At 43.6% G+C, this 144,179-nt stretch overlaps 2 protein-coding genes, 1 non-coding gene and 1 pseudogene across 8 annotated transcripts; 3 read left to right on the top strand and 1 right to left on the bottom strand.

Annotated features, from left to right (window-relative positions):
* Nucleotides 1-34,581: 34,581 nt before the first annotated feature.
* Nucleotides 34,582-42,173, top strand: ZBTB14 (zinc finger and BTB domain containing 14). 5 transcript variants are annotated; one of them, XM_061399872.1, is made up of 3 exons: nt 34,582-34,670; nt 37,217-37,300; nt 38,682-42,173. In XM_061399872.1, exons 2-3 carry the CDS (start codon nt 37,298-37,300, stop codon nt 40,026-40,028), a joined length of 1,350 nt encoding a protein of 449 aa, XP_061255856.1. In that variant the 5' UTR covers nt 34,582-34,670; nt 37,217-37,297; the 3' UTR covers nt 40,029-42,173. The 5 variants fall into 5 exon arrangements, with proteins under 5 accessions (XP_061255856.1, XP_061255855.1, XP_061255858.1 ...); XM_061399871.1 differs by having other exon boundaries at nt 34,589-34,670; nt 37,033-37,300; XM_061399874.1 differs by lacking the exon at nt 34,582-34,670 and adding an exon at nt 35,675-35,751 and having other exon boundaries at nt 37,033-37,300.
* Nucleotides 42,174-66,736: 24,563 nt separating this feature from the next.
* AKAIN1 (A-kinase anchor inhibitor 1) lies at nt 66,737-115,049 on the top strand. 2 transcript variants are annotated; one of them, XR_009733278.1, is made up of 3 exons: nt 66,737-66,840; nt 69,904-69,975; nt 113,004-113,093. XR_009733278.1 is itself a non-coding variant. In XM_061399870.1 (2 exons), the coding sequence occupies exons 1-2, from the start codon at nt 81,151-81,153 to the stop codon at nt 113,201-113,203; spliced, it is 216 nt and encodes a 71-aa protein (XP_061255854.1). In that variant the 5' UTR covers nt 80,975-81,150; the 3' UTR covers nt 113,204-115,049. The 2 variants fall into 2 exon arrangements, 1 of the variants encoding a protein (XP_061255854.1); XM_061399870.1 differs by lacking the exons at nt 66,737-66,840; nt 69,904-69,975 and adding an exon at nt 80,975-81,166 and having other exon boundaries at nt 113,004-115,049.
* A 10,068-nt stretch (nt 115,050-125,117) lies between these two features.
* TRNAC-GCA (transfer RNA cysteine (anticodon GCA)) lies at nt 125,118-125,189 on the top strand. Its single transcript has one exon. It is a non-coding gene; the product is annotated as a tRNA-Cys (tRNA).
* Nucleotides 125,190-141,378: 16,189 nt separating this feature from the next.
* On the bottom strand, nt 141,379-141,994 carry LOC133237389 (small ribosomal subunit protein eS7-like; annotated as a pseudogene).
* Nucleotides 141,995-144,179: the final 2,185 nt, after the last annotated feature.

Below are 144,179 nucleotides of genomic sequence, written 5' to 3'. Positions count from 1 at the left end.
CTTGTAGTGCGGGAGACCTGGGTTTGATCCCTGGGTCAGGAAGATTCCCTGGAGAAAGGAATGGCAACCCACTCCAGTATTCTTGCCTGAAAAATCCCAGAGACAGAGGAGCCTGGCAGGCTATATAGCCCATGAGGTCACAAAAAGTTGAACATGATTGAGTAATTAACACTGTGCTGTAGGACCAATTCTATGACCTGAAAGTCTTAAGCAGTGCTCGAGGAGAATCACGTGGACTCTCCAGTTTCTGATTTCCCTGAATGATTTACAGCTGTGGAAAAAATCTGACTCTCACTGCAGTGAAAGCCAAACCCCCAGCGCAGGTGTTCCTAGCTGCAGGAATCTTCTATGTTAATGTGGGTGTTTTCCATTGTATCCCTATAGAATATGATGGATGCCTCCGAATGTCTCTTAGACTAATCCCTTAACCCTCTGGCAAAGTTGTCATTTACCCTGGAAGGTATAGTCCTTTCCTGGATCAGGGCTGAGGTTCAGTGAAGAGGTTAATCTCCAGGAAATGAAATCCAGAAAGGGAGACTTCAAGTAGATCAGTAAAGGAACTTGTTTTCTTTTTTTGAGGTTTTCTTTGCTTGGCTGTTGTTCAGTTGCTTAGTCATGTCTGACTCTTTGCGACCCCATGGACTGCAGCACGCCAGGCTCCCCTGTCCTTCACCATCTCCTGGAGTTTGCTCAGATTCCCTTGGCTACAGATTCCAATAATGCAGATGTCTTTGAAGTGACCTATGTTTAGTAGATGCTCAGATGGCCTTGATTGATAGACCTTACAGGGTCTCAGTTGCTAAGCCACTCACTGAAGATGCATAAGGAAGATTTACTGAGAGTCACTGAGACAGATAACTAAGGGTCAGAAGTTCTCTGTAGCTCGTTCCCATGTATTTTCCCAAGCCTTTGATAGACATAGCAGCCCTCCCCCAGATCCCGTGGACTAGCACATGAATGGTCTCAGGACATGGTGCTGCTGCTGCTAAGTCGCTTCAGTCATGTCTGACTCTGTGCAACCCCATAGACGGCTCCTCCATCCCTGGGATTCTCCAGGCAAGAACACTGGAGTGGGTTGCCATTTTCTTCTCTAATGCAGGAAAATGAAAAGTGAAAGGAAGTCGCTCAGTCGTGTCTAACTCTTCGCAACCCCATGGACTGCAGCCTACCAGGCTCCTCCATCCATGGGATTTTCCAGGCAAGAGTACTGGAGTGGGGTGCCATTGCCTTCTCCCAGGACATGGTGACACCATTATAATTTCAGTTTCTTCTGTCTTTACCTCCAAGGACTACGCATCTGTAAATTTACTATTGCTCTGTATATCAGAATTACTTTTACTAGCCCTCAGTTTTCTTCTTCAGGTTTCAAGGGATACCCCTTACCCTGGTATAACAATATCTGTTGACTAATTCATGGGTTTCCCGAGTGGCTCGGGAAAGAATCTGCCTGCCAAGCAGGAGACATGAGTTTGGTCCCTGGGTCAGGAAGATCCCCTGGAGAAGGAAATGGCAACCCACTCAAGTATTCTTGCCTGGGAAATATCACGAACAGAGGATCCTGGCAGGCCACAGTCCATGGGGTCACAAAGAGTCAGATATGACTGAGCAACTAAACAACAACAATTCAAGGTTATTCTCTGTATAAGTTGCATATATACATGAGCTCTAAGACCATCAATATGCATTTTCAATGAATTTGGAAATATTCATGGGACTAAATCATCTTAGTATCACAACCCCTCTGGACATCAGTGTATAACAATCATTTTCATTAGATTTTTCTCCCTCTGATATTTGAAAGGGAGATAAATCTTATCCATTATCTGTGACGATTGCAATGACAATAGGAATGGTGATTTAATTTCAATATTTATATGAATACATGAATACGCTTGTATCATTCACAAGATTTATGAATAGTACATCCTGTTGAGGCTGAAAGAATGCGAGGCCTAAAGGCACAATTACGTGTTTAATTCTAATTTCTTTCTAGGAGTTTTAATTGACTTTACAAGGAAGTACCTGGTTTAAATGCAATCTTTTATAAATTGTTGTAAGGTAATGTAGGAGGATGGAAAGAAAACTAGCTCTGGGATTTCTAAAACCTGGGGAATAGTGCATAATGCAGGGCCTCAGGGCTTTGATGCGCTCTGCCATTTAATAGACAATTCAGTTTAGTTGGACAAATCATGTCACTTCTCTGGATCTTAAGATACCTTCTTTGGAAAGGAAGACTGAGCTGGGGGCTAAGGAAGATGCTGCAACTACAGCCCTCGCGATGTGGATAGTACGGGGCAGCTTTTCTTAGTTATTTCCATCTGGCTCCATCACTAACTGTGTGATACTGAGCTGGTCACAGCCTGCAAAGGCATCTTCTCTTTATTTAGTTAAAATAGTTGCAGCTAAAGAGTTAAACTCTAAATTCCCCTTCAACACTGCATCTTAAATTCTTATATCTGAAATGCAATTTTTTTTTAACACCACGTCCATCCTAAAGGCACTCTGTAAGATTCTTCTCTGTTAACTCTTCCATGAGCAACACTCATCCCTACCTTCCTCATCCACATGCCATGAAGAGTCAATCCCAACTCCTTGCACCCCAAAGTCTCTTGCCTCTTAAGGTTAAGAGATCTTAAGGCCAGAGGTGGTTTCTTTCTCCTCTTTGCCTCAGTTGGAAAAAACTCTTAACATGAAAATGTCTTCTAATGTAATCATGTCATATTTTATAGACTACATCCTTTTACCCACACCCTACTCATTTCATGTTTGACTTTTATGTTATTGAAAGAAATGAGGACAGAGGTATAAAAATGCACCTCTGGGTCTTTCTCACCTTATCCTTGAACAATGTACAAATGACTCTTTAACAGTATTTTTCATATAGGTTTGGGCTCTACTAAATTATTTTCACTCCCTGTGCCAGATTCTTTATCTATCAATAGAGTTCCTATTCCTTTGGTGGAGGGCAGTGGTCAGACTTTGAATGTAGCTTCCACTAAACATAACCTGACACTTGTCATTCACACCTGGCTTGGAAACTAAACTCTTCTCCAAACCCAAGACTAGGCAAGCCTTTGAATGGAGTGATTGTGGCATCACCTCTGGCATCAACATGGACATCAACCTAAAAGAAGTCACCTGGGAATGCTAATCTGAATATGAGAAGTGATTTGCATTCTCCAAGGGTCCAGAAAGACATTCAAAGACTTTTGGTTTTGCTTTAATACAATTTCCCTTTGAGCTTGACTTACGCACTACAGATAAAATCTCACATAATTTGATATTTTCCTTTGGGCTGTAACCTCTAGGTGACAGTCAATATTATTGAATAAACAATTCAACACTGGAATATTGCACAACAAGTCTTGTGACATTTTGACCATGGGTTGTCATTTTTCTGGGGCAATTTGTTATTGAACAAATTAGATTTCCCAAGAACATGGCCATTTATTCTTCTAAAGAGATAAGACACTTGCTGAACTCGTTTTACCTCTGCAAATCTCCATACATTATCTTTGTTGTACTCAAGTCTCACAAGTCATTAGGTCTGGGTTTGTCTGAATGAAGAGTTCTCTAAAGTAAACTTGAAAGCTCCGAGGCCCTGGAGCAATATTTCTCCATGAGACAGTCTGGCCACCTCTGCAGATGGTCAAGGCTTTTGCTGGGTGCAACAGTTTTGGGTCCTGAGGCTCAAGTGATGAAAGGGCTCTTAGAGGGGTCCTGAGTAGCACTGGCTTTAGGCAGTCACACCTTTTACATCAAGATTCTCATTGCTGTCACTCAGGAAGGACTTGTATTAATAAAAGTCACTGTGGGGCGGTGGGGGTGGGGGGGGGCGGGGGGGGGCCTACTGAGTAATTCAGTAAATGACACCTTTTACACTGAAGCATCGCTTTGCCAGAATCAGCCTGGGATCTAGGAAACAAGAGAAAAACATGGCAAACTTATAGACAGGTAAACAGCAACTCACCCTGAGCCTGTACCACATAGGAGTAAAATTGACCAAGTAAAGAATCAGATTGCCATCCTCTTTATATCATCAAAGTATGATCCTACCCTAGTCTATAATCACACACAGCGATAGGGAGAAGCCCACGTGCTAGACACAGTGGGGCAGTGAAGTGAACCCCATTTTGGCTATTAGGGGGGAAAGAGTCTGGCCTTAGAAGTTGGACCCTGGCCCTCACTGGTGGCTGCTTGTGGTTTTCCTACCATCTTTAGGGTCTCATCTGCCCAAGGAGGAAACACACAAAAATATGGTGTATGTGAGCCAAGTACATAAAGATGTTCCTTGTTCATTCAGATAGAGCAGTTCCAAAAAACCCATGTGGAGGTGATGATAACTTCAGTCATTTAATAAGGCAAGTTATTGTCTTTGAAATAACTGATCCATCAAAATGGTCAAATTAGACCCTGTCAGATTATTCCTTAGAACACATTTAAAAATGAAGTGTTATATAAATGAAGTGGAAATCACTTTATAGCAAGAACAATTAATACAAGCCGGCCTAATAAGAACCATCTTCCATGCCTCATGTTGGTATCAATTGAGTGGATGGGAATTCAGTTGTGCCTAACTGATCACAAGGAGATATTTGCATAGAGTCATTTTCTTTCTTTGCCATCAGAATTCAAGAGTTAAACTACAATAGTAAGCAAGGGCAGAGAAGGCAATGGCACCCCACTCTAGTATTCTTGCCTGGAAAATCCCATGGACGGAGGAGCCTGGTGGGCTGCAGTCCATGGGGTCGCTAAGAGTCAGACACGACTGAGCGACTTCACTTTCACTTTTCACTTTCATGCATTGGAGAAGGAAATGGCAAGACTATCGCATTCCAGGCTTCCTTGTCCTTCACTGTCTACTACAGTTTGCTCAGATTCATGTCCATTGAGTCGGTGATGCTATCTAACCATCGCATCCTCTGCCTCCCCTCCTTGTTTTGCCTCCAGCCCTTCCCAGCATCAGTCTTTTCCAGTAAGTTTGCTCTTTGCATCACGTGGCCAGAGTGCTAGAGCTTCAGCTTCAGCATCAGTCCTTCCAATGAATATTCAGGATTGATTTCCTTAAGAATTGACTGGTTTGATCTCCTTGCAGTCCAAAAGATAGGCTAATTTGGAATAATTCTAGCTGTTGAATTTTACCTAGACAGGCCTCATTGGTGCTAGAGCAGCTTTTGATATTTCCCCAAAACAAAAATCCCCTTTAGCCTTGAGTCCGCAGTCAGGAGACAAGCAGGCAATAGCCATCTGGCATTCCCTTTCACAGCCAGCTCGTGGGGCTCCCTCTGGTTTCTGGGACAGAATCCTTAGGAAGCCGATTGGATGGAAAAGCCAAGAAAAGAGCTCCAGAGCTCCCAGAGAGGAAAAAAGGCCTTTGATGTCCCAGGTGGACTTGAACAAAAGACCCAGGTGTGCTGAGGAGAGGATGCTTGCTCATTGGAGCCCAGGGACAACTGGGGACTTAGAGTGATGATGAGACATGCATCCTTCACCTGCTGCAGACATACCTTCGATACTGGTGAAGCAGGAACACTGATGCCAGAAATATCAGTACTGCTCCTCTAGCAGAATTTAATTTAAATTTAAAACAATTAAAAAAAAATTTTTGTTGGAGTATAATTGCTTTTCAATGTTGTGTTAGTTTCTGCTGTACAATGAAGTGAATCAGCTCTATAAATACATATATCTCCTCCTTCATGAGCCTCCCTCGCCCCTCCAATGATACAGAAATTTAAGATTCACTTGTCATGTCAGGCATTGTCATAAATCCTAGAAATATAAAGATGAAGACCATAGTTTTTGTGCTCCAAGAAGTCATCATCTACTGGGGAAGGTAAACATACAACACAACAAAGGATGGAGTGGATAAAGGATAGCGAACAGTAGCAGAAATAAGGAAGAATGAACGGCAGGAGTGGTCATGGGATAGACAGGGAGGGGATTACCATGGAAGAGGTGCTTAAAGCTGATCTTGAAAGATGAGTAGAAAGGCTTCCAAACACCTGGAAAAAAGGAAATACCCGAGACCTTGGCTTGCTTGAAAAAGTCTGCCGAGTCGAATGTTACCAGAGCATAGGTTTCATTGGGCTTCCCTGGTGGCTCAGCAATAAGGAATCTGCCTGCAATGCAGGAGATATGGGTTAGATTCCTGGGTCCGGAAGATCCCTCTAAGGTAATGGCAGCCCACTCCAGTATTGTTGCAGGAAATTCCATGGGCAGAGGAGTCTGGTGGGCCAAAGTCCATGGGGTCACAAAAGAGTAGGACATGACTTAGTGACTAAACAAACAACAAAGCTTCATTGGTCAAGAGGCGACAGAGAGATGGGACCCAGAACTTGGAAAACCTAGGAAGTTGTGCTGAATAATTTAGACTTCTCATGCAGCTCAGCCAGTAAAGAATCTGCCTGCAATGCAGGAGACCCCAGTTCAATTCCTCGGGTGGGAAAATCCCCTGGAGAAGGGGTAGGCTACCCACTCCAGTATTCTTGGGCTTCCCTGGTGGCTCATCAGTATAGAATCCACCTGCAGTGCTGGAGACCTGGGTTCGATCCCTGGGTTGGGAAGATCCCATAGAGAAGGGAACAGCTACCCACTCCAGTATTCTGGCCTGGAGAATTCCATGGACTTTTTTCACTACATGCTCTGGAGTGTCATTATTTTAAAAGTTGACTGCAGCGTGCTGTGTGACAGGCAAATTGGAAACAAACAAGTCAGCGGTAGAGAGGCCAGCTCGGAGGCTGTGGATAACAACCATTTGAGCCTGCAGTCGGGGGATGGGGGTGGGACTGAGGGATGAAGGAAGAAAGATGTCTAGGAATTCTATCACCGAATTTCAGGATGTACGGGGCTCCTGCCACCAGGGGTTCTTGTGGAGGAATGTACGAATGTGGGCGTGGGGGTGCTGGGAGCCAGTGGGCAGAGCAAGAACTACAAAGGCAACTCAGGAAGCTGACCTGGCTCTCACCCGCCCCACTCCGACCACAGCTGCTTTACACCCTCGCCTCCGCTCAGACTTCAGCCCACCCACCGCTTCCCTTTGGTCTCCACTCTGCTTCTGCCAAGGTCATCAAAGACCTCCCAGTCACTCATTCTCTGCACATTTGACCCCACTGCAATCTCCCTCCTTGAGATGTTTTGTTTCCTTAGCTACCACATCACTCACTTTTCTTGTTTCTCTCCTGTTTCCCTGGCTGCTTTTCTTACTTGTTTGTAAGCTTTCTTTTCTCTCCCTAGAGTTTATCCTCAGCCTCTTATTATTACTTTGGGCCACACCACGAGGCATGCAGGGTCCTAGTTCCCCAACCAGGGATCAAACCTGTGCCCACTGCAGTGGAAGCTCAGAGTCTTAACCACTGGACTGTTGGGGGCCAGAGTGAGGTACTCCGCCCATGGCAAAGGTCATGAGGAAGGAGGCTCGACATACGCAAAGGCGGGATCGAGCCTCAGGAGTCCCCCTGGAAATCCTTGAGCGTCTACCCCCATAACCAGAGCCTGCCTACTTTACTACTTTGTGCTCTTACCTACATCTCTGACTTTACGGGGGGCTGTCCCCCACCACCTCTTTCAGAGAAGGAGTTAATCTAGAGCTCCAGTTAATAATAATTCCTGGGCGTGATAAGAGTGTTTTAACCTACAAACTCCTCTGAAGGTTCTCTAGCCTGCCTGACAGGCTCGTCGGGCCACATGTGATTGCTCACAGCCTCCCAACCGTGAGAGGCACGAGATGCTTTAAACCCTCTAAAAACAGGTTCTTTAGAGAAGTTAGAAAACTATAAGTATAGTGGGCTAATTAGAAATTGTATTGGTGAAGGGTTTTTCATTTGTTGAGCCAATGTTTGTTGCTACGTCTCCACATCCCCTGCCCTTACACACATTAATGAATATATAGAAGAAATAAGTATTAACCTTTGATATTAATCACGTTAGACCTTAGGCTAAGTAAATTCTTTCCTTAACTAAAACCCACTACACCCTCACCCTGTAGGAATGTAACTTTATTTGGGTGGCGTCTGTTTTGAGAATAATCAGCCTGGAGAAATAAGTGTCCTGGTTGACTGACCGCTGTCACAAGGAGAGGGTCGTAAATTGTCAGCAGGCCCCCTGGCCAGAAGATGATGTAACACCCCTAAGACCTCTGTATACATTTGTATGAAGCACCTGACTTTGATAAAAGTCAGGACTGCTGACCCCGCGTGACTTTTGCATAACATCTCAGTGTGTAAAAGTAGACCATGGAAAATAAAGAATTGGGATCAGTTTCTCGAAATACTGGTCTCCCCATGTCGCTCTCTCTCTCACTCTGGTTGAGTCTCCATCTGGAGCGCGGAACCCACCATGCTTACTAATTATGCCTGGGCTTCTAAGATCCGACCGGGGAGGCCTCCGTGTCTCCTCTCCTTCGGGAGAATGGAAGGACTCCTGCGGCCTACGTAAGTGGTGCAAACTTCTTGTCTTGAAGTTTTATTGGTCTCCCGCGTAAACCAAGCTACTCAGCCTCTTTTCTCCACTGAATTTTTCTACTGAGCTATCCTCATCCTATTACTCTTTATATCTTTGATAAAATATTTAAATAAATAGGTCGCCGACGCCGTCCCCGCTTCGAATACCCTGGATCAGCCGGGGCAGGACCCCGGCACTGGACCACCAGGAAAGTCCTGCCTGTATTTTCTTTTCTTCTGCTTTATTTTTTCCAGCTTTATTGAGATGTAATTGACACACATGTATGTTTAAGGGTACGGTATGATACATGGGTGTACATACTGTGAAATTATGGCCACAACAAGGTAAGTTAATGCCTCCATCACCTCACACAAGTACCACTTCTGATGTGTAGGAGAACATTTAGAACATTTTAGATCTACTCTCTTGACAGCTTTCTAGTATATAATAGAGTATTGTTAGCTATACTCTCCATGCTTTGTATTACAACCCCAGAACTTACTCATCTTACAACTGGAAGTTCGTATACTTTGACCAACATCTCCCCATCTCCTCTGCCTCCAGCCCCTCATAACCACCACTCTACTCTGTTTCTGTGAGCTTGGCTCTTTTAGATTCCACATATACAGGAAATTGTGCACTGTTTGTCTTTCTCTGGCTTAATTGCACTTGGCGTAATGCCCTCAAGGTTCATCCATGTTGTCACGGATAACAGGATTTCCTTTTTTTTGGTCTGAATAGTATTCCATTGTATGCATGCAGGCCACATCTTCTTTATCCATCCATCTGTTGATGACATGTAGGTTGTCTCCTTGTCTTAGCTGTTGTGAACAGTGCTGCAGAGAACATGGGAGAGCAGTTATCTCTTTGACATCCTGCTTTTGTTTCCTTCAGGTGTATATCCAGAAGCAAGATTGCGGTATCTCATGATAGTTCTATTTTTTTATTTTTTTGAGAAAGCTTCATACTGTTTTCCATAGTGACTGCACCAATTTACATTCTCAGCAAGAGTGCACAAGGTCTCTCTTTTTCTCCACATCCTTACCATCCCTTGGTATGTCTTGTCTTCTTTGTAATATCCATGCTAATAGGCATCAGGTGCTATCTCACTGAGTTTTGATTTATGTTTCCCCAACAATTAGTAATGTTGAGCATCTTTTCATGTGCCTTCCGGCCATTTGGATATCTTCTTTGTAAAAATGTCTAGTCAGTTTCTGTACCCTTTTTTTTTCTTTTTATTTTTTTATTGAAGGATAATTGCTTTACAGAATTTTGTTGTTTTCTGTCAAACCTCAACATGAATCAGGTATATGTATACCTCTGCCCATTTTTAAATCAGATTGTTTGGGGTTTTGCTATTGAATTGTGTGAGTTCTTTATATATTTTGAATACTAACCCTGTAACAGTTTGCAAATATTTTCTCCATTCCATAGGTTGCCTTTTCATTTTCTTGATTGTTTCTCTTGCTGGGCAGAAACTTTTTAGTTGATGCAGTCCTCTTATTAATTATTGCTTTTGTCACTTCACTTTTGGTGTCATATCAAAAAATCATTGCCAAGATCCACGTCAAGGAGTTTTTTCCATATGTCTTCTTGCAGAAATTTTACAACTTCAGGTCTAATATTTAAGGCTTTTATCCATTTTAAGATAATTTACATGAGTGGTGTAAAACAGAGATCCCATTTCTTTTCTTTTTTTTCCCTGTGATTAATTCTCCCAGCAGAGCTTCCCAGGTGGCTCAGTGGTAAAGAACACACCTGCCAATACAGGAGATGCAAGAGACACAGGTTCCATCCCTGGGTCAGGAAGATCCCTTGGAGGAGGAAATGGCAACCTGCTCCAGTATTCTTGCCTGGGAAATCCCATGGACAGAGGAGCCTTGTGAGCTACAGTCCATGGAGTCTCAAAGAATCAGACATGCCTGAGCGCACACATATACAATTTTCCCAGTATACTATTTATTGAAGAGATTGTCCTTCCCCCATTGATTACCTTGGCTACCTTGTCAAATGTTAGTTGACCGTATATGCAAGAGTTTATTTCTGGGTTTTTAATTCTATCTTATTGGTCTATATGTCAGTTTAATGCTAATACCATACCTCACTGCCCCCAATGTTTATGCCCCAAATATTTCTGGTGGAAATAGGAAACATCTTACCTATCATCAAACTACTCCACAGAACATTGCTGTTCATCAGGAAAAGCAATTCATAATAAGAGAAGAAATGGAATTCATTGGTCTTTACACATTCTATTACTGAGAGGCATCTAGCCTGACAGAGCTAACAGACGGCCTCCTGAAGATTCAGCGTAGTGCAGTGAAGAGATGGCATTCTGTGTATGAGATGGGCATTGCCATACAGAATATGCTTTGAGACAGCACCCAGTCTGTGATGCCGTTTTTCCAACTGCCAGCATATATGGGTCTGGAAATGAAAAGGTGGGTCTGGGAGTGGCTCTTCTCACTATCAAATCTAATAAGCCACTCCTAGAATTTTTGCTTCTAATTCCTACACATTTGGCTTCTGCCGATTTCGTTCACGGTCTTACTTCCCAAGGGAGGAATGCTTCCACCAGGAGACACCATTGCAGGATGTGTTGGGTTAGAAGCACAGAGTGCCACCTGGCCGTCTCAGGTCTCTGTGTCCCTGGACTAGCAGAGACCAGTTGGGGAAATGGATTCTGATCATCAAGTCAGTGAAACTTTGATTTCTACTATGAAATGACATCAGTGAATAAAATCTGGACATGAGAAGACTTTCCTGTGGCACTTCTTACTACTTCCCTGTCCATTTGTACAAGTTAACATGGACTTCCCTTGTGGTCCAGTGGTTCAGACCCCGTGCTCCCAATGCAGGGGGCCCAGGTTTGATACCTGATCAGGGAACTAGATGCCACATACCACAACTAAGACTGAAAAGAAAAAAAGATCTTGCCTGCTGCAACCAAGACCCAGAGGGACCAAATACATAAATAAAATAAATATATTTTTTAAGTGAACAGAAAACGACTGCAGCCTAGCAAAGACAGAACTATTAAGAATTAGAACCCTTCAGAAATGAAACTTCAATTTACTTCACCAAGTCAAAATTCCCAAGTAGTTTAGGTGCTAGCCCTAAATGGCCCAGGAACCATGGAATTAGTGGAAAAAATGAAATTGTTAGTATCAACTATAACCTTGCCATCAGTAATAGAAACAATGATTGTAGCAGCTAGGCATATTTTTTTTTCTTGTTTTCATGAATTTGAATATTTTTGCCTTCATTCTCATTTTCTATATTACTTGGTACAAAGAAATTTCATGATTATTGCCTTTGCAGTTTAGTCTTTGTATCAGAGTACACTCATGTGGGGTTGTAATGAGCTAGACAAGCAATTAAAGACACCCAGAGGGCCTTCCCCGGTGGTCCTGTGGTTAAGACTCAGCACTTCTACTGCCGCAGTATAGCTTCAGTCCCCGGTTGGGGAACTGAAATCCCACATGTTGAGTGGCCAAAAAAAAAAAAAGCACACAACACCCCGAGATACATATGTAACTGGTGGGATTTTATACCTCTCTTCTTTGGCTATAGGTGATGTCTTACTTAGTCTTCTCAGGTTGCCATAACGGAATACCACAGCCTGGGGGGCTTAACCAAGAAATATTTACTTTCTCACAGCTTATAAAGGCTAGAAGTCCATTATGAAGGTGCCAGGAAATTTGGTTTCTGATGAGAGTGCTTCTCCTAGTTTGTAGTTGGCTGCCTTTCACTTTGTCCTTTCATGATCTTTCCCCAGCACATGCACCAGGGGATAGAGAGAGAGATCTTCCTCTTCTTATAAGGCCACCAATTCTATTGGATTAGGGCCTCACTCATGTGAGCTCAGTTCAGTTCATTTCAGTCACTCAGTCATGTCCAACTCTTTGTAACTCTGTGGACTGCAGTCATGTCCAACTCTTTATAACCCCATGGACTGCAGCACGCCAGGTTTCCTTGTCCATCACCAACCCCCAGAGCTTGTTCAGACTCATGTCCACTGAGTCAGTGATGCCATCCAACCATCTCATCCTGTCATCCCCTTCTCTTCCTGCCTTCAATCTTTCCCAGCATCAGAACACCCTATCTCTAAATACAGTCACATTGGGTATGAGTCTTATAACATGAGTTTCAAGGGGGACATGATTCAGTTCATAAGCAATGAGAACATTTTCATTTGTACAAGAACATCTTGTTGGGAAGAAGTCATTATTATTATGGGAAAGTTTACATAAAATCAAAGCATGCATACAGACAATACCACTAATAAACATAAATGTAAAATCCTAAACCAAAAAAAAAAAATAAATCAAGTCCAAGTTATATAAAAATAATTCATCACTAACAAGTTGGATTTATTTCAAGAACATAGATTGTTTTAACACTTGAGAAGTAATGAGTACAATTCATTTATCATAATAAAGAAAAGATCATATATGGTCATAAAAAAAGATAGAAGTGCATTTGATAAAACTCAACATGAAAGCTCAGTACTTTTTGTAAATTATTAATACACAATAGCTCCCTAATCTAATAAAGAGTACCAAATACCCTATAGTAAGCAATATACTTCATGGTAAAACAAAGCTTTTCCTCTGAGTTGGAAACAAGACAAGGTTCCCAATCTTACCACTTAACACTGTAATGTGTCCTAGCCACCACAGCGAGGCAATAAACAAGCAAACAAATAAGTGAAATAAACAAAGGGCATAATGATTGGAATAATAAAATAAATTTTCTTTGCAGATGACATAATTATGCAAGGCAAATACAAAATAAGACACAATTAGAATTTAGCAAAATCATCAAGTGCCCAAATGTATTTCTTCCTACCTGTAGTAAACAGTTTAAAAATATGATTTTAAATTATTTAATTCAAAATAGCATCAAATACGTGAAATTTTAAAAATAAGTCAAAATAAAAATGAGCAAAACAACCATACCAAAAACTAAAGAAAAATTACTGAGACCAAAATAAATGAAATGACATGTTAATGGATTAAAAATTTGGAAATATTGATATAAGACATGAAATTCATATAAATGGATTAAAGTTAAGGAAGTTAATTCTCCCTAAATAGATTTATGGATTTAATAAAATCTCATTGAAAAAGGCTAGCAGTTTCTTTTGTATAAAACTTACAAGATGGTTGTAAATTTCATTTGAAAATGCAAAGGGCCAAGAATACTGAAAAAAATATTGAAGGGAAAAAAAGGGGGCTTACTCTACTGAATAAGAAGATTTATTACAAAGCTATAGTAATTAAGGAAGTGTCGTTTTTCTGCAAAGATAGCCAAATACACCACATACAACAGAGGAATAGATCAGAGAATCTACAATCAGTGCTACACTTACATGGATGATTGATTTTTGAAAAAGGTCACACAGCTAAGCAAGGTGGGAAAAAAATGACCTGTTCAATAAAAGTTGTTGGGATGATTAGATATCCAAACATACAAAATGAATCTTGACCTCGACACCACACTACACATTAATCAATTTAGTTTAATTTTAGATATAAATGTGAAAGGAAAATATAATACAAATGTTTAGTATGACATAAGGAAAGGCTTCTTCAACAGGGGACCATAAAACTCATACAGGAAAAGTTCAGTTGTTCAGTCGTGTCCGACTCTTTGTGACCCCATGGACTGTAACCACAAGGTTCCTCTGTCCATGGGATTCTCCAGGCAAGAATACTGGAGTAGGCTGCCATGCCCGCCTCCAGGGGATCTTCCCAAAACAGGGATCAAACTTGGGTCTCTTGCATCTCTTCCATTGATAGGATGATTCTTTACCAACACCACCACTTGTAAACAGGAAAATGCAAATTAAAACAATACACTGTACATTACACACATATACCTCAGAAGGGCTAATTTTTCTTTTAATTGGAGAAAAGAAACAGGAGAAAAGGTGAGAATGTGGAGTAACTGGAACTCTTAACTACTATAAGTAGTGTAAAATGGTGGAACTTTGAAAATCTGTGTAGTAGTTTTTATTAAATTTGGAAATTCACATTCAGTATGTCACTAGTTTAAGCGACACTGTATTATTCTTTTGTGTCTTGATTCTGTTGTTCAACACTGAGTCTGTGAGATTCATTTATGCAATTACTGTGTACTGTTCATCATCATCTGTCTTGAGTTTCTGAGGTTGCTTTGGTCTCAGTTGACTACTGATTATCCACATCAATTCTCCAACATGTGGGGAGCAGAGTAATACCCACTCTTCCTCAGCTCCACCTACAGAAGCAGAAAACTGACTACCTTCACCCTCCTACCATCCTCTTTTGAGCATTATCTTAAGCATAAGGGGATCTTCCCCTTTGAAATTGGGATAAAGACTCAAAGAACAGAGAGTAAAGTACAAATAAAGTTCAGGTATTGGGTTGGCCAGAAAGTTTGTTTTCCCATACGATGTCACAGGAAAAACCCTAAAGGAACTTTTTGGCCAACCAGATACTTTAGAGGCCAGGCATATGAAATTAGGGTAAATTGAATTGTTTAAAAGAGAAAATCATGGAAGAAGATGATTGAACATCCAAAGTTTTGCTATATTCCAGGTACTGGGCTAGACCAACCTAGCCTGGGACACCAAGAAAGACTTTTGGTGGAGAACACACCAGAACAGAGTCTGAAGCCTGTGTAGATACGAGTCAGAGAAGCAGTGAGAGAGTTCAGCAGACGGAGAAGCATGTGCAGAGGCCCTGGGTGAGTACCAGCAGGAGACATTTTGAAGACCACAGGCACCCATTTGGACAAAAATAGAGAGCACAACAGCAGAGAGTGGCTGGGTCAGTGTGGTATGTAAGAGGTGGCTTTCAGAAGGCCTTGAGGACCACAGTGCAGAGCTGGGCTGTACCCTCTCGGTTCTCTGGAACCTCTAAAATTTTCAGTGTGATGTTATGGTTGGTGGTGATAACAAACTCAGATCTGCCTGATAATGAAGGTAACATTGCAGAGGCAGAACTGATATGATTCAGTGATCAATTGCAATGAAGGTGAGAGAAATGGTGAATTTAAGGATGGTGCTAAGGTTTCTGATGTTGGTGATCAAGCAACTGCTGCTCCCTCACATTGAGGAGAATGTAGAGGGTTTAAGAAGCTGGATGACTAGTTCAGTTTGGGAAAAATGAGAGCTAGAAAGTTGCACATTAATCCAACCAGGGAAGAAGAGCTTGAGACACTACGCGGGAGAGATTAACATTTAAGGGAAAGAGAGATCATAAAAGACAACAGAAAGGACATTTCAGTGTAAGCGCTATTTTAGGCCTGAGGGCTAAAATGTGTCCGCTGGCTTCAGCAATAAGGCAGTGATGATTTGGGGTGGCTGGGGCAGAAGCCAGGTACAAGTGAGTGAAACATATACGCTATCATGTGTAAAACAGATAGCCAGTGGGAATTTGCTGTATGGTTCACAGAACTCAAACCGGGGCTCCCTAACAACCTAGAGAGGTAGGATGGGGTGGGAGGGGGGAGGGAGGTTGAAGAGGGAGGGGACATATGTATACCTATGGCTGATTCATATTGATGTAGGGCAGAAAACAACACAGTATTGTAAAGCCATTCTTCTTCAATTAAAAATAGATAATTTTTTTTAAGTGATTGAAAGAAGGAATTGGAATAAGAAAGTGGACATGATGGTTACAGACCACCCTTTCAAAGAGATTAACTCAAGAAAGGAAACGGCCATCAGGACAGACAAGGGAGGTGTGTGTTTTTTTTTTTTTTAATATTAGATTATATAAACATTTTATGCTGAGGAAATCCTCAGTAAAATGGAAGAAAGTTACACACCCCGGAAATGGTAATCAGTGGAGCATCATCTAGGGAGAGACCCTTCTACTGCGACAGGAAGACGAGAGCCTTGCGGCAGCAGTGAGTCTGCAGAGCAGGGGCCCAGGGGTTCTCTAGTCGCCTGAAGCCAAGGGTCTCCTTTGCTGTGTGAGGCTGCAGGCTGTAGGTCTGGGGTGGCGCCGACCTTCTTAATAGAGACACTTTCTCCCATGCTTCTCAGCTGCCTGGGAGTGGTGATGCAAAGATTAGGAAGATTTGGGCTGATGGAAGATGAGGGCTTTGTCAGGTTTGTGGGGAGAGATGGACAAGGGAAGTGAAGGTTTGGAGTAAAGGTAATTATTATTGCTAAATTAAGGTTCTTTGGAGCTTCATAGGATAGGGTGCTTAGTCTTGTTCAGGTTCATCATTCTATAAAGGGGGTGGCTGAAGAACTTGTCTAGAATCAGAGCTCTTTGCTGGTAGAGTGATGTCCAAAATTTAGAACCTTTGAACCTGTGTCTTTTCTACTGTGCCCATTGAGGGGTTTTCTGTCCTGGCTCGTCTCTGCCCTGTGCACTTGCCCATGGGCACTAACTTGCAGGGTGGATTATTAGAACATGGTCATCAGGCATCTGGAGAAGGCAGGTTTGCTTCACCTCTGACATTGCTTTTGAGCATCGCTGAGTCACGGGTTCCTCCATGCAGACGCGGGCTGCTTGGGTTTACATGTTAACAGGTGGAAACCTTTTCTCTTACTGCTGGTTTCCAGCAGACACCCAGAAAGCACAGGGTTAGTACTATAGGGAAGGAAACTGGATAAGAGACAAAGCCATCCTGTATATCTGCATCTCTATTGCCACCCTGGAAATAGGTTCATCTGCACCATTTTCCTAGATTCCACATATATGCATTAATATACAATATTTGTTTTTCTGACTTTTTTCATTCTATGTGATGGACTCTAGGTCCATCCACATCTCTACAAATGACCCAGTTTCATTCCTTTGTATTGCCATCTATACACTATCAGGTGTAAAACAGACAGCTTGTGGGAACGTGCTATAAAGCACAGGAAGTTCAGCTCGGTACTCCGTGATGCCCTAGAGGGGTGAGGTGGGGGAAAGGTGGGAGGGAGGATCAAGAGGCGGGGATTTATGTATACATATGGCTGATTCACTTCACTGTGCAACAGAAACTAACACAGAATAAAAAAACAATATAATAAAATCTTGAGGAAAAAAGGAGACAAAGCCAGTAGTTGTAGAATGCCCCCACAGTGGAGAACTTCAAAAATCTTTTCCTACTTTCCTCCAGTCAACTCGTCGTCTTTTCTGATGCCAGTTCTTTTCGCTGTACTTTGAATATTTCCCCTTTGATTTTACTGTCTTTTTTGTTACAAGAAGAAACAGTCATTACTGGGATGTTGGCTTTTGTGAAACAGCAAGGGATGGGTTCCTTGCTGACACTGTCCCAGAGATTTCAATCACCAGCCTCTTGATCAGTGAGGCACTGAAAATGTATCATGGAACCTCTGATGCAGTCATTTTTGGAGTTGAATGTCATGTCAATCTCTTTCTCAATGGTTATCAGATTAATTCTGAAAAAGAACAGGGCCCACTACCAATTAGAATTATTCTTCAATAGGGCAGATATATATATATCAAATACTTAAGTTTAATTACAATTATATAAGTGATCTCAGATCATTATTAAAATTCATTTGCGTTGCAACAAAAGAAAGGTATCCTTGAAGTTGTTATTCACTCAGTCATTTCTGACTCTTTGCGACCCCATGAACTATACAGCCCACCAGCCTCCCCTGTCCATGGGATGATTTCCCAGGCAAGAATACTGGAGTGGGTTGCCATTCCCTTCTCCAGGGGATCTTCCCGATCCAGGAACTGAACTTGGGTCTCCTGTATCGCAGGCAGATTCTTTACCATCTGAGCCATCAGGGAAGCCCATCCTTGAAGTTACAGATCCCCAAATAATATGAGTTAAGAATACTACTCAGACCTTTAAAAATGACTGTAGGAACAGGGCTGAACACACTGTTTCAAAACTTACACTGGATTAACATTTTATTTTGTTGGACATGATGACTCAGGCTTAGAGTTACCACATTCAGCAAATAACAACACAGGGTGCTCAGTTAAATTTGAATTTCAGATAAGCAACAGATAATTCTTAGTATGAATATGATGCACACTTGCGTATGTGAGGCAAGTCTCTGCCTCTCTGAGCCTCAGTTTCCTTATCTGGAAAACAGAGGCAAGGGTAAGATAATCTAAGGCTTCCTTTACCTTTGACATTCATGATTAAAATTGGAAGGAACATTCTTATGTCATTTTCCCATTTACCCAGATGTGTCTAGATCTCTGGGGCCAGCTGCTTAGAAGGTCACAATAGGTAAGCCCAGAGTGAAAGTGTTAGTCGCTCAGTTGTTAGTCTGATTCTTTGTGACTCCATGGACTATAGCCGGCCAACTCATCTGTTAGTGGGATTCTCCAGGCAAGAATACTAGAGTGGGTAGCCATTCCCTTCTCCAGGGGATCTTCCCGACCCAGGGATCGAATCTGGGTCTCCTGCATTGCAGGTTGATTTTTTAACCGTCTGAGCCACCGGGGAAGCCCCAGCCCCTAAATCTGATTGAAATAGCACTGGTGACATGGACCGGAAGGGGCTAGCTCCCCCTTCTGGACACCTGCCATCATGAAACAGTTCCACAGTTCTAGGGACTCAGTCTCAGATCAATGTGAAATTACACGGATTCCAAGTTTACTTGAAGCCCATCTTTCCCCACCCACCAGAGACACATTAGAACTCAAGAATGCCCATCCTAACTCTTGGATGCTTCTTTACCTGGAAACACAGGCTCCAGGAAGCCAGGCACATAATAGGAACTCAGTAAATGTTTATTTAATAAACGAGGGAATGGTAGACTAACCAGGTACACTGAGGTTCACACAGCCTTTCATGTGTGTGTGTGGCTCTGGATTGAAAGTATCTCTGTATTGTTCACCATTTTCTAAATGTAAGTCTTAAATTTGCAGACCAGCTTCCCTGGTAGCTCAGTGGTAAAGAATCCACCTGCAGTGCAGGAGACACAGGTTGGATCAGGATGGTCAGCCCGAGAAGTAAAAGGCAACCCACTCCAGTATTCTTGCCTGGGAAATCCTATGGACAGAGGAGCCTGGTGGGCTACAAGTCTGTGGAGTCTCAAAAAAGTTGCACATGACTTAGTGACTAAATAACAATAACATAAATTACTAAGAGTTTTGCTCCAGTAGGAGGTTCTGGGTGCTTTAATAGATGCTTCATCATGTGGATACACATAAGTATTATACTTAGAGGATGTGTATTGAATTCATCTTAGCCCTGTTTTCCCCTTAGTCTCTTGGCCTTCACTGCAACGCACTGTAGCTAGGAAACAAGCACATAATCTAATGTACGCCAAAGGCAGAATGTGGTCATATCAAAGGAACGGCATTTACACATGTGGGTTACCTTCACTGGGGCAGGCACTGTGCGTACATGGAACTATCATTAAAAACATTCCAGCAGTTTGATGAGGTGAATTTTCATTCACCTACCCTCTTTTTAAGACTAATTTTATATTTATTTATGGCTGTGCTGGGTCTTCACTGCTGCTTGGGCTTTTCTCTAGTTGGGGCGAGTGGGAGCTGCTTCCTGGTTGCGGTGCACGGGCTTCTCATTGCTGTGGCTTCTCTTGTGGAGCACAGGCTCTAGGGTCCCTGGGCTTCAGCAGCTGCAGCTCCCAGGCGCTAGAGCACAGGCTCAGTAGTTGTGCACAGGTTTAGTTGTTCCATGGCATGTGGGATCCTCCCAGACCAGGGATCAAACCTGTGTCTACTGCGTCGGCAGGCGAACCACTGAGCCACCAGGGAAGCCCTCTCTTTTGCTTGGAAGAGATTTTTTTTTTTTCCATGCCCTTAGGTCATACAAATAGTAACAGAATTGAACTTCAAACCTAGGTTGATAAATTCTAAAGCCCATACTGTTTTCATTGTCTGAAAGAAAATGCAACATTCAGCCAAAGGGTCTGTTTGTCCAACGCAACTGGTGAAAGGAGTGGAAGAGACTACAGGAACTACAGACATCAAATGAAAATTAGAGGATTGTGGTATTTTAACAGAACTAAACTAAAGGTTACATTTGCTTGTCCATCCCAGCAACAAGGTCCTTTTGTCCATTGTCAGACACATCGCCTCTACTTCCTAATTTCATTTGTTTTATTTGGTTTGTTGAAGGGAGTACAGATAAGGGGGTGTGGTCAGGGAGTCAGAATTCTAGCATCCTCAGTGCTGCTTGGTACCTTTATCATCCTAGATGAGTCATTTAGCTTCCCAGCCTCAGTTATTCCATTTCTAAAATATCAGCTCTACCAACCCAATGCCCTCCCAATAGCATGCTGTACATACAGGGGACCCACGAGAAATATACATGTGAATGTTAATTTCATAGCACTGTACAGAAATCATAGTGACCACCTCAACTAAAGGCTATGGAGATGAATATTTGTTTTTCTAAGACCAGAAAGTGTGGCAGAAAAAAAAAAAAAAAAGACTTGAGATGCATGACAGATTTTAAAGATCATTTGGATTCCAGGTCTGTCTGGCTGCTGTGGTGACTATAATGATTCTGGGTATACTCGATTACTGTCCTTTGTACTCGGCAGGGGAATAAATCTTTTTATGATTCTCAATTGCATTTAACACCTTGACGATAAAAATGAGAAATTTTGCATGAAGCGTTGATTTACTCGTGATTAGAGCTATAGCAGTTCAGACCAAGTTACTGAATTTGACGGCTGAAGAAATATAAGCATCCAACAGTGGGTTGTTCCAAGAGAAAACCACTGTGCTGCTTTCAGAAACATTTGGCGAGAGATTTGTGTGGGGACGAAATAATAGCAAAGGCCAAAAATGAACAAATGACAAACTGGTTATCCATGGATGCCCTGTGGAGTCATAGAAGCTGAAAGAGAGATTTCTGGCTGTGATTTCAGGGTCATAATTCCTTCTTGGGACTGCATGCAAATTAAGGAAGAGTTGGCATGATGTGACCATATCAAGGAATTTATGAGTCAGCATAAATAAATAAAAATGCTGACTAGGAGACTAAGTAATTGCCTCTATTTCCTGTCTAACTGCCTATTCTTAAAGTTATATGAGAATCATAAATAATGAAATCTGAACAGTAGGAACGCATGCCCACGAGCTGGAAGTTCAAAATAAAGTCAGCCTTCTGCATGAAGATTTTTAAAGATAAGTTATCAGATATAACCCATTCCATGGACTTTTATCTATTAAAGAAGATATCATAAGCTCCCTCTTGTCAGCAGATAAAAATGAAAGAATTATTTTTAGCTTAAATCTCAGGCACTAAAATATTTTCAGCTTCCGGAGACCGGCAGGATGTTGTAAGGTACATTCGGAAATTTTTGTCTTTGGAGGATAGAGGATGATTTGGGACCAGAAAAGAATGTGTCCCCTCTTGAATTTCACACATTCTGCAACTTACTTCCCCTAAAATACAGATATGATAAGGGCCCCTCCCTTTGAAATTTGGGAAACAAACTTTGGCAAACAGATTTCTTTTAAGGGATATTAGAAATGAAGTGACACGTTGTCTATGCCACTATTACTGAACTTACTATGGTCATAGTCATGATGACTGTCTCTTCTAAAACATTACCAGGATCCTACCTAGCATTTAATCATGAACTTATTCATCTATTTGGGGTGACTATTTCTGTAGCTCCAATTTGTTACATCTTTTTTTTTTTCTTCAGCAGCTAATTCCTTTGTGCTGGTATGGTGAGAACATGTTCTCTCTACCATCTCAAATTTCCATCCCCACTTCCCTACCATGAACAAATGACAATCTCCCTGAGAGCAGGATTATGTCTATCTTGCTCATAGCTCTGTCCTCAACCCCTTATGTATAGCAGGTGCTCAATATGCGTTTCTGAAGAGAATGACTGAATCGAAACCTCTTTTCTTTTTTCTAATTGAAGTACAGTTGATTTACAATGTTGCATTAGTTTTTAGTGCACAATAAAGTAATTCATTTATATATATAATATATATTTTTTCACATTTTTACTATAACTTATTATAAGATATTGAATATAGGTCCCTGTGCTATACAGTAGGTCCTTGCTGTTTATATTTTACATATTGTAGTCTGTATCTGCTAATCCCAAATTCCCAATTTAACCTCTCCCATCCCCCAACCCCAATAGCTTTCCCCTTTGGAAAACATCAGTTCAGTTCAGTCTCTCAGTCGTGTCCAACTCTTTGCTACCCCATGGACTGCAGCATGCCAGGCTTCCCTGTCCATCACCAAGCTCCTCCTGGAGCTTGCTCAAATTCATGTCCATCAATTTGGTGATGCCATCCAACCATCCCATCCTCTGTCGCTCCCTTCTCCTCCTGCCTTCAATCTTTCCCAGCATCAGGGTCTTTTCCAATGAGTCAGCTCTTTGCATCAAGTGGCCAAAGTATTGGAGCTTCAGCTTCAGCATCGGTCCTTCCATGAATGAATATTCAGGACTGATTTCCTTTGGAAAACATAAGTTTGTTTTCTATGTCTGTGAGTCCAGTTTGGAAATAAGTTTATTTGTGTCATATTTTAGATTCCACATGAGTGATATCATACAATATTTGTCTTTCTCTGTCTGACTTCCTTCACTTAGTATGATCATCTCTAGGTCCATGCACGTTGCTGCAGATGGCATTATTTCATTCTTCGTATGGCTGAGTAATATTCCATTGTCTATATGTACCACACCTTTATACAATCCTCTGTTGTTGGACATTTAGGTTGTTTCCATATCTCGGCTATTGTAAACAGGGCTGCAATGAAGATTGGGTGTGTGTATCTTTTCAAATTAGAGTTTTCTCTAAATATATGCCCAGAAGTGGGACATTTCTAGAGTTAATGTATGATCCAGGAGCCTCTTTTCAATGCACTGTGAAGGCAAAGGTGGAGGGGACCAGTGTAAGGAGAAACTCAGCAACTGTCCCAGTGGGCTCAAGAGAGCAAAATTATTTCAGCTCAACTTGGGAGAATCTCTTCCATGTTGTCGACAGCCAGCAACCTGAGGCTCCTTTGAAAGCTTGAGACAATAACAACAGTTTAAGCTTTCTATTCATGAGAGTGAAAATGAAGCTAAGAGGCAAGAAAATCACCTTTTGAGTCAGGGCAGACTGGTATAGTGGTTAAGAGATCCTGGAGTGAGCTGATCTGGGTTCAGATCCTTGGCCGGCCATTTGCTGGGTGGATGATGTTTGACAAATTCTTTAATTTCGATGTGCTCCAATTTTATCACTTGTAAATGGGGATGCTTACCTCTTGGAGTGTTGTAAGGATACATGAATGAATACATGTGAAGTGTTTGGAAGACTTCCTGACTCATGATGACTACTGTACAGGCATTCACTGTTTACATTATTATTATTTACCCTCAAGAAGCCAGCAAGCAGGTCTGCAGGACCAGGTGACCAGAGATTGTTTCTAGGCTGTACCAGTAACTAGCCACAAGTGCTGGTACTAACATCTCTAGTTTTTTGTCTTTTCGTCTGTAAAATGAGGTAGTAGGCCATATGGAAGGACTTCTGGATTAAATCCTGTAACAGTCGCTTCCCTTCTAAAATGGAAACGCACAGGGGCCATAACAATGATCAGTGAGTGTGTAGGTATCACACACATGCAAAGGCAATGTATCAGTACAGGGTGTATTCAGTACTCTATTCATTATGAAAACATTTGAATATTAATTTCCAAGTCTGATAAGCCCCACTTGCTCCTCAGGTTTAAAATTGAGTGATCACAAAAGGAAATGGAGGATGAGATGGTTGGATGGCATCACTGACTCAATGGGCATGAGTTTGAGTAAACTCTAGGAGATAGTGGAGGACAGGGAAGGCTGGTATGCTGCAGTCCATGGGGTAGCAGAGTCGGACATGACTTAGTGAACAACAATAAAAAGAAATAAGGCAACTACAAAATCTTGTGGATGAAATGGATTGCCTGCTGCCCAGCAGTTCCTTCTTTCTCCTCCACTCTCTTTGTTCATTTCTTTCTTCTCTAACTTTTCCTCCTGTTCTCAGTCCAGTTTCATGGGTTCCTGGAAGCAGCTGTCTCATTCTTGATGGCCCCATAATTGAATACATTGCTGTTCTTTTTTTGGAAATTGGATTGTTCATGTATTTCTTTTTATTCTAAAGTAAAATATGATCTATTTGTCTTCAATGGATAACTGTAGCCGAGAATGGAGATATTTAGTAGACTGGTAAAATCTATCATAAATCTACAAATGCATGCAGAACACATGGCTTATGGGAAAAGCATAAAATTAATCTGCTGTGGTCCATGTATTATGTGGGCTTCCCTGCTCACTCATCACTTGAGTGAAATTAGAGGCCAAAGTTTAGAAAACTGGAATACATATGTATTTATTTCTTTAGAAAATCGAGTGTGTGTTCACTCAGTTGTGTCCAACTCTTTGCCACACCATGGACGATAGCCCACCAGGCTCTTTTGTCCATGGGATTTCCCAGGCAAGAATACTGGAGTGGGAAGTCATTCCCTTCTCCAGGGGCTCTTCCCGACCCAGGGATCAAACCTGGGTCTCCTACATTGCAGGCAGATTCTTCACCATCTGAGCCACAAGGGAAGCCCTTAAATATAGGGTAGATTTTTCCAAAAAGATCTATTTAGAAAGATAAACAGTTTCCCTCCAAAGCTGAGGACACAGTAGGAGAAGCCAATGACATAATCTGTCAGATTACTTCCTTTTCCTATTACAGAATTGGCTCAAATATTGACTCTGAAAAGATCTATGTGTCTTGATGAATTTCTTAGGACTCCTGTTGAATTGTTCCTCTTTTAACTGGCGATTGAGACTGTGACTTTTATTAATATCAGATAAGAGAAGCATGGGAAAATATATTAGCTTATTCCCTAAGCATAAAGATAGTCATGGAATATTTAGGGTCATCTGTTACATTTATTATTTTACAGTTTGAATATTGTAGCAGCTAATAGATTAACTGGCTGAAATTCATGCTCAACCTATTCATCCCAAAGGATGAATTCTTTGATTCACAGAATTTAGAATCAAAGTGGTATCTAGCTATGCAGACAAATCTGTGTGAGTCGTCAACTAGATTAAGAGGAGAAAATGAACTTCCTACTTATTCCACTTGACCTCATCTGCCGGCTCATTTGTAAGGCATGGAAGCTGAAGAATGGCTCATTTCTGGAAAGAACTATGAGCCAATCATGAAAGATGGATGAGGGCTGTAGAGATATTAACGTGATGGAGTGAAGAATTCCACTGTGATGTCCTTATCCATTTAGTGTCAACCCTGTCCTGCAGAGCAAATGTTCCCTTCTTAGTCATGCCAGAAGTTAAGCACTGGAGCCTGAAGAGAGAAGCCAACAGCAGACTCTGTTCCAGGAACTGTGTTAATATCTTAAAAGAATCATCTTATGTAAATCTCTTGACACTCTGAATGTCCTTGATTGGCCCCCTCCTCTTTGCTGATTTTTCATGGGTGGCTATACCTTCTGATCACCTGGAGAGCTGTTGTAACTCCAGATTACTCAGTCTACCCCCCAACACAATTAATTAGAAACTCTGAGGGTGAGACCACAGGGAAAGTATCTTTAAAACCCCCCAGATGATGCCTGTGAGTAGCCAAGACTGACAAGGACTGCTGTCAGGCATCTGCTGGACACTGGTCCTCACCAGAGGATGTGGTTCCCTGTACCCCTCTGGAGAGTGACTGTTTGTGCTCCTGCCTAGAGCTGAGAGGTGCCCACCTTCTCTTCCCAAACCTTTCCCCCTCTCTTCTCCATAAAAGCCCATAGCTGTGACCGTCTGATCATCGAACTATCCAACCTACTACCCCTCTTTGTTGCCATCATGATCCACCCACTACTGTCACTTCCCCTTAGAAGATTTTAATTCCAGGAGACTGAAGCCTTGCTAGAATCTGCCTGGAAAAATATGGTCATCGTTAAATTAGAGTGTTTTGCCATTTCCTCTTCAACAAACATTAAACAAACGGTGGCAAAATGTTAACAACTGGTAAATTTGCATGCTAAGTCACTTCAGTCGTGTCCGACTCTTTGCAAAACCATGGACTGTAGTCTTCCAGGCTCCTCTGTCCATAGGATTCTCCAGGCAAGAATACTGGAGTGAGTTGCCATATTCTCCTCCTGGGGATCTTCCGACACAGAAGTCAAACCCACATCTCTTGTGTCTCCTGCATTGCCAGGCAGGTTCTTTACCACTTGTGCTACCCGGGAAGCCCCTCTAAATCTGGATAAAGGTAAAATAAATATCCCTGTAGAGGGAAATGGCAACCCACTCCAATATTCTTGCCGGGATGATTCCATGGACAGAGGAGCCTGGCGGGCTACAGTCCATGAGGTCGCAAAGAGTTGGACGTGACTGAGCAACTAACACACACAAAATAAATATAAAAATTCTTCTTACTATATTCTTTCAATATAAGAAGCTACCCTAGAAAAGATAACTCAAACAATTTCCATATAATTAGAAACAAAATAACATTTATCACACTTGGATTACTAAATAACATGAGTTAAAAAGGAAGTCGTAAAGAAACTTAAGAAATACATAGAACTGAATGTAAATAAAACTACACAGAAAAATATGTTGGAAAGGGAAAAGCAGTCCTGAGGAGGAAATGTAGACATAGCTCTTTGAAATAAATGTATCAGAAAACAAGCAACCTTATCACCAAGCCAATTTTTTTTTCATTCTGATTCTTCTACTCCTTGGCTCTCGATGCAGGGGCAGCCACGCAGGTGCCCCCAATTCCTGGTTGAAGGATAGAGAAAGGAGCCCCAGCAAGGCAGAAGTTACCAGGCAGTCACAGAAAGAAAGAAATCCAGGAAAGCAATGCTATAAAGCTGTTTATAAATCCTAGGTTCACCTTCGAGTTGCATGTGGAAGGATCTGATCCTGAACTACTGATTGCCGCCCAGGTCCTATGCTGGCCAATGCATGAGAACACTTGTGACAGATCCAAATAGCATCCAAATATACCAAGCAAGGGGGCTTCCCTGGTGGCTCAGATGGTAAAGGATCTGCCTATAATGTGGGTTGACCTAGATTCTAGCCCTGGGTTGGGAAGATCCCTTGGAGTATGAAATGGCAACCCACTCCTATATTCTTCCCTAGAAAATTCCATGGACAGAGGAGTCTGGCAGGCCACAGTCCAAGGGGTCTCAGAGAGTCAGACACTGACTGAGGACACAGCACACAATACCAAGCAAGAGCCCTCTGAGCCTATGTTAAAGACTGACCAGAATGTAACCTAGCTGATTGTCTGCTAAAAGTTAAAGAAAAAGAAATCAACATTTTCCCATAGGATTTCACATGGCCCAGAGTCTTATAACATAGTATTTAAAATCAGTTCAAAATTACTCTGTATGAAAAGACCCAGGAAATCTCAATTCACTTCTAAAAAGACAGTCAACAGAAAGTAAAAGTGAGATGACAAAGATGTTGGAATTATGTAACAAAGACTTAGAAGCAGTTTTATTAAAATTCTCCAACAAACAATTAGGAACACTCTTAAATACAAAACTAGAAAGTCTCAGAAAAGAAATAGAAGACTAAAAGAAAAAAATGTAAATTTTAGACTGAAATAGACAACTGAAATGAAAAATCTCACTGAGTCGGCTAACTAGCAGATTGGAGGTGAAAAAGGGCAAATCAGTTAACTTGAGAGAGCAATAGAAATTATTCAGTCTGAGCAAGAGGGCAACAAATATTTTTAAAAATGAGAAGCCTTATAATCCTAAGAGAAAAAAAAATTTTTAATCCAATGTCTCTATCATTAGAATCTCAGAAGAGAAAGAATGTGATGCTAAAAAAAAAATGTGAAGAAATAATGGCTGAAAAGTTCTCCCAGTTAGAGAAATATATAAACCTGCAGATTCAAGAAGCTCAGTAAATCCCAAATAAGATAATCTTAATAAAATGCATCCCCAGAAATATCATAATTAAAATGCTGAAAACTAAAACAAGGAAAAAGTCTTGAAAGAAACCAGAGAAAAATAATTACCTACACAGAGAATCTTTTTGTTTTGACATAATAATATATATACAGAAGTTATCAAAAATATAAAGTGTTCCTATAAACCTTTCACCCAGCTTCCTCTAATGTTAACCCAAGAGAACCATGAGAGCATCCTCTGGATGACCAGCTTCAAGAGGAGGAAGACAAAGTCTGTCTTGGTGTGAAGGTCTACCCAGGGTAGACCAGATTCCCCACCAAGTTCAAGCCTATAGGGGAAGGATCCTTTCATTCAGCCAACTCCATCTTTTTTTTAACATCAAAAACATTTTGTACTGGGGTATAGCTGATTAACAATGTTGTGGTTTCAGGTGAACAGCGAAGGGACTCAACCATACATATACAAGAACCCATTTTCCCCCAAACTCCCCTCCCATCCAGGCTGCCACATAACATTGAGCAGAGTTCCATGTGCTGTACAATAGGTCTTTGTTGGTTATCCATTTTGAATATAGCAGTGTGTACGTGACCTTCCCAAAGTCCCTAACTATCCCTTCCTCCCAGCAACCATAAGTTTGTTTTCTAAGTCTGTGAGTCTCTTTCTGTTTTGTAAGTAAGTTCCTTTGTATCATTTCTTTTTAGATTCCACATATAAGGAATGTCATATAATATTTCTCTTTCTGTCTGCCTGACTTCACTCAGTATGACATTCTCTAGGTCCATCCCTGTTGCTATAAATGGCATTGCTTCATTCTTTTTAATGGCTGAGTAATATTCCATTGTATACATGTAGCACATCTTCTTTATCCATTCTCTGTTGATGGACATTTAGGTTGCTTCTGTGTCTTGGCTATTGTAAATAGTGCTTCAGTGAACACTGGGGTGCATGTGTCTTTTGGGGCCATGATTTTCTCTGGGTATATGCCCAGGAGTGGGATTGCAGGGTCATATGGTAGCAGCCAATCCATCTTTGTTCAACAGTTTTTCCCCATGGGCAAAGCAAAGCTTGTCCTTGTGCTCCTTACCTTGGAAGATGTTTGGAACTTTTTTGATTCACCCCTCCCACCTGAAAGGTTGCTGTTAGCCTAGGTTCTCTCTTTAGAGGTCAGGTATGACAGAGAAGTTCCAAGGGGCAGTTCCTCAGGATACCCTGTTCTTCTCTTTCTCTCGAATATGAGAATAAACCTCCCCAGAAATTCACTTCACCAAGGGAATTCCCTGGCCCAGCATAACCAAAATGGGCAACAAGAAATGTCCATAGCAAGGGCTCAATTAAATCTTGTATCTACAAAGCTGGAAAACAAGAGTGAAGTATCTTGTAAGCAGATGCATCTTCCAATAAACGTATTTCTGAAGATACAGAACTATATAGCAACTATATTTCTTTCTACTGAAGAAAACTTTTTTTGTCCATTACTTTTATTGCTGTTAATTAAGAGATAATACAGTGGTTCAAGTGGAAGTCTGATATAATTAGAATTCTTAGAATAATGTTTTATAACTGTAGATCCTTTAAATGTGAATCTTATCAATTAATTGTTTCCATTTTATTCTATTTCTAGGTAGTATAATTAAGGTATTTTTGTTCTTAACAAGACCCTGAAATCATCCAGAAACACAGCAATAATAATTTTTGATCTTTCTTCTAAAATGAGTTTCAGCTTTTCCTCTTTTGGTTTCATTGCTATCATTTAAGTGTTTATACAGTAACTCCAGTGAAAACCTCATGGGAACATAATTCTAAGGATAATGTTCTGTAAATGTGTATTCTGTAAATGTGAATCTCATTAGTAATTAGCTTTCCTTTTATTTGATTTCCAGATAGTATATAGTATTTCTATTGTTGCTCTCTATTAATAACAAGTTTCTTCTCTTGATCCACAAACAGAGTAGTGTTTTGTATCTCCGCTAATTCAGCATTTTCACTCATTTCATTTCAGTGCTGTTGTTAAGTCCTCATATAGTCATTCAAATGGAAGTTTGATCAGAGTCTTTTCTTAGGATAGTGTGATGAATGTATTTCATTTGAAAGTAAAATTTCATGAGCGAATTATTAACTTTTTTCCTAGATAAAGAAAGATAGGATTTCAGTTGCTGGTGTCAAAAAATCATTTCCCATAACCTGAACTATGAGAAAAGTTTTACATGAGCAGTCACACCATTGGAGGTATTTGAAATTCAAAGTCTATATCTGCTTTCCATAGCGTGCATTTACCCTAGTTATAAGATTAATATATTTACCCAAGTAAATGTTAGTTTACCCTCTGATGGCACTCACTGTGCACAGCCCTCACTATGGACTGCAAAGCCCCAGATGTGCTGAGCTCCGCTATTCCACTGACCTGTCTCATGCCCACTGAGCTTTGGTCACTCTGTCCTCTCCTAGAGCCTCAACCCACCAAGTCCCTTCCATCTTTTCCTTCATGCTATTCCCTGTCTGCCTGAAATGCTAGCCCCCAACCCCAAAGATGCCTGTCTTCCCTCACTCTTCTGGTCTCAAATATCCATCTTCGAAGAAGCTTTCACTGAGTTCGCAACCCGAATGAGTTCCTCTGTTTCATGACACTCTGAGCTTTGTACCTTTTTATTAGTAGCATTATCAGAATGTGCAGTTGTAAAATTACTCATGTGATCATGTTTGAATGTGTGTTTCCCTACCTCCGCATCGTCCTGGATTAAGTCTGCTTCCTGTTCATGTACCATGTCCAGCGTTTTCAGAGCAGCAAGGGGAGAGTGCTCCTGGCACTTGGTGGGACACTGTTCCTCGCGCAGGTGTTTTACGTTTGGCTGCAATGACAAAGCATAAAACACAGCCTTCCGGCGCCTAAAGAAGCAAGCGTTTCTTTCTCACTCACGAATTTGTGGATGAGCTGTCGCCTGCCTGGGCTTGGCAGGGCTTGGGTTTCAGGTCAGCTTCCTTCTCTGAGGCCTGCTTGTCATTTGAGGGCCCAGGCAGACGAGACAGTGGCAACCTAGGCCCAGTCCTCACGGAAGACCGCACAAACCCAGGCCAAAGAGAGGAACATAAGCTGCTTCTCAAAGCCTCTGTTCAGAACACATGTGCCCACTTTTCTGCATATCTTCCACTGATCAGAGGGCCCAAGGTCAGTGTGATAAAGACATCAACTCCATGCAAATGATCTAACATCACCCATGTCCCTCGGGGGCCATTCCAAAGCCACTCTAGGCCCTGGCGCCCCAGACTCCTGCCTTACAATTAATTTTTTTAGATTTTTATTTATTTATTTATTCTCAGGTATACTGGGTCTTCGTTGTGGTGTACGGGTTTCTCACTGCGGTGGTGTCTCTTGTTGCAGAGCCCAGGATCCAGAATGCAGGCTTTGTATGGGTTCAGAATGTATGCGTTCAGTAGTTGCAGCTCCCGGGCTCTAGACACAGGCTCAGTAGTTGGGGCACAGGGCTTAGTTGACTTCCCAGACCAGAGATCAAACCCATGTCCCCTGCATTGGCAGGCAGATTCTTAACTAGACCACCAGGGAGGTCCCCGCCTTACAAGCAGGTTCCAATTAGGAGGCAGCCATGAGCACCCTAGGGGGAGGAACAGTGTGTTCCCAGCATAGTTGTTGGCTTGAGAGTCCCACAGAGTGACAGCATTTGGAGCAGGAGAGGCAGAAGACGTCCTTCAAGGGCCTCAGATCTGTGAGTTTCAGAAAGCTTCTGAGCCCACATCAACCCCACAGCGTGTCCTTGTAACTCCCCACAGTACTGTGTGAGTCGTCACTTACCTGTCAGCCCGTATTTATGGAGGGCCTAAGGGATGCTGGCTGGCACCGAGGTAAGGCTGCTGTGTAAGGCGAGGTGCTGGGTCTGGGTCAAGCCCTTCCTTTGTAGCTTCCCCTCCTCCCTCCTCCAGCCCACGGAATTTCCTCTTTCGTTTACACTCACCCCATGATTCCCATGGAGCAAGGGACAGTCGGTCAGAGCCCAGGCGATGAGCACAAAAAAGCAAATGAAAAAGAGGAATAATTCATACAAAATCAAGATGTCAAGGATCTGTCACTTGAGACCTGCATTCTGCTGCTCAACAACTCTTCTGAGCCATTTTAATTGGATCAGATTAGCCAAATCCTGAAAGACTTTACCTAGCCATATGCCAAGAGACAGTCTTTACATAGTAGATAGGTAATCAATATATGCAGAATGAGTATATAAAGCTATGCAATTAAGTGGTATGCAGGGAGTGTTTGCATCGAACGATGAACCATAACTAAGAGAGCTATGCCCACACACTGCTCTATGAAATGACAGCTTTATCGCTTGATAACATAATCCTATGATATACTGCTATTATTATCCCCCTATAAAAACACAGACAAGATTGAAATATAACCTTAAAAGTTTTGGGAAATCCCATGGACAGAGAAGCCTGGTGGGCTACAGTCTGGGGTTGCAAAGGACACCACTTAGCGACTAAACAAACATATAAGAATAATCAGGCCCAGCGTGGCATCAGAGGGGACGTGGGCCACCTAGGGATGAAGTGTGGGCCTGACCCCTGATGGTTCTGGTTCTGTTCTTGCCACTGAAACCCACTAAACAGACAGACTTGGCAGGTCACTTAACACCATCGTGCTAGTATTTGAGCTAATCACTTAATTGAGCATTACTCCATATAATCCTCACAATTTCCTGCTCTTATCAGAGAACAAGAAGTGAGGTTTAGGGAAGCTAAATCATATACCCACTATTTGAGCTGAGTATGTCTGACTTTAGAACTGGTCTATTCTACCTCGCTTCATTCAGTAGACCCTCAGGCTTTTGTGAACATCAAAAAGGATGTGTATAAAAAGCACTTTTGGAAACGTTGAAACCGACATCAGTTAGTACTACAAATCACCTCGGGACGAACAGAATTTCTTTGGAATTTAACACAATCATAATATAATTTCTTCAAGGTGTATTATGGACCCGTTACAAGCGTTAATTTTTGTAATTATCGCACAAGCCCACAAGGATGGTCCTGCTCTAATTTTTAGATGTGAAATACGAATGTTTTGGCGAAACGCTGTTAAAACAAGTGTGATAAAGCTGCACAAGTGACGCGAGGGAGCCGCGGCGGCGTCCAGCTTCCTGTGCGTAGATGAGCAGAAAACCGGGAAGCGGGAGGGACTCGCCAGGACCGTCACCGCATGGGAGCGATGATGCTCCCACAGCACAGGAGTCGTTACTCTGCTCAACAGGGATGTAGGAACGGCGCTGAGTTATCAGAGTTCTCCGAGGAAGCTGCAAAAGAACCCGAACCCAGGGGCTCCACCGCCAGGGATGGGCTATTCGGCCTCCAGCCCCGAGACTTTTCCTTGCGAGTTTCCGGGGAGATGCGGCAGCGTGGGCGCGTCCCTGACTGGCTCCCGAGCTTTGGGGCTGTTGGGTATGCGTGTGTGTATGATCCCTTGCCTCCCTGGGATTGGGATCGCCCCTTACAGTCCAAATGAAAAGCTGTCACCTTTGCATCTCTTCTACAAACGCTTACTGAGCTCCTATAACTCGCCCATAGACAAAATGCGGCGGCGATGCCCGCTAAGACCCAACGCCCGCGAGCGCGCGTCTCGCAGTCTCCGGCGAGCGCGGAAGACAGGGTGCCCGGAACGCCCGTCCGGAACTCGCGGGCGAGCCCCGCAGCCGCGGCGCCCGGCCTGCGCGCGCCCGAGGGCGGCACTGCCCACGCACATGCACACGCACGGGAGCGCCGGGCTCCCGCGTCCCCGGTGCCGCGCCGGCGCCGGCGCAGGGCGCGGGCGGGAGCTCGGGAGTCCGAGCGGGAGGCGGGAGCGGCAGGCGGGGCGGGTGCCCGAGAGCGGCGCTCGTGCATTCGCTCCTCCGCTCTTAAGCTCCGCCCCGGTCCCGCCCACCCCCTTCTCCCGCGCGCGGGCTCCGCGCGCCCCAACCCGCGCGCGTGCGCGCGCGTGCGCAGGCCAGGGCCCTCCGGGGGCGGCCCCGTAGACTCCAACGAAAGCGTCTCAAGGTCCCGGATTAACCCTTTCCCCGCTTGCCCATTTAGAGGCCCGGTCGTGTTCCGTGCCTGCGCAAGCCGGCGGCGCGCCTTCCCCCTGGCCCGCACCGCGCATGCACGGGAAGGGGGGGTGCCGGTGGGGGTGTTCGCGGCCGGCTAGACATTCTGTGCTCGTGCAGGAGGAGGGCTGCTACCATCAGGGACGTGCACGATTCCCCCCCCACCCCGCCCCCTCCCCAAACTCCAAAAAAAAAAAAAAATCCAAAACACACTGCCACCCACCGTGCCCCCGCGCCCCGCGTCCATCCCGTCCCCGGCCTGCGTGCAGCGAGCGCGGGGAGCCCACGGCGAGTGTCTGTGGCTGTGCCAGGCTGCAGGTAAGCGCGGGCCGGGGGTGCGGAAGGGGCCCGGGCCGGCCGCGAGGCGGCCGCGGGGGCGGCGGGCGCGGCGGGGCTGCCCGGAAGAAGCGCGTTCTCGCCGCGCTCGGGGGCACCCGTCAGCTCCAGGAGGTGCGGGCGGCCCCGGCGGCGCGGCGCGAGCGGGGCCGGGCGTGGGGCCGGGGCGCTCCGGGGGCCGCGCAGGCCGGCGAGCGGGCTCGGGCAGCGGCCAGGCGGCGACAGTGGCGGCCCCGCGCGCGCGCTCGCCGAGCCTCGGCGGCGGAGTTTATGGCCGCCCCCGCTCGCACCGCCGCAGTGCACCGCGGTGGGGGTGGGGACGGCCCGGAGCCCGGCGCCGAGCGCGGCCCGCCGGGCGCCGCCCCTCCGCGCCGCGGGCCCCGCCGCGCCGCCCCCCAGCAGCCCGCGGAGGAGGGGGCCAGGACCCCCGCGCTCGCACTCCCGGGAGCGCCCGCGGAGCTCGGGAAGCCGGCCGCGCGCCGCCCCCGCCCCCGGCCGCGGGAGGGCGGGGGAGGGCCCGGCGCGAGCCGGCCGGGGAGTGCGCGGGGCGCGAGCTCCGGGCTCGCGGGCGGAGCGGGGCGCGGCGCGGCGCGTCGCGGGGCTGCGGAGCCCGGCCGCACGCCCGCTCCCGATCCCCGCCGCCGGGGCCGCCGTGGGTCCTCCCTCTCGCGCTCGGAGTCGCGGCCCTAGCCCGCGCCGAAGAGCCCGATTCTAAAAGGGAAAACGGCTGGTGCTCCGCCCGGCTTTCCGGGCGGGAGCTTTTGTTCGGGAAGGAATGCCAGCCGCTGGATCCCGTCCCCCACCTCCCGGGCCGAGCTGGATGGGAGCGAGGCTCGGAGAGGTTCCGGAGGCTGCCCGGGTCCTGCGCTCGGTTCCCTGCTGCCTTCCCATCCAGAAGCGGCGAGCTCTCGACCGGGAAGTGGTGCCGCCGCCATTGTCGCGGCGGCCCCGGGGTCGGGGAGGCGGCCGGCTGGTCGCCGCGGCTTCTGTAGGTTCGGCTTAGCGGGGGCCCCCGCGCCGACGCTTTGGAGAAGCGACATGCAGGGGCAGCTTCGTCCAGGAGGTGTGGTTGGAGCGGCATCTTGCCCTCCACCTGTAGGGATACTGGCAACGGGGATCTTCCCGTTTGACTCACCTGAACTTAGCAATGGGAACATCTCAACAGAGGGGGAAAATGGAGATATGGAGAGATAGAGTGGGACCAAATAACACATAGGCTTAAAAAAAAAAAAATCTAAGTACGTTGCCATGGGTACTGTACGCCTCTCCTGTACCTGGTCCTTACACCTTTATCCCACAAGCTCCAGAGAGAACGACTGTAGGAAGTAACCTGGTAGGAAGGCTGCCTTCCCTTGGGGGTGGCCTCAGGCTAGGGTGCACCCTTAGAAATCATTCTGCCCAGTCCTCGCACTTGGCAAGTAAGAAAACAACCTGCCACTTTAGGCAGCTTTATGATGTTTTTGCTTTTCTGTAGAGGGTTTTCAGGACTCTGGTTCTGCCATTCTCAAGTTTGTGTGGTCACCGTTCAGTAGAGAAGGCTTGATGTTTTTCAGAATGTTGGTCTGTAAAATGGAGTTTAAACTGGAAAAAATAAAGAATCCTTTGAGCTTCCCTGTAGGGATAGAGGCAGACACACCTGGAGTTATCTAGTGCAAGCTTCAAAACCAGAGTGATTTAAGTAACTATATACTACATCATCGGAGAAAGCAATGTCACCCCACTCCAGTAGTCTTGCCTGGAAAATCCCATGGATGGAGGACCCTGGAAGGCTACAGTCCATGGGGTCGCTGAGGGTCAGACACGACTGAGGGACTTCACTTTCCACTTCCATGCATTGGAGAAGGAAATGGCAGCCCACTCCAGTGTTCTTGCCTGGAGAATCCCAGGGACGAGGGAGCCTGGTGGGCTGCCGTCTATGGGGTTGCACAGAGTCGGGCACAACTGAAGCGACTTAGCAACAGCAGCATACTACATCATACGGAAGAGTGGATAGAAGTAAACAGCTACTGTTCCCTCTCCCCCACTGTTAACTGTTGAGTATATGTACTTTTCTTAACTTTGTCTATATTTATCGATGTAAAAAATATATAGTCTATGTTTATATAAGCCAAGCAGAAAAAAATTTGGAAGGCTATGTATCCAGCAGGAAATGGTAGGGGAACGAGGTACTTAACAGCTTTCACTTTATCTGTGCAGCAATCAGCATCCTTGCAAATATAGACAGAGGCTTAGTGAGGGGAACTCCCTTAGTGGTTCCCCAGCCCATCCTTCCCATTCCCGTTGCACACCCCCTCCAGGCTGCCAGTGCTCCAGCCCTTACCTTTTCTCCTTCATATCTGTTCAGAGCTGAACGCGACGCTGCCAGCCACCCTCCTCTTTGTTCCCAACCTGAAAATGGGTACAGGTGCCAGTGACAGGACAAAAAAGGAAAGTTTCTTTTTAAAAATCAATTTTTGAAAACATTCTTGTTTACAACTGGGGATAGGGAAAGAGCCAACTTCACTCTTGTATGTCCTTTTCTCTTGTAGGACTGGCGTGCCCCTGATCAGAGTTATTCTGATCCGAAGATTTTGGTGTTTAAAGCATTAAGATAATAGCCTGAGTTGTTCATGGTAACTATGACTTTGCATATTAAGTCTTTAGAATCTTATTGGTGTTAGCTTTAAAATGTCTCTCAGTTATGTACTAGCATTCTTTAGGGGACTAGGTATTTTCCTCATACTTATGCTTGGTTGAATAAAAGAAAAGCAAGGTTTTTGAAAAGAAACACCCAGGACACATTAGTTTAAAAAAGATCACTCCTTTAACACGTGGCAGATGTCTTCTGTGCCAGTTCTCCATTTCTTTTTCTCATAAACCCCCCAGCGCACTTGTCAAGTGCATCCAGGTCTGATGACACTTTGATCTGGATGACAGATAGACTGGCATCCAGGGGGAATGAAGCTGCTTGTCACTGTCTTCCCAAATGTCATCTGATTCTCTGAGGGTCCTATTAAACCTTGCCCCTTGTTCAGAAGTGGCCCAACACTGGTGTGAAGACTAGAGGACAACCCTGAATGGAGTGTTCTGGAAATGATTCCCCTCCCTGGGTCTGCAGGAGTGATCTGTCTCTTGCGTCAAGGAAGCAGAACCTTGAGAGCTGCTAGTTATTGTACTGAGTCTTCCTCGGCATGAAATTAGACACAGCAGACGGCACTGGCGGATGCTTGCCAAACGGTTTTCTTAAACCTTGAAGCTGAGTTGTCATTATTACCTCTAGTTATCAGGAAGCACTGGTTTTGGAGCTAGAGTGTCTGGATTTGCTAGAGAAGGCAATGGCAACCCCACTGCAGTACTCTTGCCTGGAAAATCCCATGGACGGAGGGGCCTGGTGGGCTGCAGTTCATGGGGTCGCTACGAGTCGGACACAACTGATTGACTTCACTTTCACTTTTCACTTCCATGCATTGGAGAAGGAAATGGCAACCCACTCCAGTGTTCTTGCCTAGAGAATCCCAGGGACGAGGGAGCCTGGTGGGCTTCCGTCTGTGGGGTCGCACAGAGTCGGACATGACTGAAGCGACTTAGCAGCAGCAGCAGAGCCCTGACTGTCCACTAAATAGTTAGAATATTGGGCAGGTTCCTCAGTTTATTGGTAAAGTAGGGTAATAACAATGCCTATCTCTCAAGGTCATTTGATCAGTGCCTTTGTGAAAACATGAAAAGTGCGTAGCACAATGCCAGGCAGGTATTGCGTGCCCAGTAGGAGTTGTTGTTATTATGAGTAAGCATACGCTGAGTACGGTGAAGATAAGTAGAAGGAACAGTGTGGAAATCCCTAAATTTGGATCTGTCTTTTCTCCTCCTATTCTTGAACCCCTCCTGACAGTGACTTTCTGAAATTGTTAGGGACTGGAAAGTGGTCAGAAAATGAAATCTCCCTGAAATTTTTATATGGAAAAGTAGTGTCCATAATGACCAAAATTCTTTTTCTTTATAAACATTTTCTTGTAGGAGTTTTTCATCAGTATGTCTGAAACCATTAAATATAATGACGATGATCATAAAACTCTGTTTCTGAAAACACTCAACGAGCAACGCTTGGAAGGAGAATTTTGCGACATCGCGATCGTGGTCGAGGATGTGAAGTTCCGAGCGCACAGGTGCGTTCTTGCTGCCTGCAGCACCTACTTTAAAAAGCTTTTCAAGAAACTGGAGGTAGATAGTTCCTCAGTAATAGAAATAGATTTCCTCCGTTCCGATATATTTGAAGAGGTCCTGAATTACATGTACACGGCAAAGATCTCCGTGAAAAAAGAAGATGTTAACTTAATGATGTCATCCGGTCAGATTCTCGGCATCCGGTTCCTGGATAAACTCTGCTCTCAGAAGCGGGACGTGTCCAGCCCGGACGAAAACAACGGTCAGTCGAAAAGCAAGTACTGCCTGAAGATCAACCGCCCCATTGGGGATGCTGCCGACCCTCAGGATGATGACGTGGAGGAAATCGGAGACCAGGACGACAGCCCCTCGGATGACACGGTAGAAGGCACCCCCCCGAGTCAGGAGGACGGGAAGTCGCCCACGACGACGCTCAGGGTGCAGGAGGCCATCCTGAAAGAGCTGGGCAGCGAGGAGGTACGGAAGGTCAACTGCTACGGCCAGGAGGTAGAGTCCATGGAGACCCCCGAGTCCAAGGACCTGGGGTCCCAGACCCCTCAGGCCTTAGCATTTAACGATGGGATGAGCGAAGTGAAGGATGAGCAGACCCCAGGCTGGACCACGGCGGCCAGCGACATGAAGTTCGAGTATCTGCTGTACGGGCACCACCGGGAGCAGATCGCCTGCCAGGCGTGCGGGAAGACGTTTTCAGACGAGGGTCGGCTGAGGAAGCACGAGAAGCTGCACACGGCCGACCGGCCCTTCGTGTGCGAGATGTGCACCAAGGGCTTCACTACGCAGGCCCATCTGAAGGAGCACCTGAAGATCCACACGGGCTACAAGCCCTACAGCTGCGAGGTGTGCGGCAAGTCGTTCATCCGCGCCCCGGACTTGAAGAAGCACGAGCGGGTGCACAGCAACGAGCGGCCCTTCGCCTGCCATATGTGCGACAAGGCCTTCAAGCACAAGTCCCACCTCAAGGACCACGAGCGCCGTCACCGCGGCGAGAAGCCCTTTGTGTGCGGCTCCTGCACCAAGGCCTTCGCCAAGGCGTCCGACCTGAAGCGGCACGAGAACAACATGCACAGCGAGCGCAAGCAGGTCACCCCTAGCGCCATGCAGAGCGAGACCGAGCAGCTGCAGGCGGCGGCCATGGCTGCGGAGGCCGAGCAGCAGCTGGAGACCATCGCCTGCAGCTAGAGGTGGGGGACCGGGATGCGCACGCGCGCCAGGGATGCTCAGCATCCTTTATCCGCATCCCGCATCCCGAGCCATGAACGCCAGCCGCCACGTTTCGTTGGAAACTTACCGAGAACTTGTACTCGCTGGACATAAGGCAGTGCTTGGTTGGGTGTTTCGAAAACTTTGCAAGGAAATAACCGTTCCTTGCTTCTGACCAAACTGTTTCACTGTCCCGTCTGGTGTGTTGTATTAATGTTGCCAGTGAGCACCCGGCCCCCGCCCGCCCCCCCCACCTTTTTTTTTTATGATTTCTGATTTTAATTTGAGAACTCCTGGGCCCAGTTCAGAAGTGAGAAACTTCTGTCCCTTTTTAAAAGTCCCCCTCTCCGCCTGCTGCACCAGGAAGAGCACCGCACAGAGTGATAATTGAGTGGACTGATTTCCTGACCATCACCGTTCTGTGTGACTTACGGGTCACAGCGACATTTTTAAGAACTTTAGTAAAAGTACTTCGTGTAGACGCAGGAAATACGGGTGGGTGGTTGACCAAGAACCCTGCGTGCACAGATAGGAAAACAAGTTCCGGAAATGCAAAATGGTGTCAGATTTATATATTTGGTTTGTTAGTTTTCTATCACTGTTTTTCATGGTTTTTGTGGACAAATAATGGTTGCTTTGCTGAAGTGTTTCTTCATCCTTTTTGATTGCCCGCACGTGCCCCTAAAGATGTCACATGACCTGAAGGCATGTCAGTCGTTTGAGGGCTGAGTTTTTTCACTCTTGTTTGGGGTATTGCTACTCTGCAGCTGATGGGGTTTATGGGCTGACCAGTGCTGAGAGGGTTAGAAAAGGAAGTGTAGGAACCTGGCTCTCAGAGACAAGGTTTGCATATTTGCAACAAGTCCAAGATTTCCTAGATCAAAATAATTCCTGATTTTGAAATTGGATTTTTGTTCAGGATCAAAATTAGGCCAAGAACAGGTATACCTCTTCAGGTACGTTTGTGTAACTTAAAGAGTGTCATCAAGCTTTTGGGCTCTCGGCATCACGTGATTATCCATAAAGAAGATGCAGTGTCCTTCCTGAAATCATTATGTTTAAAATCTTTTACCTGTGTAAATAGTACAGAAGCGTTGGTCTTATGTATCTCAAGTACAAGTAGACAGCTGCACTTTTTTTGCACATGGGATTAACGATATCTCCATCAGCAACAAACATCAGTCTGTTTTTAACCAATATTAAAGATTGTCAGACCAAATGTTTATGTTCTTGAAGTATATTTCATCACTGATTAAAGTTTTAAGTGGAAGATGATTGCCTTTTCATAGCCGTAAACTGAATTATAAGTGCTGTTCCAATTCTGGTGTACGAATTCCTAAAGAATGTATTTCTTTAGGAATACATTGAAATACCAACAATAGTTTGAATTATGTTCTGTAATAAAGAATTAGTTCTTTTAGAATGTACCATTTTCAAAAAATGTTGATTTTTAAGATTTATTTTTGGTTGCTAGGGTTTTTTTTTCTTAAGATACATTAAAGTAATTTCATTTCCTAGCTTGTTGCATTAACACCTGTAATTATTATTGTGAGAGAAAGTTTATTTTTTAAACTGGTGTATATGTTATGCCCATGATTGTAGGATGAAGATGTTACCTTTTTAAGAATCTTATTTATTGGTAAATGTTTAGTTTAAAACTAATTTAATTTCTTTTCTTAAATGTTGTTTATTTTCTCCTAAAAGCAGTTGTGTCGCTGTATTTATATGCTCTTCATAGAAGGGGAACCGATTGCTGTTCCTAGACTGTTTTAACCAAAGCAAAGGAAAAGTATTTAACATCTTGTGGATGGCTACTTCAGCAAATCATACCTGGGGCCTTTGTTTTTGTATATAAAAGAAAATATACTTCTGTCATTCCTGTTTTTGTTTTTTTCCTAGCAGCCTGTCACACACCCAGGTTTCTACCCAAGTGCATTTTCTATACTGTCTTCATCTTGGTTATACAGAGTTGCAAGTTCCCCATGTAGCATTGACCTTCACTGAAACCACATAATCACAGTGGTGTCCCCAAAAGAAAGCGCTTTCAGCACTTTATTTGCATCGTGTAAATATGTGTCATTGGTCCTATTTTGCATGAGAAATATATTTGTGTTGTAATTTCCACCACCAGTGCTGGGTTCATCTGTGTTTAGGGTGCATGTTTTTGTTGTGTTCTGGGCAGCGAGGTTGTGACATGGCAGCTCTCCTGTCTCCTGGTCATGAAGCCTGCCTCTCTCCCACCTAGCTGGCTATAGTGTCCTGTGGATGATGAAGCCCTCGTGTCCAGCAGTTCTAGGGTACCTCCCTGCACAGCGAGTTACTTCTGAAACATGCTTACGCTGAATCTGCCTTGTGAGAAGGAAGGAAATGCCAATGTCAACGTTCAGTTCAGTTCAGTGGCTCAGTCGTGTCCGACTCTTCGCGACCCCATGAATCATAGCACGCCAGGCCTCCCTGTCCATCACCAACTCCCGGAGTTCACTCAGACTCATGTCCATCGAGTCAGTGATGCCATCCAGCCATCTCATCCTCTGTTGTCCCCTTCTCCTCCTGCCCCCAATGCCTCCCAGCATCAGAGTCTTTTCCAATGAGTCAACTCTTCGCATGAGGTGGCCAAAGTAGTGCAGTTTCAGCTTTAGCATCATTCCCTCCAAAGAAATCCCAGGGCTGATCTCCTTCAGAATGGACTGGTTGGATCTCCTTGCAGTCCAAGGGACTCTCAAGAGTCTTCTCCAACACCATAGTTCAAAAGCATCAATTCTTCGGCGCTCAGCCTTCTTCACAGTCCAACTCTCACATCCATACATGACCACAGGAAAAACCATAGCCTTGACTAGATGGACCTTTGTTGGCAAAGTAATGTCTCTGCTTTTGAATATGCTATCTAGGTTGGTCATAACTTTCCTTCCCAGGAGTAAGCGTCTTTTAATTTCATGGCTGCAGTCACCATCTGCAGTGATCTTGGAGCCCCCCAAAAATAAAGTCTGACACTGTTTCCACTGTTTCCCCATCTATTTCCCATGAAGTGATGGGACCGGATGCCATGGTCTTCGTTTTCTGAATGTTGAGCTTTAAGCCAACTTTTTCACTCTCCATTTTCACTTTCATCAAGAGGCTTTTGAGTTCCTCTTCACTTTCTGCCATAAGGGTGGTGTCATCTGCATATCTGAGGTTATTGATATTTCTCCCGGCAATCTTGATTCCAGCTTGTGTTTCTTCCAGTCCAGCGTTTCTCATGATGTACTCTGCATATAAGTTAAATAAGCAGGGTGACAATATACAGCCTTGACGAACTCCTTTTCCTATTCGGAACCAGTCTGTTGTTCCATGTCCAGTTCTAACTGTTGCTTCCTGACCTGCATATAGGTTTCTCAAGAGGCAGGTCAGGTGGTCTGGTATTCCCATCTCTTTCAGAATTTTCCACAATTTATTGTGATCCACACAGTCAAAGGCTTTGGCATAGTCAATAAAGCAGAGATAGATGTTTTTCTGGAACTCTCTTGCTTTCTTCATGATCCAGTGGATATTGGCAATTTGATCTCTGGTTCCTCTGCCCTTTCTAAAACCAGCTTGAACATCAGGAAGTTCACGGTTCACGTATTGCTGAAGCCTGGCTTTTGAGCATTACTTTACTAGCGTGTGAGATGAGTGCAATTGTGTGGTAGTTTGAGCATTCTTTGGCATTGCCTTTCCTTGGGATTGGAATGAAAACTGACCTTTTCCAGTCCTGTGGCCACTGCTGAGTTTTCCAAATTTTTTGGCATATTGAGTGCAGCACTTTCACAGCATCATCATTCAGGATTTGAAATAGTTCAACTGGAATTCCATCACCTCCACTAGCTTTGTTTGTAGTGATACTTTCTAAGGCCCACTTGACTTCACATTCCAGGATGTCTGGCTCTAGGTCAGTGATCACACCATCGTGATTATCTGGGTCATGAAGATCTTTTTTGTACAGTTCTTCTGTGTATTCTTGCCACCTCTTCTTAATATCTTCTGCTTCTGTTAGGTCCATACCATTTCTGTCCTTTATCGAGCCCATCTTTGCATGAAACGTCCCCTTGGTATCTCTAATTTTCTTTAAGAGATCTCTAGTCTTTCCCATTCTGTTGTTTTCCTCTATTTCTTTGCATTGATCACTGAGGAAGGCTTTCTTATCTCTTCTTGCTATTCTTTGGAAGTCTGCATTCAGATGCTTATATCTTTCCCTTTCTCCTTTGCTTTTTGCTTCTCTTCTTTTCTATGAACTATGGAATGAGGTTCGTGACGTTGTACAGGAGACAGGGATCAAGACCATCCCTGTGGAAAAGAAAGAAATGTCAACTTTACTACTTTGTATTTCCAAGTATTAGAATGAAAATATAGATGATACTTTAATATTTTTTTAAGATACATTTTAATTCTTTTGAAGTTCTCATGTTCATGCTCACTCTGCTACCCCACCAGGCTCCTCTGTCCATGGTATTTCCCAGGCAAGAATCCTGGGTGGGTTGCCGTTGCCTCCTCCTGCGGATCTTCCCAACCCAGGGATCAAACCTGCATCTCCTTTGTCTCCTGCATTGCAGGTGGACTGTTTACCAGCTAAGGCATCAAGGAAGCCCTTTGAAGCTCTAATAGTATCGTTAAAGAATCACTTTTTATTTATTTATTTATTTTTAAAGCCCACAAAGCATCCAAGTGTCTGCCTGGTTCTAGCCTGGCAACTCAGAATTGGAGCCGCATTTGGGGTACATCCCTGGTGGTTTTTCTGATGGCCCCTAGCATTGGGTGGGTATGCTGCTGCTTTACAGCAGTATCAGACGTCATTTAATTTTAAAAAATGCTGTTTGTCGTTTTGATTGCCCTCTGAGGTTTGGTGCCTTTTAGCAAGGTATAAAACAAATGGGACCATTTGGCTAGACTGAGAGCTTGGGACACCATTGATCTGAGATGATCCCTACTGATAGGTGTGCAGAACGTAAAATGAAGATAGCAGCTTCCCATGCACATTGTTGGGGATATGAATGTTATAATAGGATTATGTCCCATGGGGAAACTCCCATGGAACTGATGCCAGGGAAGTCAGTCAAGATGGGGTCCTTGGCTTCCTGTGGCTGGTGGACTTCACTGTGCATCATACAAGAAGTGTGTTACCACTTCTTTTTGAGTCCTGTGATCAGGGTCGCCAGTCTGAAAGTGGGGTGTTTTGTGTTCATTTGTAGCTTACTGACACTCAAACAGTCCTGCTTCTGCTACTGCTAAGTCACTTCAGTCGTGTCCAACTCTGTGTGACCCTAGGGACGGCAGCCCACCAGGCTCCCCCATCCCTGGGATTCTCCAGGCAAGAACACTGGAGTGGGTTGCCATTTCCTTCTCCAATGCATGAAAGTGAAAAGTGAAAGTGAAGTCGCTCAGTCGTGTCTTGACTCTTAGCGACCCCATGGACTGCAGCCTGCCAGGCTCCCCTGTCTATGGGATTTTCCAGGCAAGAGTACTGGAGTGGGGTGCCATTGCCTTCTCTGCAAATAGTCCTACTGGGCAGTAAATACGGTAAGACTTGCCATGCTGATGTGACAGCTTCCTTCTTTCATTTGGGGGCATGATTGTAAGTATCAGTTTCTGAGTCTACCTTTCACTTGTGGAGCAGGTGCAGGGTTCTCTGTCCACTGTTAGAACTACTTTTTCATTATATGAAAACCATCTACTTTTTTTTTTTTTCTATTTGTTCAAAGAGAATGTCTACAAACATTGATGGTAGTTGGTGGTAGCTTTTATGCCAACTTGCATGGCTTCGGTAATGATTGAGGAAGGGAATTTTAGTCTGAAATGTAGGTAATCTGCCTTCTCATTAAATTGATCACAAATTCAGAATTGTTAGAAATCACAGAGGTCACTATCAAGTCAGGATGATAGTAACAAATTCCTCCTATTCTGTTGTGGGGAGAAGCAGTGGTGGTGTTTATGATGAAAGTGATTGATTTTGGTTGATGTAGTTTCCAACTTCATGGATTATGTTGTGTAAGGTTATCTATAACTTAGTCATACAGTCATACAGTCATTGTGTATGCATACTCAGTCATGCCAACTCTGCAACTCCATGGACTGTAGCTCACCAGACTCCTGAGTCCATGGGATTCTCCAGGCAAGAATACTGGTTTAAGTTGCTGTGCCCTCCTCCAGAGGATCTTCCCGACACAGGGATCAAACCTGTGTTTCCTGCATTAGGTCAGTTCTTTACGCTGAGCCACTGGGGAGGCCCAACAGTCTTTGTGTGCTGTGCTGAGTCGCTCAGTTGTGTCCGACTCTTTGCAACCCCATGGACTGTGGCCCTCCAGGCTCCTTTATCCATGGGGATTCTCCAGGCAAGAATATGAGAGTGGATTGCCATTCCCAACTCCAGGAACTCAAGTCTTTGGGAACCTAGAATTCATTTTCCCAAGTAGTGGTGTTAGTGGTGATTAGTTCCCCCAGCAGATGTAAAAGCCTTTTGTGTAAGTGGAAATGAACTAGTTTAACAGAACTTCTGGTCTTGAATTCTGAGTTAGGAGTTAAGGAAAGAAGGGAGAACAACTCTCAGGTTCTTCTCTGCCCTTCACCTTGAGCATTTGCTTGCTTCTCTCTCACTTAACTCCACATCGCCACCAAATGTATGGGAACCATAATAAAGACATCCAACTGCAGGCAAAGTGACCACTGAAAATCATTCCAGGGACAGACGAGGGCCTAAGTGTATTTCCTCCTTCCTTCTAATCCTCCATTGAAACCTGTGAGCACTCAAAATGGTAGGGATTCCCTGCCCCCTGGTGAACACCCATTCCTATCCTGGGACCTCTAACTGCTCCTTGTGGCTTGAATTCTGTATGTTTTTTGCCTGCCTCTTTGAACCTTCTTCCCCTTAGAACTGTTCAAAATTGGTTTAACCCCACATGACAAAGCTTCAGGTACGTGAAGATAAGTGTATGTGAGTAGTTCTGTCCGATTCTTTGTGACCCATGTGAGGTTCCTCTGTCCATGGGATTCTCCAGGCAAGAATACTGGAAAGGGTAGCCATTCCCTTCTCCAGGGCATCTTCCAACCCAGGGATCAAACCCAGGTCTCCTATATTACAAGCAGATTCTTTACCACCTGAGCCACCAGGGCAGCCCATGGTGAAAATAGCATGTCCTTAATTCAGCGTGTATTAAGCATTGTGTGAGGCCAAGTGCTGAACCCTGAGATACAAAGGGAGATTTGGCCCCTGGCTAGTAGGGTAGCCCTTTCCCAGTCTTGTCTTCAGCAGTCTTTTAAAAAACGAAGATGGCGTTTTCCTGATTCCTTAAAGATCACCATACTGATCTTATCTCAGGGGCCCTGGGTGTAATTTATCTGGATTACAACAGATTTCCTCAGTTGTGACTCCGTGATCTCTTCCAGAGATGCTCCCAGTTACCTTTCTTCACATAAATCTTTTCAGTATAGCAAGGAGGGATGGTGGGTTCATGGGAAGAATTTTCAAGTCAGGCTTGAATTGGATCCCAATTCTGCTTTTCAATTAACGTATACGTTTAGGCTTCCCCGATGGCTCAGTGGTAAAGAATCCATTTGCAATCCAAGGGACGCAGGAGATGAGGGTTTGATAGGTGGGTCAGGAGGATCCTCTGGAGGAGGAAATGGCAATACACTCCAGTATTCTTGCCTGGAGAATCTCATGGACAAAGGAGCCTGGTGGGCTCTCAAAGAGTCGGGATGATTGAGCAACTGAGCACATTACATCACATACATTTAGGCAAATTCTTAGCTGCCCTGAGCCTTTATTTCATTATTTCTAAAACAGTGATTGGGATTTCTTCTTCACGGTCTGCTGTAAAAATTAGTGATAACCAGTACACACCTACTGCTTTTGAGGTGCACCAAAAGTGTTCCCTGCTTAAGGGGCTTTCTCAATAGAGAAGCAGAAACAAGATTGAATTTCTCTTGACTTTGACATCTGTCAATCATTGGCCATAAGCTGTAGACCTAGATCTCACTTAGCCTTCTTATCAGGTGATATCTGTAGAAGATGTGTTTATCTTAGCATTTCTGTAATCTTCAACCAGTTCACAGCCTTGTCCTCACAAATTCCTGTATTCCTCTAAGAGTTGTCTTTGGTTCTGTAGTCTCCCATCCTTTAAGTGGTTCATGGGAGTGTGGTCAAGTGTAAACACTGGTCTCCGGATGGCTCCCTGCTATTCGGAAACATGTGTGATGGCAGAGTCAGAATTGCAGTTTTGACAGCTGGCTTTTGAGTTTCCTCTCAGAAATCATGCATTTGGGGAGATATGTTTATATGTCCTTTTCAGATATTGCGTGTATTTGGCCTACACCTGACCTTTGCCTTTCTAGTTTGCATGAATTCCAGGATGACTTGTTGCGTTCTCACAAAAGGGACTTACACTACTGCTCAGGAATTCGGGCCTTTTTTTAGTTCCAGAATACCATTGTACTGAATCACTTTGCTCTTTTTTTTGGAGGATATTTCCATCGATCCTACATTAAACTACTTTCTGTCGATTAAGATTAAAGTGTATGGGTCAGCAAATGCTTCCTGGATGTCTCGTGTGTGCCAGGCCTTGGACTGGACACTGGGAGGTAACAGTGAGCAGGACGGACACCTGTCCCTTTCTCATGAAGCTTTTGTTCTGGGATGGAGTTAAACAGTGACTTCCCCAAGTTTTACTAAATTTTACAAGAAACCATAAATATGAAAAATGCTTTAAAAACTGCTCTTATGTGTATTTCAGTGCAGTTCATGGAATATACGTTAGGATGTAAGTAAACATTTTGAATGCATAGTCATGAAGTTTGGTTGTCCAAAAGGAACATTCTCAGATGACTTTTGAATGTATACTAAGGAAATATATTTGTTCAATGTGACCATTTTCATAGAATGGTTCTCAACTTTTCTCACTGATACTGGATTTTGGAACTAGCCGTGTAAAAAGAGACCATGGTTTATTCTTAAAAATAATGAATGCTGTTGTCAAGTAAGAGTACTTAGGTACTTCCCTGGTGGTCCAGTGGCTGAGACTCTGCATGCAGGGGGTCTGAGTTCCTTCCCTGGGACCTAGATCCCCATGTCACAACTAAGACCCAGCACAGTCAAATGAATTTTTTTTTTTAAAAAGGGTACTGATGTAGAGAGAGTTAGGAGAGTAAAAGCATGATAACTTGGGCTTCTTACAGCATTGAACAAGGATAGTAATACCTGGGAAGAAGGGACCTCTATGAGCAATACAGGATATCCAGCTGAGATTCATGAGGTCTTCCTTTAGAGTGCACAGGTCAGGGCAGGGTAGCAAGCCAGCTAAGGGAAACATGAAATCTCATCTGTTGCTTTTAAATCACCATGAGGTGCCCTACCATTTCGATGGAGCTCTGTGCAAAGCATCCTGTGCTGTTCCACTTACTTGGAATGTGGTTATTTTTTTGGTTTCAATCAGAGGGGAGAAGTCTTTTATAGATGATTCCTTTAAGTGATTCTTACAGATCATGGCTGTTTCTTTTCCTTTTTTTTTGTTTTCACTTGTCGCTTTGAACTTCTGTCACTGGATATCAAGAGGATCAGGAATTAAAGCATAAAAACTAGCACATGTTGAATGTTTACCAGGTATCAGGCACTATACAGACAATCTCTTTGTATGATTTGTGACGACTCTTGGGTACGCATTATTATGGATTAAGATGTCAAGATTCAAAGAAGTTACAAATGCTGCCAACATCAAATTGTTTTCAGAGCCATGACAGAGGGACCAGTCCATCTGTCTCCAGGGCCTGTGCCCTTAGTCACAGGTGTTATATGCCCTCAAACAAGCAGAGGAGCAACTCTGACCCTGCCCACATTCTTACCACCTTCAGCCCACTGTTAGGGGAGCAACTGGAGGGTAGAGGGGGCATTTATGTAAACTGCTGCCTCTAAGTTTGTACAATAAATTAGTACCAGTATTTTAATTTCTGTGCATGTTTCCCATGCAAGGGGCCTAAATACTAACCAACATTGTTTTGTCTCTTTTCCAGTCTGGAGGCTGCCCCCAAATAATGTGGAAAACTGCAGACAGAATGTCATGGATGATTGCAAAATAACAAAGCTAGCCGTCTGCTTTCTTTACACGTCTGTTATGCAGTGAGCCAGGGAAATCCCATCAGACCAGAAACCATCGAATTTGGCACCAGGATTAACTCTTTATATGTATAAAAATGGTTACCTATGTCAGGAGTTCTCCCATCCACTCCCTTCTCTCTGAAAGGTGCTAGAAAACTTAAATTCAGGTTCTATCTCTACCGTTTTCAAGCTGTCACCACTTTGGGCTGGTTGCATAATCTCTTAATTTCTTCAGCCAAAATGCAAACAGTGATTCCTTGCTCAGCTGACTCCACTCTTGCTTAATATTTCAAAGATAAATTCACTTTTTGCATAATTTAACAGACAGGAAGTTTAGCTTTAAAATGTTTTGTAAGATCAAATATAATTGGTTTAAAATGTTACCAGCCTCAAACTGGATGACCCATAGAGAAGGTTAGATGGATAAGAGGAAATTAATTACACTTCATTCTTGTACATTTAATTAAGTGAAAGATGTGTGTATGAGGACTGGCTTTTTCTAAATCTTAGAATATTTTAGCTGCTCTTCTGTAATCTTCCAGCAAGCTTTCAGCCAGTATGAAGCAGAAAGTATTAACCAGATTGGAAGGCTACTGGATCAATTGGTCTGATAAGCATAAATAGGATTATATTTGATAGTCTGTAATAAAATGCGGCATTGAGAATTGAGGAATGAAAAATAGTAGGGATGAATTAATTTTAGGTGCTGTGTAACTAATCATTATTTCCCAAAACTCACTTCTTTGAATTATGAGGCCATAAGTGTTTCCTTGATTTTTTTCCATGTAAATTTAGTGAACATCCATCTCATGTAGATACAAAATTAAAGAAATGTAAAAATGTATTTTTCCTTGTGATGAGAACACTCAGGATTTACTCTCCTAAAAACTTTCATATTTAACATACACCAGTGTAGATTGTCATGTTGAGTATCACATCCCTAGTACTTATTTATCTTATAACTGGAAGTTTGTACATTTTGATCACCTTCATCCAGTTTCCCTCCCCACCCCTTCGCCTCTGATAACCACAAACCTAATCTCTTTTCCTATGACTTTGTCTCTGAGGTATAACACTGACCTACAACACTGTTAGTTCCTGGTCCATGACATAGTGATTCAGTATTTTCATCCATTACAAAATGATCATCATGGTAAGTCTAGTTACCATCTGCCACCATACAAAGATATTAGGTAATTATCGACTCTACTCCCCACACTGAACATTTCAGACCTGTGACTCATTTATTTTGTAACTGGAAGTTTGTACCTCCTTATCTCCCTTCCCTATTTCTCTCTCCCCACCTCCCCTGGTCAACTACCTGTTTGTTCCCTTTATGGCTGTTTCTGTTTTGTTATGCTTATTCATTTGCTTTGTTTTTTAGATTCCACATATAAGTGAAGTCAGGCATTTTACCAGGCATGAGATGATATCTCCTTGTGGTTTTAATTTGCATTTCTCTAATAAGTAGTGAAACTCGCTCAGTCGTGTCTGACTCTTTGCAACTGCACGGACTATACAGTCCATGGAATTCTCCAGGCCAGAATACTGGAGTGGGTAGCCTATCCCTTCTCCAGCAGATCTTCCCAACCCAGGAACTGAACTGGAATCTCCTGCATTGCAGGCAAATTCTTTACCAACTGAGCTACTAGGAAGCAATGAATTGTGCACCTTTTTTATGTGCTTGTTTTTGCACTCATCTTACATGCTAGTAAAGTAATGCTCAAAATTCTCCAAGCCAGGCTTCAGCAATATGTGAACCGTGAACTTCCTGATATTCAAGCTGGTTTTAGAAAAGGCAGAGGAACCAGAGATCAAATTGCCGACATCCGCTGGATCATAGAAAAAGCAAGAGAGTTCCAGAAAAACATCTATCTCTGCTTTATTGACTATGCCAAAGCCTTTGACTGTGTGGATCACAATAAATTGTGGAAAATTCTGAAAGAGATGGGAATACCAGACCACCTGATCTGCCTCTTAAGAAACCTATATGCAGGTCAGGAAGCAACAGTTAGAACTGGACATGGAACAACAGACTGGTTCTGAATAGGAAAAGGAGTTCGTCAAGGCTGTATATTGTCACCCTGTTTATTTAACTTATATGCAGAGTACATCATGAGAAACGCTGGACTGGAAGAAACACAAGCTGGAATCAAGATTGCCGGGAGAAATATCAATAACCTCAGATATGCAGATGACACCACCCTTATGGCAGAAAGTGAAAAGGAAATCAAAAGCCTCTTGATGAAAGTGAAAGTGAAGAGTGAAAAAGTTGGCTTAAAGTTCAACATTCAGAAAACGAAGATCACGGCATTCGGTCCCAACACTTCATGGGAAATAGATGGGGAAACAGTGGAAACAGTGTCAGACTTTATTTTTGGGGGCTCCAAGATCACTGCAGATGGTGACTGCAGCCATGAAATTAAAAGACGCTTACTCCTGGGAAGGAAAGTTATGACCAACCTAGATAGCATATTCAAAAGCAGAGACATTACTTTGCCAACAAAGGTCCATCTAGTCAAGGCTATGGTTTTTCCTGTGGTCATATATGGATGTGAGAGTTGGACTGTGAAAAAAGCTGAACGCCGAAGAACTGATGCTTTTGAACTGTGATGTTGGAGAAGACTCTTGAGAGTCCCTTGGACTGCAAGGAGATCCAACCAGTCCATTCTAGGGGAGATAGGCCCTGGGATTTCTTTGGAAGGAATGATGCTAAAGCTGAAACTCCAGTACTTTGGCCACCTCATGCGAAGAGTTGACTCATTGGAAAAGACTCTGATGCCGGGAGGGATTGGGGGCAGGAGGAGAAGGGGACGACAGAGGACGAGATGGCTGGATGGCATCACTGACTCGATGGCCGTGAGTCTGAGTGAACTCCGGGAGTTGGTGATGGACAGGGAGGCCTGGCGTGCTGCCATTCATGGGGTCGCAAAGAGTCGAACACGAGTGAGCGACTGATCTGATCTGATCTGATCTCTGGCCATTTATATATTTTTGGAAAAATGTCTATTCAGGTCTTTTGACTATGTTTAATTGGATTATTTTGGGTTTTCTTAGAGTTTTAATTGAATTTTTTTAACTGAACTATAGTTGATTTACAATGTTGTGTCAGTCTCTGCTGTACAGCAAAGTAACTCAGTTATATTTTGTTGTTGTTCAGTCACTAAGTTGTGTCCAACTCCTTGTGACCCCATGGACTGCAGCACACCAGGCTCCTCTGTCCTTCATCATCTCCCAGAGTGTGCTCAAATTCACAGCCATTGAGTTGATGATGCCATCCAACCATCTCATCCTCTGCTGCCCCGTGTTCCTCCCTTTAGTCTTTGCCAGCATCAGGGCCTTTTCTGATCATTCAGGTCTTTGCATCAGGTGGCCAAAGTATTGGAACTTCAGCTTCGGCATCAGTCCTTCCAATGAATATTCACGATTGATTTCCTTTAGGATTGACTGGCTTGATGTCCTTGCTATCCAAGGGACTCTCAAGAGTCTTCCCCAGCAACACAGTTGGAAAGCGTCCATTTTCCAGTGCTCAGCCTTCTTTATGGTCCAACTCCATACTTACTGCACTTTATTACAAGCCAGGTCCTGTAGGAGGAGCCTGGGATACAGTGAGAATCCTCATAATTAATTGAGTGAGGGAAGAAAGATCTGTAAGCAATTGTAGTCTCATGCAAGGGGAGTATGGGTGTGGGGTGTTGGTGGTGCCCCACAGGGAAAGAGCACTGTATTCATACTTGGGGTAAGGGGAGGTTCTTGGAGAGAAGGATTTCTGCATACTAACTACATCACACGTGGTCTCTGTATTGATTTCTGGTAGGCATCTTGGATATGACAAATTCAAAATCATCCTCCTGATTTGACCCTCAGATCTCCCCACTCGATCTTTCCTGTCTTACCGAATGGCAACCCCATCCTCCCACCTGTTGAGGCTATAAAACCTCTTCTTTCTTTTGCATCCTACATGTTAGACACAGAACCCCCTACTGGCTTAGCCTTCACAATGAAGCCAGCATTTGACCACCCTAGTTCTAAGTTCTCTCTTGCCAGGAAATTCCAGTGATCTCCTCCTAGGCCTCCCTGCTGTATCTTACTATTGTAAATTAATTGTTTTGTTTGTTTTCTCTTTCCCCCACTGGAATACAAACTCCATTATAATTGGAATTCAGTCTGTTTTATCCCTTACAGTATATTTCCTAGATAATCCTAGAACTGTGTAAATTTCTCTTGACATTTTTGTGTGTGCCTTCCAGATGTTTTTCTCTATTTTTATGCTTGTGCTTAGTTGCTCAGTCATGTCTGACTCTTCATGACTCCATGGACTGTAGCCCACCAGGATCATATGTCCATGGGATTTTTCAGGCAAGAATACTGGAGTGGGTTGCCATTTCCTCCTCCAGGGAATTTTCCTGACCCAGAAATCGAACCTGTGTCTCCTGCATTGCAGGTGGATTCTTTAGCTATCGGGGAAGCTTCTTTTAAGCTACCTTGTATTATGTATTTAAATAAACATAGGATCATGTTATATACCCTGTTTTTATCATGCTTCTTTCATTGAACAGCATTTTTCAGTAACAATACTGTTTTTGCACAGTATAATTTTGTTTTTGTGTATTAGTCCAGTATTTGAAATAGTTTATTTATTCAAGCTTTTATTTCCCTGGTGGCTCAGAGGTTAAAGCATCTGCCTGCAATGCGGGAGACCCGGGTTTGATCCCTGGGTGGGGAAGATCCCCTGGAGAAGGAAATGGCAACCCCCTCCAGTATTCTTGCCCGGGAAAGCCCATGGACGGAGGAGCCTGGTGGACTACAGTCCAAAGGGTTGCAAAGAGTCGGACACGACTGAGCGACTTCACTTTTTTGTGTGTCCAAAGCTCACCATTCTGACCAAATATTTGTTCACATCTCAGCACAGGATATGTCCCTCAGATTCATCTTAGGAGGCAGACTTGTTGATGTTCAGTTACTAAGTCATGTCTGACTCTGTGACCCCATGGACTGCAGCAAGGCAGGCTCCCCTGTCCTTCACTATCTCCCAGAGTTCAATGAGATTCTGTCCATTGTGTTGGTAATACTCTCTAACAATCTTATCCTCTACTGCCCCCTTCTTTTGCCCTCAATCTTTCTCAGCATCAGGGTCTTTTCCAGTTAGTAGGCTCTTCACATCAGGTATACAAAGTATTGGAGCTTCAGCTTCAGCATCAGTCCTTCCAGTGAATATTCAGGGTGGATTTCCTTTAGGATTGACTGGTTTAATCAAGATAAAAATCACTTGTTGGGTCAAGATATATAGAAAATTATAAAGTCTTGTTACCAGCTGCCAGTTTACATCTCAGAAAGGTGGTATTATTTATATTTCTACCAGTTTCATACAATTTCTTTTAACACTTACACTAGCAGGTGTAGGGGTATAGAAATAGCTTCAGTTTTTCAGGATAAATTTGAAGAAACCAGTAATAATTTGATCCTTTGAAGATAAGAATCTTTCTTTTTCAGTCTACTGCATGCTCTGTATGGTATCATATTCAGTCTAATTTTGTGAAAGTCACGTAAAAGGGGTGGAATAACCTTTTCAGTGGTTTCCTGGAGAGTCTTTAAAAGACTCTCATTTAGAAGGTTCCTATAAAAAATATTTTTACTTAGGAATGAAATTTTTCATTAATATATTACCCATAACAATTCATACCCATAATACTACTGCATGTTTTCTGTAAGAAATTCTAAATATTGTCTTTATTTTTATAATAATAAAAAATTAATGCCCAGTATTTTGTGGAAGGCACTCTGATAAGCAAGCATGACTGCCAGTTGCTTGCATGTTCTATTTTTTGTATTTGGACACCAGAAAATTCTAGTATTGTCATGGAATAATAAGGATCAAGGTAGATTTAGTGCTTAAGAGTTGCAATCTTGTAAATGGCACTGAGCAAATAAAAGATTGGTCAATTAATCAAAAACTTTGGTAAAGTAACATGTACCTTAAACATTTATAGGTAAACCACATAGATGTACATTTTTTTTTACCTCCATATGATAGAAGCTCAAGACATTTCTGGTGGATTAGATGATTAGGTTGTCATAATCTTAATAATTCATAACCATAATACTACTGTTTTCTTTAAAATAGAACTTAAGCCCATTGTTGGTTTTGAAATTTGGTTTATATTAATTTGTAGTTTTAATAGTTGTGTGAGAGCTCCATATATTTCACTCATATAAGGATTTATAGTTGCCTTAATTTGTATATGCTTATGTGACATTCTAATAATTGAAGCCAGCCTCAGGGATAGATGAGAATCTTTTTTTTTTTTAATTTTAAAAGGTATGTGTACAACATTCCAATATGAGAATCACTATCATATTAGCTAAGAAGGAATTATCATGAACTGATACAAAGAGATACACACATACCTTTACTGATCCACCCTAACTCTCCATCTCCAACTTTGTTTCTCAAATTAACTCCCAGTTGGCAGTTAAACACACAAGGAAAGCTCTAAGCTGTGAATATTGGTGAGAAAAGTGGATACAAAGATGAATAAAACTTGGTCTCTGGTTTCTAGACATAGTCTGGAGGCAGAGAAAAGTGACATAATGTAATCCCTCAGTCACAGATACTATTTAACAAGGCAAGAAGTTAAGTGCCATGAAAAAAAAGTAGAGGTGGCTACTTTGGAACATTGAGAGCATGGATGCTGCTGGTATTTAGCTTTTTGCACAGTGAGTTTCGGCATTAAAAACTGTAACGTATAGAACAGTCTTATGGACTCTGTGGGAGAGGGAGAGGGTGGGAAGATTTGGGAGAATGGCATTGAAACATGTATAATATCATGTATGAAACGAGTCACCAGTCCAGGTTCGATGCACGATACTGGATGCTTGGGGCTGGTGCACTGGGACGACCCAGAGGGATGGAATGGGGAGGGAGGAGGGAGGAGGGTTCAGGATGGGGAACACATGTATACCTGTGGCGGATTCATTTCGATATTTGGCAAAACTAATACAATATTGTGAAGTTTAAAAATAAAATAAAATTTAAAAAAAAAAAAACTGTAACGTGAATTTTCAAGAATACTTCGTCCTGAACTTGCCTCTCTATGGGCTGAAACCACTATAATGGTGACAGATTGTTCAGATCTCAGTTGATATTTGCTGTTATTATTGCATAAACAAACCATATTGTTTGCAATTGCACTTTCCTCTAGGCCCACAAAAATCTGTTAAAAGGCAGTGTGTGTATGTGTGTGTTTAATCCCTGTAAGTATGAAAGCTATACGTCTAAGAGATTGAAGCTAATTCATAATTTCAAAATGGCATTGGCAGTTTACTGCACATAAAGACTTGGCTCTCATAGATTTTTGCACGTCCAGATGTTCATGTGTTAAGTTTTTTAGAGTACCAAACGTTTGTTCTATTCAAGGAAATTATGCATATATAGGAAGTTTTGACAAAGTCTACACTCTTAACCCCTCCCAGGGAGGAATCTGGCAAGTACTCATGTTTCTACCCAAACCTAGTTGTTTCACAGCAGAACAGACCCTAGGGTTTGGGGAACCAGGCTAGGTAGTCAGATAAACTGAACAACCAGGTCTGGTCTTAAGGACCAGTCCACAGAGACCTGGTGCCCGGGCTGTTCAGGCACAGCCCTGGTGCCCAGGTCTCAGGATGGAAGATCTCAGTCTTGAATGGGTCAGAGCCAGGCAGACCAGGTTCTAGGAGAAGCCCTGCAGGGGATTCAGGTTCAGAGTTTGGGGAGATAGAAGCGGAGACCCAGTTCTGCCTATTAAGGTCTCCGTGGAAGTAGAAAATAAGTCAGAATTTGACCATGAGTCTTTCACAATGGTCAGATTAGTTTAATGACTTTGCCAGGGGAGGAGAGAGACTCACAGATTACGATCTTTCTCTGTTCTTTAAGGCATGATTTACTGTCTGAAATTCATACTAATTTTTTTCTCCCTTGCTTTCTTTCCTCTCCTCTCCCTTCTTCCCACTCCTTCTCCCTCCCCTACTTTCTTCTTCTTCCTCTTTTCCTTCTTCTCTCTCCCTCCCTGCCTCCCTTTTTTTCTTTTCTTCTGTATTACTTTACTGGGGCTGCCATAGCAAAGTACCACAGACTGGGTGGCTTCAAAGAAGAGGAATCTATTCTCTCAAAGTTCAGGGAGCATCAGTCAAGGTTTCAGTAGGGCCATGCTCCCTCTGGGGTTTTCATGCCTCTTTCACAACTTATGCCTTGGCATCCTTGACCTCCCCTGCATGGCTCAGTCTCTGCTTCTGTTGCCACTCGCCTATCTGCCTTGCATGTTTCTATGGCTCTCTGCTTCCTCTCCTCTTAAAAGGACACCAGTCTTGTTATATTTAGGACTCATCCTAATCCAACATGCTCTCAATTTAACTTAACCAATTAAATCTGCAAAGGTCCTATTTCTATATAAGGTCACGTTTTAAGTTCTTGGGTGGACAAAAAAGTTGGGAGGAAACATTATTCAATCAGATTCCTTTCTGTTTATCCATCCCCTCCACCCTGTTTTGCTTTTTTCCCTTCTTTTTAGAGCTTTAATCAGTTACAAGATAAGCAATGAGCTGGTTATGTCCTTCCTTGTTTTTGATGACTTTTTACAAATCACTCCTTGTTATGTTTTTCTCAGCATTCATGAATTATAAGATCATCAATAACTCAAAGATGCATTATTTATTTTAAACATGCTCATTAGTCAAGCTTCATATATTTTCTTGGATTTTTTACTTATCTTCTTTAATTATCCTGCTCTTTTGGAGCCTGCTTGAACATCAAATGTCAGTCAATGCATTTTTCATAACTTGTAATGGATTCTTGGGGTTTTATTTTTAATAAGCCTTTCAAACATGGAAAATATTTCTATCAACCTATTCATTTCTCATTTTTAAAACAGCAGGAGATTCTGTGTGGCTTTAGATTTTGATGCAGATATTTACACTCTCCTGACAAAGGGGTGATGCCAAGCAGTAGAGGCCAGTGAGAAAAATGGAAAGTGTGAATAATACTATTTCATTAAAATGGCATCATTTCTGCATCAAGAAGAAGAAAGTTGACTGGAAATGCTTCTTACTAACATCCACATTGTTGCAGGCCAAAAATAGACTTCCAAGTCTCATCAGGTAAATCAAATAACTATTGAGGAAATTAAACAAAAAAAGTAACCATGACCTGTGTAGACAGTGGGCTGGAGGGGAGTAAGAAGGAATGTAGTTAGGAGTCTGTTGTCATAGTGACAACAGAAGTAACAGTAACAAAGCGACAGTAAGAAGCAGAGGACCAGCTCTGCCTGAGCAAACGGTGGGGCTACAAGTGTCCTCAGACCCATCCACAAGGAAAGAGATGTCAGAAGACTAGTGAGCTCTGCCCAATCTTTATTCCCTCCTTCCTTCTTGGAGAGAAACAAAGGGGATGCAGAAAAATGGAAATAGGGCCTGCAATATTCCTGACCGGGAAGAGAGGAAGAAACCTCCCCCTGCCCCCCACATCTATTTATCCGTATACTCCGCAATTTCTGTCTCCAAAGTAAAGTGTTAGTGGCTCACTGGTGTCTGACTTGGACACGACTGAGCGACTTCACTTTCTTTCTTTCTTTTCCTCATCTTCACCTGGAAGAGAGAGGAAGCAGGCTCTCCAGTCTTTTCTTGTAAGGCCTCTAATCCCATTTATGTGGGCTCCACCATCAGGACCTAATTACTCCCAAGCATGTTGGGGGCTTCAGTACAGTTCTGTTCAGTTCAGTTGCTCAGTCGTGTCTGACTCTTTGCGACCACATGAATCACAGCACGCCAGGCCTCCCTGTCCATCGCCAACTCCCGGAGTTCACTCAGACTCATGTCCATCCAGTCAGTGATGCCATCCAGCCATCTCATCCTCTGTCGTCCCCTTCTCCTCCTGCCCCCAATCCCTCCCAGCATCAGAGTCTTTTCCAATGAGTCAACTCTTCGCATGAGGTGGCCAAAGTCCTGGAGTTTCAGCTTTAGCATCATTCCTTCCAAAGAAATCCCAGAGCTGATCTCTTTCAGAATGGACTGGTTGGATCTCCTTGCAGTCCAAGGGACTCTCAAGAGTCTTCTCCAACACCACAGTTCAAAAGCATCAATTCTTCAGTGCTCAGCCTTCTTCACAGTCCAACTCTCACATTCATACATGACCACTGGGAAAACCATACCCTTGACTAGATGGACCTTTGTTGGCAAAGTAATGTCTCTGCTTTTGAATATGCTATCTAGGTTGGTCATAACTTTCCTTCCAAGGAGTAAGCGTCTTTTAATTTCATGGCTGCAGTCACCATCTGCAGTGATTTTGGAGCCCCAAAAATAAAGCCTGACACTGTTTCCACTGTTTCCCCATCTGTTTCCCATGAAGTGATGGGACCAGATGCCATGATCTTCGTTTTCTGAATGTTGAGCTTTAAGCCAACTTTTTCACTCTCCTCTTTCACCTTAGGGTTTCATTTTTTTTTCTTTTGAACTTTTTATTTTGTATTGGGGTATAGCCGATTAACAATGTTGCCATAGTTTCAGTGAACAGCAGAGCAACCTTGTGTGCATATGCATGTATCCATTCTCCCCCAAACTCCCCTCCCATCCAGGCTGCCACCTAACATTGAGTAGAGTTCCCTGTGCTGTACAATAGGTCCTTGCTGGTGATCCATTTTAAATAGAGCAGCATGTACAAACTCCCCAACCCAGAAGGGATCTTCTGGGGGTTAGTATTTAACATATGCATTTTGGAGGGACACAAACATTTAATCCAAGAGGCTTGGGGTACCCCTTGGTGCCATCACAGGCACACTCCTTCTGCCTCCTCCCTGCTGCAGTCCAGCATGATGATGGCCAGTTTCTTTATCTTCTGGAGAATCAGGATTGTCTTGTTAGTACTATGTCCACAGCCCTAGCAGAGTAAGTAATAGATGATTGGCTGGTGACTAATAATGTAAGCATTGCAGTTACAGGGACCCTTGGTGCCTCCTTCCTGAACTGACTAACGGTTTGGAAAACATAGATTCATCAATTTTGTAGATTCATCAATTCATCAACTTTGTTATAAAGTAGGGAGAATGACAGACTCAGAACTGGAAAATTCAAAGATTTAAAATGCCTCAGGCTGGGGCTTCTCTGGTGGCTCAGTGGTAAAGAATCTGCCTGCCTATGAAGGAGAATATGGGTTTGATCCCTGATCTTAGACAACACCACATGCTGCAGAGCAGCTAAGCCTGTATGCTACAACTATTAAGCCTGTGACATTACTTGGCAAAGTAGTCCATCTAGTCAAAGCTATGGTTTTTCCTGTAGTCATGTATGGATGTGAGAGCTGAGTGCCAAAGAATTGATGCTTTTGAACTGTGGTATTGGAGAAGACTCATGACTCTTGAGAGTCCCTTCAACAGCCAGGAAATCCAACCAGTCCATCCTAAAGGAAATCGGTCCTGATTATTCATTGGAAGGACTGATGCTGAAGCTGAAAGTCCAATACTTTGGCCCCCTGATGCAAAGAACTGACTCGTTTGAAAAGACCCTGATGCTGGGAAAGATTGAAGGTGGGAGGAGAAGGGGATGAGATGGTTGGATGGCATCACTGACTCAATGGACATGAGTGAGTAAACTCTGGGAGTTGGTGATGGACAGGGAGGCCTGGTGTGCTGCAGTCCATGGGGTTGCAAAGAGTCGGACATGACTGAGCGACTGAACTGACTGAAGCCTGGAAGCCACAACTGCTACAGCCCGGGGGCCCTAGAGTTGGTGCTCTGCACCAGAGAAGCCACCACAATGACGCCTGTGCGTCAAAACTAGAGAGTAGCCCATGCTCTCCGCAACTGCAGAAAGTCCACAGCAGCAACAAAGATCCAGCCCGACCAAAAATCAAATACAATACCACAGGCTGAGACCAACAAGGTAAAGTTCTAGAGAGAAATTTTAAATTCAACAGGTCGATTCCTGTTGTGCAGTGGTTCTCAAAGTGTGGCCCTGACCGGTGTCAGAAAAATAGAATCAAAACAAAATTTCTTGTCAACCTAGAAAACCTCTTCAAAAAGATAGAAGAGAAAGAAAATGGTTTTGTTTTGAATTAGCATTAAACCAGAAAGTGATATGAATCACAGAAAAGCCACTAAACAGATAGCAAAGACGTCAAGAGATCACACCCATTTAGGCAGTCAGGAAAATGAAACCCATTACCTCCATGTTTTCAAGATAAAGGGTAACTGATGCTCAAGTGAGAGGACTAACTACCTTCATATGAAGGAAAAAATTAATTTCTTCTGTCTTTACAACAGAAGGCATTTGGGAACAGGTACCTGCTGAAATTGGGTTTCCCAGGTGGCACTAGGGGTAAAGAATTCATGCTTTTGAACTGTGGCGTTATAGAAGACTCTTGAGAGTCCATTGGACTGCAAGAAGATCCAACCAGTCCATCCTAAAGGAGATCAGTCCTGAATATTCATTGGAAGGACTGATGTTGAAGCTGAAACTCCAATACTTTGGCCACCTGATACGAAGAACTAACTCATTTGAAAAGACCCTGATGCTGGGAAAGATTGAAGGCAGGAAGAGAAGGGGACAAAAGAGGATGAGATGGTTGGATGGCATCACCAACTCAATGGGCATGAGTTTGAGTAGACTCTGGGAGTTGGTGATGGACAGGGAGGCCTGGTGTGCTGCAGTCCATGGGGTCGCAAAGAGTCAGACACGATTGAGCAACTGAACTGAGCTGAAGGGGTACAAAACTCACCTGCCAATGCAGAAGACCTAAGAGACACAGGTTCTATCTATGGATTGGGAAGATTCCCCTGGAGGAGGGCATGGCAACCCACTCCAGCATTTTTGCCTGGAGAATGCCATGGACACAGGAGCCTCGTGGGCTACTGTCCACAGGGTTGCGGAAAAGAGCCAGACACGACTGAAGGGACTTAGGTGCACGCACGCACACACACAGACGCAGACACACACAGCAAACCCCACCCCCACCTCCCCACCTCCCTGCCACCGCTGGAATTAGGCGTCTAGACTCCCAGGAAACTGGGAGGGAGGGGTGCTATTACGGCTTTCTTGATGGTTACATTCTAAGTGCTGGCTCCAGGGCCCCTTTCAAAAATTCCTGTATTGTAAAATGGGCAAGGGGCTTACTTAGCCTTTACAAAGATCTACATACATTTCAAAAGGCAGAGAAAGAGCCCACAAGGGGGTTTTCTAAAGTTAATGATCTCTTTTTCTTTGCACCCTGGAGCATTTGATATTCTTGTTACTTCTAATTTCTTTCACCCTCACACCAACAGCATCAGTATCACCTAGAACTAGAAGTCAGAAATGCATATTCTCGGATCCCACCCCAGACCCACTCAGAAACTCTGGAGATATGGCCAGGCACCATGTGCTTTCTAATAAGTCCTTCAGGAGGGGCTGATGCTCCAAAAGCTTAAGAATCACTGCAGACAACTGTTGACAGCATGGCCACTTGAAAAGGATCTAGGAAAGGTGAAGGATTTCACTGAACTTGAATAGTTATCTGTAGTTTGCATCACAAAGGCAGTCCCTGCTCTGCTGGTCCATGACCTTCAATTAGTTGGCAGGAAAGGAAGATGTCTGAAAGAAATGTATTAGATGATCCAACGGTAACAACGTGCGTGACTGAGATGTAAAAGCAGCATTGTGCAAAACGAGCACTTCTGGCTCTAGGTGCATTCTCTAGTTGAACAGATGAAGAGTTGCCTGGTTTTCTGGAAAATTACAAAATGCCCAAATAAAGCCATATAAACCAAACTCAAAATAAGACAGTTGTGCACTCCCCACCCCTGACCTCCGCATGAACCCTTAAGTTCACCTGACTTATAAAAAGTATTTACTTATGGCTGCACTGGGTCTTCATTGCTGCCTGCTGGCTTTCTCTGGTTGAAGTGAGCAGGGGCTACTCTTGAGTCACAGTGCACGGGCTTCTCGTTGCAGAGCACAAGCTCTAGGGCGAGCGGGCTCAGTAGCTGTGGCACATGGGCTTAGCTGTTCCGCATCACACGAGATCTTCTCAGACCAAGGATCAAACCCGTGTCTCCTGCACTGGCAGGTGGGTTCTTTACCACTGAGCCACCAGCGAAGCCCAATTTTATTATTTTTTAAAATTTACTTTATTGTGGTTGATTTACAATAATTGTATTGTACTGTACAACTGTGCTGCTGCTACTGCAGCTAAGTCGCTTCAGTCGTGTCCGACTCTATGCGACCCCATAGGCAGCAGCCCACCAGGCTCCGCCGTCCCTGGGATTCTCCAGGCAAGAACACTGGAGTGGGTTGCCATTTCCTTCTCCAATGCATGAAAGTGAAAAGTGAAAGTGAAGTCGCTCAGTTGTGTCCAACCCTCAGCGACACCATGGACTGCAGCCTTCCAGGCTCCTCCATCCATGGGATTTTCCAGGCAAGAGTACTGGAGTGGGGTGCCATTGCCTTCTCCAGTTTGTATTAATTTGTTCGGTACAGCCAAGTGACCATTTTCATATATCTTCCCTTATGGTTTATCACAAGATACTGAATACACTAATAGTTCCTTGTGCTACACAGTAGGGCCTTGTTGTTTATCCATTCCCTATACACTAGTTTGCATCTGCTAATCCCAAACTCCCAATCCTTCCCTCCCCAACTCACCCCCACACACACCTTGCCAACAAGTCTGTTCTCCATGTCTGAATCTGTTTCGTTGATATGTTCATTTGTGTTGTATTTGAATTGCCATAACCTGTATTTAACCAAATCATGCAAGAATATAATCAGAGGTTTTCACTACAATCCTTATGTATGTAAACTGTTCACCAAGGTGGCAAGAGATGAGTTTTTCCTAATACAAACTATCTTAACTAGGAGTTTAAGCTATTTCAGTGAGACTGTACTGACCATCAGAATGACAAAATCCATGGACATTTAAGGAAAGGTAGTACAGACTTTGGTCCCTAGAGGATTTCAAGAACTCCTTTCTTTAAAAGGACTCTGATCTTTCTTTTTCTTCCCCTTATTTGGCCCCATAAGAGAATCACAGAATTCTGAACTAAATTGTAATGATCAAGTTATGCCTTTAATTACAGAAGAAAAACCGAGGCCAAAACTATCAAGTAATTTACATAAAAGGAAGGGAGCCAGGTTATCTCACACAGAATAACTGACTACACAGCTCAAAGAATGCACGTCGCGCCGCCCCCCGCGGCCCCCCAGCCCCACCATTCTTTTTGCTGTTAGTTGCACCCTTCTTGAAAAAATACCATCTTTGATCATTCAGGAGCAAACATAAAAATTACTCAAGTTCAGTCTTCTGCCTCCTTGTAAGACGCACATGTTTTTAACACGTACTTAATTTTTTAAATTTACTTTTAATTGGAGAATGATTGTTTTACAGTATTGTGTTGGCTTCCAGTCATATTAACATGTATTTCAAAACCATGAGGTGAAAAGTGAAAAAAGGCCATAAAACAAGAATCCAATATGCCATTCTTTGCACACGACATCAGAACATGCACTTAGAATTTTTTTCTCACAATTGTGTTCCTGTGGAGATACACTTGGTCTTACTCATCTGCTTCTCCTGTAACCCCAAGTACGTAAAATACATATTTACATTTTAAAAGGAAGTACTTTTCAAATGTACTGTTCAGCGCCTGGACTTCTCCGACTAAAAGGCACAATCTCTGAAACTGTTGTGGTTTCAGAACACAAACAAAGTATGTGGAAAACAGATTCCTAGAGTAAATGGGTCAATATTTGGCCGCCAGGCACGCGAACCCTGGCATCCGTCTCAGGGCCTCAGCTCTCCATCGGTGTCCCGGGGGTGTGACAAGCTCGGGCACTTCCCAGGTGACCCAGATCGTCCAGGGCGGTCTGAAGCAGCCTTCGCAGTATCGGAAGATCTCGGGAAAAGCCACGGGGCAGGCGGGCGGGCACGCCTGGGACAGCAGGTCGGTCTTCTCGCACAGCAGCCGCCGAACTTGGTCCATGATCGCGCCTTTATCCCTGCGCAGCGCGTGGTTCGGGCCCAGGACGTCCTGCATCAGGACCGCCGGCGCCTCCATCGCCTCCCACCGCGCTCCGCCGCCCGCCGCCGCGCCGCCGCCGGAAGTGCGTGTCGCTCGGGGGCGGGTCACGGCGGCGGCGCGTCCGGCCCCCGCAGTCCAGGCCGGGCCGAGGCCCGAGCGCCCGTGGGCAGGGTCGCCAGCACTATTGGCTGCAGAAGCGGCAAGCTGAGAGTCCTGACGCCGGCGGGCGGCGGGGAAGGGAGGAAACCTAGGGTAGACTGGAGGCCGAGACGCGGGACCGGACCCCGCCCTCGGCGGAGGAATTTGACTCCGTGGCAGCGCGCAGCGACTTCCGGGTGGCTCCCTCCGCGGGCCCGCGCGCAGGTGCTTAAAGGGGAAGCCTCGCATCCCTGGGAGGCTGCAGGTTCCCCGGCCCCTGCCGATATACCACGCAGTCTTTTGAGGTTTTTTGAGGTTCCACACTGCTGGATGTTAACATGTTACGCCCGAAACCTCACAGCCAGGAGGAGGCAGTTCTAATAATCCCGCCCACACCCGCCCGCCTCCCGTGCTTGCAAAATAGGCCGTCCTTTGGAGCTTCCAACCTGCCAGGAGGCTTCCAACCTCCCAAGTGCCTGACGCCTTAGCCTATCGCATCCTAGCCTCCCGGCTCTATGAAGCCCTTGCTGGTTCTTTGGTAGGTTTGTGTTTTTGTTTTCCTGAGGACACAAGTAACTCAGAGTTGACACACTTACTCTGGCTATAAAGTCGAGTGGGTCGTTGGCGGAAGCTTCCCGAATGTCAAGTGTTTGAAGATGAGCTTGAACTTCTGGTGGCGCAGGGTCTGTAGATTGGAAGGGACCGTGTCGAGATTAATGCCGCCTCTGTATGAATGAAAGGAACACGTTCCATCTGGTTCAGTTCAGCCAGTTTTCTGTTCCTTCTTGAGTCAGTTTTGGTAATTTGTGTGTTTCTAGGACATTTTTCAATTTTGTTTAATTTATTGGTGAACAATTAGTCATGACATTCTTTTTATGTAAAGTTGGTTGCAGTGTCATGTTCATTTCTGATTTTAGTTATTTACATCTTTTTTTCCTTCAGTCTAGCTAAAGTTTGTCAATTTTGTTGAAATTTTTTCCCCTAAGAACAAGACATTTGATTTCATGGAATCTATTGTTTTTCTGTTATCTATTTCACTTATTTCTGTTTTAATCTTTATTATTTACTTTCTCCTACTAGTTTTGGGTTTAATTTGCTCTTCTTTATCAAGTTTCTTAAAGTGTGTTATGGACCTAATTCAGTTCAGTTCAGTTGAATAGTCGCTCCGTCATGTCCGACTCTTTGCATCCCCATGAATCGCAGCATGCCAGGCCTCCCTGTCCATCACCAACTCCCTGAGTTCACTCAGACTTAGGTCCATTGAGTCAGTGATGCCATCCAGCCATCTCATCTTCTGTCGTCCCCTTCTCCTCCTGCCCCCTATCCCTCCCAGCATCAGAGTCTTTTCCAATGAGTCAACTCTTCGCATGAGGTGGCCAAAGTACTGGAGTTTCAGCTTTAGCATCAGTCCTTCCAAAGAAATCCCAGGGTTGATCTCCTTCAGAGTGGTCTGGGTGGATGTCCTTGCAGTCCAAGGGACTCTCAAGAGTCTTCTCCAACACCACAGTTCAAAAGCATCAATTTTTCGGTGCTCAGCTTTCTTCACAGTCCAACTCTCACATCCATACATGACTTCAAAATTCATATATTGAAGTTCTGATTCTCAGTGTGACTATTTGAAAACAAGGCATTTAGGGACACAGTTGAGGTTAAAAGAGGTCAATAGGGTGGTTTTGTTTTTCTGAAGAACCCTAATATATTCTTCTTTTAGTCATTTCTAATTCTTCTTTAATCAAGGGTACATTCGTGGATATATTCTATAGGAAAACATCTTTCAAGTGTATTTCCTACAGAAATAAAACTACTTTTTACAAACAAGAACCAGGCCCATTGTGTGTGTGTGTGTGTGTGTGGTTCTGTGCAGTCTCAAGATGTATTAAAAGGCTTGAAAATATATTGAATGATGGTACACACCTACTTTTGTACAGGGTTCTGTGTGTGTGTGTGGTGTCCAATTTTTTGCAGCCCCATGAACTGTAGCTCACCAGACTCCTCTTTCCATAGAGTTTTCTAGGCAAGAATACTGGAGTGAGTTTCCATTGTCTACTCCAGGGGATCTTCCCAACCCAGGGATCAAACACACATCACTTAAGTCCCCTGCATTGACAGAAGGATTCTTTACCACTAGCACCACCTGGTGAGATGTGAAGTTGAAAGCTCAGGCAGAATTCTCTGGGAAAACTTTAGTGTTTGCTCTTAATGCCTTCAACTGATTGAGTGAGGCCCACCCAAGTCACGGAGAGTAACTGCTCACTTTCAGTTCAGTTCAGTCGCTCAGTCGTGTCCGACTCTTTGCAACCCCATGAATTGCAGCACGCCAGGCCTCCCTGTCCATCACCAACTCCTGGAGTTCACTCAGACTCACGTCCATCGAGTCAGTGATGCCATCCAGCCATCTCATCTTCTGTCGTCCCCTTCTCCTCCTGCCCCCAATCCCTCCCAGCATCAGAGTCTTTTCCAATGAGTCAACTCTTCGCATGAGGTGGCCAAAGTACTGGAGTTTCAGCTTTAGCATCATTCCTTCCAAAGAAATCCCAGGGTTGATCTCCTTCAGAGTGGACTGGTTGGATCTCCTTGCAGTCCAAGGGACTCTCACGAGTCTTCTCTAACACCACAGTTCAAAAGCATCAATTCTTCAGCGCTCAGCTTTCTTCACAGTCCAACTCTCACATCCATACATGACCACAGGAAAAAACATAGCCTTGACTAGATGGACCTTTGTTAGCAAAGTAATGTGTCTGCTTTTCAATATGCTATCTAGGTTGGTCATAACTTTCCTTTCAAGGAGAAGCATCTTTTAATTTCATGGCTGCAATCACCATCTGCAGTGATTTTGGAGCCCCAAAAAATAAAGTCTGACACTGTTTCCACTGTTTCCCCATCTATTTCCCATGAAGTGATGGGACCGGATGCTATGATCTTCGTTTTCTGAATGTTGAGCTTTAAGCCAACTTTTTCACTCTCCACTCTCCACTTTAAGGTCAATAATTTGAAATGTCAATCACATCAAAAAAAAAAAACAAAACAAAACCCACCTTCACAGCAACATGAAGACCAATCTTTGACTAAACAATTAGTTACCATCATCTTGCCAAGTTGAAACATAAAATCAGCTACATGTACATTTAGTCATTTTAGAATAAACCTTGAAGACATTCAAAGAAGTGGCCTAGGCAAACGTGGGGATTTGTAGGAGAACTCACCTCAAAGTTATTTTTTATTTGACTCACAAATCTTTTAGAAAAGAAGTGACATCAGGAATATTTCAGAACAGTTACTTCCATTAGGCAAATAAATGCAGAACCATGTCCCTGTCTGGGTGGGGTTACTCAGAATATATTTCAAACTGCTAAAAGCAGTTATAACAAAGGACAGTGTGACCAGCAAATGAATGGTTGTTTTTATTTCCAGCATGTACCTTTATCACTTGTTCACTCTCTTTGGGCCATCGTTTACAGTGACTCAAAATGTGAGTCAGGAAGTGAGCTGTCCCTGATATCACATTAAAAAGACTTGTGAGACTCATAAACTATACGGGCTTGATGAATGGATCACGTATGGAATTGAAATAGCATTTTAAATGGTTATATTTTTCTTGCAGATATCCACAGGAGACAGTCTTCCTGCCTCCTGGAATGAATGTGCTTTGCTTTGATGTGGGCGCTGTACTAAGGTAACAGTCTGTCTTGATCATTTGTCAGTGCGTCTGGAGCCCCAGCTATAGGCACCAACCTTTACAGATTTGTAGGGGAATCAGATGAGTAATGCACGTGCAAGCATTTTGGAAGCAATAAAAAATTAGGATGTTGATGATACAGGTAAGACAGTGTCTTTACCAAAGAGATTGTAAATGTCAGAGGATTTATCAGAGGCCATTTGTTGGTTGCAAAGCTGGATACAGTGTTTAAATGAATTTTGGCATTTTGGGTGGGAAGGATAGTTTAATTGCATTTTTGGAGCTTTCAGTGTGGGAAACAAGGCATTAAAGAATTCATTAAACTCTAGATTTTAATAGTGGAGGCAATAATATGGCTTCTGTGACTCTCAGTTTAACAAGGTTAACTGGTCCTTTAAAGGACAGAATTCTAAGACCAACCATGTGGGTTTATTGTTAAAAATACCAATCATGAAAAATTTTGAGAAAATCTTCTCTTACCTTCTGTCTCCTCTTTTTAATGCATTTGTTGAAATGCCGGCACCCTCCATCCTGGGTCTTTATCTTTTCCTCCTGTGCACCTTCTCCCTTTGTTGTTAAAATTAGGACAAGACTCCACTTCTTTGTATTCCAAAACTTCCAGATCTTTGCCTCCAGCTCTCTTCTCACCTCTGGACCACTATTCTCAACTGCTTCCAAAGGATCAAACTAAATCTAAGTTGAAATCCTTATCTCTGCATCAGCTTCTGTTGCCGAATCTCTAACTGGGCTAATAGCATCACTGTTGTGTTAGTTGACCCTAGCTGCTGGGTAAATTCCAAAAATTTTAGTGGCTTAACCAAATAGATGTTTATCACTGCAGATGGTGACTGCAGCCATGAAATTAAAAGATGCTTACTCCTTGGAAGGAAAGTTATGACCAACCTAGATAGCATATTCAAAAGCAGAGACATTACTTTGCCAACAAAGGTCTGTCTAGTCAAGGCTATGGTTTTTCCTGTGGTCATGTATGGATGTGAGAGTTGGACTGTGAAGAAGGCTGAGCGCCGAAGAATTGATGCTTTTGAACTGTGATGTTGGAGAAGACTGTTGAGAGTCCCTTGGACTGCAAGGAGATCCAACCAGTCCATTCTGAAGGAGATCAACCCTGGGATTTCTTTGGAAGGAATGATGCTAAAGCTGAAACTCCAATACTTTGGCCACCTCAGGCGAAGAGTTGACTCATTGGAAAAGACTCTGTTGCTGGGAGGGACTGGGGGCAGGAGGAGAAGGGGACGACAGAGGATGAGATGGCTGGATGGCATCACTGACTCAATGGACGTGAGTCTCAGTGAACTCCGGGAGTTGGTGATGGACAGCGAGGCCTGGTGTGCTGCGATTCATGGGGTCGCGAAGAGTTGGACACGACTGAGCAACTGATCTGATCTGATCTGAATGTAAAGTCCAGTCAGTGCAAAGAAGTTGTGAGCCTTCTTTCCAGGGACCCAGGCTCAGAGCAGCTCTTCTTCCATCCCCATGTGCGCTGACGTCTAGCTGATGGGGGAGAGAACAGAGGACAGACCGGAAGTGATGCTCATCCTTGGCACTCATTCCTTTGACCTCAAATCAGTCACCTTGTCACCCCTGACTGCAGGGGAGACTGGGTTAGGTCATCTGGCTCTGTGCTCAGTAAGGGCTTACCTGATCACTACTATTTAAAATTCCCAACTTCTTCCCAATACTCGCTCCCTATTCCCTTCTCCCAGTTAATTTTTCTCCATAGCAACATTCATCCTGGTGAAAAATACCCGTTTCTATATGTTTGTGCTTTTGCTCCTCCCTCTCCAATGAGAATGTAAGTGTAATGAGGAGAGAAGCCTTGTCTTCTTGGTTCCCTGTCATAGCATCAGGGACTGTGCTCGACCTATAAAAATCTCAGTGTTTGTTAAAAGTGAGAATGAATGAATCCAAGTGCATATAGTGAGTAGGCAAGTCGCTCTATAAGTCTGGAGCTTAGAGGAGAGGTCTTCATTGGGGCAATGCATTTGGGACTCACTGGCATAGAGATAGGGTGACCATGTATCCAAGTTGGCCCTGAACAGTCTGGGCTTAATTGCTAGTAGTACCCCTCCTTTACTCTTAAAAATGCTCTGTTTTGAATGATCAATTGTAGAGTTCTAAAAATTCGTGATAAATAAAACCATAGAACTGGATGGGGTTCCCTAGAGAAAGCCTGTAAAGTAAAAACAGAAGAGGATCCAGGAGGAGCTTAGGTTCCTTAGGAACTTAGATTCCCTAACTTTTAAAGGCTCAGAGATGAGGGAGGAGTCAGAGAAGGAAGGAAAATCACAGAATCACAAAGCCAAGAAAAAAAGAGTGGTTCCAAAAGGAAAGTGAGAGGTTGATCAAGTCAAAGTCTTCTGAGAGCTGGAGTTAAAATGAGGACTGAGAGATACCCGTGAGATGCTCGGAAATCAGGGAAGACCACGGCAATAGGCCTCGCGGTGGAGTGATTAGGGCAGAAGCCAGATTGATGCAATGGAGAGAGGAGAGATAAGGAAATGAAGACAGCAAGGTATAGAAAATCTAATTAGTTTGGTTGTGAATATAAGAGAACGGGCAAAAATTCTGGATCACCCACCCATTTAGCAGATCGAGTGTGTGCTGAAGGCAAAGCTCATAGCAAAACAAATATGCAAGAATTTAGTACTTGACAATTTGAAACAATGAACTAAAGAAGTCATTGCCAACAGCTCACAGTTCTGTTGGGCCTTCTATTCGTTGTTTTAATGTTGACTTTACGCGTGGGAGAGGGTACCTGAGTACTCAGTCCACTGAGCAATCTGGTCTGGCCCTGAATGTGGTCACAGTGGAGGTGGGAGTGGCCTTGAGAGAGAACGCTTTCTGTTTTTGTTGGAAGAGATTTGAGCTGAAATGTTGCTGGGCATGATCCAGGTGAGAGGGACCAGCAGAGCACACAGGAGACGGCAGAGAAGACGGATGGTAGCATTTCACCTGGGCAGGTGGAATGAGTGGCCAGAGGTGGGTCAAAGGGTATGGACTGGCTGTAACTGGAAGGAAGGAGGAGGATCTGGGCTCCTGTACAGCTGGGTTTGTCCAGGTAGACAAGGGAGGAGAGGACGCTGTGGCCTGAGGTCTTAAGTGCCCCTGACAAGGAGGAAAGACCAGCTGTGTGTGCAGGAGGTGTCTGTCTGTGGTTTAGAGCAGGTAGAAGAGGAGAAAATCACCAACCAAGGAAACGACGTCAAGGGTGCTTTCGAGGTTGATGATCATGAATCATCGGCCGGCATGTCTTCAGTTACCCAGGTGATTACAGGAAATCACAGGTTTTTCTTTGATGGACCAAAACCACAGAGAGAGAAGTACTTAAGAGGGACGTTATCTTCTACTTGTTTTTTTTGCTATGCCATGAGTCAGCATAAACATGTGGGGAAAGTAGGGATTGTTAGGAGAAAAACATTCTGGAAGACATTCACTCTGTTTTGTTTTGTTTCTTCTGCAGGAAAGAGTGGGATTGATACTCAGGTTTTCCTGAGATGCAGGTCTCACTGGACTGGGTGGGAGTCAGGGGGCCTGGGTCACAGTCCTGGTTCTGTTGGAACCATGTGAGCCTCTCTCTCTGAGCATTGGTTTTCTCACAGAAAAGCTGTGAACAGATGATCCTATTTTCCTTCCGCTTCTAGAATCTACGAGTCTATGATGTTCTGTCTCCATCTCAGCTGCCTCCAGCTGACAGGCAGGCGTGTAAGTCCTAGGCTTCATTGTGGAGTTGGAAGAGTTCTTACAGATCACCTGAGCCCGGATTTGTGCTCTGAGACACTGGCTTTGGAGGGGTTCTGATGAACTTCTTGCTGAGGGGAGTTTCGAACCCATTAGCAGATGAGGCCAAGGAGTCGGGCTGGGATAGATTGAAACATTGTTTTATTACTGGTCAGTGTGATGCTGGAAAATGTGGATTAGAGGAGCAGGCCAATGGGCTCTGTGATACTGAATTCCCAGATGAGATCATTGCACCCACCAGAGTCACAGGAGTGCGGAACATTGCAGGTCTTCCTGCATCGTCCCTCAGGGTGTGATCACATGGGGAACAGAGGAAGACACAGACTTTCTGCAGGCTCCCGGCTCCCTGGAGGCCAAGGGAGGAAGCAGGGTCAGTCAGCAAGTATCAGGTTCTCTCCTCGACTTACCACTCAAAAAAGTTACTTCTTGTAGGGAGAAATAAGGGTGCAGCAGAGCGGGAGCGAGGGGCTTCCCTGGTGGCTCAGTGGTAAAGAACCCTCCTTCAAGCAGGAGACACAGGAGATGCAGGTTTGATCCCTGGGTCAGGAAGATCCTCTGGAGGAGGAAATAGCAACCCACTTCAGTATTCTTGGCTAGGAAATCTGATGGACAGAGGAGCCTGGCGGACTACAGTCCATGGGGTCACAAAGAGTCGGACATGACCGAGTGTGCAGGCATGCACACACAGAGAGGGAGACAAGGAAGGTGGGAGACAGAGACAGAGAAAGAGCAGGATTTATGGGAATGGACACCATCCTTTCCAAGGTTTATGAAAAGTGTAAGTGTGAACTCCAAGTGTCTGCATGGCAGGGCGGTTTTGGTCATATAATACACACATTATGTATGTATATGCATATGTGTGGGGTACATACAGATTAAGTGAGCTACGACGTTATTTTGTTCAGATGTAAATATATGTGAAGATACTGGCAGTGTGTATATCTTCCCTCTGTGTTGAAGTGGCTGTTCATTTAAAATCTCAGACCAGGGTCAAACGAATGCTTTTCCGTGGACAGAGGCTCGGATGACTGTGGGTATTTGTCCATTAAACTTTACCTTTCCACATTTGTTTGTTTGTTTTTCTTTTTCTTTTTGGCCACACTGCATGGCATGTAGAATTTCCCTGACCAGGGATTGAACTCATGCCCCCTGCAGTAGAAGCATGGAGTCTTAACCACATCAAATAACTATGAAATACCAAGTTGGGGAAGGGGCGATAACAAAAATGAATCTAGGATCCTATTAGAAAATAAACAGTGTGTATATATGTGTGTGTGTGTGTGTGTGTGTGTGTGTGTGTGTGTGTGTGTGTAGTAGTTGGTGGTTACACATACCAAGATTAGTTAGACAGGAAAAACCTCTCCAGGAGTGATACCTAAACTTGGATTGCGATGGAAGGAAGAGCATCTCAGTTGGCCAGAACTGCTGTGTGCAAGTCCTAAACAAGCACTGAAAAAAAGCACTTAGTGCGGGTGGTAGAGAGTCACAGACCTCAGATGGGGAACAAAGGTTTTTGTTTTTGTTTTTTTTAATAACTAAGAGCCAATCTTTTTATCATTTTGTCTGATAGTAGAAAACTTAATCTAGTTACTTCTAGGCAGGCCCAGTCAAAATGATTGATTACTCAGAAATTTCTGGGTAAAGTTCTGGATTTTAAATAGCTAATACAGGATCTCCACTGTGCACGTTTCTTCTGAGGCTGTGTCTAAACTCAAGGGGAGGGGGTGGGGAGGGTGTCCAGTTTGCAGGTACCTGCTCTGCCTTTGGTGTTGCTTCCCTGATGGCTCAGTAGGTGAAGAACCCTCCTTCAATGCAGGAGACACAGGAGATGCAGGTTTGATCCCTGGTTTGGGAAGATCCCCTGGAGAAGGAAGTGGCAACCCACTCCAGTATTCTCCCATGGACAGAGGAGCCTGGTGGGCTAGAGTCCAAAGGGCTGCAAATCTGACATGACTGAGCAACTGAGCAAGCACTCTACCTAGGCATGACTTTGTCTGTCCTTTACTTTTGAGACTTGATGCCTGGTCCATCGTCTTAGATGCCCATGTCTCTGCATGGCGTCTGGCCCCTCTGGAGCCTTCCTTATTCTGACCTGAGGACCCATCTTGAGATGGAGCCTGAGACCTGTCCCTATGTGTCCAAGCCCTTCTGTGTGTGTGGGTGTTCTCTAGGGCTGGAAGGGGCCTAGAAGGTGACCCTGAAGCTCAAGTGCCTGACTGTTCACTTTGCCATCTGTACATTATCCCTCTAGCCTCAGCCTGGAAATTTTCAAGAGGCTGGAGAACTTTCTGAGCTATGAACCCTTGGAAGTCAGATGAAGTTCTTGGGATTTTTCCAAGTTCATCTGGGTTCTCAAGTCATTTCCCCTTGAGGCCTGCTGGCTGAAAAAAAATGCACAACATGAGAGTTAAGTTTTATTTGGGGTAATATGAAGACTGCATCCTGGACAACAACCTCAGATAGCTCTGAGAAATTGCTCCAGAGGGGCAGGGGGGAAGGTCAGTATAGATGTAATTTTGGTAGAGGTGAATATGTGCAATCAAGCAAGTATTTTTCCAAAAAGTTTCTCGTGACGTCTTATGAAGCCTTTGCTAGTTACGAGGAACAGTCGTCACCATGAAGGATTTTAGTGCTTTTCTAGATATGAGGAGATACAAGAATGGGCTCATAAAATCAGCTCCTGAGAACATCTGAAGACCTGTCATGCCAGTTTTTCCCCTGAGCACAGATTCCTCATTTCTGTTCTCTACCCTCGACTCCTTCCAGGAGTGTTGAAGGTCAGCAACTGTGGCAGCACATGATGTAATCCTTGTAGAGGTGGATGGCAAGCACACGTGGCAAGGGCCAATTTGTAGCTGACGGGCCCTGCCTCTCCATGGATTGACCAGGGCTGGGGGCAGGCTGAGATACAGTCCCTTTGTTTGGAGATCTTTCTAAATCTATAGTTTCTTATCTATCCTTGTTAAAAAAAAAAACAAATACAAAAACAAAAACCTTGCCTCCAAGCCCCAAAGGAGATTTCAAGCAAAATAAATGCAAAATATTTCCTTTCGGGTTTGAATGAGTTTTCAAACAAAATAAAACAAATGCAAAACTGGCTATGCTTTTTTCCTGTTTTTCATTCCGACTCTCTTTATGTTACAAGCTTAACCTTGAGGCTGGGACCCAAAACCTTTCCCCTCTGCTCTGGCAATTGATTGAAAGCCTCGGCTTTCAAGACTTTAGCCCCTGCTCTGCATTTCAAGCACTTATTTTAACATTCAGATGCTAGGAAAATGATTGTTTATTTTCTGAACTCAGGTCAGTCTCTCTCTAAAGCAGTAAGATCTAGCCTAAGGTCTACTGTTGTTACTTAAAGTGGTGTAAAAATCAATTACCACGAAAGAAAGTGCAAGTGTTAGTCATTCAGTCATGTTCTACTCTTTGCAACCCCATGGACTGTAGCCTGCCAGGCTCCTCTGTCCATGGAATTCTCCAGGCAAGAATACTGGAGTGGGTTGCCATTTCCTTCTCCAGGGGATCTTCCCTACCCAGGGATAGAACGCGGGTCTCCTGCATAGCAGGCACATTCCTTACTGTCTGAGCCGCCAAGGAAGTATTGCAGGTGAATTCTTTACCTTGTGAGCCACCCCAGAGAAGCCTGTTACCATGCTAGTTATGCATTATTGGCTTATTCAAAGACCTTGTAACTGTCTTCTCCTTAGATGTATCTGGCAACTTCTCAGTAGTTCTAACTATCCATGCCCCTGCCCAACATCCGCTGATGGAAGCCAAGCCGTGAGACCCATTATCTCCTCATCTTTGTCCACTAGCCTTCCAGAGTGACCTCTGCATCGCTCACTTTAGTCTCTGGGTTCTTTCACTTCCTCCCTGGGGATTGTTCTGCAGTCACTTACAGAGGTGCTCTCGAGACCTTGCTGTCCTTCAGGTCTCCACCTTAAACCAAGAAAGCCTATCTCCAGTCCTGGCAGCTTTCTTACTTTGCTCTTGTGAAGCTCATCTTTCAACCTCACAACTCCTAATCCAGAACAACCTCTTATTCTCCTCCTTAGAGAGTTCCCCATGGCTTAATTTTTTTACCACTTGGATCCCATTGGCTAGTGCATTCTCAGCTGTACATTCAAACCATAGTGAGGTATCATTACATACCCTGTAGAAGGCAGAAAAGTAAAAGGACTGACAGTGCTAGGTGTTGATGAGATATAAGACAAGGAGCAACTAGAACTCTGGTGGGAATGTAAAGTGTTACAACCACCCTGGAAAACAATTTGATAGTTTCTTATAGCATTAAGCTGTTACTTACCCTAAGACCCATGCATTTTACTCCTAGGTGATTATCAGAGAACAGAGTGACTGGGCACATGATCCACACCCAGACTTATGCAGAACATTGACAATAACTTTATTCATCATAGCCAGAAACTAAAACATCCTCGAAGTCCATCAACGCTATTGAGCTACACAAATTGTGGCAGATAGAGGTACAATGTTGGTAAATTTCAACAATGTATGGAGCAACGGAAACCAGACACCACAGAGCACGCACTGTAGGAATTCATTGATGTGAAATTCTAGAAAAAGCTGGAAAACTTATAGTGACAGAAAGCAGATCAGGGACTTGGGGACATGCAGAGGTGGATTGGGACTGACTGAAAAGGGACATGGGCTTGAACAGATGAGGCCTGCCTCAGCATCAACAAAAGGCAAGTCAGCTGATGGGCAGGATGAAGGGTGTGTTTCTAAATATTTTAAAAGATGTGCTAAAAGTAATTTCTTTTTAAATGCTAATACATCAACATCTTGCTACTCAAAATGTAGCCCACGGACCAGTAGCACCTACAGCAAGGACATCACTAGGGAGCTTGTTAGAAATGCAGATCTCAGGCCCACCTGCAGTCTCATGAGTCATCATCTGCATTTTGACAAGATCTCCATGGGATTCACATGCACAGTCAGGTTGGAGAATTACAGGTTAGGAGAATATCTAACATATTTAGTTTTCATTCCTGTAGGGTGTTCCCCCTCATAGCTCAGCTGGTAAAGAATCCACCTGCAATGCAGGAGACCCCGGTTTGATCCCTGGGTTGGAAAGATCCCCTGGAGAAGGGAAAGGCTACCCACTCCAGTATTCTTGCCTGGAGAATTCCATGGACTGTATAGTCCATGGGGTCGAAAAGAGTCAGACACAACTGAGCGACTTTCACTTTCACTTTCAGGGTGTCCTCCACTCCCAGAAATTTCCTGGAATGTGTTTAATACTTGAGGCGGACTGATTACCAAGCCTTTTTCTTTTCCTACACTCCATTATTTTTTCCTGGAGACAGAAATAGCAACCCACTCCAGTATTCTTGCCTGAAAAATCCCATGGACAGAGGAGCCTGGCGGGCTACAGTCCTGGGGTCGTTGGACACGACTTAGTGACTAAACCACCAGTGCTCTTAATAAATCCATTAATCCATTATCACATTTAATCTTCACAACAAACATTCAAGATACCATAATCCTTCTATTGCAGATAATACAGTTAAGTCACTTATCTGAGGTCACACAGCTAGTAAATAGTGAAGATGTTCTATTTGAGTCGGACTGATTCCCAAGCCTTTTTTGTCTTCCTACACTCCATTGCTTTTTCTTGAACTTAATAAAGAGTAAATTGTTTATGCACTAAGGGAATAAACTCATTAAAATTTAAGCTTATGAGAGATCTTTTGAGCATGTTAAATGAGGTCTTTCAGTTGTTTAAAGAGTATTTCAAATAGTGTCTTGCACTTCTGTCAGTAATAAAGCAGAGAGAGTGACGCATCATTGGTTTCCCATTTCTGGTGTAACCCAAGAAGTGGGAAGACGACATCCTGAATATACACACCCTTCATCCTGCCCATCAGATGACTTGCGTCTTGTTGCTGCTGAGGCAAGCCCCATCTGTTCAAGGCTGTGTTGAGCCAGGTGCTAAGAGCAGTACTGATTGTTTTCTGCTCAGACTGCCCATATGCCTCCATGCAAACTGTAGTCCAAGAGCTGTAAAACTATTTGCATTTGCAATCTATCAGATGGCTTTGAACAAAACTAGTGCCAGTAAGGCCATTTGAATGCTTGCTATTTGCCAAAAGAGTGTAGAGCTTATGGCCACCAACCAAATTAGTAAGAAATTCTGGTGTTTTCAGAAAAGCTACATTTTCCAGGGAGAGGTACAAGTAAAGAAACCCCAGTGAAACACCAGTGATGACCCGGATCACCTTTTGTTCTTGGAAAACTCCACTCAGCTTCAAAAACAGGCTAAAACCCAAAGCCACTGATGTTTGCTTTGAGTGTAGAGGATCCTTATGTCACCCTAGCTCAGGGGTTGTAACCCAGATGGATTTGTTTCAAGCTGGGTAATATCTAGTGTGGGCTGTCCACACCACACAAGCAGTTCTTGGCAGAAGGAGAAAATGTTTTAAAATAACAGTGTATTAGAAGCTTGAAGTGAGCACGGTGGTGGCCACGTCTGGGTAACTTCAGAATAGAACAGGGTGTACACCTGGGTGGGTGTTCATTTGGATAAAGGCAGGGAAAGCACTGATGTTTCTTGATTGGTCTCAGGGCTCTTCTCACACCTGAAGGGAACTCTCTTTGCCCCACCTTTCACAGGGGTTGTGTGTGTGTATGTTGGTGGAGGAGACCTGCCTCACCTATGCCTCTTTCCTCTGCTCTGGACAGCCCTGCTATCTCTCACACGATGACCTTGAGGGTGTCCAAGCTCGGAGCTTTCAGAGCAGCCTGGGAGCAGGGGGCCTGATGTGGCGCCCTCCTCACATGCTCCATCCTCAACTTGTTCTTCCCTCCAGCATCCTTTCTGACCTTATGTTGAGAGAGGAGTCATGGACTCCAAGGACCCCTTAACTAAACAGAGGGGTCCCACCCCTCTGTTGAGCCAACCCAACTCGGAGAACTCGAGTCAGCCTCTAGAGTAAAGCTTTTTGAGTTAAAAAAAAATTTTTTTTAAAGGGCAAACTCATCCTAAATGCCAGTCCAACATCCACGGGGGGGCGAGAGACAGCAGGTAATTAGAAGCAATTAGCTGCCCCCTGCCGGGAAGCCGGGCCTTTACCTTTTCTCTCTTCCTCATCCGTCGGTCCCTCTCGGTGGAAGTGGTGCTGCTCCCCAGGCAGCGGGTGCGCCGCGCTGGCGCGGGCATGACAGCTGGACCGAGCAGCAGCCTCCGCTCCTCGCGTCGCGGCGCCGGGCAGAGCGGTGCATTGTGGAGGTGGAGCGCGCGGGGCCGGGACCGCGCGGCCAGAGCTGTCCGAGGTGCTGACCGCCCGACCCGCGCCCAGCGCACCGTGCACCGGCCCCCAAGCCGTGGCCTGCCCCTCACCTTCCGCCTGCCCGTCTGTCTCTCCTTACCTTGGGGCGCGGCGGCTGGAGGAAATCATGGTGTTCGCTCCAGGTACACTGGCACCTTGCTTTTCCACCAGGTGTCCGAAGGGGAGCAAGGGAGAGAAGAGAGGCGATAGAGAGAAAAGGCCTTTATCTTACGGGGCACCTGTGCGTTTTGGAGTTACTGTCTGTGAGCGGGCGGTGGCGGGGTGGGGGTGGGGGGCCGCGGGAGAGAGAGTGTCCCTCTTCCCCTAAACCCGCCCCATCTGTCCTCTAAGAACCTCAGGCTCGGTCCTGCCCCATCACTGCTTCCCGCCTGCCCCTCCGTGTCCCGTCGGACTCCGGCATCTTGAGAACGGGGACCTTGGCCAGCAGCACGCGCCCCTATCTGAGCGGGAGGGCGGAGGGATGGGGCACGGAGTAGTGGGCTTCGGGCTACTTCGGTGGGAACCTTCTTCAGGGTCGCTTCCCCCTCCGTAGAAGTGGCAGAGGGACCAGGGACCTCATGAAGGAGAGAAGTGTGTGCCGCCCGGGGAGTGGGACCAGGGACTTCCTGAAGGAGAGAAGTGTGTGCCGCCCGGGGAGTGGGACGGAGAGCGGAGGAGGGACGCGTACTCCTTAAAGAATTGGACCTGGTACCGAGGCTGCCACTGCGGCGCCGCCGGCGGTTGCAGTGTGTTTTTGGAGCTAGCGGTGAAGGACTTCTGTGCTTTTGCTGCTGTCTGTGGCTACAAGTTGGCCAAGAGTCAGGTTTGCCTGCGGTTGACCGGCGGGCCGGTGTATTTGAGTCACCGCCGCGGCCTCCCTCCCGCCGCAGGAAGGACTTGGGCGAGTGTTTCGGCTGAGGTCAGTCGAGTTAGGGAGTGGCAAGGAAACTTGACCGTTGTTAATGTAGGAAGCTCTCTCTCCGGGACCGACCTTCCGTCTTTTCCCCTCACCCCCTGTCTTAAATGACAGGCTCTGATAGTAGTATCACTGAAGACCGCTTGGCGGGGGGCGGGGTGGGGGCGGGTCGGCGGGAAGGAGAAAGGAAAAGAGAGAGGCCTGAAAGTCTTTAACTTTGTTGTGATTCTTTAACTTGAAAGGTTGGTTTGCATTCGCTGTGGCTGTGGACCTCAGCTAGCTAGGGAGGAAAGGTAAAATGCATTTCTTTTTTTTTTTTTTCTAAGGTTAGGAGTTGAGCCTGGTCTTCAAAAAATTCAAATAAAAACAGGAGAAAAGGAAGCCTCACCCCGCCCCCACCCACCTCCCCGCAACCAGCTGAGGAGGCAGGAGTGAGTGTCTGTCAGTTCTGCAGGCAGTGACTCCGAGAAAAGCCCCAGAGCCCTTCTGCTGTCTGTCCCAAATAACTCAAGGCGGGTCAGGTTCTGTTCAGCGAAGAACATTCAACCAACCCAGGGTCTGGAAAATTGGGAAACAGCAGCTCCTTGTTGCGTTTATAAGCTGCTGCTGCTGCTGCTAAGTCACTTCAGTCGTGTCCAACTCTGTGTGACCTCATAGACCGCAGCCCACCAGGCTCCCCCGTCGCTGGGATTCTCCAGGCAAGAACACTGGAGTGGGTTGCCACTTCCTTCTCCAGTGCATGAAAGTGAAAAGTCAAAGTGAAGTTGCTCAGTCGTGTCTGACTCTTTGCGACCCCATGAACTGCAGCCTACCAGGCTACCTAATGCTTTATAAGTGGGGGTGTAGCTCAGTAGTAGAACGCATGCTCTATGGGGCTTCCCCCATGGCTCAGCAGGTAAGTAATCTGCTTGCAGTGCATGAGACACAGGAGATGCCAGTTCCATTCCTGGGTGGGGAAGATCCCCTGGAGGAGGCAATGGCTACCCACTTCTTTATTCTTGCCTGGAAAAATCATGTAGACAGAGGAGCCTGGCTGGCTACATGACTGAGTGACTAACACTTTATAAAGCATTTTCAGGTCTTTATCTCATTTGATCTTCAAATTACGCTCTGAGGTAAGCAGTGTCATCTCTAGCTTACCTTCTCCTGGAATAGTCGTGGTTCCAGATAATCTTGTCAACCTCAGTTGGAGTTTTCTGACTCCAGATTCTCTTCCTCCCCGCCCCCACCCCATACCTCAGGGCCTATCTTCCTGACAAAATGCTATACCATTTTCAGAGGTAGCTGCCTTTTGGTCCAAGGTCAGACATAGCAAAACGGAAATGTTCTTACACTTCAAAGGTGGGAGATGGACTGGTGTTGTTGAGTTAGGATTGTTGGGTGATGTTAACTTTGTTGTTTAGTCACTATGTCATGTCTGACTCTTTTGCAACCCCATGGACTGTAGCCTGCCAGGCTCCTCTATACAGGGGATTTCCCAGGCAAGAATAGTGGAGTGGGTTGGTATTTCCTTCTCCAGTGGATCTTCCCAAAATAGGGATTGAACAGGGATTCTCCTAAGGTGTGATTGTGGGTGAAAGGTTGTGAAATGAGTGGTGGGTAATTTCTGGAGTGGACTGACTTGGCTTAAGCAGCCCACAATGTAGATAGGGCTTTATTTTTCCATTTCTCCCCAAGTTTTGAATTAGTGCAATCTGTTTATAACCCTCAGAGACAGCATAAATTGACCTGAATAGGATATGTACAGAAACCCATAGGGAAACACTTTTTGGGTCATTTCTGCAATTTTGAATTTCTCTTGAAAAGTCATAAGCATTTTGGGGCAATAAGGACAGGATGCTAAAAATATTATGTCAATTACCTGCTCGTCTACTGATCATTGTAACGTTATTCTGAAAGAAAATCAGAACAATGAATTATTTTTTTTTAACCCTGCTAAATTTTCAGCATCACCGTCCCATTTCTAGGACTATCGCTCTTCTAAATCTCTTTAATCTGGAGCTCCAGATGTTTTGTACTAAGTCAAGGGAAACACTCCCCCACCGCTTTCTCCAAGCCAACCTGACACTCCTGAAGGGAGGGAACAGAAACAAGTGCTATGATTATACCAACATTTATTTTAAAAAGTGTTAGGTAATTCAAGATGAAAACAATAACAAACTAACAATGGGCTGTTCATTGGGTCAGTGGGCACTGTGTCCTTCAAAACCCATTGTAGCTCTTCTGGATTTTAGCAAAGGGAGACAAGAAGCCTGAGGTCTAGTTCTGGCCTTGCCTGCACACAGTGGCCTGTCTTTGAATTGTCCTGCTGCCTCTCTGCTTACCTTAAAGGCAAGGTGAAAAGTGACAGATTCATGAAGCCAATTTAAGTCCAAGAATACAGTGGAATGAAGTTCATATAACTCTAGTTATGATTCACTCTTACCATATTTTTGCATTCTCTTCTTTCAATTAATCTACAGATTATAAGGGACAGAGCTTAAGTTGGGCAGGATCTTTGGGTGTTTTTTTCACTTTACATAGGGTAGACAATTCAGTTCTACCCTTTTCCTTCTTCTTATACCATTCATGGGTCTTCCCGGTGGCTCAGTGGTAAAGAACCCATCTGCAAGAAGGAGATGCAGGTTTGATCCTTGGGTTGGGAAGATCCCCTGAAGAAGGAAATGGCAACCCACTTCAGTATTCTTGCCTGGGAAATCCCAAGGACAGAGGAGCCTGGTGGGCTATAGTCCATAGTGTCCCAAAGAGTCGGACACGACTAAAGTGACTTTGCATGCACACACTCCCTTGACTTCTAAGTTTAGTTTGAAAAACATTTAGCAAAAATAGTTCTAGAGAGAGCTGTCAAAAGTATTTAAGAAAATATATATTGCAAGGGGGTTATAGCTTTTCTTTATTTACATAAACCTATTACCAATTCCTGAGAGATCCATGAATAAATAAATTATATAGCAGGCAGTCTTAACTGTAAGGTTTACAGTCTGCCAACTTACATTCTCTTCTGTTGGCATAAAGGGTTTTTTTTTTTTTTTTTAAACTTTTATTAATTTATTATTTTTAAAAATTTATGTTCAGTTAAATTGACCTCTTTTTGGATGTACAATTCTATGAGTTATAACTCATGCGCAGAATGGTGTAATGACCACAGAACAGTCCTGTTGTATCAAAACGTCTTTTCCTGCTTCTCTTTTTGTAATTAGCCCTTTTCTCCTACCCCTAACCTCTGGTGACCACTGATGTATTTTCCACTATTACAGATTAGCTTTTTCCAGAATATCATATAAATGGAATCATATGGTGTGTAACCCTTGAGATTGGCTTCTTTTACTCAGTATAATGTCAATGAGATTCATCCGAATTTTTGCCTACATCAAGAATTCATTCCTTTTTATTATTGAGTCGTATTCCATTGTAAGGATGGATTCACAAGGTATTTATCCCTTTGCCTGAGCATTTAGGTTATTTTCAATTTTTGGTGATTATGAATAAAATTGTGATAAACATTTCTGTACATGTTATGTGTGAACATAGGTTTTCATGAGTCTATAAATATTAATTTCATGCATTGGAGTAGGAAATGGCAACCCACTCCAGTGTTCTTGCCTGGAGAATCCCAGGGACAGGGGAGCCTGATGGGCTGCCATCTATGGGGTCACACAGAGTCGGACATGACTGAAGTGACTTAGCAGCAGCAGCAGTGTCAGGGAGAATTTCTAAAAGTTTTATAATTTTACATTTAGATTGAATCATGGGATTAGATGACCCCCGTCAACACTTCATTTACATGAAGTTTACACCTAATTGTTTCCTCAAGGCCCCACCTCCTAATACCATCACATAGGAGCTTAGGGCTTCAACATAATAATTTTGGAGGGAGAACAAACATTCACTCCATAATAAGTTGATCAATCCTAAAGGAAATCCTAAAAGATGATACTGTGAAAGTGCTGCACTCAATATGCCAGCAAATGTGGAAAACTCAGCAGTGGCCACAGGACTCGAAAAAGTCAGTTTTCATTCCAATCCCAAAGAATGCTCAAACTACCGCACAATTGCACTCATCTCACACACTAGCAAAGTAATACTCAAAATTCTCCAGGCCAGGCTTCAACAGTACATGAACCATGAACTTCTAGATGTTCAAGCTGGATTTAGAAAAGGCAGAGGAACCAGAGATCAAATTGCCAACATCCATTGGATCATCGAAAAAGCAAGAGAGTTCCAGAAGAACATCTACTTCTGCTTTATTGACTATGCCAAAGCCTTTGACTGTATGGATCACAACAAACTATGGAAAATTCTTCAAGAGATGGGAATACCAGACCGCCTGACCTGCCTCTTGAGAAATCTGTATGCAGGTCAAGAAGCAACAGTTAGAACCAGACATGGAACAACAGACTGGTTCCAAATTGGAAAAAGAGTACATCAAGGCTGTATATTGTCACCCTGCTTATTTAACTTATATGCAGAGCACATCACACGAAATGCTGGGCTGGATGAAGCAAAGGCTGGAATCAAGATTGCCAGGAGAAATATTAGTAGCTCAGATATGCAGATGACACCACCCTTATGGCAGAAAGAGAAGACGAACTAAAGAGCCTCTTGATGAAGGTGAAAGAGTGAAAAAGCTGGCTTAAAACTCAACATTCAAAAAACTAAGATCATGGCATCTGGTCCCATCAATTCATGGCAAATAGATGGTGAAACAATGGAAACAGTGACAGACTTTATTTTCTTGGGCTCCAAAATCACTGCAGATGGTGACTGCAGCCATGAAATTAAAAGATGCTTGCTCCTTGGTCAAAAGTGTTGGTCAAAAGGTATGACCAACCTAGACAGCATATTTAAAAGCAGAGACATTACTTTGCCAACAAAAGTCCGTCTAGTCAAGGATATGGTTTTTCCAGTAGTCATATATGGATGTGAGAGTTGGACTATAAAGAAAGCTGAGCACTGAAGAATTAAAGCTTTTAAACTGTGGTGTTGGAGAAGACTCTAGAGAGTCCCTTGGACTGCAAGGAGATCAAACCAGTCTATCCTAAAGCAAATCAGTCCTGAATATTCATTGGAAGGATTGATGCTCAAGAGCTACACTCTGATACTTTGGCCACCTGATTCGAAGAACTGACTCATCAGAAAAGACCCTGGTACTGGGAAAGATTGAAGGCGGGAGTAAAAGGGGACGACAGAGGATGAGATGGTTGGATGGCATTACTGATGACTCAGTGAACATGAATTTGAGCAAGCTCTGGGAGTTGGTGATGGACAGGGAAGCCTGGCAAGCTGCAGTCCATGGGATCGCAAGAGTTGGACATGTCTGAGCCATTGAACTGAACTGAAAGGAAATCAATCATGAATATTCACTGGAAGTGCTGATGCTGAAGCTGAAGTGCCAATACTTTGGCCACCTGATGTGAAGACCCGACTCATGGGAAAAGACCCTGATCCTGGGAAAGATTGAGGGCAGAAGGAGAAGGGGGTGACAAAGGATGAAGTGGTTGAATGGCATCACCTACTCAATGTACATGAATCTGAGCAAACTCTGGGAGATGGTGAAGTACAGGAAAGCCTGGTGTTGCTGCAGTTCATGGCGTTGCAAAGAGTTGGACATGACTTACAACAAAGTTGATTTTTGTATATGGTATCAATTATAGGTCAAGTTTATTTTTTTTTGCATATGAATATCCAACTGTTCTAATCCATTTTTCAGAAAGATACTGTTTCTCCATTGAATTACCTTTGTAACTTGTCCAGATTTATTTGACTATATTTGTGTGGGCCCATTTTTGGACTCTTTATTTCATTCATCTTATCTTTCCACTAACACCACACATATTGATGACTACAGCTATATGGTAAGTCTTAAAATCAAGGAGTGCAAGTCCTTCAACTTTGTTTTTCTCTTTTAAAATTGATTTGGTTATTGTAGTTCCTTTGCCTTTCCATATAAATTTTAGAATCAGCTTGCCCATATGTACATAAAATCTGCTGAGATTTTGGTTGGAATTTTGTGAAATCTGTGTTGTTTAGTTTCCAATTATTTGAAGATCACCTACATATCGTTCTCTTATTTATTTCTAGTTTAATTTTGTTATGGTCAGAAAAATAAGTTTTCTGTGGCTTCAATTGTTTTAAATTAGGAAAGGTTGATTTTGAGACAGAGCATTGTCTGTCTTGGTGAATGAATCATGTGTACTTGGTAAGATTGTGTATCTGCTCTTTTCAGGTGAAGCTCTTTATCAATGTCATTTTGATACGGTTGGTTGATGACGTTCATTTTTCTCTTTTCTAGTTGATAGTCAGCATACTTGGTCTACTGACTACTAGGAGAAGAATGTTGAAGCCTCTAGCAAAAAACCCGATTTTTCCATTTCCCCTTTTGTTTTATCACTTTTTCTTCATCTATTTTGCTGATCTCTTACTAGGTGCATATACATTTAAGATTGTTGCATTTTATTGGTGATTTGTCTCTTTTATCATTAAGTAGTGAAGGAAATGGCAACCCACTCCAGTGTTCTTGCCTGGAGAATCCCAGGGATGGGGAAGCCTGGTGGGCTGCCGTCTATGGGGTCGCACAGAGTCGGACACGACTGAAGCGACTTAGCAGCAGTGTCCCTCTTTATCTGTGGTAATTTTTCGTACTCTGAAGTCTGTTTTGACTGATAGTCATGTTGTCACGTCAGCTTTCCTTTGAGTACTGCTTGCATGGTACAGTTGATTCTCATTATTCACAGATTCCATATTTATAAGTTTTCCTATTCACTAAAAGCTATTAGTAAAACACATCAAATGAAATCAGTATTCACAGCACTTTTTCTGTGTCATTCAAAGATGTGTATGGAATGGCAAAAAAAAATTTGAGTTGCTTGACATACATATTCCTAGCTGAGGTTGAACAAGGAGGTGGTTTGCTGTTTTGTTTCAGTTCTTGTGCTGTAAACAAATGTGCTTTTTGTGGTCTATTTAGTTTTTTACAAATTTGTGCTTTGTGTGTGTGTGTGTATGTGATTTCACTGTTTAAGATGGCCCTCAGTTGTAATGCTGCTGCTGCTGCTACTAAGTCGTTTCAGTCGTGTCCGACTCTGTGCCACCCCATAGACAGCAGCCCACCAGGCTCCCCCGTCCCTGGGATTCTCTGGGCAAGAACACTGGAGTGGGTTGCCATTTCCTTCTCCAATGCATGAAAGTGAAAATTGAAAGGGAAGTCATTCAGTTGTGTCTGACGCTTGGCGACCCCATGGACTGCAGCCTACCAGGCTCCTCCGTCCATGGGATTTTCCAGGCAAGAGTACTGGAGTGGGGTGCCATTGTAATGCTGAGGTGTTGTCTAATGTCCTAAGTATAATAAAGTTGTGATGTGTCTTATGGAGGAGGAAAAGAGGCTTGCAGGAACCTAATCCTTGTGTTTTCCTTGGGAGCATTAGTTCCATATTTGCTAATTCACTGTTTGCAGTGACTTTATAGGATATAACTACTGTAAATAATGAGAATTATCTGTATATTATTGTCCATCCCTTTACTTTAATACCTTTATCATTGCATCCACTGTGGGTGTCTTATAGACAGCATATTGTTGGGTCTTGCTTTTTAATCACATGTAGTGCTTTAAAGGTGGTAAGTTAGCTACTGATTGCCGGGATGTCTTTCTTGTATAATTACTGCATTTTCTAATTCCCCATCATCATTTAAAATTTAACAGTATTTCATCAATTGAACATTTTTACTGTTATAGTTCTAGAAATTTTAATAAGCACAGATAGTCAAAAAGAAAATAAACATCACAGTATTACCCAGCAGCAACTGTTGATATTTTATATATAACTTCTCAGACATTGCCTCTATAACTACATCTCCCACTTTTTTCAGCAAAAACGTTATCGTGACATGCGTGTTATTTCTGGATGTGACTATTTACACAATGTACCGTTATCTTTTCATGCCATTTAGTTGTCTTCTACATGTCATTTTTAAGAGGCATAGAGCAAAGTTGTCATTGTTCCCATTTTTACAGATGGTAAAAGTAAGGTGCAGAATGCCTGACCAATTTTAGGTTTCAGAACCAAGGTTTGATGTCAAATGCACTTATTTCTGTACACAATGTCATTTTAAAATACATTGCAAGCAACAATTTGCACACTAGAATTAGAGACAAAAGAAAATAGATAAAACCAGTCTCTTTTGAGGAGAATCTCTGTGTACTGAGCATCTCTTCTGCCAAGTTAGAGGACACGAGGTACTCTTTCAACCACCCTGAAACGGGCTCCATCCTTTCACACTTGCTGAATTCTTCATCTTCTCCTGGCAGCTGTCAGTAATGGAGAGTGAAACAGTAGACAGCCAGAACTGGCAAAAGATGACCTGGAGAGCAAAAATGTCTAACAGGTTTACACAGGGCCTTACCATTTCTAAAGCATTTATATTAACTAATTGCTATATGCAAGACGTTCCTTGGGTTGAGAATAAATGGCACTGGGTTAAGTATAGTCTCTCCTCCTCTAGACCACTCATGAGAATATTTCAGTTATTCAAAGTTAGTTGCTGCAGAAGCTTGGGTTTGGAGACCGATCGGCCTGGATGCAAATAGCTCAGGTCTGCCATGCCCACACTTAGTGGCACTGGCTAAGTCATGTTATCTTGGTGATTTGTTCCCGCGTTAACTGAAGGTCAGAATATCTGTTTTCCAGAGTGGTGATAAAGGTGAAATTGAAGTTCCTGGCCAACAGGGGATTGAACAGTAGCCATTACTGACATTATTGTTTTAAAGGGCAATGACTAAGATTGTGTATTTTTTATTTTCTTTTTTTTTTCCCTTCTTAAATTACTTAAAATGCCAACTTACAGTTTAAAAAATATTTAAAATATACAGACATGTGGTCAGGAGACTTCTAAATGTGCCCCCCAAGTTTTCATGCCCTAATGCCCGGAATTGTGAAGTGGGTGAGGTATCACTTGATGACTCCATTATGCTATATGATGCAGTTGACCTTAAAACAAAAAGATTATCCCTAGGGACCTAATCCTATCACATAAGACCCTTCAAAAGCAGAGTCAGACTGAATGAGGAGAAGGAAGTCAGATTTGAAGTGAAGGAATGACTTGATGGGATGCTGCTGGCTGGGGATGGAGGAGGCCAGGTGAGAAGGAAAGCAGGTAACCAGAGACAACAGATTCAACAGCCAACAAGGAAGTGGGGCCCTTAGTCCTACAGATGCAAGCGACTGAATTTGATCGAGAATCTGAATGTGTTTGTAAGTGGATTCTTGTCCAGGTCTCCAGATAAGAGCCTGGCCTGCTGACAACTGAACATCATCCTGAGGGCCCGTGGCCTGTGGGATCCTCTCGGACCAGGGATAGAACCTGTTTCCCCTGCATCAGCAGGCAGACTCTTAACCACTGGACCACCCAGGAAGTCCCAGAATAGGTAGATTTAAAAGGAGAAAACTTCCTGGACCATGTCTGCCCAGTTCACAACTATTTACCGAAGGCCTGTGCCTGGTTCATCATGTGTTCATGGAAAGTATTTGTTGAATGAACAAATGAACATACTTAATCATCTTTATCATTTATCAAATCTAAGCAGTACATAACAGTTTCCTACCACAGAAGTTGAGAAACTTGCTTACTTTATACTTCCTCATCGTCTCCAGCTCCATGGTCTTCTCAGTATTTGTGTTTCCTTTTTGCTTCTATTTCCCTTCCATTTGATGACCACAATTCTCATGCTCTGCGATTGTTAGTCCGACATGTAACTTAACACAGCATATAATCTCACTACTTTTACTCCCCTAAGATCCTACTGTTATGATTTCTCCCTGTCCCACTGCCTCCCATCTCACATTTCCCATCCCACGCCATCCTTTCATTATATTTCAACTTGCATCCTTTCATGATAGACAGTCATGAACTACAAGTCTTCACAGGGCTTGTATCCTAGTGAAGGGAACAGACAGACTAAAAGTCAACAAAGAAGCAAGGTCATTATAACGTGGTGATCATCATTATAAAGATAATAATGAAGAGATGTGATGAGGAAGGAAGAAGAGGAGGGCCTACTTCAGAATCTGGGTCAAGAAAGTCCTCTCTGAGGAGGCAACTGCAAGGACAGAAAGAGAAGGAGGGAGAGAGGTATGAGTCTGAGGTGGGAAAGATAGGCAGAAGCTAAAATGATTCTGTGATTTAATGCCCAAAGACAGTTGGAGAAGGAAAGAGGGCACTATTAATAACTGCATAGGCATGATACAGATAAAAGGGGCTGCTCTGTGATCTGAGTGTGGCCCTAATAGAGGCCTGCTTCATAGACAGTGAGGAGAAGATTGGATTTTATTCTAAGGATAGTAGGATCCTCCAAGGGTCTAAATTAGGACAGCTCTGCTCTCTCTCTGTGTTTCAGATAAATGGATTGGAGAGGGTAAGAGTGTGATGGGGTGGAGGCCAGAGGAAAGACCTGTCAAGAGGCCTGCTTCCTCCAACTAAACATGCTGGTATCTTGAACTGAGGTGACTGGGTTCATGAGAAAGAGAAACGAATGGTTTCACATATATTTTGGAGAAGAAATGTTGAGTTGAATCTGTTGGATAAGGACAAAAGAGAACCTAGGGGTGACCCCTCAGTTTTTGGCTTTAACTAATAGGTAGAGAGTGATCTCTTTATTGAAAGGTGGAAGAATGTGAAAGACAGACATTTGGGAAACTAGAACCACAATTGGGTTCTGCATATTGAAAGGTTGTTGTTGAATCACGCGAAGACACCGGGATTCTTGGCCTTCAAGCCGGGGCCAGAGACGAGGCTTGATCGGTCAGAGCTTTTGTGTAATAAAGTTTTACTAAAGTATAAAGGAGATAGAGAAAGCTTCTGACATAGGCATCAGAAGGGGGCAGAAAGAGTACCCCAGATTGTGTATTTTTTAAAAATATTTTATTTATATATTTATATGGCTGTGCTGCAAAGTCGCTTCAGTCGTGTCCGACTCTGTGTGACCCCATAGACGGAAGCCCACCAGGCTCTCCCGTCCCTGGGATTCTCCAGGCGAGAACACTGCAGTGGGTTGCCATTTCCTTCTCCAAGGCATGAAAGTGAAAAGTGAAAGGGAAGTCGCTCAGTCATGTCCGATTCTTAGCAACCCCATGGACTGCAGCCTACCAGGCTCCTCCATCCATGGGATTTTCCAGGCAGAAGTACTGGAGGGTGCCATTGCCTTCTCCGTTATATGGCCATTGCTGCTGCTACTGCTAAGTCGCTTCGGTCGTGTCCAACTCTGTGCGACCCCATAGATGGCAGCCCACCAGGCTCCACCATCCCTGGGATTCTCCAGGCAAGAACACTGGAGTGGGTTGCCATTTCCTTCTCCAATGTGTGAAAGTGAAAAGTGAAAGTGAAAGTGAAGTTGCTCAGTCGTGTCCGACTAGTAGCGACCCCATGGACTGCAGCCTACCAAGCTCCTCTGTCCATGAGATTTTCCAGGCAAGAGTACTGGAGTGGCTTGCCATTGCTTTCTCCAACTAGGTCTTAATTACAGCATGTGGGATCTAGTTCCTTGTCCAGGAGTCAAACCTGGGTTCCCCCTGCATTGGGAGCATGGACTCTTAGCCACTGGATCACCAGGGACAGCCCAAGGATGTGTGTTTTATACACTTATGCATGCATATGATTTCATGATTGGATCATCAGTCTTGGGGAGCTATACAGTTGATTCTTTCTGTGCAAGAAGACTACCTTACTGGTTCACTGTGTCACCTGGATGGAGGTTGTGAAACTTTGAAGTGAAATGCATGACAAACTGAACTGATGATAAAGCAGATGTCAGAGAGCATCCTGGGATGAATAAGTTATGAATCATGGTAAGTTGCTGTTCAGAGGCGCGCAGCTGCGTGCTTGAAAGCAGATGGCTGTCTTGCTGATCTGAATGATTCTAATCATCTCTAAAATTAAATCTGAATGATGATTTTCTGGTAAAGGTATACTTTAATATTTGGTATATTTTTCATATTTAACTTGTTCAGTTCAGTTCAGTCACTCAGTCGTGTCTGACTCTTTGCAACCCCATGAATTGCAGCACGCCAGGCCTCCCTGTCCAACACCAACTCATTGCTACTTAGGGTAAATTGATATTTTGGGATTTGAGATATTGATTCACATTCTCTATGCCTTTTTTTTTTTTCCTGGAGCCTTAAGTTCCCATTTTGTGATCGTGTGTCATTGGTCACACACACATTCTTAGATACTCTTCTTTGAACATTATCTTTGGTCCTTTGTAAATCTTGTTAGGAATGAGACAGGAAGGGGGCAGGGCACAACCTTTCCAAGAATGACATAGCCCCAGGACACGACATAAAGTGATTATTCCCCACTGCGTCCAAGATGGTGGACTTCCAGTAGACCTTAAGCCTCAGTATGTGAAATATATTCAGATTATGAATGTATCTGAACAAATCTCATAAACTATGTTTGAATGATCTCTTTAGTATTTAGAGAAGAGGCCTTCATAGAGTCCTCATCTGTGTTGTGCTGTCTGATAGAAGTTGTTCATTTTTCTCTCCATGGAATTTATTTCTAATGTTTTTGTGTAATTTTTTTTTTTTTTTTTTGCCTTCCTATTTAAATTTTAGGTTGTTTCAGGAATAAAAAGTGAAATCCAGTCTTTGTTGCAGTATAGTAGATGAGATTTTGATCACCCCCTAGCCAGGGAATTTGGAATGAAGTGCCCTATAAACTTAATTGCAATCTGACTCATGCTTCAGAATAAATTATTTCCCCACCAATCAGGCCATTCTGTACAAATCCATACGTAATAGTTGTTTTGCTCTAAAACTGACTTACGTCAAGAAGGACAACATTATGTGTTCTTCATTATGTGTTCTTTCTAGTGCCTTTGGAGCAATGATAGTAGGGTGGAGCTCAAGACCTCAAGAATGGAATTCAGGAAAAAGGACAGGCATAGCTGCTCTCCCTCCCAGTGCCTTAGAGCAGAGCTCTTAGTGAGAGTCATTGCCCCCTGGCCTGGGGAGACAGGCCTTTAGTAGCCTTAGTGGGAATGGAGCTGGAATGTTGAGAATGCCAAGGTTGGTGTGTGTGGGAGGGGTGGGAGATAAATACTTTAGGTAATTGCATATATTTATTCAATCTGTTAGGTCTTCCCTGGTGGCTCAGATGGTAAAGAATCTGCCTGCAGTGCAGGAGACCTGGGTTTTATCCTTGGGTTGGGATGATTCCCTGTAGAAGGGAATGGCAACCCACTCCAGTATTCTTGCCTGGAGAATTCCATGGACAGAGGAGCCTGGAGGGCTATAGTCCACGGGGTCGCAAAGAGTCAGACATGGTGGAGTGATGAAACAACAACAGCAACATACATGTATACTTCTGACCAGAACAGTGGAAACACTGCACAAAACTTACTGAACTGTCTTTATTTCACTTCATGATATGCTCATGTTCTACCAACATTGACCTTATGCTCCTGATGACTCAGGAGGGCCTGGTAAAAAGGAACTAAGGACCATCCTGTCTTTCCTTCTCCTTCTGTGTTGTTGTTTTCAGCTTAGGTTGTTGCCTAATTCAGGGGAGTGGTAGGCACGAGAAAGAATGTGATCGGGTCTCTTGGTCATGCACATTTCATAGACATCACTGCCTTCTTCCCAGGTTCTAAGCAGGCTGTGGTTCTAACAGCAAGTGTGGCTGCTCCCCTAAACCTGTCCCTCTATTGTAGACAAAACACAATAGTGCTTGCCTGGGGGCCTTGCATCTCACTGAATTCATACATATCACAGGTACTCAGTTGTGTCTGACTTTGTGAGACCCTACGGACTGTAGCCTGCCAGGCTCTTCTCTCCATGGGATTTCCCAGGAAGAATACTGGAGTGGGTTGCCATTTCCTCCTCCAGGGGATCTTCCCGACCCAGGGATTGAACCCACATCTCTTACATCTCCTGCATTAGTAGGTGGGTTCTTTACCGCTTACGCCACCTGGGAATACATTTCATCCGTTGCAATTCTGTGCTCACGGGGCATCACTGAAGCTACACAAACATGCGTATGGGGTGGCTGAGAATGATGTGTTGCATGGATCTCCTCTGAGCAGGTCTGCATTCCATCATCCCATCCAACTTCACTTATAGAACTCAAGTTCATTGATATGATTGTTAAGACTTTCAAGACAGCAACAGCAGAGCATTAAATCCTGCACAGGAGCCTTCTGAAGGTGGGGCTCCGTATGACTGCATCAGTCACATGCCCGTGAACCTGGCCCTGGCTGCTGGCATATCTCCTGGCTTGAGGCTAGGGATGCCCTGAATATTGTGTGGTAGTCAGGCCTGCCCCCCACCAAAGGCACTGCTGGAAAGGTTGGTCTTCTGTGTCTGAAGAGCATCTGAAGTCTGCACACAGCGCCAGTTCTCTCTGTGTCTGTGGAGCTGTTCCCCTGGTGGTCTCTGCTCCGAGATCCTCCGTGTCATGGTCACTTCATGGGAGACCACCGTTTTCTGCTCACCCTGCAGTCATCGGGCCCCTCTCTGCTTTGTCTGAGCGGGCAGTTCTGCTTATTGCTCTTTGCTGTCATCTTGCTGATGAGGACAGGTTCTCCAAGGTGGACCTCGACGGCTTCTGGATGTGGTGCGTGGCCCTCAGGGTCCCAGTAGGCAGTGCCCCCCTTGAAAGGAAACCCTCATGGGCACTGCCTCTCCCTCAGGGCAGGACAGTGAGAGGCGGTGGCCCTCCAGAGCCTGGCCCGTCTCGTGCCTTGGTTCCCGGGCTGTCCTAGCCAGGCCGCACCATCTTCAGTACCAGGGTCCACCGGGCTCTCCTAGCCAGGCCGCATCATCTTCAGTACCAGGGTCCACAGTACTCTTGTGACTTTTCTGAGCATGGGAAAGGGGGAAGAAATGTCCATGGGCCAAGAGCTGGCTTAGGCAGCCAGAGAATGTAGTGCAGGGAGCAGAGAGTGTGTGGAATGAACTGGGGGTTGGGGTAGGGGGGCGCAGAGGGGAGGGCAGTGGGAAGGGAGGCTCCAGGGCAAGTGATCCAAGCATCTTTCTTGGCTTGTTGTCTTCCTGTACCAGGATGTGTGCAGCGGGAGGGGCAAAGGTCCCAGACAGCCCAGAATCAATCCTCCACCCCTTTTCTGGTTGTTATCCCATTTCTAGGTCTCTAACCATGTGCAGCAGATGGCAGGGGTGGGGATGATGGCAAAGAAGGGCCAGTCTGCACAGGTTCTCATATGGCAGTTGCTGCTGCTGTTGACCACCCTCCATGTGGTCCAGGGCTTAATGATTGTGCTCCCAGCATTCAAGACCATTCTCTGAAGCTTCTTTCTGAATTCCCAGAGCTTGAAAAAAAGTCATAGTTAAAGTGTTAGTTGCTCAGTTATGTCTGACTCTTTGCGATCCCATGGACTGTAGCCCGCCAGCCTCCTCTGTCCATGGAATTCTTCAGGCAAGAATATTGGAGTGGCCCATTCCAATATTTGGAATTCCCTTCCCAGTTGTCATTCCCTTCTCCTGGGTATCCTCCTGACCCAGGAATCGAACCCAGGTCTCCCACATTGCAGGCAGATTCTCCACTACCTGAGCCACCAGGCAAGTCCCAGAGCTTGGTTCTTGTTAATTATTTATGAAGCAAACACTCTGTGCCAGACCTGGGCTCCTGTAAAACAGACATGACCCCTGCCTTCAGGGGGCTTATCATGCTTAGTCACAGAGACTAGAAAAACAGCTACCCAGTGTCCTGACTGTTTTTTCCATCAAAGGAAAGGACATGATTTTATTCCAATTAGAATATAACCAAAGTCAGCCCCTCATTTCTGTTTTGGCTCACAATTGAGTCGCCAGCTGCTTTTGTTGGTCTTTTATGTCACTGATGGCTGATCATCTTTTTGGACGTGGGGAAAATGTCAGTATCTTGAATCAATGATTTGGAAAACAAAAAATATGCAGAAGTTGAGACAGCTACACAATAAAATACAACACACACCAGAAAACACCTACTATGCTCCATAATGTGATATTTTAAAAACTTGTTTAATTCTACAAAAGGCTTTCAGATTGTGTTTATTACATCTGAAGGAAATTCATATGTATTATGCAGCAGTGTCTGGTCAGTCAAAGCAAGTTCTGGGGAGAGGATCTGAGCATTTTCATGGTTAGTAGTAATTATTATGGTTCTCTTAGGCTCTTTAGTTTGCATGTTACAGTGTCTACTTGCAGAATTTTAATGATTAAATGATTTTTAACCAATTGTGAAATGAAATAATCCTCATGCATTAGAACTCAGAAAATATTTAAGTAAGACTTTTCACCAAATCTTTTGTCCTTCTTCAAAGTATCTGATTATGCTGTAAACTTTCAAACAAGAAGTGTGTTACCTACATCCCATCTCTATTTTCTTCCATCTTGACTTTTTTCTTCATTGGCAGGACCCTGATATTCACAATTAATATGAAGGAGGGAGTTTTATAGATTTGGTATAAATGAATTGAGTCAGGCACCTTAGAAATTGCTTATCCAGGCAGTAAGAATTCAATTTCTTACATTCTTGGAAAGTACCAACAGAAAGAGACCAAGGAAAACTCTTTTCTGATGGAGGTTTTTTTCTCCCTAAAAAACGTTTTTATTTTATTTTATTCAAACATTTTTATGAATCGCCTTAGCCTTTGGAAACATGATTTCTTGGAGGAAAATATCGATGCATATAATTATATTAAAATTATGTAAAATATATTAAATAATTTGGTCTATGAAGTATCATAAGGAATAGATAGGGCTATGAATCAAGGACTAATCGTTCTATCAATAATTACTTATTAAGGAAGTATACAATATAGTCAGAACCCAGTTTATGGAGTCAGGCTGCCTCGGTTTGAATTCTGCTTACAAGCTGTATGATGTTGGGCAATTTACATAGTCTTTTTTTTTTTTTTTTTTGCTTGTTTCCTCATGTATAAAGAAGGATAAAACATGACCAACCTTATTCTAGTTATTACTACTGCATCACAAACCACCCCAAAACGTAGTGGCTTTAGCAACAGGACACTAGTCATTTGGGTCATGAATCTTCAATTTGGGGATGGGCACTTGGCAGAGACAGCTTGTCTCTGCTCCACAGCATCAGCTCGGTGGGATGACGAATATCTGAAGCCATGTGCACTTCCGTCAGCTGATGGTTGATGCCGGCTGTCAGCTGAGATTCGACCTGGGTGCTATTGGTTGGAACATCTCTACGTGGCCTTCCCGCGTTGCCTGATCTCCTTTATACTGTGGTGGCTGGATCCACGGTGAACATCCCAAGGGAGGAAAAATCCATGTGGGTGTGGTATTGCCTATCCGTAGAAGTCAGCCATCCCTTATCCCATATTCTGTTAATTGAGACTTTCCGAAATGCTCAAACAAGGTCAAGGGGAAGGGAATAGAATCCATCTCTTGATGAGGGATTGCAAGGTTCTGAAGAACATAGGAGACCAGAGATATGGTTGTGGTCATTTTGGGAAAACAGAACCTTTGACTTGCTTGATGTGGTTTTTGTGCGTCAGTTCATAAATAAAATATTTAGCACAGGAAGCAGTAAGCACACATGCTGTTGGTATTGCAGAGCATGTAACATGTGCTAAGGGGATTGTATAAGTTCTCTGGTTAGAAAGAGAATTCTGCAGTTATCAGTTGTCCCTAATTTCGGCATAAGGAAGCCAAGGGCTAGAGGCTAACTTGCCCAGCCATCCAGTGAAAGAACTCAGGTCATGAGACCAAAGTTGTGAGTGCTTGTTATTTCAGGTCAGACTCTGGAAACTTACAGAGCTGGCAATCATGGAAATAGACCTCTAAATAATTGATTAAGACAAGAAATGAATGCTCTGTCTCTAGAGAGCTTTGGAATCAAAGATAGACCTGATTATAGAAGAAATAGCCTTTTCTCTATCTTGTAGTATACTTGTGTTCAGTTGCAAAATTGGTTTTTCTGCTTTTATTTTGTGGTTGATAGGATCAGATGAAATTCTACCCAAACTGCTAATACCACTTATTTTGCCACATAATGCATACAAGGTAGTAGTTTTGTTAAAAATCATAATATTTAAAAAAAATATCCCATATGTATGAAAGCTTGCCAGTCTCATATACAAATATTTATAACTGTACCAGGAGACTGTACCTGAAGAAGTGGGCAGATGAGAAGTACATGGCACAGTCCAGGTCATCAGGTGGCAGGAGGGAGCTGGGATGTGGTGGGGGGTGGCCCTTGTTCATTTCAGAAGCCTTTGCCTCCCAGCCCAGGGCCCAGCAAGCCCCAGCCCAAGCCCACTCCCACAGGCTGAGATGCTGACATGAGACTGCAGGAGGGAGCCTCGCTACCTTGGACCAGTTCTTTGCAAATAAACTTTCTCTTTCTTAATGACGCCTCTGTGATCATCATTATGTTGGCACAGCCTGGCCAGTGCTCTCCCTAGAAAAAGCCCATTTCCATTGGTCTTGGCTAAGCTAATGCTTATTGAGTTGTCCTCCTGGAAACTTGGGGCAAAACAAGGTCTGTCTGCTGGCTCCCAAAGGCAGATTTGACATTTTCTCGATGTAAAATTTCAGCGGTTACAGTTACTAAAACTTCAGGCCAGTATGAGACTGAGGGGCTGCAGGCAAAGCGTGACTTACTTGCTCGGCATAGGCTGTAATGGTGGGCAGTTAATATGAATAGGTTTTAATCCGGGAGGACTCGTTGGGTTGGGGGCAGGGAGAGGAATGGTGGTCCCCTCTACAGTCTGCCGTGCCTGAGGGCCTATCTTTCTTCCTGGCTGTGGGAGAAACCGCGCTACTTCCTGCAGATAGAGGAACAAAGGAGAAAATTCATGAAACGTGCTCACTGTGCCAGGAACGTGGCAGGTGTCCAGTACAGGTTACCTAGAGGCAGCCGCAGCGGCAGCAGCATCAAAGACTGGCATAGAGCACTTCAGCTAGTGGAAATATGAAAGAAGGCAATGTGGGAAAAGTAAATGTGACGTGTAATCTAATGCCAACTACACTGTAAGGGAAAAGTTTTCAGTGGGCATCGGTGAAAAGTAAAATATTTAAGGTAGAACCAGGACAACGTCATAAAACTCAAGATATTATCATGTTTATTACTAATAAACTCCTGTTATATGACTTGGCAATGGTTTATGAGACTGCCCTGTAAAACAGCACTTCTGTTGTAAAGTCAATTGTTATAGACTCTTGATAGGATGATGTTGCCTGGTATTCCTGCAAAATTAATATTGATATGCGAGACACTGATGCTCGCCTAGACAGTAGCAACTTCTCCTTCATCTGGGTAAGAGTCCTATTTTTGTCCTGGTTTCAACCTTTTATCCATGTGGTTCAGGTAGCCTATAACCATCTAGGCTATAATGGTAGTTCTGTTCTTGTTGCCAATGATTGGTTCAGGGTGGAAAAGGAAGAAGGCGTCTAGTAAAAAGTTCCTAGCTCTTGGAAATAGCTATATTCTGCCTCTGGAGATTGCTTTATGAAGTTGTGATGCCTGGATCTACTGCAGCTGTATTGTGGACATGAGGCAGAGATTAGCCATCATTTTATTATTATTTTCATTGGCTTAGTTTTGCCTGGGGAGAGATGCATTCCATCATCTCTCCATTTTTTATACTGGATGAATGTATCTTGCTGCTGTTTTTGCACATTCTGCCTGTGTTAAACCCTACTTCTTACTTCTGCTCCATAATAGTGTCGATTGCAATCCCAGAGTCTCTTTGCTGTCTTGGGCTGATCCGGTCCCACTTCCCTGGCAGTGCTCTTATAGCATATTTCAGAACGTGGCTTTTTCCCATTTCCTATGTCTGTTCAATCTCATATGCTTTTCTTCCAGAAATTTGTAAAGGTCTGTCTTCATTGGTGTCCTCTGTTCCATTTTATCTTCTTTTTGTGGTTGTGGGTTTATTCTTTTTTACATTTTTATGCATTGGAAGGTGCACAGGCTAATGCTTGGGCTTAGTGGATCAGTTTGGTTATTTCTTTTGTAAATTGCTCATTATAATTCCATTATTTATGTTTTAATATTACTCCTTTCAAGGATTAAACAGTGAGAAGTCAGCTGAAACAGTAGTTCAGCTAAAGTGGAGATGCCAAGGATCAAACCCGAGACCTCATACCTGCAAAGCATGTATTCTACCACTGAGCTACATCCCCACTGCTCATTATATTTCGTTCCTATTTATATTGGAGTTGTCATTGATTTGCAAGACCTATTTATACACTAAGATATCAATCCTTTTTTCTGTGTATAGCCAATATTTTTCCCACTTTATTTCTTTTGAGAATTGTTTGTGTGTTTCATGACATATGGAAGACTTTACTGTAGTGTAGTAAAACTTATCCATCTTCTTTGTGGTTTCTTTCTTTGTTTTTATTCTTAGAAGGACTTTTTCTCCCCAATATCAGATGTATGTTTCCTATTACATTTTTGATCCTCCCTTCCTCCCTCTCTTTTTGAACTCGAATGGGTTAAATTTAACTGATAACACTTTCAGTTCGTGGCTCACCATCCTCACTGGTCCATACAGAGCCCTTGCTTTTTACTTTCTCTTTTCCCTTTTGTCTTCCACTCTCAGTGGCATTTCTCTCTCCAACCATATACATCTACTGTAGTGCATGTAGTGTATGTTCTTCATTTTAGAAAACCATTCACCAGTTTTTATCCATCCGGAGTTAGAGATTAAAAAATTAAAAAAAAACAAAACCACTCAGTTTTCTTACTACCTCTCTCTAATTATTCCAACTGCCTTCTTCACCAAATGTCAGGTTCCAGGTTTTCTAACCTGTTCTGTTTCTCCGTCTGTTTTGGTGCTAGGATCACACTGCCTTAATGATTATCTAATTTAAAACCATTTGAATATGTAGAAATGAAAATCACATGTAATACTCTTCCTGTATCATTTAATTCTTCACTTTTTATTCATACACTAGACAAGGGGGCCATTCTTTAATAACCAGCAGCACATTTATGTATGTTAATGTAGTAAATCGCTGTCACTGCCATCTAAGCCAGTCACGTGTTACGGTTTTCAGACTGAAAACTATCGTGACTCTAGGAGCAGAAACATATTTAAAAGTAGTGCCTATGACTAATTCAAAAGGAAACATGCTTCAGTGAACTCTGGCTTAGAGTTGCTGAAGATGCAGACTGTGATTAACATTCTCATGACCTTAAATCACACTCTATCAACTTCTAAGCAAATAATTTCAAATGTCATTTTGTGGATTGATAAAGTAGGAGCCAAGAATGAAATCCGGGTCTGACCTTCTTTTTATCCATGCCGAGCAAACTTTTCTTTCTGGAATTGATATTTATCAGCAGCTTTCGTCTTTCCCGTGTGTTTATCGTGGGTTGCAGTTTAAATATGGTTCTTATTCCATAGAGCATATGGAAATTTGTGGTGAGAATCAAATTTTCTGCTTTTGGACAAAAAATAGTGCCTTGTTCCATGAAGCAGCCCTCGACAGTGGTTCTAGGTGCTTGATGTGGGGGAGGAGATGAAGGGAGAAGGAGAGTAGCAAAGACTTTTTATGCTTCCCAGGGCAAAACGAAAAGGGAAAAGTGTCAACTGAGGAGCGCCTGAAGGATTAAATGTAGTAATTCAGAAAAACTAAAACGCTAGCATTTTGTTGCAGGAAACAAACAAAACCAAACCCACAACCGCTTTCCTTTAAGATGTGAGAATTTTAATTTCTACCAATAATTGGTAATATAATAATTGAGGGGGTTTGGTTTGGAGGAGGACTTGGGACACTTTAGGTAATTTAGGTAATTATTTAGTTCAGGGAACCTTCTCACTAATAGATGCTTATAATCTTTCTGGATACTGTGTACATTCTAATTGATTTACTAAAAGCCACATAGTTTAAAAGCCATGAAAATAATAGCTAATCGCAGTAATTGCATAGCACATTTTACAATGCTGAATATGAGAGGATTTTTAGAAAAGGCAGGTTGAACCCAGAGAGGTCCAGTGAATCGTGTCAGCTTACTCAGTAGCCTAGGGGCTGGATTTGTATATCAGACCTTTATCAACGCCCAGTGTGGGTTCTGCCCTGTAGGAAATGCAGACTGCTTTCTCTAAGGATCACCTGGCTGTCTGGGGCACTGGGTGGAGACTGAGGATTAGCCAAGGTCACTTTCAACCACTGTGTGCTCACTGCAAAACAGTTGAGTTCATTGGATTAGAGATAATGAAGGGGAAGTTAGATACACATTTTTCACTTGCTTTTCCTGAGTTAATTTTCTTTTGAGTGAATGAAAAATTCATTTAGTAAAATAAGTACAAAATTTTCATATATCTGAAACCACCAGTGGCTCTAAATTGTGTTGCTTTTTGTTTGCTAAGTCATGTCTGACTCTTTGCAACCCCATGAACTGCAGCACTCCAGGCTTCCCTGTCCTTCACTGTCTCCCGGAGTTTGCTCAAACTCATGTTCATTGAGTCAGTGATGCCATCCAACCATCTCATCATCTGTTGCCCCCTTCTCCTCCTGCCCTCAATCTTTTCTGGTATCAGGGTCTTTTCCAATGAGTCAGCTCTTCGCATCAGGTAGCCAAAGTGTTGGAGCTTCAGCTTCAGCATCAGTCACAAGCAGTGAATTACTTACTCCTCAGCTTCACAGAAGGGCTTCCCTGGTGGCTCAGATGGTAAAGAATCTGCCTGCATGCAGGAGCCCCGGGTTCGATCACTGGCTTAGGAAGATCCCCTGGAGAAGGGAATGGCTACCCACTCCAGTATTCTTGCCTGGAGAATTCCTTGGACAAAGGAGCCTGGTGAGCTACAGTCCATGGGGTCACAAAGAGTCAGGCATGACTGAGCAACGTTCACTTTTTCACCTTCAACTTCACAGAATTCTACTCTGTAAAGGCAAATGAACTTTGTAATAAGAGTAGGCACTAATAGGGCATATTTTTTATCTTTTTGTCATCTTGCTGGGATTAATTTATTCCTCCCCCCTGGGTTAACATGATTTTACATAAAATCATTTCCATGTGTATTTATTTTTTGTTTTTTTTCATGTGAATTTTAAATTAAAATATGAGTTGTTCCCCCCCCCCCCCCGCCCCCAGCCATCCTTTTTTCCATCTTGCTGTAAATTTTCTACACACAGTTAGAGAATATAGTCCAAATATATTCACAAATAGAGAATATATTCCAGGTGTAATATCTGCCTATGCTATATATTCAAATGCGTATCATCTTTTCTGTTCATTTGATAGAATGACAACCTCTACCCCTTTCCCAGTTTTCTAAAAAGGTCTGATTGTTGTACTATTGGATTTTTAAAACAAACTGCCCAGTACATTATGTGACTCCCCTAAGTCTACCAGATGGATCCCAAAGATACTGAGTCATACTGTTCAGCCTTCTGAACACACATATTGTTAACATTATCTGCCAGTGTTTTAAAAACTCATTTGCAAATATTCTACCTGTTAATGATTCAGAGATTTAGTAGTGTATCTTCTAGTTTTCTTACTTCTTAGAATCTGTTTTAATCCATGTCTGTTAATGCCAATCAAATATTGAAAAAAGAGCTTGAAGGCTGCCAAGAAGACAACATGGCTTTAACATACAAAGAGTTTCAAGCATGTATATGAGGAGTTTTTCCATAGATCATATTTTTAAAACATAATATAAAGTCTTCATTCTGTACCTTTCATAGTGCCTTTTGAAATGATTTCTGAATAATCAAAACATTTTGTTATTGAAGCATAATATATCAGATTTAATATAAAAGTCAGATTTAATTGAGGAATGAGATGCCCTGAGAGTGCCTGTAGCTTGACTGAGATATACTTGGTAGAAACTTTTCCAGGCACTGCCTGCAGTTTCAATCGGAATTTAGTAATTTCGTTTTATTTTGGGGTAGCTCATTTGCATCCTCAGCAGTACTGTTGCCCTTTCCCTTCATCTCTCCCTCCCTTCCTTTCTTCTTTTCTCTGAGTCTGATTCTTGCACCAAGTGTGTAGTGCATTTGCTGTGCCCTGACCTGGGGTTTTGAGGCTGACCGCCAAGGCTCCCTGAGACCCAGAGTGAGACACATGTTCCGTGGGTCTGACAGCCGCTCCTCATGTCGGGGTTATTTTCCTTCAGTCTCTCTTCCTTCTGAAATATCACTGGAACGAAAAAAAAGACATAAAGCATCTGATCTTGCTTTTCACTTCCTTTTCTATTTCCAGCCACCTGTTCTTGTTTTCTAATTAACCCCAACACAGTGACAAGAGCCAAGATTCTCATGGTTCTGTAAAACTCAGAGTAAAAAAAAAAACACATCTACTAGGTTGTTGCCCTAAGGGAGACTCGACATCATATTTGAGGAAGGCGACTCTCTTATTTCTTTGTCCGATTTGTAGAGGAAGCAATGGTGACTTGCCTTCTCACTCCTCTGCTTCAAAAATGAATCAGAGGGTTCTGTGTATAGTGTGTGATAAAGGGGAGGCTTGTTCCTAAGAGCTCAGAAAGGACCAGAGGTGCACTTCGAACCCCATGCTTCTAGGCCAGGGCCTTTGCACAGGCTGATGGCCTCCCAGCACCTGCATGTAAACTGATTCAGTAGAGTCTGGTGTGTGCAGGGTTCAGGGGGTTGATAAACGCCTGGGGAGTCTTCATGGCAGACGCTTGGCCAATAGGAGTAAAATCACCTGGCAACATCTGATGGGCCTTTCCACACTGCCTTTCTCTGAAAAGTGTTTGAAACCAAGCAGAGGGTGCTGAGAACTGACAAGGGCCCTGTAAGGAAGGGAAAGGAGGAGAGAAAGGAGAAAAACTGGCTAGTAGGAAATGAGAGAGAAGAAATTGCTGTAAAATTTCCAAAGCGGCAATTGACCGGGTTAGATGTGGCTAGGAAATTGGAGCAGCCTTTCTGATATTCTCATGCCAGGGTGCTTTCTGCACGGAGGCTGGTGCCAGAAGGGTATCTCCCGGGCGCTTTCCTCCTGAACTGGACTTTTACCACAGTGAAGCAGCAAAGGGTAGCAAAGGTGGCCAAAAGCAGGGGAGGGAGGACACAGAACAGGTTGGAGAACGGAACCCGGGCGCCTGGGGTGGCAGTCCCTCACTGAGCAGATCCTGAGTGTCTGCTGTGGACCAGGGCTGGGCTCCGGGGTCAGGACAGATGGGGTCGTGTCCTGGGGGCTGATGGTCTAGTGAGGAGGGACAGACCAGCAGCACAGGTCAGGCCACTGTCGGCAGACGGGGGGCCAGTTCATTCCTGACGGCTGTTCGTTCACTCATTCCCTCTTGATGGGAGACTTCCTCCGTAAGGAAGTAGCTTTTCTTCTCTGGGCTGAGGTCAGAACGCTAGTGGGGCATTGCTGCATGGGGTCAGGTGCCCCTTTGGAGTGGGCAGAACTGGACGATGGCCGGAGGAAGGTTAGTTCCACACTGTGCCCCAGCTCCTGTGCATGTTCCTCCATTAGGAATTCGTAGATAACATCTGTCTGATTTTCACTGCTTCCCGCATCTCTTGGCTTATATGGGAGCCAGAAGGACCCGGGGGCCATGGCGCTGTTTCAGGGCATGGGGACCCCATGCCTGTAGCTCCCACTTCCTGTGGTTGGAAGACACAGTCTCACAGAACTCCTTTTCTGTTGAGATGAATAGCATTCACATTCATCAAAAAACATTTCTCAGTTTATAGCCTCTTTTTGTCATTGGGTTGTGCATGAGGAGATCTGTGAAATATTTTAATCTGACAGTGGAATCATCTTCAAAAGGGTGGGAAACTGCTCCTTCAAGGAGAGTAAGAAACATCTTACTTTCTGTTAGGCACAGTGTGTCTCTGCTTGTCCTTCTCAGGCCCCTGCTGTATATGCCTGTCCCCATCCGGGACAAAGAATTACTACTGAGAGATTATTTAGGTAAAATATTAAAATTTAATCTTGCACTGATGACTTGTCACAGCTGGGAATCTGATTCCTTCTTTAGCAGAAAATGGTGATTGTGAGGATTATGCTGTTCATCTTTAAGGAGGACAGTACAAGAGGATTTTTGTCTCTGTTTTTTGAGGATGCCTCTGAAGGCACTCAGAGAACGAGGATCAGCTCCTTCCTGCCTCCTTTCCTCTCTCCTTCCTTCCTCCTCTGCCTCCCTCTCCCCTTTCCATCTTGAGTAAAAAGGGAGAGTGTGAGCCTAGTTTTGACCAGGAACTCAGAACCTTTCGTTAAATATTTACAAGAGCTGGTAATTCAGTCAAGTAATTCTCATTTGAATGAGGACAGGAAACTCTGGATTGTGTTTCTAGCTGCTTCAGAGCTCTTGGAAGGACAAACTATAAATGACCTCATGGTTCCCTGGTGGCTCAGACGTAAAGAATCCGCCTGTAATGCGGGAGACCTGGTTCGATCCCTGGGTTGGGAAGATCCCCTGGAGGAGGTATGGCAACCTACTCCAGTATTCTTGCCTGGAGAATCCCCATGGGCAGAGGAGCCTGGCGGGATACAGTCCATGGGGTCGGACATGACTGAATGACTAAGCACAGCACACAGGCTTTCTGTGATCAGAAAGCACTGTGGATACGCTGGTGATTCTAAGTGTGTGTGATAAAATGAAACCACAGTCTTGTCTCAAAGGTTTCCCCTGACAACACTCACACACACAGTTACACACTGACACATCTACACATTCACACACACATTCATACATATAAACATTCGTGTACACACCCACACCCCATCTAGGGAGCAGGGCAGACAGCTCTACGTCTACGGACATTCCATCCCGGTCTGCAGCAACCCCAGGAGTGGCCACCAGGGGGCAGCAGAGGCCGCAGAACCTGGGCGGCCCCGCTGGAGGGGTGGCGGGGGGAGCTGAGCCTCCGGGGGCGGACCTCTGGGGTAGGGACCTGGCTCCCAGAGAGAGGAGAGTTCGAGTTCCCCCAGCATCCCCAAGTTTGTTCTGCTTCCTGTTCGGGCCTAGTATGTCACCTTTTTAAACACATGGGTTCACATGGTCCTTAGTTTTCCTGTCCCCTTCATGCATGGCTCCCATGTTCCTGGAGCGGCCATCCGTGACCCTACCTGCTCTCCTTTCCTGGCACATCCCTGGGGTTGGGGACTGCAGGAGCCCACAGTCTGGGCCAGCTGGGGTCGTTTGGGGGCTCCAGGAGGGGAGGAGGGGCAGTGGGTGACATGGCCACGCGTGAGAAATGAGCTGAAGAGAAGAGGGGCAGTGGCTGTCACAGGGTGGTCTGTCCTTCCCACCCCATGCTGTGGGAGGGATGGACATGTGGAGGATGTCCATTTTCATTCTTGTGAAAAGTGTCATATACCCTAGTTTGGAGTCAGACTCTTGTTTCCCTGTTCCTCTACATTGCCCTTTCTGAATCTCTCCTGCACAGAAATTCTAGAGCTGCTGCTCACTGCAAGAAAGTGGGGGCTGGAGGACTTGGTTTCCTGCATCTTTGGGGTGGAAGGAGGGAAACTTGTAGCTGAGTTTTTCAGAAATCCATGTGGAGACCAGAACAGCATTTTGGGTCTCTCTGAACTCACAACCCAGTCTTGATGGAGTTATTTGCTATCCAAGTGTTCAGAACATTAAATACCTAACACATTTCCAAGGTGGCATTTTTGCGAGCATTTTTCCTGCCTCAGTTTCCTCGAGTGAAAAACTTTTTTCCCCCGTGTGTGTGTGTGTGTGTGTGTGTGTGTGTGTGTGTCTATGACAAAAAACAAAAGCCGAGCTGCCCTCATAGGGATGTCTGCAGTTTGCATATTTAGTGACCCAGTGGGGAAAGGTGACAGCTAGAGATGCTGCTTCTTATACAGCCTTTACCACCAGCTGTGTGTGATCCAGGGAAAATCACTAATCGGATTTGGCCTCAAAAATGGGAATACTGACCTTTTCCAAAATCCATCAAACTGGAACATAATAGGGTTAATGTCATAGAGGCAAATGACACTTAGGATGCTGGGGGGGAAACTGTACGTTTTTAGCAGAAGTATATTCCTAAGGTCCTTAGAAGCATGGTTTTGATGGATATAAATAGGGAATTAGGACCTGTTATTAACCACCTTGCACTTGAGGTCCTCTGATGACTTCCGGTTGGGGCAGGTGCCCGGTGGAACTGCAGGATCTGAGGGGAGGAGGCGAACACGAGGGCTCACGGCAGCCTTCTGGAGGCCAGCCCCAGGGGGTGGGGGGGGTCTCTCCAGAAACTGCCCACAGGGATGGGTGCCTGACTGCATGTGGGGGGATGCGGGAGGGGGTTACCCCTCAGGGTGGAAAGATGCTGAAGACAGATTCAGTCACATTTCGATTTCTTGATTTCAGCATGTTTATATTGGGCGTTTCGAGTTTAAAGCTAATTAAATCGATTCATCATCTTTTGTGAAATACCAAAATGATTTGGTAAATGCTAAGTAGGCTAGCGGACGTTTACATCACTTAACACAAGGCGCAGGCCACCTGCAACGTGTAGGTGATTCATTAATTTCAAGTAAGTTTCATGCATGTAAGTAAATGGCAAAACTAAGGGTTTCAGTTGCGGCTCTGCCTTCTGCTGTGTTTGTGCTGTGGGTGTCTCGCCAGAAACTTGTTGCCAAGACCCTTGTCAGGGAGCTTTTCCCCCTGTGTTTTCTTTTAGAATTGTATGGTTTCAGGTCTTATATCTGTCTTTAATCCATTTTGAGTTAATTTTTGTGAGTGGTATGAGATAGGGCCTAGTTTCATTCTTTTACATGTGAATATCTGATTTTTCCAGCACCGTTTTTAAAAAATTTATATTTTCTCAACTTTTTATTTTGTGTTGGTGCGTGGCTGGTTAACAATGTTGTGACAATTTCAGGTGAACAATGAAGGGACTCAGCGATACATATACATGTACCCACTCTCCCCCAAACTCCCCTCCCATCCAGGCTGCCACCTAACATTGAGTGGAGTTCCATGTGCTGTACAGAGGGTCCTTGTTGGTTATCCATTCTGAATATAGCAGTGTGTACATGACCTTCCCAAAGTCCTTAACTGTCCCTTCCCTCGGCAACCATAATTTCATTTTCCAAGTCTGTGAGTTACTTTCTGTTTTGTAAGTTCATTTGTGTAATTTCTTTTTAGATTCCACATATAAGGGATGTCATGTTATATTTCTCCTCTATCTGACTTACTCCACTCAGTGTGACACTCCCTGGGTCCATCATGTTTCCAACACCATTTATTGAAGAGACTGTCTTTTATCTCGAGTATTCTTTGCTCCACTGTCGAGTATTAGTTGACGGTACACGCATGGGTTTATTTCTGGGCTCTCTCTAATGTTCCATGGGTCTGTGTGTTTGTTTTTATGCCAGCACCGCATGGTTTTGATTACTGTAGTGTTTATAAAATAGCTTGAAATCAGAAAATGTGACACCTCGTGCTTTATTCTTCTTTCTCAGAACTTCTTTGGCTATTCGGAGTCTTTTGTGGTTCCGTATATAACTTCTTGTTTTGCTTTTCCTCTCTTAAATGCTCTGAGTGGCTTTACCCTCATCTTCATCCTTCTCTTTCTCCGTTTGAGCTCATTGCACCTCTTTTTGTCCCACATGCTCTGCCATAGGTAGAAATTCCTGACCCAGAGCAAAGTGGTGACGAGGGCAGTTAAGGTTAAACCTGCCTTGCAAATCCCCGAAGGGATCCCCCAGACACAGAATCTCACAGACTGCCTCTGACTTCTTAATCGATTTTTCTTCATAATGGATGAGCGAGGGGAAGACGATTTAGCTTGGATGTTAGGTCACAGCTAAATTCAGAGTAGATTTTCTTTTCCTTCTCTGTCTCTTGTTAAGAACTCATCCTGCTCTTACCCTTAGAGCCATCTGTCCTCCACCCAAAGAGTGAAAAGTGACTTCACGCAAGGATCATTTGCGAATTCACACAGATCCGGCTTGGCTGAGATGCTCTTGCTGGGGCACCCCTGGCCCTTTGGTACCTCGTTGTTGCCCACGCACTTACGCTGCTTGGTGGTCTCAGCCGATCTCCCTGAGGGCCAGCTGGGGCCTGCCGCGGGTGTATGTCTTCTTGCTTTTCACTTTAGCCTTGCCGTTGCATGGAAGTCATCGCTTTTTTGTTCTAGTGATAGAGCCTCCCTGAGTCGTAAGCTGGGCACATGGCTATCAGGTTGGTGACTGTATTTGTGGTCTTCTGTGTGGTAAGTGTGGCCACGTGGCTCCATTTCCCCCAGTAAAATGTGAGCAGAGTGATGTTCGCAGGGTCCGCCACAGTTCCTCCAAAGAAAATGCCCTGCCCTTCCTTTTCTCTTTGGCTTCCTTCCAGCCCCAGAGGGGATCTGCGTTAATGAGCCCCACTCATGCAATACTTTGGCCACTTGATACGAAGAGCTAACTCATTGGAAAAGACCCTGATGCTGGGAAAGATTGAGGGGAGGAGGAAAAGGCGGTGACTGAGGCTGAGATGGTTGGATGGCATCACTGACTCAATGGACATGAGTTTGAGCAAGCTCCGGGAGATGGTGAAGAAGAGGGGAGCCTGGCGTGCTGCAGTCCATGGGGTTACAGAGAGTGGAACAGGACTGAGCGACTGAACAACAATGAACAGCTGAGGGTGATGCAGTCAGAAGCGACAGAGCGATGAGATGGAAGGAGGCAGGCTCTTGTGAGAGCCTAGAGAAGCAGAACCACCAGAGGATGCTGGGAGGATGGGAGTAGAAATTCGGCACATCACTGGGGCAGACCCGTGGAGATTCTGCTGGAAAGGGAGACAGGGAGACAAGAGTGGTATGTGTTAGGTACTCAGTCATGCCCAACTCTTTGCAACCCCATGGATTGTAGCCCACTGGGCTCCTCTGTCCATGGAATTCTCCAGGCAAGAATACTGGAGTGGGTTGCCATTTCCTTCTCCAGGGAATCTTCCCAGTCCAGGTTTTAAACCTGGGTCTCCTGCATTGCAGGTGGATTCTTTACTGGTAGAGCCATCAGGGTAGCCCCTGCTGTGCAGGGCTCCTCATAACTAATGTGGTGGGCCCCTCTAGAGATCTTATTTATTAGCCTCTTTTTTCCTACTAGCCCTGGCCTGTTTAACCTCCCACACCCCCAATTAACCTTGTGCTTTCCCCTCCCTTTCTGTTCTTGGCCAGGTGAGAAGCCTGGAAGTGAGCCCGAAGAGGCGAAGCTGCAGACCACCAGCAGACAGATCGTACAGAATGCCATCCTTCGGGCCGTGCAGCAGGTCTCCCGGGAGAGCCAGAGCCGGAGGAGGGACGCCAGGACCGGCGACACCGCCCGGGGCAGCCTCCGGCCGGGCACGGGGGAATCGACCAAGAAGCACGAGAAGTAACACACGGCCGGCGCTCTTATCACACGCTTGGTTTCCAGCCCTTTTTCAAGTGTAGGATGTGTCACCAGAAACGTTGCCAGTGAAGCAAACCGAAGAGTCATTCACACCTAGCAGTAGGACGAATTTGAGCTAGCCCTCGGCCGAGGGGCTCTGTCCTGGCAAGTGCATCAGACAGCCCTGTTTCTATTAATGCAGTGCCTCTGAAATAGGCAGACAAGACACTGCCATCACAGGTGTAGTTTTGCAGCACAATTCATTTCTAAAGTTCTTTTAAAAAAACGGTTCTGTCTTGTTTGTTTATTTGGCCTTGTATGCATTCTTCCTGTAACTTAACTCACCAGTTCTCTCTGCTGAAGCACCGAGTGCCCTACTGTGGTCTTTACAATATTTAAATAAGGCTTGCTAGAAAGGTGAGGGAAGGGCATTGCAGTCCTCCTCAAATATGGAACTGAAGGCTTTAATAAAGTGGGTTCAGGCCCAAGATCATATTAAGAAAAGGTAAATTCTAAGTCCCTCAGGATTTTACAGAGGCATGTATTTATATTATTTTGTAAAAAAAAAAAAAAAAGGAAGAATTTAGATTTTCAAGGGCTCAGTCTCAATTCTCTCAATTGTTTGATAGCTGATATTTTCTCCCTGTGCAGAAAGCCTTGTGAAATATTACAGATTTCTTTTTCTATTTCACAGTGAAAGTAAGACAGGTGAACCTAAGTGCACAAGTGAAGAACAGCCGGGATTGTAGATTCCATCCTGAGATGCCCTGGGGTCTGATTATGGGATGTAGGGTCCTCGGAGGGAGCTCTGAGGCCTTATAAATGCTGTGTGGCCATCAGACTATGCATATACACTAGTAATTTGCAAATAGGGACTTTCCTTCTCCCATCCACAAATTAGATTTTTGTTTTTTGAAACTATGAATATCATATCTATCTGGAATGAATGACATGTAAAATGGGAAAAATCATTTTCTCAACTCTCTGAAATGTGAAAATACAGTGAGATCAACAAAGCGACCGTGTTGTGAATGCAGTCGTGGGAGTGTATGTGTGCAAATGGATAAACCACCTGTGTTGCCACAGAATGAGTTCTGCTCCCCTTCCACGTGGGGGCCGTACAGCCCTCTGTGTCCCTGCTGTCCTATTTCCTGGGCTCCCCAACAGCTACTGAGCTGGTGCTTCTGAGAACAGAGGAAGAGTCTGACCTTTGTTAGAAACTTTTGGGCTTCCGAGTGTCAGTGTCTACATCTGACGGTTTTTTAAAAAGCAAAGTACCAGCGAATGAAGTGTGACTAATATTGACAGACTTCTAAAATCCCACTATTTACACTTTCCAGAATGGATACTGTTGAGAAATAAATGAGAACAGTGTCTCATCAGTTCTGTTAGACACTCTCACACCATGTGGAATGTGATGGAATAAATTTACAGGGAGAATGATTAGGGAGGGAGCAGAGGGGTGAACCTTCAAATGTGGTTTATTCATAATTTTCTGTAATACTCATGACAGTTGAAGAACGAATTTAAGTCGAAGTTATATAATGGATGGAATATAATTGTACAACCTAGATAATAGGAATGAAGGTATTAAGGGAACTGAGTCAGGAGTATCCATGATTGAAAAAATAAATCCAATGCTTGTATTTTACAAGTGATCGGCCCTCTGTCTACTGAGATGTCTGGATAGAACCAGCCTTGGGTTTAGCTGCCAGATGGCAGAAACCCATAAACATGCTCTCTTTCCTCTCTGGTGTGTCTGTGCTAATACTCTGGGGGATCTTGGAGAATCTCTGATTAACCTCTGTATCTAAATGTTATTTATAAATAAAATATACCCAGCTTTGAAACACGTTGTCATTTAAGCCAAGTTTTCTTCACCCTACTGTTTGGCTCCTTTCATATGGGTCCACGAGGCATCCCAAGGCTGTTTTCCAAACCTCTAGATTCTGGAATCCTGAAAGCACTTCTTAATGGGCTGTCACTGACCCTGTCTGAACACAGCTGTGGGACGTGGGTTCCTGAAGCGTGAGCAGAAAAGCTTGTGTGTGCTAAGAAGTGGCCTTTTGATCTCAGGAAGTACAGGTAAGTAGGTTTGGAAGCCAGGTGTCTTTCATGGTCTTTCTGAGATGGAAAGTCTACAGCAAGGAACAGAGATATTGATATGTTCTTGGAAGGCAAAAAGAAAGTTTATCTGTTGCTGCACTCGACAGATTAGTGCCTTATTAGTAGAATCCTAAGGAAATGGCAACCACTCCAGTATTCTTGCCTGGAGAGTCCCATGGACAGAGAAGCATGATGGACTACAGTCCATGGGGTCACAAAGAGTTGGACACAGCTGAATGACTGAACACACAAGAAAACTTAGCCATAAAAATAAATGCATCTGATAAACTCCTCCTTGTATCTGTCTCAGTATAAAGTTATGAGGTTTTAAAGGAGTCAACAGAACTTCATTTGGAGATGGCCTTTCCCCTGATTATGCTCGCAAGCCAGCACAAAGCTTTTGGTCCTAGGAATCGGTTGTGTATGTGTGCTCAGGCATGTCTGACTCTCTGTGACCCCATGGACTGCAGCCCGCCTGGCTCCTCTGTCCATGGGATTTTCCAGGCAAGAATACTGGAATTAGTGGGGGCACGTATTTCATGCCCTTTACCTTCCTGGCTTAATAGATAGTAAAACGCGCATGGACCTCCCAACTCTGCTTTCAGCTCTTTGTCTTGGGCTCTGCCTGTCCCTGGGGTGGAACTGGAGAGAAATTCTTTTTGCTGCTCTGTTTTTCTGCAGTCACCCACCCACCATGAACAGTATTGTTAAGAGAACTTACTGCTTCATCTTTGTTTCTCTTTTTTCTCCTTTAGCTGCTTTAGTCTCCATTTATGGCATGGTTTCTGGTTACAAGTAAATGAATCGGCCATTTAAAAATAATCTTTGAAACTGCCCCACTTTGACTATTTTCAGAAAAAATCACTATAAAAAATCACTATTAAAAATTACAAAAAAGGAAGGAATTTTATATTTATCCACAGTAACAACTATTCTAACTAAAAAGTAGCAGAGAATGAAATCCCTGAAAAATCTGGTAACTAGTTTAGCAACTGTAGGACCCAAACTGGTGTAAAAACTAAATACCCCAGTTTGAGTAATTCTTCAGTTTATGTAAAGAGAAAGTAGAAAATACAATCATGTTGTTGGCTCTCTTGAGTGTGAGAAAGTTCTCTGAAATATGTGACTACACGTTAACTCATGTGCGTCATCACAACTTCACAATCAAGTTGTAGCCAGGAAGATTTTATTCTTCTTTTGCAGAGAAAGTCACACTGAATCTCAGAGAGGGTAAGTATCAAAAGTGAGTAGCTATTGGGCATAAGAAGACATACATCGGGCTTCCCACGTGGCTCAGTGGTAAAGAATCTGCCTGTCAATGCTGGAATCCCAGGAGATTGAGTTTGACCTCTGTGTGGGGACGATTCCCTGGAAGAGGAAATGGCAACCTGCTCCGGTATTCTTTATTTTTTTTCCAGGTAAGAATACTGGGGTGGGTTGCCATTTCCTTCTCTAGGGGATATTCCCCACCCAGCGATTGAACCCTGTCTCCTATGTCTCCTGCATTGGCAGGAGGATTCTTTACCACTAAGCCACCTGGGAAGCCCTGTGCCTAATCCCCACTTCAGTATTCGGGAGAGTCCCATTAACAAAGGAACCTGGTGGGCTATAATCCATAGGGTCACAGAAGAGTTGGACACCACTGACCACACACCTACATCCGTCACTGTTCTTTGTGGGCATGTGCATTAGCTGGGGAACTTAAGAATATAAAACCCAGGGATACTTATGTTAAGATGGACTAATCAAACTGCCTTACAGAATAAGAAATGTAAGACATAGTAAAGGGCCAGCAAAAACCATCATCAGGAGTAAAAGAATGCCGTCACCCATGAACAGTGGCAGCAAAGAAAAGAAACAGGAGACCCCAAGGGAGCAAAACAAAACGGCAGCAGAGCATGGGAAGCGACTCCTTTCCCTTCTGCTCCTCAGAAGCCACAGAATCCTGACCCCCATGTGGAGAAAGGCGGATGAGGAGGTGTCGTGATTGTCTTCTGGCTCCAGTGTAGGGTAGAAAAAGGTGAAACAGGAAACAGGACTCCTTTCAGAGACATGACAACCTGGTCTGACAGAAATGAAAACAGGGAGACAGAAAGGAAACAAAACACATGTTTAGAAATCTCATCATTTTCTAGGGAAATGGATACATATACTCAACAGCGATATTTCCAAGAATCAAAGAAAAATTCTTGAAAATCCTAGGCTGAGAGCTAGTCCTTTACAGAGGTAGAACTTGGAGCTGGTGTCAGACTCCTTCAGAGCAGTGTGTGACATCCTAAGGTAAGAGAGAAAGGCTCTGGAGAAGCTCTGAAGGATGGAAAGTGTGAAGCAAGTATGTTATTCCCAGCCAAGGTGTCACTCAAGGACAAAGGCTATCATTAAAAAAATGGTCAAGAGCCCTTCTTTGAAAACCTACTTGGCCGGGAATTTCAGCCAACTGAAAAGATAAAGAATCTAGGTTGTTGACCATAAAGAAAGCTGAGTGCTGAAGAATTGATGCTTTTGAACTGTGGTGCTGGAGAAGACTCTTGAGAGTCCCCCTTGGACTGCAAGAAGATCAATCCTAAAGGAAATCAGTCCTGAATATTCATTGGAAGGACTGATGCTGAAGCTGAAGCTCCAATTCTTTGGCCACCTGATTCGAAGAACTGAGTAATTGGAAAAGACCCTGATGCTGGGAAAGATTGAAGGCAGGAGGTGAAGGGGACGACAGAGGATGAGATAGTTGGATGGCATCACCGACTCAATGGACATGAGTTTGAGCAAGCTCTGGGAGTTGGTGATGGACAAGAAAGCCTGGTGTGCTGCAGTCCATGGGGTCACGACTGAGCAACTGAACTGAGCTGAACTGAACTGAGGTTGTTGGGAAGCTGTAGTATAATGATCGGTGAGGAGCAATTCATGCGTGCTAAGTCACTTCAGTCATGTTTGACTCTGCAACCGTATGGGCAGTAGTCTGCCAGGCTCCTCTGTCTATGGGATTCTCTAGGCAAGAATACTGGAGTCAGTTGCCATGTGCCCCTCTAGGGGATCTTCCCAACCTAGGGATTGAACCTGCAACTTCTGCATTGCAGGTGGATTCTTTACTGCTGAGCCACTGGGGAAGCCCAGTGAGGAGCAGTGTTTTCACTTAAATATCAAGTGAACATGATGTAATTGCAAAAATGGGGCTAATGAAAAGATCGTGAGTTGTTCTATCTTGACAAAATAAAAACATAACTTATAAAATCAGGAGATGGGGCTGAGGACATGACATTGTGCTAATGACTTCATCTATTAGAGAAAGACAATTTATCTCATCTTAACTTGAATGATTTAACTTTAAAAAAACCCAAAGATTCCAATCCCTTAATTGATTTCAAAATTTTCCTTAACCCTCAAGGAATGCATTAGAAAATAATTTCTTATGATAAAGGTTTATTTAAAGTGTAGAAATTCCTTTAGCTTCCTTTTAGTTTCTCTTTCTTTCATGAAATTAAAAATGAATGAAATTACATATATAAATTCCCTGGATACCAGGCATCACTGTTGTTTGCTCACGCTTCCACTGAAAGTGATCACTAGACTCTTGCAACTCTGAAGATCCGGTGTCATCATTAATTGGGAAAAAACGATTCTGCTGATTATTACACCTGGATCACAGATGGCCCACGGTTCTATGTAATAACAGAAGAAGAGATAGCTTTATTCACATACTGCTTTCATTTTTAAAATCCCTTGTTCTCTTTTCTTATTGAAGTATAATAATAGTTGATTTACAATGTTGGTTAGCTTCAGGTACATAGCAAAGTGATTCAGTTATACATATATAATTAATATGTATAATTAATATAACCCAATATTATAATTATATACTATTATTAAATATATTATCATTAATATAATATAAATTACATCCTTATATTATTAAAATATATTGTAAGGTATAATTTATAAAATATTTTATAGAGTATAATATACATTTTATTTTATGTAAAATATATTATAAAATATAATAATATATTTTATATAATATAATATATCAACTATAATATATATTATATATCTACTATATATATATATACTGTAATATATGTATATATATATAAGATATATCTATAATATATCTATACTTCCCACCAGGGAAGTATATATATATGTATAAATAATACATATATATACATACAAATGGAGAAGGAAATGGCAACCCACTCCAGTGTTCTTGCCTGGAGAATCCCAGGGACAGCAGAGCCTGGTGGGCTGCCATCTATGGGGTCACACAGAGTCGGACATGACTGAAGCGACTTAGCAGCAGCAGCAGCAGCAGTGGCTTAGATGGTAAAGAATCTGCCCAGTGCAGAAGATCTGGGTTTGATCCCTGGGTCGGGAAGATCCCCCGAGAGGGGAATGGCTACCCACTCCAGTACTCTTGCCTAGAGAATTCCATGGACAGAGGAGCCTGGTGGGCTACAGAATATATATATGTGTGTATTTTATTTTTCAGATTCTTTTTCCTTGTAGGTTATTACAAGATGTCGAATATAACTCTCTGTGCTCTACAGTAGGACCTTGTTGGTTATCTATTTTATATACAATAGTGTGTATATGCTAATCCCAAACCCCTAATTCGTCCCTGCCCACCCCTTTCACCTTTGGTAACTGTAAGTTTGTTTTCTGTCTGTGGATCTGTTTCTAATTTGTAAATAAGTGCGTTTGTATCTTTTTTTTAGATTTCACATATAGGTCATATGATGTTTTCTGTCTGGCTTACTTTGCTTAGTATGGTAATCTCTAGGTCCGTCTATGCTGCTGTAAATGGCATTATTTCTTCTTTTTTATGCTGAGTGACATTCCATTGTATAAACATACCACATCTTTATCCAGTCATCTGTTCATGGACGTTGAGGTTGTTTCCATGTTTTGGCTATTGTATGTAAATAGTGCTCTTATGAACATTGGGATGCATATATCTTTTCTAATTATAGTTTCCTCAGGATATATGCCCAATAGTGGGATTGCAGGATCATATGGTGGTTCTATTTTTAGTTTTTTAAGGAACCCCCATACTGTACTCCATAGTGGCCGGACCAATTTACATTCCCACCAACAGTGTAGGAGAGTTCTGTTTTCTCCATACTCTCTCCAGCATTTGTTATTTGTAGACTTTTTGAGGGTGACCATTTTGACCAGAGTGAGGTGGTACCTAATCATCATTTTGATTTGCTTTTCTCTAATAATTAGTGATGTTGAATATCTTTTCCTTTGCCTGTTGGCCATCTGAATTCACATACTGCTTTTCAATTTTTAAAGTAAAAAATGTGCCTTGTGTGTGTGCTCAGTCATATCTGACTCTTTGCAACCCCATGAACTGTATAGCTCGCCAGGCTCCTCTCTGTTCATGGAATTCTCCAGCCATTTCCTTCTCCAGGGAATCGTCCCAATCCAGGGATCGAACCTGTGCTTCTTGTGTCTCCTGCATTGGCAGGTGGATTCTTCATCGCTGAGCCACCTGGGAAGCCAAGAATGTGCCTTCAGTTCAGTTCAGTTCAGTTCAGTCGCTCAGTCCTGTCTGACTCTGCAACCCCATGAATTGTAGCATACCAGACCTCCCTGTCCATCACCAACTCCCGGAGTTCACTCAAACTCATGTCCATCGAGTCAGTGATGCCATCCAGCCATCTCATCCTCTGTTATCCCCTTCTCCTCCTGCCCTCAATCCCTCCCAGAATCAGCATCTTTTCCAATGAGTCAACTCTTCGCATGAGGTGGCCAAAGTATCAGAGATTCAACTTTAGCATCAGTCCTTCCAAAGAACACCCGGGACTGATCTCCTTTAGAATGGACTGGTTGGATCTTCTTGCAGTCCAAGGGACTCTCAAGAGTCTCCTCCAACACCACAGTTCAAAAGCATCAATTCTTCGGTGCCCAGCTTTCTTCACAGTCCAACTCTCACATCCATACATGACCACTGGAAAAACCATAGCCTTGAGTAGACAGACCTTTGTTGGCAAAGTAATGTCTCTGCTGTTGAATATGCTATCTAGGTTGGTCATAACTTTTCTTCCAAGGAGTAAGCGTCTTTTAATTTCATGGCTGCAATCACCATCTGCAGTGATTTTGGAGCCCCCAAAAATAAAGCCTGACACTGTTTCCACTGTTTCCCCATCTATTTCCCATGAAGTGATGGGACCAGATGCCATGATCTTCGTTTTCTGAATGAGAATGTGCCTTAGATCCTCTCAACTGAATCCTCTCTACTGAACCGTTTAACCAGTGTTTCCTCTACACGCCTGACACTCGTGTTTAAGAACCAACCTCCTGCACACTCTTGCACTAATGCTCAACTACTTGTTGCACGTGTGGCCAGCGTTGTTGGTGGGCACTCATAATCCCTTAGTATTTGCCATTTCCTCCACTTGTGTGCTCAGCCCACACAAGGATAGCTGGAGGCGCCGGGGAGCTAGGTCCCCAGGTGAGGCTTTCAAACGCTGATGGATGGTAATGGATGGTAATAAGTACCCCAGCCTCCTTGCCCTTGGGTGGACCAATCCAGAGGCTCTTATCACGACCAGTCTGATTCATTTCAGGTGTACGCGGTCCCTCCCTTCCGTCTCTCTCTCTCACTCGGCCATCTTCCCGCTGGTGATGTCTTGGGTAAGCTCCGAAATGAACTACTTTCACTCAAATCTTCATCTCAGAAACCCAAACTTAAGATAATGGTACTATGCACTTAGTCACTCAGTCATGTCCAACTTGTTGCGACCCCATGAACTGTATCCCGCCAGGCTCCTCTGTCCATGGGATTCTCCAGGCAAGAATACTGGAGTGGGTTGCTGTTTCCTCCTCAAGGGGCTCTTCCGGACCCAGGGATTGAGGCCGCCTCTCCTGTGTCTCCTGCATTGGCTGGCAGATTCTTTGCCCCCTGAGCCATCTGGGAAGTTCAGTGGTTCTATGGGCGTTTCTTATCAAAGAAAACTGAACTCACTCAAGACTCATGTTTGTTGCAGGCAAAGCTGAGCAGCTTTTTTGGAAAGATAATCTGCCTGAGCGGAAGCCAGCGTCATTTGAAACAAATCCTTGAAGTCACAGACTGTGAGTTGCTGAAGAAATCAGACGTGGTGTGTATTTTAACTTTATTATGGAGATCTTGGCTGTCTTGATATTGATTTATCTTGGTCCTGTTTTCCAAGTTGTCTAATTTATAACAATTGAACCTACATAAATGTCATATAAACAGGAGACGGAGGGAAAAGGGGCTGAGGTACTGTTGCCGGGCCATCCACCTCGTGAATCTAAAGAGCTGAGATGTAACAGGAAGCTAATGTAAAGTCCCCAAACTTGAGCAGCTCCTTTCCTGACAAAATGGAGTCCTTTTTGGCAATTCTTGAGGGTCACCCCCCTTGACATTTATTTATTGTTTTGCCTGTGGTTTATAATTAAAGGTTGCCCTTTGAAGTCTGGAGAAATTGGAAATCTGGAGACATTCTCCAGAATAAATTCATGAAGATTTAGAATTTCTTCCTAGTTTTTTAAAGTTCAAAGTGGGTGGGAAAAGGCAGTGTTGTTGGAAGCAAGGGAGCAGGAATCTGTCCACCAGGTGGGCTTGTGCTCCAGGTGTGATCACTCAGACACCACGTGTTGGTCCTTCACACCGTTCATCACAGTCTGCCGTTACATGTTTATTTTTTAGGTTATTTGCTTAATTTCTGTTTCTACAGCTAGAAACAGAAATTTCATGAAAACAGGTGACGTGTCTGTCTTGATAACCTGTATCTTCATACGGTGTCAGCAAAGAGTAAGCTTCCAGTAATTACTTGCTGAACAAGTGAATACATTGCCTGCATAGTATCAACAAGTTTCTTAATTTCCTGAGACTTGGTTTCCAAAATGTAAAATAAAAATTGGCTAAGATGATCACTAAGCTGCTTTCTGGTTCTAAAATTAAATTATTCCATGTAGGGGTTTTTTTTCCTCTAATTTTTAAATTGAGGTTTTATATAAATGTACAGCTTGATGAATTTTTATGTGTGTGTATAGCCAGGGAAGTACCATTAGATTGATATAAGCACATTTCCTCATGCCCCTGGCCGATTGATACCTCCATAAAACTAACTACTATTTTGACCTATATAATTGAAGATTGGTTTTGCTCATTTTTAAACTTCATTAAAGATGGAATCATGCAGTATGCACTCTTTTTTGTTTGGGGGGAGTTTTTTCCTCAACATTTTGTCTGAGATTCACTCATGTTGGTGAAAATAGTGGTAATTTTTTTTTAATTTGCTTTGTATTCTATTATGTAAATATATCTCTACTTATCAACTCCATTAGGGTTTCCCCTCAGTTTTGGATATCACAAATAACATCCTTGTCCCTATCTTTGGGTAGTTAGCCAGGAGTAGAATTTCTGGATCATCACATATATGTGTTTACTAGATTCCGTCAAAGGGGTTTCCAGTGTGGTAGTAACATGTGAGAGTTCCAATTGCTTCATATGTTTGAGGCAGACCTCATCCTTCTAGAGGGACTGTGTTTCCTGAAACATGAGTTATGGGGAATTTCACTTCCCAGCCTTCTGCCCGTTCTGCCAGAATCCAGCATGAGTCCTCTGGGGGAAAGCCTCGCCCCCTTTGGATATCTCTTGTTTCTAATCAGTCCATCAGACTGCCAGAATCCTTGCTGATTTCACTTTCCTCAGTCCTCATCCAGAATCAGCCAAGACCCCACCCCTTCCCCCTGGAAAGACTTGCCCTGGTTTGTGACTCCTGTTTACCCAGTTCCCATCACACCTCATAACTCTGCTTTATCTTAAGTATGCGTGCTTAGTTGCTCAGTTGTGTCCAACTCTTTGTGATCCTTTGTACTGTAGCCCACCAGGCTCCTCTGTCCGTGGAATTCTCCAGGCAAGAACTCTAGAGTGGGTTGCCCATTTTTCCTCCTCCAGGGGATCTTCGTGGCCCAGGGATTGAACCCGGGTCTGCTGTGTCTCCTGCACTGGCAGGTAGATTCTTTACCCACTGAGACCTTGGGGAAGCCCTATTTGAAGTATGCTCTTGGTAATTCATCCACTTTTTTACCTCTAGTTGCTATAGCAAGAGCATTGGGCTGTGTTCTTTCCTGAAGCAGAAATCCTCTGATTCTGTGAATTATTACTCTAGACATGGCACCAGTGATATCATACCAGTTACAGATCGACTAGGATCAAAGAAAAGAACAAAAGTCCAGTTTTGTTCCATTTGTTTTAGAATTACAATATGGGGCCACCTTGAGTAACTTCACTGATGTGCTTTCTGATAGTGTTTTATAACAAGGAAGTTTTGATAAGATCGTAGTCACTTAAAATCATGTCGAGGTAGGTAATAAAGGAATCAAGTGCTATTAGAGAACAGCTCTTCTCATCTCTCATCTGTTTTATCCAACATTCTGCAAATTTTCCTTTTCTCCACTGCAATCATCTTTTCTGCCTGCATCCAGCTTCTGTGTCACCACCACGCCTTAATGAGAAGGGAAGGGAGAAGGCTAACGCAGATCAGGAAGGGAGTGAGATTAGTGCTCTGAGTGGAAATGTCGTTTATGGGCACGTCCACAAGGACACGCATGTGTGTGCTGTATGTGTGCATTGGTATGTATTGGGGTGTATTTATGTTCTAGGTCTGAACATGCATAAGGAGGATAAAATTAAGTTAATAGTTTTGATCTTGGTTCTAAATGAAAAGCAGGTGTGTTTTATAACAATTTTCATAAGTATTAAATAATTTGCATTAAAAATAATTTCTTTGAGTTGCACTCTTCTGTGGCATTAGCACAATTAGAAGTGGTTTTTTTCAGACACAGCTTCCCTGGTAGCTGAGACGGTAAAGCATCTGCCTGCAGTGCAGGAGACCCAGGTTCAATCCCTGGGTTGGGAAGATCCCCAGGAGAAGGAAATGGCAACTTACTCCAGTATTCTTGCCTGGAAAATTCCATGGATGGAAGAACCTAGTAGGCTACAGTCCATGGGGTCACTAAGAGTCAGACACGAATGAGCGACTTCACTTCTTCAGACACATGACCTCTTGATTTCCTGGCAACCTTGTCAGCCAGGCTTCTAAAGAAAATTCTTTCATTCAGATTGATGTATAACTCAGAGTCCTTCTGTTGTCTTAAAAAGAACAAAACAAAGGCAACAGAACAAAAATACCTTCCATCATCTTTACTAAAATAATTTTCCTTTTGGAGTAGCTTCCTATCCTAATTTGTCTCAAGTCACTTATTTTGATTACATGAAGAGTTTATTGAAAATTGGAGTTCCTGTTGAAATAATGTAACTATTAAACTATTACAAACCATTCTGCTGATATTTGTTCAAAACTAATTAGATTTGTGACCTGAAGCAAATGAGTTTATCTTTCTAGTGCTAGTTTTCATTATTTCAGAGAAACAGGATCATTATATGGGTCTGATTTTTTTTTTTTAATTGCAGTGTGGTTGATTTACAATGCTGTGTTAATTTCTGCTGTACAGCAAAGTGACTCAGTTATACATATATTATATATATATGCTTTCTTTTTCATATCCTTTTCTATTATGACTTATCACAGAATATTGAACATAGTTTCCTGTGCTATGCAGTAGGACTTTGTTTATCCATCCTATAAACTAGTTTGCATCTGCTAATCCCAAACTCCCAATCCGTCCCTCCTCCACCTCCTCACCCTTGGCAAGCACAAGTCTGTTTTCCGTCTATACAAAAGTTACAAAATTCTCCTTTGTATTATTAGCTGGTCTGTGAACAGTATCCAAATGCTGGCGTCATTGCATTCGGTCCTATGAGGGTCCCAAGAGTTAAGTGAATGGAATGCTCTTGAGGCAAATGCATCCTTAATCCTAGTGAGACATCAAAGCCAAACCCACTATGTGGTTTGTTAACCTGGTCAGGCCAGCAGGATAAACCTTGTTGCCTAGACTAGTGGAAAGCCGAAGCATCCCACTGTATACCTGCTTTGTTTTTTTTTTTTTTTTAAAGCCCACCTTTATTCTTTCTGGGCTTCCAAAGATAGGGAGTATTGTTTGGTCACTAAGTCGTGTCTGACTCTCTGCAACCCCATGGATGGCAGCACTCCAGGCCTCCCTGTCCTTTACTGTTTCCCAGAGTTTGCTCAAACTCATGTCCATTGACTCAGTGATGTGATCTAACCATCTCATCTTCTGTCACCCTATTCTTTTTTTTTCAGTCTTCCCCAGTATCAGGGTCTTTTCCAGCGAGTCAGCTTTTCACATCAGATGGTCAAAAGTATTGGAGTTTCAACTTCAGTATCAATCCTTCCAATGAATATTCAGGGTTGATTTGGAATGGCAAACCACTTCAGTGTTCTTGCTCCGAGAGCCCCATGAACAGTATGAAAAGGCTAAAAGATAAGGATAATGCTTGGAAAAGTCTCTCATACCATATACATGAATAGACAAGAACAATTAAAAATTGGTTTCATGCAGAAAAGATTCCAAAAAATATATTTTTTTCCAATTCAGTTCTGTTTGTACTACCCATAAAGGCTACACCTAGTCTCACAAAAGTTATATCCTGTGATTAATGATCTAGTTATATATTAGGATTCTCTTTTGTCCTTGACCTACACAAAAAACAACTCTTTAAAGGTGGAGTGAAGCAGTTCCTCGAGCTCCCTCTAGAGGGAAAAGTATACTATTACATTGCTTTAGAGGATTAGCTCAAGAAATCCTGTTACTGTTTGTGTGTGTGTGCTCAGTTGCAGATCCCATGAACTGTAGCCCTCCAGGCTCTTCTGTTCATGGGATCTTCCTGACCCAGGGATCGAACCCTCATCTCCTGGGTAAAGAACTGGCAGGCAGGTTCTTTACCACTAGCCACCTGGAAAGCCCAAGAGCTCATGTAAATGATAACAATGATAATAAAAGAACTACAGCATCCATGAGGGCAATGACCACAGCTCCCTTGCTTTGTACAGAGTGAGTGCTCAATACACATTTTGGAAGAATAAAGAAATTAAGTCATTAGTAGAAACTTTAATTAGCATTTATTATGTTCTAAAATCCATGATTAGTTTCTTGCATGTACTAACCAATTTAATCCTTCTCTTTCTATAAAGTGTCTGCCACAATATGCCCATTTGATACTTAGTGAGGTTAAGGAACTTAACCAAAACCATCATCTAATAAATGGTGAGGTCAGAATCTGAAGAGAAGCATCCCGCTATTTGCTCGGGACCGCAGCCTAGTGTGGAGCCCGATGGAGTGGGAATCCTGTGGGAGGCTCTGGGAGACTGGGTCCCTCTCCTTTCCCAGCCTGAGTGTCCTCACATGGTAAATACACAGGGTGACAGCCTCCTTCCCGTCCTTCTGCCAGACAATTGTGAGGATTAGGTTTAGACCAAGGTAACTATAAAATATCTGGCAGAAAAGTCAGTGTATTTTTGAAATGCTCAGTAAATAGAGGAGTGCGAGTGGGGAGTTTAGGCTGGCGAAGGGTGGGGAGGTTCCCTTCTCAGCGAGTTTACTGAACTGAGGAACCTGAGGGCTTGGGGTTAACTTCAGATTTCCCTGGAAATCTTGGGACTCCGAGTCCAGGGGGCTGGGAGTAGGATGTGGGAAGAAGAGGAATCCTTTTGCTTCTTAAGTAGAGAGAGAAGTATTTGCGAAGTCTTTACATCTATACATTGGAGACGTTAATTGGCCTTAGAAGGTCTTGATCAATACTATATTTTGTTAATAAGCCTTGAAATGCATATTAGTAATTTAAATATGATTAGAGAATGTTTTTAGTTACAGAATGATACCATCTGTTTGCTAAAGGTTTTTCTTTCTTTTCTTTTTTTTTTTTTGGTGCAGTATCTGGAATGTATCTCTGTGCTCCTGTCAAATAGGGGATCAAGTTAAGGTTTTTCTCATCTAATTAAGGGTGCAGGATTACCTAACCGAGTTATCAAGGGGCTGCTCTCTCTCCCTCCCCCACCTCCTGTCCTCCTGCCTTTTTTTTTTTTTTTTAAATAAGTGAATTAACATGAAGTTTAAATGGAATGAATTATATAGCCCATCAGGAGATATACTTTAACAGCTCTTGGAACAAAAACTAATAGGAAAATAAGCTTGATGGAATCTAAAGTTGCCTTAAAATTTAGATTGAAATTGGGCTTTAAAAACATATTTATTTGTAATTGAAGGATAATTGCTTTACAATACTGTGTTGGTTTCTGCCATACATCAACATGAATCAACTGTAGGCATCCATATGTCCCCTCCGTCTTGAATCTCCATCCCTGAAATTGGATTTTAAAGCACTTAATGTATAAGTTCTAGAGTTCAAACACTGATGTATTTTGACTTTGATTGCTTTTTTTTAATGTGTGTGAAAATTTGATACAACATGTCTAAACTATGGCATTTAACTGTGTAGCCTTAGTGATGGTATTGCCTTTAATAATTTATAATTAACCACATGTGGTCATAAAATGTTAGAACTGAAGGGACTTTCAACATAGCATTTCTCAGAGTTCTGTTGGAACCTTGTCCTCCAAGATGCTCTGGGGGAAAAACATCGTTCTCCATGCAGTCAAGTTGGAAGACACTGCATTTCATAGCTCACTCTTGGAAACTGACAATGCACAGGAACTTAAAAAGAAACTCTGAGAAATTCTGCAGTAATGAAACCTATCGGCATTTATTTAACCAACAGTTTCTGCAGTATGTTTCTCCATGGAAACTTTTCGACAAATAGCCGTTTGTGACTTGAAGGGAAAACACTGGGGTATTTAGTCCAGAGTCAAGTGACTTGCCCACAGTCATGATGCTTAATGTTGACAATGCTGGTCACTTGAACAACTCTGCCTGCAGCTTCTGTTAAATGTTTCTGAGATGAAAGGAACAAAGAGGGTCTGTTTTAACTAATCCTCCACAGAGGATGTGAAGCTTTCATGTGATTCTCAACTAGCGAACTACTTCACTTCCCTGGCTGGACACTAGGTGTCACTCAAGCTGTTGAAAAGCAGTATCAGGCCATCTTCAGAAAAGGAAGTTCTTCCCCGAGTAGACATTGAGATTTAATTTCTGCCGAATATTTTTAGTGATGATTACTTATATTCTTTTCCTTTTCTTGAGTTTTCTCCTCTATAGTTACCCTGTAGCAGGCCCATTACGCAAGCTTAATCAGATGAGAACATTTCTGCCTTATTTCCTCTTTAAAAAAAAAGTCTCAGAAAAAGTAATTTTCCTCTCCCTTCTTACAGTTTCTTTCTCTCTCTCTCTCTCTTTTGAACTTGCCACATTGTATTCAACAAATTTGTTTTCTTACAATAGACTCAATTTAGTTGTTCAGTTACTCACAACATGACCATATTAGGGTTGTTTGAAGGTTTCTCTCTCTCAGTGCAGATTTAGGAATCATCTCCTTTCTTAAAGTTTCTCTCTCTCTCTCTTTTTTGCAGCTTACCACATGACATGCAGTGTGATTCTTCACCATAAATTGTAAGGCTTGGACAGACCGACTTATTGTTCCCTTGTCATCGTGGGATTTGTGCTATTTTTTTGGCAAGTTTTTTTTTTTTTTTTTCTTCCCAGCCTTAGTTTGTTGCAGTTAAAAAGCAGACTTGAAATATTAGCAAGAGGACAAATCTGTAGTCTGTTTTCCTTCCTTATTTGATTTGTGGAAGTTGAGACTCAGACATTATTCTTGACTTTCTGATGATTTTTCTGGATGAACTCTGGGATTTGACATCTGTGATGCTTGGAAGGACAAGTCCTGCCTCTGTAAAGGACTGTGGGTCTAGACTAAGTCGGACAACCCTGTAGACCATGAGTCATACCCTGGGGCTTTGGACTTGCAGTTATTACATCACTGTCCTCTGTCTGCTTGGAAAACCTAGTTTGTCTCTTTGATGCTTTTGAGCCACTTATAAAAGGAGGCTACCCAGAGGCTAGATAGTGAAAATAAGAAAAAATTCAGTATAGAAAGGGTGAGAGAACAAACAATCCACAAATAATACACTAGATTCTTGGAAATGAGCTACGTGAGAGTAGGTTTACAGGGCACTTGGAGGTTGACCACCTTATGCAAAAGAACATATATTAACTCCAAAAACTGTTTAAAGAATTTTATTGGGGTATAGTTGATTTACAATGCTGTGTTTCAGGTGTGCAGCAAAGTGAATCAGCTTATATATATACATATATCCATTCTTGTTAAGACTCTTCTCTCATATAGGTCAATACAGAGTATTTTTAAGAAAGATCTTTGTGAAGACCTAGGAGAAATCAATAAAAAATTATTTTCTTTTCCCAGTTAAAAAAAAAAATGCAATAGACTAGGCAGTATGACAACTCTAACCAGAATTACAGACTTTCTTGTGTAATTATCTTTAAAAAATAAACCAACAATATCTGACTACTTAAACAATGTATATTCATAATCAAAATCTGGGAAGTGAAAAAAGTACATAAAGGATGTGTCAGGCAGGCATCTCTTCTTATCAGATGACAGAAACCCATCCAAGCTCATCTGAACACAGAAAAATGTATGACTCAATATGAAAAAAGTCAAGAGCTTTGGTGAGGTTTTATTAATAGAAAACTCCGGATCAACGGTAATGTTGGACTGAAAGATGATATTCTTTCTAGAGATCACATTAAAAATATTTTTTTAAACATCAAAAACATTTTGTACTGGGGTAGAGCCAATTAACAATGTTGTGGTGGTTTCAGGTGAACAGGGCAGAGACTCAGCTGTACACACGTGTGTCCATTCTCCCATAAACCCAATACCATATTTCTTTATTTTTGTTGGAGTATAATTGATGTACAGTGTTGTTAGTTTCAGGTGTATAGCAATCTGTTATACATACATCCACTCTTTTTTAGATGCTTTTTCCATATAGGTCATTACAGAGTATTGAGTAGAGTTCCCTGTGTTATACAGTAGGTCCTTATTAGTTCTCTATTTTATATATCAGTTCAGTCGCTGTCATGTTTGACTCTTTGCGACCCCATGAATTGCAGCACGCCAGGCCTATAGTCATATGTATATGTCAGTCCCAATCTTTCAATTTATCCCTCCCGCTACTCCCCGGTGTGTGTGTCTGTGTGTGTGTGTGCTTAGTTGCTCAGTTGTGTCTGCCTCTTCGTGACCCCATGGACTGGAGCCCACCAGGCTCCTCTGTCCATGAAATTCTCCAGGCAAGAATACTGGAGAGGGTTGCCATTCCCTTCTCCAGGGGATCTTCCTGACCCAGGGATTAAACCTGGGTCTCCTACATCGCAGGCAGATCCTGTACCATCTGAGCTACCAGGGAAGCCCTGGTAACCCTAAGTTTTTCCTACATAGAGGTCCTATTTCTTGAGTGAGTCTCTCTCTCTTCCTATTTTGTTTCTACTTTCCTGCATCTTGGCTTCGTGTCAGAAGGCTGTCTTAATGAGGTGGCAAAACCACCACCACAAGAAAAAGTCACACTGTCAGTTCTAGGTTAACGGTGGCCTTGTTAGCTGAGTTTTGGGTTTCGCTGATGGCTCAGGCAGTAAACAATCTGCCTGCAATTCAGGAGACTCAGATTCAATCCCTGGGTTGGGAAGATCCCCTGGAGAAGGGAATGGCAATCCACTCCAGTATTCTTGTCTGGAGAATTCCATGGACAGAGAGGCCTGGTGGGCTACAAACCACTTTCACTTTCACCAGCTGACAGTGACCCAGAGAGAAGACATGCCTCTTTCCTGATGCTCCAGGGAAGGTGCTGATGTCCAAGGTCAGAGCCCATGCACATCCCTGACCTAGCCACTGTGGGCAGCCATTGACCAGCATCCTCTGGCTGGTCCTGGTCACGTGCCTTCCTTTGCTTGGGGAAAGGAAGGTCAAGTGCCTCAAACTCACAGAAAGGATGCCTATGAGAGGAGGGGCTGTGCTCCACAATAGAATGGAGAAGAGGTCTGATCCCGGTGAGAGAGCAGGAGCTGCTCGAGTTACCTGCAGAAGAGGAGAATATTTATCATACCCCACTCAGAGATAATGACCAATAACATTTTTTGGTATATCCTTCCAGTTTTAAAATCTGTATGTTTAAAACGGAGTTCTCCAATGTTGTCTCCTGTTTTCTATGTATCATTACGACTGGCCTTGGGTGTTTCTTGGTGAGGTCATTTCTGAGCCTCTGTGGTTCCTTCTTGTTGTTTAGTCACTAAGTCTTGTCCAACTCTTTACAATCCCAATGACTGTAGCCTGCCAGGCTCCTCTGTCCATGGAATTCTACAGGTAAGAATACTAGAGTGGGTTGCCATTTCCTCCAAGAAGGGATCTTCCTGATCAAACCCACATCTCCTGCATTGGCAGGTGGATTCTTTACCACTAAGCCACCAGGGAAGCCCCCTCTGGTTCCTGGACGAGTCCCAAACACTCCCCTGTTATTTGGGCATGTAGGAAATGAGCAAATGAAGGAAAATCTCTAGGACTTTTTGCCATGACTGAGCCACACACGTCTTCAGGGAAGGAACCTCTGTATCTAGCTTGTCATCACTTTACCCAGCATTTGATAGGTACATTTAAGCAAGTGATGGATTTAAGTGATTCTTGCCAAATGCCTACTGCTGTGGGATCCACAGTGTCAACTGTTCCTCAAAGATTTATGACCCACAGATGTTCTCACAGTTCCAGCAAGGGCAGAACTTATGCCCCGTGAAGTCTGAGGCAATCCTCTGTAACTCCCACCACTGGAAGCAGTCCTCCAGAAACGCACGGTGGAATGTCACTTGCCTCCTCTCCCTTCCCGACTGTGGGAATTCCAACTATTTTAGTGGGGAGATAATCTGGGTGATGTTTTTACTCTAGACTTAGCAATGGGTCACATGCTGATTCACTTTTCTATTTTGCCTATGGTTGTGGGCAGGAGCGGGTTTAAGAGTTAAGGAAGGTACATGATGGGGGCCCAGGGAGATGAAGGAAGAAAAAAGTAAAGGAAGGGAAGAGAGAAGGAAAAAAAGAAGAGTTTTGCACAAAGAAGGAAATGGCAACCCTCTCCAGTATTCTTGCCTGGAAAATCCCATGGGGTCACAAAGAGTCGGACATGATTTAGCAACTAAACAGGAGCAGATTATAGCAGCAGATATTAGCTTGGGTGTATATGTCAATAGCAATGTAGTAGGTTGGTATTTTCAACCACCACCTCTGTAATTTATTTTAGAAAGTCTTTACTGAATTTGTTGCAATATTGTTTCTATTTTCTCTTTTGTTTTTCTGGCATGTGGGATCTTAGCTCCCTGACCAGGGATTGAACCCACACCCCCTGCATTGGAAGGTGAAGTCTTAACCACTGGACTGCCAGGGAAGTCCCCACTTCTATAATTTTCATCTGAGTTTCAGTGACCCACTTTAGGCCAGGATAGAAGACTTGAAATAAGAATGACTCTAAAATGTCCTCTTGGTTGAAGTTCTTATTGCTTTGAGAGGTGAAGCGGTTTGCAAGTCCTTCTCCAGGCTGGAATTAAATGCACCAACCTGCTCTCGTTCGTGAAATGTATGCTGCATTTAGTCCCAGACGACAGAATGAGTCATCACTTGGGGGAAAAGAAAAAAAGACTTTTCTTTGTGTGCTCTGCCGGGTTGTTTGTGTTTAAACCTGTGAAGATTTTGAGATTGTTTAAGCCTTAAAGCAAGGGACCGATTATCAAGAGATGGGTTTCTGGGTGCAATGAAAAAAGATCATTTTGACTTAGGTATCCCTGTTTTTGGCTTCCCAGTTGGCACTAGTGGTAAAGAACCTGCCTGCCGATGCAGGAGATGCAAGAGATGCAGGTTCAATTTCTGGGTCAGGAAGATGCCCTAGAGAAGGAACTAGCTCCTCACTCCAGTACTCTTGCCTGGAGAATCCCATGGACAGAGGCTTGGCGGGCTATAGTCCATAGGGTCTCAGAGTCGGACACGACTGAAGTGACTTAGCATGCATGCATCCCTGTATTAATACCTCTCTAGACAGAAAACCTCATTCAGGCTGAGCCTTGGTGCTACTAGCTCATTTGCAGCTCTGTGGATATTGAAGTTTTGAAGAGTGAATAAACACACAGGAATTACATGATACATAACACACAGCACTTAAGCTTACAGCCTACCCGCCACAACCACGTACCTCCAAATGTTTCAATTGATTGTGGTTTAGTAACAAAACTATCTGAAAATTGTGTATTATTGGCTGGCAACACACAGCGCAGGCATGCTCAAGCTGATTCCACTCCTGCAAAGTCACTTCAGGGATTTCTGAAAGTCCCCAGACTGTGTCCAGGTCCTCCCCAACAGGAAGGGTCAGCCGCCACAAGGAGACCCCTGGCAACCACTGTTTGCACCAAGGCATCACTCCCTCTGCTGGGCATTGCAGCTTCCATCTGTTTTGGTGGTTCTTTGTGGTGTCCAGCTTAATCCCATATCTAGCTTGATGCGGATTAACATGTGGGACCTGCTTTTGTAGATACCAGGTTTTAAATGAACTGTCCAGTGGCTGCAGTCACTTCCCCAGTTTTGTGCCAAAGATGTACTCTATTTTTTTCTTTAAATATATTAAAAAAAACTTTTACAGTGTTGTGTTGGTTTCTGCCATACAACAAGGCAAATCAGCCATGATTATACATCCCCTCCCTCCCTAGCCTCCCTCCCCTCCCCCATCCCAGCCCTCCAGGTCATCACAGAGCGCCCGGCTGAGCTCCTGTGCTACACAGCGACTTCTCACCAGCTATCCGTCTCACACCTGGGAGTGTATATATGTTGATGCTACTTTCTCCACTCATCCCACTCTCCCGCTCCCCACCTGTGTCCACAAGTCCATTTTCTACATCTGGGTCTCCATTCCTTCCCTGCAAATAGGTTCATCAATAACATTTTTCTAGATTCTGAAAGTATGCATTAATATACTATGTTGGGTTTTCTCTTTCTGACTGACTTCCCTCTGTATAACAGGCTCTAGGTTCAGCCACCTCACTAGAACTGACTCAAATGCGTTCTATTTTATGAGTGAGTAATATTGGATTGTATATATGTGTGACAACTTCTTTATCCGTATGACCCAAAGATGTCTTCATAAAGCTCAGTCAATCCATGGGTGGACAGCTCTCATTTCTACAAGGAATATTTCCTACTGATGCCTACGGCAATTCTTTTTTTTTTTAAATTTAATGTAAAATATAATTATTTAACTATTTGTCTGGCTGGACTGGATCTCAGTTGCAGCACATGGAATCTTAGTTCCCCAACCAGTGATCAAACTCAGGCCCCAAGCATTGAGAGCATGGAGTCTTAGCCACTGGGCCACCAGGGAAGTCCCCAGCTCAATTCTTTGAGAGGGATTTTTCCTCTCTTAATCTCTTAGTTTTATGAAATTACATAATTTTAAATCCCTCTCATCACTTTTCTTTTCACTGAATCAATCCTTGAATCAGTCAAGGTTCTTCAGAGAAACAAAACCAATGAAGGGGAGAGGGATAGAAATTGATGGAGAGATGTGTTGATTTGCTTTTAAGGAATTGGCTCGTGTGCTTCTGGGGGCTGGCGGGCTGGAAACTTGGGGCTTCCCCAGTGGCTCAGCTGTAAAGAACCTGCATGTGATGGAGAAGACACAGGAGACATGGGGAAGATTCCCTGGAGGAGGGCATGGCAACCCACTCCAGTATTCTTGCCTGGAGAATCCCATGGAAAGAGGAGCCTGGCGGGCTACAGTCCCTGGGGTTGCAAAGAGTCGGATACAACTGAGCAATTGGGCACACAGGTTGGAAACCCAAGGGGGAACTTTTCAGTTACAGTCCTGAGGTAGAATTCCTTCTCAAGCAAACCTTAGTCTTTGCTCTTCAGGACTTCAGCTGATTGGCTGAGGCCCACCCACATTGTTGGGAATAATCTACTTAAAGTCGACTGACTTTGTTATTCAGTAGCTCAGGCATGTCTAGTTCTTTGTGACCCCATGGACTGCAGCATGCCAGGCTTCCCTGTCCTTCACTGTCTTCTGGAGTTAGCTCAAACTCATATCCATTGAGTCAATGATGCCATCCAACTATCTCATCCTCTGTCATCCCTTTCTCCTCTTGCCCTCAATCTCTCCCAGCATCAGAGTGTTTTCCAATGAGTCAGCTTTTTGTATCAGGAGCTTCAGCAAGTCCTTACAATGAATATGATCTTCTTGCTGTCCAAGGGACTCTCGAGAGTCTTTTCCAACATCACAGTTCAAAAACATCACTTCTTCGATGCTCAGCCTTCTTTATGGTCCAACTCTCAGAATCATATATGACTACTGGAAAAATCATAGCTTTGCTGTACAGACCTTTGTTGGCAAGATGGTAGGTGTTTATCATGTCTCCAAAATGCCTCAACAGCAACATCCAGGCTGATGTTAGAACAAATCACTGAGCTCGGTTTATGTGGAAAATTGAGGCTCAGGAGGGTCGAGTGATCTGCTCAGGGAACCTGGAGTGGACAGAACCAGAGTCGGTATCACGGTTTGAACTCGCTCGAGGCCCACTTCCCTCTGTGCTTGTGGAGGATGGCACTCAGGGGCCACTCCTTGGACTGGGTGCCCCTCTTTGCATTTCCACTATGTCCTACATGTCTCTGTCACCCGACTGGACACATCTCGTTCTAACTCAGCTGTTGGTGCCTTCCTGTCCGTCCTGCTGTTTCCTCACTAGGGCTAGATTCCTGCCTTGGTTCTTGTCCAGTTCAGGACTGGCATGTACTTTTTCCAAATGTTCACTGATGGTAGATGACACACCTACCCTCTATGTTCTCCCAGAGGTGACCCAGGCTCCCACTTGTGCTCACTGTGCATTCAGTGATTGGAAGGGACAAATGATTTCCTGTCCAACACCCACAGGTCTCTCAATAACAGTGACTTTTCCAGGACCCTTAATTACTGAAAACTGTCCTGGCCGGGTCTCTCTTCTTGCATCTCTTGACTTGGTGTGACAGAGTGGAGTTTTGTATCTGCATGAAGGCCACCAAGTTGCAGAGTCAGAGGTGCAAAGAGCATGCCCACATACACCACCGGGAAAGCTGGCCTTTGGAGAAATGATACTGTTTCCCTGCTTCCCCTCCAAAGTCTTGCATTATGTATGTCTCTTAGAGATAAATTCTGGGCTTCTACTGTATCAAAGATTTTCCATCACTTGAAGATTCCATTCTCCCCCAAACTCCCCTCCCATCCAGGCTGCTATATAGCACTGAGCAGAGTTCCATGTGCTATTCAGTAGAGCCTTTTTGGTTATCCATTTTAAATATAGCCGAGTGTACATGTCGGTCCCAAACTTTCATTCTCATTTACAGGAGCTATGGCAGCAAATGTTGAGAGGCTGGGGATCTATTGGGTGGCCTCATGGGTTTCCGATAAGCTCTGTGATCCCTAAAGCCCTGAGCTCCCCTGTCTGGGACCCTAATGCCCTCGAGCACCATGGAAACCTGTGGGAAGCAGCCATCCCAGCAGGCAAGATCAGATGGGCTCTTGGGTGATAAGTTAACCCTGTCCTTCCTTCTGTAGACAGAATTGTTTATTCCTGTGCATCTTCACTGCTGAGTAAGAAGCCTGTGGGCTTTGACTCAAATAGAAGTGGCCGAATGGCCGTCTCTGTAAATGGTCTAATAAGCTGCAGCCACCAGTAACTCTGTCTTGGATTGGGACTGAAAATTTCAATGTTGTCTCTTGGCTGGCAGGTTACTTTTTCCTCTCCCTCACTCCAAACTCATCAGTGTGATGCCAATTGTCCTATTTATTTTGGGACAGAGACCAGCGTGGATTGTTTTTCCACCAGTCCTGCTAAGCAGTGTGTAGTGGGGGATAGTGATAAAACAGCCAGGCCCATGATGAGATTTTAGTTTCAGAACATGACATACTCCTTGGTCCAAAGGGCTGTCATCTTTGGAAGATGGGCAAGTGGGCAAGTCACCGCCAGCTGGCAGCCCGGACCCTCTGGCACCCCGTACACACTTTGGTGTGGGTCGTGGGATCCAGGGGGGCTGGAACCGCAACTGGCAGAGTCCCGGACCCCAGCCCAGCTCAGCCTCTGGGTGGCCCCACTTGGAGGAGTGCAGGCGGCTGGCGCCGGCCTAGCCGTGAGCACATTTGCACGGAGTGAAAGGAAACAGACAGAATGCTTTCCTCACAAATCCACCCACCGTTCCTCAGGAGAAGAAACACAGGGGAGGGCTGGGGAGTGCAGGCCAAGTTCCTATAAGGAGAACACTGCAGTCACCACTGGGAAACGGAGCAGAAGACTGGGGTCAGGGCACCGCCACCAGCCCTGAGGCCACATGGAGTCAGGTTGCACTCAACTGAGAAGCTGGGCTGGAGAGAAACAGTTTTTAAAGGAAACCCCTTAAAAAACCCAACTTTATCTTTTAGAGCGCTTTTAGATTCAGAGCAAAATTGAGAGGTAGGTACAGAGATTTCCCATAAATCCCCAGTTTCCCACATGCACAGCCTCCCTGGCCATTCACATCCCCCACCAGAGGGGATGTTGGTTATAAGTGATGAACTTAACACTGACACCTTGTTATCACCTACTGCTTGGTAATGGACTTTTGTTAACAATTCTTAGTGACTTGGATTTCTTTTCTTTCTTTTTTTTTTAAACTTTTTATTTTACATTGGAATAGGCTTAGACGGTAAAAAATCCACGTGCAAGGTGGGAGACCTGGGTTCGATCCGTGGTTTAGGAAGGTCCCCTGGAGTGGGGCATGGCAACCCACTCCAGTATTCTTGCCTGGAAAATCCCCATGGACAGAGGAGTCTGGTGGGCTGCAGTCTGTGGGGTCACAAAGAGTTGAACACAACTAAGCACAGAACATAGTTGATTAACAATGTTGTGTTAGTTTCAGTTGTATAACAAAGTGATTCAGTTACACATATACATGAATCTGTTCTTTTTCAAATTCTTTTCCCATGTAGATTGTTATATAACACTGAGCGGAATTCCTTGTGCTATACAGTAGGTCCTTATTGGTTATCTATTTCATTTTTTGTTATCTTTATAATTGGAGGACAATTGCTTTACAATAATGTGTTGGTTTCTGCCATACATCAACATGAATCAGCCATAGGTGTACATACGTCCCCTCCCTCTTAACCCTTCCTCCCATCTCCCACCCCATCCTGGTTATTCACTTTAAATACAGCAGTGTGTACATGTCAGTCCTAAACTCCCTATCCCTTCCCACCCTGGTAACCATAAGTTCGTTCTCTAAGTCTGTGAGTCTGTTTCTGTTTTATAAATAAGTTCATCTGTATTGTGTCTTTTTAGATTCCACATATAAGTGATATCTTATGATACTTCTCTCTCTGACTTCACTCATATGACAATCCATCCATGTTGCTGTGAATGGCGTTGTTTCATTCTTTTTAACGGCCAGGTAATATTCCATTGTGTATATATGCACCGCATCTTCATCTGTTCCTCTGTTGATGGAATTCGGGTTGCTTTCATGTCTTGACTATTGTAAACAGGGCTTCAGTGGACACTGGGGTGCATACATCCTTTTGAGCCATGTTTTTCTCCAGATATATTCCCAGGAGTGAGATTGCTGGACCACATGGTAGTTTTATCTTTAGTTTTTTAAGGAACCTCCATACCATTGTCCATAGTGGCTACAGCGGCTTACATTCCCACCCAACAGTGTAAGAGAGTTCACATCTCTCCACACCCCCTCCAGAATTCATTGCCTGTGGGTTTTTTGATGATGGCCATTTTGACTGGTGTGAGGTGATACTTGGTGTGGCTTGGATTTCTTTACATTGAGGGAGGGAAGACTAGCTCTAGCTTTTCCCTCCTGTTTTATTCCTGATGGAGTTCTCTGCCCTTTTCATTTGCCTCCAGCCCCTACTGAGGTCCCCACAGTAGCAACCTCATCTGACCATTCCCTTGAGATCCCATGGAACTGAAAGGCTCTGCTGCTCTGTCGCAAGCACCTGGAAAACGCACTGCAATTTCATGTGCATTCATCTCATCTTTTCCAAGAGACTGTGCGCTCCTTGAGTACAGCGACCGTTGTTCACATGCTCTCAATAAAACACGTGTTGCCTGAAAGAAGTTTTATTTTTTTTTTAAGAGGATAAACACCAAAGATATCCAAACACTGGGGTAGTTCTGAAAGAGTTCTGTTATTATGATTATCCATTTTGGCATCACACCACCACAGGAATAAAAGAGCAGTCTGCTTCAGGGCACAAGGGTGTGATTTGTCAAGATACAAGGGGCTGTGTCTCAGTGGTCTGAGCTCCATGATCCAGACAGCGGGCTGGGGTTTGTAACAGACACATGAAACACAACCTTGTCAGATGTTGTTCGATGTTATGAAAATCTTGTAAATTACATGGAACAAAGGGCATTTACTCTAGAGCAGGAGATATTCCAGGTGGAGAGACAAGCACAATTTGGAAAGAAAGATGAAGCCAGAGCAAGCAGAGGATACTGAGGGATATTAACGAGGATCACTTCTGATGGTGAGTCATTATTGTCACCCTCCTACCCACCAGTCAGTAATGATGTCCAGAAATGCAAAATCTCTGTATATATTCCACAGTTTTCTCTGACTTTTAAAATGCAATACATAATGTGAGTTTTGATTTTGTGTGTGTGTGTGTGCAAAAATTCAGTGCATTTATGGTATTAGATATTTGCAACATTATGTCTTCTCACTTGCAGATAAAACCAAGTAGTTTTAATTTATATGAATTGATTACGGATGCTCAATACATTCTTCCACCTCATGCAAAGAGTTGACTCATTGGAAAAGACCCTGATGCTGGGAGGGATTGGGGGCAGGAGGAGAAGGGGATGACAGAGGATGAGATGGCTGGATGGCATCACCGACTCGATGCACATGAGATTGAATAAACTCTGGGAGTTGGTGATGGACAGGGAAGCCTGGCGTGCCACGATTCATGGGGTCGCAAAGAGTCAGACACGACTGAGCGACTGAACTGAACTGAACTGAAACAGTAGACTTTGTAAATATTCCTTAATCCTTACTGTAATCTGCATCCCTTTTTTGGGTACTGTTGCCTTATGGGCTAAAGTGTCTTCCAAAAATATTGTTACTATGAAGTTAAGATTTCTTTTTTTTTAATCGTGAATAATATTTTATTTAGTCATTTCTGTTTACAACTGAAACTCTGTGAATTCAAAACTAACATCCTTGCCCCTGAGCTTCTTATAAGACACCAGAAAGTATTTCAACCTTGGGTTCCATGTTGTTTGGCTGTGCTTTATCCAAATGGACCTTTATGAGTAGGCTACTGTCTAACTTCTTGTAGATTCTCTTGCCCACAATCTCACTTGGGAAAACCAAGTCCTCCAGGATGGCGTCATGCACAGTGGTCAGGGTGCGGCTCCTGGGATGTTTTTGCTTATTTTTCATAAGGCTTATTCAAGTTGGCTTAGGCAGAATTCTCCTCTGAACAATGAAGACGACATGCTTTCTACTGAACTTCCTCTCCAGCTCACACATGAGCTGCACCTGGATTTTCTGGAAAGACTTCAGTTGTGGAACGGGAACAAAGATGATGATAGCTTTCCAGCTACCGCAAACTTCAGTTTCCTTGGCGGCCATGATGTTCAGCTCCCACAGCTGGGCCTTGAAGGCTGAGTTCATCTCCAGCTCCAGGAGGGCCTAGGAGATGCTGGACTCAAACTCATCCGGCTTCTCACCATTGGGCTTCACGATCTTAGCACTGGAACCGAACATGGCCTCGACCTTGCAGATGCGGCCAACACTTGTTGCCACTGCCAACACTAGCAGGCCTAGGAAGAGCTGAAGTTTAAGATTTCTTTCTTTTTTTTTTGATAGTGGAGAGGTTTTATTTTATTTTTTTTCTCATCTTTTATTTATTTTTTAAAAATTTATTTATTTTTTTACTTTATATAAGATTTCTAAACTTCAGAAATATTAACTTGGAAGCAGTCAGTCCCCTGACATTTTGAGTAACTCCCCTCCTATATTTCTATGTTTACCAATAGATTTAGAAATCGTCTTAAAAATCATGGTGATTTATGTTGCCAACTTTATATTATGCTTTATGCCACCACTTTTTTCTTTTTTTTATGGAAGTATAGTTGATTTACAATATTGTTTTACAATATTATATTACTTTTAGGTTACAGCAAATTGATTCAGTTATACATACATGTAAATATTTTTTTCAAATTCTGTTCCATTATAAGTTATTACAAGATTTTGGATACAGATATATAGTAGGTCCTTGTTATCTCTTTAATGTGCAGTGGTTTGTATCTGCTAATTCCAAAGTCCAAATTTATCCCCCTTTCACTTTTGGTAACTGTAAATTTGTTTTCTAAGTCTATGAGTCTATTTCTGTTTTGTAAATAAGTTCATTTGTATCATTTTCTTTTTGATTCCACATATTAGTGATACCATATGGTATTTGTCTTTCTCTGATTTAATTTAGTGTGATCATCTATAGTTCCATCCATGTTGCTGCAGATGGCATCATTTCATTCCTTTTTTATGGCTGAATAATACCTATTGTGTATATATACCACATCTTTATCGATTCCTCTGTTAATGGACATTTAGGGTGCTTCCTTGTCTTGGCTAAAGGAGATCAGTCCTGGGTGTTCATTGGAAGGACTGATGTTGAAGCTGAAACTCCAGTACTTTGGCCACCTGATGTGAAGAGCTGACTTATTTGAAAAGACCCTGATGCTGGGAAAGATTGAAGGCAGAAGGAGAAGGGGATGACAGAGGATGAGATGGTTGGATAGCATCACCGACTCAATGGACATGGGTTTGGGTGGACTCCAGGAGTTGGTGATGGACAGGGAGGCCTGGCATGCTATGATTCATGGGGTCACAAAGAGTCGGATATGACTGAACTGAACTTGTCTTGGCTACTGTAAATAGTGCTGCAATGAACACTAGAGTGCATGTATTTTTTTGAATTAGAGTTTTCTCCAGATATATGCCCAGGAGTGGGATTGCTAGATCATATGGTAGCTCTATTTTTAGGTTTTGTTTTTTTAATATTTCTTATTTTATTTATTTGGTTGCTTAGTTGCAACATGTGGGATCTAGTTCCCCAACCAGGGATCGAACCCAGGTCCCCTGCATTTGGAGTGTGGAGTCCCAGTCACTGGACCACATGGGAAGTCTTTTTAAAAACCATTTATTAGAGACAAAAAAAGATGAAGTTATTGCTTAAGCTCCTTTACACACAAATTATATGTTTTTTAAAAAGATCACAGAACAGGGAATTTTACACCCTTCCAACTAAATGTTTTTCAGAACAAAATTAACTCCTTTGCTTAAAGTCAAAAGAATGAATGCTAAATTCTAAAATTATAATAGGGAGTAGACAAAAAATATTCCCAAGAGAGATGTAAGAAAACTGAATTCACATTTTAAAATTCTATAATATCCACAGAGCCTTAACTCTGTGTATTGGCTTCATGGTAAGTTTACTATTTGTAACAAAAGTGACAAAGTCAGAATTATCTGTCCAATGTCAAAGCCCCTATTGGTCAAAACTGCAAAATATAAAGAATCCACTCTAATTCTGATCCTCTATCCTCTGAGTATTCAACACCTGACCTCTATGGCACCCTGTCCTGAACTGTCTTCTAAAGCATCACCCCATCATCCTGTCCCAGTTAAACCTACCTATGGAGAGAGTAACATGGAAACTTACATTACCATGTGTAAAATAGATAGCCAGTGGGGAACTTGCTGCATGTCTCAGGAAACTCAAACTGGGGCTCTGCATCAACCCGGAGGGGTGGGATGGGGAGGGATATGGGAGGGAGGTTCAGAAGGGAGGGGATATATGCATACCTATGGCTGATTCATGTTGAGGTTTGACAGAAAACAAAATTCTGTAAAACAATTCCTTCAATTGAAAAACAAAACAAAACAAACCTACCTATGCTAT

The sequence above is a fragment of the Bos javanicus genome, chromosome 24 (genome assembly GCF_032452875.1).
Source record: "Bos javanicus breed banteng chromosome 24, ARS-OSU_banteng_1.0, whole genome shotgun sequence".
Taxonomy (NCBI): Eukaryota; Metazoa; Chordata; class Mammalia; order Artiodactyla; family Bovidae; genus Bos; species Bos javanicus.
The sequence above is the reverse complement of the archived record's forward strand: the minus strand, read 5'-3'. Positions and strand labels throughout refer to the sequence as shown.